The sequence below is a fragment of the Schistocerca nitens genome, chromosome 2, assembly GCF_023898315.1.
Source record: "Schistocerca nitens isolate TAMUIC-IGC-003100 chromosome 2, iqSchNite1.1, whole genome shotgun sequence".
Taxonomy (NCBI): domain Eukaryota; kingdom Metazoa; phylum Arthropoda; class Insecta; order Orthoptera; family Acrididae; genus Schistocerca; species Schistocerca nitens.
Genome location: NC_064615.1, coordinates 510,453,325 through 510,597,503, shown reverse-complemented (window position 1 = coordinate 510,597,503; position 144,179 = coordinate 510,453,325). Strand labels below are relative to the sequence as shown.

The following is a 144,179-nucleotide window of genomic DNA, read 5'->3' as shown; positions in this document are numbered from 1 at the left end:
AGCAAGTCTTGTGCAGTGGGAACGCATGAGCTTGTCTGTTATGTGCCACTAACAGTATTTCCTGTACGGTTAATTGTACGAATTTCTGCAAAATTTCCCACTTCACTGGATACGTATGCAAGGCGTAACATTCAGATTTACAATCCTTACATGTTAATGGTATTATGATATGAATTCTCAGCACGGTACCCGTCCACGTACTGGTAACAGTGGCCATTTTGTAGTACAGAGATAAGTGTTCGTCTGTTAATGTCGTCAGTAGCTCCAGGGATGCGGGCAATTCCGATTGAACTTTCCGTAATCCTTCCCGAAGTTTTTCCGAAGGTAACAATATCGGGGTTAGGTGCCCGCGCATTGCGTGCAACAAAGCCTCCTGTAGTTCCGTGGCTTCTATGCGTACTTCCGTAATACTATCAGCAAGAAAACGGAGCAGCTTAGCGATTATCAGCCGTGAACCCATGTTATCCAACCGGTACTTGATTATACCCAAGTCGTGATTGGTTGTGTCGGCTGTGGCCTTAATGTGGGACATCAAGGTCGCGGCCAAAGCTCGCAATTGGCACGTATTATTAACATCTTTCTCCAAACTCTCTAATAGGGTTGTGTGAAGATCTAGCATTCCCTGGTTGCTATTCACATTATCCTGTACCTGCCGTAGCGATTCATTAATACTTTTAATATCTTCCGCGTCAGCGGTCCCAAAAACAGTTTTTAGGATACAGCCATATGCGTCTAACCATCCTCTTTTCCTACGGACGAGCGGGATTAACCCTGCAGTTTGCCGCAACTGAGCTTGTAAGCGTGCAAAAGCTGATCGTAGTAGCTGATATTCCCCCTGTGTGTCATTAAACCTTGACTGATTAGCCATCATGGAATGAAGTTCATTAAATGTATCCTCTAATTTACAGATTTCGTCGTCAACCGCCCAAATATTACAGTCCACCCTTAAGGTCCATTGATGTCCGGACATAATTACGTCCGCTGGTCGCGAGAACAAAACACCACTTGATATAGGACGTATCTTCAAGGCTTCAGCTAAGTTGCAACAGCAAAACAGAATAACTATGCTGAGAGATAGTGCACACCTTCCCTCTTCCCTCTTCAGCGCAACCCACGATGCTGGAACTGCTCGTCTTACCAGAACGTCACGTCTCCTGAGAAACAAAAGAAAAACAACTCACATTAGCTCTTCCTTTTTACGCGTGGCCTAAGAGCATAATATTTTGTTAAAATATTTCAACAGCTGCCGTTGTAGTAAAATTTTTAAGTTCTAAAGGGACCTTATGGACACCCTGTATATCGAACGGTTGCCTCTCGAGCTGTTGACAAGAAACAGGACAAAAGACGAACATATTGAAAACAGAAAGATGCTATTTGGTTCTGAACATCACAACATACATCGAGAACTGGTCACCACATGGATGGAATAATTTTATTTAATTAATGAACATGGAATGGAAACGCTACAATTTACATTTCGTACGATTGTTCATTATATACGAGTATGTACTTACGCAGGAACCTGAGTACAGGTTGAATTACTCCTATTGAAACGAAGAGTAATTATATACTGAAGCGCCAAATAAACTGGCTTAGGCATGCGTATTCAAATACAGAGATATGTAAACAGGCAGAATACGGCGCTGCGGTCGACAACGCCATATATGACAAGTCTCTGGCGCAGTTGTTAGATCGGTTACTGCTGCCACAATGGCAGGTTATCAAGATTTAAGTGAGTCTGAACTTGACATTATAGTCGGCACACGAGCGATGGGACACAGAATCTCCGAGGTAGCGATGAAGTGGGGATTTTCCCGTACAACCATTTCACGGGTGTACCGTGAATATCAGAAATCAGCTAAAACATCAAATCTCCGACATCGCCGCGGCCGGGAAAAGATCCTGCAAGAATGGGACCAACGACGACTGAAGAGAATCGTTCAACGTGACAGAAGTGCAACACTTCCCCAAATTGCTGCACATTTCAATGCTGGGCCATCAACAAGTGTCAGCGTGCAAACCATTCAACGAAACATCATCGATATGGGCTTTCAGAGCCGAAGGCCTAGTCGTGTACCCTTGATGACTGCAAGACACAAAGCTTTACGCCTCGCCTGGGCCCATCAACTCCGACATTGGACTGTTGATGACTGGGCACATGTTGCCTGGTCGAACGAGTATCGTTTCAAATTGTGTCGAGCGGATGGAAGGACACAGGTATGGAGACAACCTCACGACTCCATGGACCCTGCATGTCAGTAGGGGACCTTTGAAGCTGGTGGAGGCTCTGTCATGGTGTGATGTGTGTGTGCAGTCGTAGTGATGTGGGACCCCTGATACGGCTAGATACGACTCTGACAGGTGCCACATGCGTAAGCATCCTGTCTGATCACCTGCATCCAATCACATCCATTGTGTATTCCGACGGTCTTGGACAATGCGACACCTCACACGTACAGAATTGCTGCGGAATGGTTTCTTGAAACTCTTCTGAGTTTAAATACTTCCGCTGGCCACCAGACTCCCCAGACATGAACATTATTGAGGATATCTGGGATGTCTTGGTGTCAGTTCTCTCCAGCACTACTTCAGACATTAGTTGAGTCAATGCCATGTCGTGTTGAGGCACTTCTGTGTGCTCGCGGTGGCAATACACAATATTAAACAGGTGTACCATTTTCTTTCGCTCTTCGGTGTATTTTTAATATTGTTTGTCAAAAACATTTGTCGCAAAGTGCAATAACAAACTTCTAAGCATGTTCCCATCTCAGTCTACTTGTAACTTCCCTCTTCAGTTTTCATTAATAAAACAGGACTGTTACACCATTGTAATGCTTGGTTCTTGAAGTACATCGTGATTTTCAATAATAGACCTCTAAGCATGTTGCGTCTTTGTTTATGACAAATAAAATGGAACTCGTTCTTACGCAGCTTGCGAATTCTGTATCTTAGTAACAACTATAGGGCATTAGACCACACATGTATCCACCAGCATACGGAGGGCTGCCAAAGACCCGTAATTGCGCCCAAAAACGAACTCACTTCTCTCTGAGTCAATGTTGAGTTCGAAAGTCTTAATAATCTTACTATCACAAATAATCATATTGTTCGAGTGATTGGAATCAGTAAGTCTACAATAGAGTCACTAAATATTCATTCAAATTTAAAACTTTTTTCACACACAGTTCGTGACAGGTATGTCTCTGCCTCAAATAATATCAATTACAAAAACTCCTCGAATGCCTATTAATCTTTTCTTATATTAAACTCTTAAAATTTGTATCAACTTGTCTTGATAGAAACCATAAATGGTAACACTGAACTCCATGACTAAACATAAATGCTGCAAAAGTTATATAGTCTACATAAGTCCACTTGCTGGTAAAAATAATATGTTTAATGTTACATGGCCAACATAGAGCTCTTACTGGAAACAGGTGTTGAAAACACACTCAGAAGAAATTTGTCTTATAATTTTTCCTTTCCAGTTCCATCAAATAAGAAACTAAATATTGAAGGATGCACAACCGGATTCAAGTCACTAATTAAATATTTCTAAACTTTTAATCTCATTCCACATGTTCCAATTATTTGTGACAACAAAGAATATGAACGTCAAAATGTAGGAATAATGGAGTGAAATATTTGTGACCACCAGCATTGTGTGTCATAGCTTACCTTGTTTTGAACATAATGACATACATCGACAACCAGTCACTACATGGATGTAACAGTTTTGTGTGTGTGTATCTGTGTGTACGATTTTGAGGTTTTATTTCACTAAGAAACCTCAAAATCGTACACACACACGAAACTGTTATACCATATTGTGATCGGCTCTTGATGTACGTCGTATATCGAGAACATATTGGAAAGATAAACTCATTAGAGAAGAGATATGAACAGCATATTCACATGCACATTATTCATCAGTTCCATCTTCATTCGCTGTAGTACAAGTGTGGTGTACACAACAGGTGCAATTCCTTTTCTGCCAAACCCAGGGTAAACTCGCAATATGTCTTTGAGAAAAAGTAGGTGGGACAGACATTTCCTAGTTAGTCGCAGGTTATAGAAATACAGGACCTGAAACATATATAACTGATTCTGATCCTCTGGTCTCCACTCTTTCCTTACAGATGATATGAGAGACTTCCACTTTCGCTTGATATTCTGCATGTGTACCCAATGGTTATCAGATGATACAAATTCTATCGAATTTTATTTTCACAAGTCCGTCTTGATCACACAGATTTCTTACATTTTATTACCGGTTTCGGCACATTGCCATCCTCAGGTCTGTTACAAAGTTAAGTATTGTGTAAGCGACAGGTTCAATAAGTTAATGCTAAATTTAACAAGTCTTAGTGATACATAAAATATAAAATTATAAAATGTTTATAACCACATGTAGCAGCCACATATACGATTAAAATATTCTGATGTAAATCATCGTCAAGTTAAACATGTGAGTACGTGGTAATTGCTGGGAATAGTCAATTTGCGTCTGGTATTTACACAAGAGACTAATTCCAGCAGAGGACACTTTAGCTAGAACGCATATTAAACCAGTGTCGCCAATGTGATGATTAAATTGCAGCATGCACAGTCATTAGTTAAAAATTTCTTAAAATTACTTCCCATTGCAAAACGAGCGTCTGACAATAAAACGTAACTGATGTGAAATTGGATTCGTACTTAAAATACCATAAAAGTACAAATACTAATAAAAAACAGCCAAGAGCTGACTAGGTAAAACATACAACTTGTATAAACTAGTATAAAAAGCATAATAATAAAATAAAACATCTAAAAAATATTCCAGCCTGAGAGATCAGTTACCATAAACGTAATTGTAATACAATTAATAAAACAGTAACTATGCATTAGAAGTAAAAAAATCGATAGTCGATATTATATCCAGCGTGTGGTCTCAATAAAGACATGCTGTAGTATCCTTGTTTTCCTGTGGTGGAGCTTACGGAGGAAGGCCGTCTCTTCGTCGTCGACGGCCGGCGCACGTCGATCCGCTGGGATGCTCTACGCTACTCAAGACTAGTAGGTTCAGAATACATCAAAATACGCCTTTAGACTGAGCTCATTCTGTTCATTCAGCTGTACTTCCGGTTGCCGTTTCCTGTGCACATAAAACTCCATTTCTTCGAGTAGATTCAGTAACTGGCCCTTTGGCGCCCTATGCAACACCCTCATATTGTTGTCTATGCTTCCCACTAAATGTCTTTCTCTGTCTAAATGTATACCGAAAGTGATATTGGTTTGATTACACGTATGTCCTCTAAAACGAGTCAGGAAATTCCTTCCTGTCTGGCCGATATAAAAACTGTCACCGTCTTTGCAGCTGATCTTATAAACACCAGATCCCATATATTTATTGCTGTCGTTGTCAACTTTGTGCTGTAGCTTACAACCAATTGTACATTTAGTTTGAAACCCAATTTTTATTTTCGTTTTTCTGAAGGTCTGCGCAATTATGTCGGAAACGCACCATTGTGCGTCATAGCAACAAACTTCTTGCCCTCTGGTTCTATTGACTCCTTCCTGTCACACATTTTTGCTTTTAGTTTGTAATAAAGTTTAATTACATCACGATCTTTATATCCATTTGCCTTAGCTGCTTGTCTAATTACGCTTAATTCTTCCACTTTGTCATTAGGGGCAAGTGGTAGTTTTAACATCCTGTTGATCATAGCTCTGAAGTATGCTCATTTATGCTTTCTTGGGTGACAGCATTTCGCATTTATAATAGTGTCTGTGGCCGTTGCCTTCCTAAACATGCTAATCTTATATCTTCCATCTCTTTTAGTTGACCTAAGATCCAAAAAACTTATACTTCTCTCTTCTTAAAATTCCACTGTGTATTTAATTTTTTCATGCATCTCACCCATTCTTTCCGCTATCTCGAGTATTTCACTTTCGTCGCCTTTGTACAGTAGTATGATATAGTCTACATATCGTCTGTGACAGACAATTTTCTCGCAGGCGTCAGGATTTTGTTCAAAACACTTATTCTCTAGCTCTTTTACAAATATCTCTGCTAAAGTACCAGACAAACTGTTGCCCATTGCGAATCTGTCCTTCTGAGAAAAAATTTTGTAGTTAAATTTAAAATAGTTTAATGACAACACAAGTTCTAAAACTTCCAAAAGTTTCACTATTTCACCCTGACTAATCTTCTTATACGTTAACAAGTTCTTATAATTTCAACGTATTGTTTATTGGGACGTTGGTATATAGGTTAACAATGTCAAAAGAAGCCCTTGTAGCTCCAGCTGGGATTGGTACATCTTTAATCTCATTCGCAAATTCACAACTATTCCTGACATTAAATGATTTTCTGTAAATATACGCTGCTCTTAGTTTCTTGTTGCATTCCCGGTTCAACTTGTAATTAGGACACGACTTATTATCAACAATCGGTCGAATCGGTTCCCCTTTCTTGTGTAATTTAATTTGCGAACGAAGCACAGAGATGGACAGGTTCATCATTTTTAATCTGTGCTTCTCTTTTACATCTGGAAACATAAATATACTTCTCTAACTTACTTTCCTTATATCTGACTGATATTTGTTCACAGGATTTCTTTTCACCTCAGCCATCTTATTTGCTGCAACTTTTCGGTTTTATAAATGTAATCGCAATCATAAATTACGACAAACAAATTACCTTTGTCAGCCCTCGTAATTAAAGCCTTACCCATTTCCCATTTTTGATTGAGGTTTTTAAGTGCTTCTAAATGTTACATAGCAATGAAAACTAATAAATGTATATCCAAAGTAGGTGGCTACGAAAGTAAAAATGCAAAGGAGGGCGTTCAGACAGTCGTTTTTCCCTCATGATGGAACAGAAGGAGGGAAATATGACTTTGGCGCGAATAGTACCCTCCACCACACACCGCTTGGTGGCTAGCAGAGTATATATGTAAATGTAGATGCAATATAGTTTAAACAAAAGATCGCTAATAATAAAAGACACATCCCACCACTCGACGCCCGACACTGATGACAGAGAGCGGGTGCACTGGCGCTCCCAGTGAAGCTACGACGCGACCACTCTGGCCCTCCAAGGATGAGGCGGCGACGTTTCTTTCATACTTGAAACTTGAGAAATTCCTATCGAAATACGTGTTAACCTAGGTACCAATGCTGGTATGATGACCCATAGCAGTGATTCGGTCCACAGCCTAGAGATGTTGCAATGCTTCCAGAATAGCATTGTTCCTCACATGCCTAATGTGGCATGCGAGAGCCGTATAGCCTGCACGTGCATACTTACGTAATAGGTCTAACATCGAATGCATCGCCCCTAGCAATCCTAATGGGACATCACATCTTCCCTTCCCGCTATGAACATACACACAAACGTTCTCACCGCTAAAAGGCCTCATCATGTCTGTCAAAGATCGCGAAACATGAATCATTCCTGCCACAAATTACTGGCGCTGCACGCCAAGCAAGCATAGACGGAATGATCCTACGAAACTGTTCACATATATATTTGATTGCTATACTTACAACTAAATGTTACGATCGCGGTCTCAGTTGAACGACATTCGACAATGAGCGAAGTATTGGAAAAACACCCTGTTGATGGCTGTGGCTCTGGAAATAGAAATATCAGTACCATTCTTATGACTTGACATTCTCTTCCCTTCGCTATCACAGTACTCGACATCAAATTCATACTTTCCTTACGACTGGACATAGTCATTTCCTTTGCTTATGTCGGAACACAAACACATACTTTATAAGCCTGATGCTCAAGGCGAATCTATCACTCACCCCCTACTAATAAGTATAAATGGTTCAAATGGCTCTGAGCACTATGGGACTTAACATCTATGGTCATCAGTCCCCTAGAACTTAGAACTACTTAAACCTAACTAACCTAAGGACATCACACAACACCCAGCCATCACGAGGCAGAGAAAATCCCTGACCCCGTACTAACAAGGGAACCTCCCCATCGCACCCCCCTCAGATTTAGTTATAAGTTGGCACAGTGGATAGGCCTTGATAAACTGAACACAGTTCAATTGAGAAAACAGGAATAAGTTGTGTGGAACTGTGAAAAAATAAGCAAAATATACAAACTGAGTAGTCCATGAGCCACATAAGCAACATAATGGAGAATGTAAGCTTAGGAGCGCCGTGGTCCCGTGGTAGCGTGAGCAGCTGCTGAACGAGAGGTCCTTGGTTCAAGTCTTCCCTCGAATGAAGATTTTACTTTCTTTATTTTTGCATAGTTATTATCTGTCCGTTCGTTCATTGACATCTCTGTTCACTGTAATAAGTTTAGTGTCTGTTTTGCGACCGCATCGCAAAACCGTGCGATTAGTAGACGAAAGGACGTGCCTCTCGAATGGGAACAGAAAACATTTGATCGCAAGGTCATAGGTCAACCGATTCCTCCGCAGGAAAACACATCTGATATATTCTATACGACACTGGTGACGGCATGTGCGTCACATGACAGGAATATGTTGTCGACCCACCTAACTTGTACACTTGGCGAATGGGTAAAAAGATTCTTCTACCTTGCCCGATTTAGGTTTTCTTGTGGATGTGATAATCACTCCCAAAAAAGTGATGAAAACATAAGAGGTTGTCACATAAACTGAAAATAAAAAATTGAACTTTTCACTCGATGGAAGATTTGAATCAAGGACCTTTCGTTCCGCAGCTGCTCACGTTACCACGATACCACGGCGCTCCTGCGTTCCCATCGTCCTTAATGTTGCCTATCTTTCCATGAACTACTGAGTTTGTATATTTTGCTTATTTTTTCACAGTTCCACACAAATTCTTCCTGTTTTCTCAATTGATCTGTGTTCAGTTTTTCAAGGCCTATCCACTGTGCCAACTTATAACTAAATCTGAGGGGAGTGCGATGGGGAGGTTCCCTTGTAAGTATAATACTTCATCAATAACTGATCACTGGAAATAAGAAATAATACTGAGAAAAAATCAACCATGAGTGGACATGTCTAATAAGTTTTTCTTCTGAGTGATACCACTGTGTCTTAGAAAGATAGGCGTAATCGTCTCACAAACGGCCAGATGTTAAAAAAAAGAACAGATCCCAACAACTGCTGTATGTTACTGTCGCAAGCGGTCTTGGTTCTATATGTGCACACAAGTATCCGCGTTAAAACCTATACCGGCCTTATAATTCCAAGCATGGCATTACCTCTGAATGAGGTGGCTTTCTGTCCAGACAAATACCGTGACGGTGATCGCAGGAGTATATAGTATCAGACCAGCACCCCAATTACACGTCGCCGACGGTTCAACCTCGTAATAAAATCGCTGAATTTTGAAAGTGATTCGTCTAAGGAACGTGGTATGTAAGCAGTATTTGCGACTCCGTCACGCCGCCCCAGCTAGATATTTCTATAGTACTTGTAGCGCTTTATGTCTCGATACCATCTCAGAGGTTTGGTGATATATGCATTGATCTATATGCGATGACTGGCTGAGAAGGATCACAAACAGTAGTAGTAGATGATGTGCTGATTCAGGTCGTAAGAAAATGTACACTAGCTTCTCAGACTTGTAGTGTTACGTTATCCACTAGAAATGATGTCCATGATTTGGAAACAGGTCTTTCCATTCAAGCACATTCCTGTGTTGGATCCTATTGACAATTCCTTTAATGATTACAACCACTACTCATCATAATTCTGGCACTCTCATTTCACGAAACGAGTTACCTTTCTCGAACCTGGCTGCTACAGTAAAATTCCAACGTGGTTTTAAACACCCTCTACACATCTTACAACTGCTCCCATTTCTACAGCTTTCTGCATGCGATCATTCCAATTTAAGTCGGAACTGAGAAGAAGTCGGAGAAAGACATATTCACCACCTTCTGCAACCCGTGTAGAAACAGAACGACCTCAGCTAGTGCAACAGGACCGTGTTGCGACCATTCGGTGGAAATGCGCGCAATGTGGCACGTCTCCAAACTAGATACAGATACTACAGTCTGAAGCAGATCCGCATCCATTCAAATCAGTCAGCCCAACATATTGTTATAGTTGTTCTCTACCCCCCAACAGAGATAGATGCAGATAGATGACTGCACAGTACGTCCATTCAGTGTTAATTCTCGAACACATAAATCGTCAAAGTACATCAGGCAGCACTCTACATATTTCTAACACCTCAAAAAATGGCTCTGAGCACTATGGGACTTAACATCTGTGGTCATCAGTCCCCTAGAACTCTAACACCTCAAGCACAGTGCTTAATTTACGATCTATCTCTCTGCGGATGTGAGTCACAGAGCATTCTCGCTGTCATAGGGTAAAATTAGAGAGTGAAAGACCTTCATCACACTGTCATTGACCAACCCGCCCTGCAGCACCGTTACCGAATTAATCTGCAACCGATCAGAAGCAGGCAGCTACACTCCACGTCTCGTGAATGAATAGAGCTTTCCAAGTCCTCACCCATCCAAGTGCTCGAGATTTCTCGAGATGCGCCCATGTCGAGGATCTTAGCACTTCTTATCGATGTATGGTAAAAGATTTCAAAGCGTCATGATGTAATGGCAGACGGTTAAGAAAAACAAGAAACGAACAATTTTTATGCGCGATGGAGCTCCAGACGGATGGAGTTCGAGGCATTTTTACGTAAATCAACCAGGATATCAACTCTAAAGTAATGTTCTAGAGTCTAGGATCGGTACCTGGAAAGTATTGGTATGCACTCCTAAGGCTACAACGTTCTGCACTTAAAACGGGCTATAATGTTAGATTGTTTACATTTCCAATCTATCAGTCGTATGGAATGTAGCGCTGGTGATATTCCAATGTAAGGAATATATTTCAAGCGCTGGACATACATCCTTCTTCCAGATTTCTCTACGATAAACTATGTTATCGAACGGTGAAACGAAAAAACTACTTCCTTAAAACATTGGCTATGTGTGATACGAGTACAATACAGCTTTCCGGAGAGGTATAGCGCCCACTGTTCACATCCGATCACGGTTCGGAAATTATACTATACCTGCATCAGCCCTATATAAAATGATCGTTAGGAACGGCAAATACAGTGCTAAGCTTCTCGACATGGGCGCATCTCGAGAAATCTCGTGCACTTGGATGGGTGAGGACTCGGAATGCTCTATTCTTTCACGAGACGTGGAGTGTAGCTGTCTACTTCTGATTGGTTGCAGATTAATTCGGTAATGGTGCTGCAGGGAGGGTTGGTCAATGACAGTGTGATGAGGGTCTTTCACTCTCTAATTTTACCCTATGACAGCGAGAATGCTCTGTGACTCTCATATGCAGAGAGACAGATCGTAAATTGAGCACTGTGCTCGAGTTGTTAGAAATATGTAGAGCGTTGTCTGGTGTACTTTGATGATTTATGTGTTCGAGAATTAACACTGAATGGACGTACTGTGCAGTCATCAATCTGCAATGATTCTCATAAAATAGAGAAGGGGCAGTTTAGCTATGATACTGAAATTGGGGAAACATGCTGTCACATCATTGGCCGATGTTGAAATTACTGCAAAATTGGTAAAATTGTTCGTGCTATCCACTATGATGCTTATTATTACAGTACATCGGTGGTGTCTTTTACGTCCCATCCGTGCATTGGTGCACTGTTGGTTATCACATAATGATTGACTGACAGCTCTTGTTTGAGTTGGGGAATGAGTTTTGTGGATGGGTGACACCTTTCGGGGGGTAGCTAACACCAACACAGTGATCGCGTACATGAGTGCAATATGTGGAATCAATCGAAATGGAACGCAGAGCCATCATCTATTCCGTCATTGTGACAGATGAGTTTAAAAGCAGAGACCGTCAATCACTTTCGTACATCTGTTTGGAAACTCTCCACAATGCAGCCAAACTCTTCTAGTTCCCTTATGTTGTAGCTGTCTTTTATTTAAAATCGTCCAGTGTGTGGCGTATTATGGTAGCCGCTGTAACAAAATGATTTACACCGTACAATGTCTAGTTTTCTGCAAGAGGCCGTGGATCAGAGCGTCTTAATGTCAGTTTAGGACCTGACACTGACCTCGAAGTTGTGGCAGAGGAACAAAATGTATGGCAGAGTGCAAAGCATGTTAGAAAACAATGTTTCAAAAAATGACACAGGGTCACAGGGAGCGTCTCTTGCGACTTACAGTATAGCCATGGGATACAGTCATTATCCTCCAGTATGGGTGATGAAGCCTTAAACTGCCCTCTGCACTGGATCAAAAGCTGTATATTTCATAGGATCGTCTAGCATAGGCAGCAGCAGCAGTTTGACAGGTAAATTCGATGAAGGACTGGGTGTCCCATTAGGAATGCTATTCTGGGGAACATCGTGAAATCTCCCTCTCTGCACTGGACCGCAAAGCAGCTATGCATCATCACGTGAGCATCGGTGCCTAGGTGACTTCTATATCGGATGAAGTTAGTGGAGCTTTTATAGTTCGTAATTTTTCTCTGTTGGGGGGTAGAGAATAACGATAACAACACGTTGGGCTGATTGATTTGAATGGACGCGGATCTGCTTCGGACTGTAGTATCTGTATCTAGTTTGGAGACGTACCACATTGCGCGCATTTCCACTGAATGATCAAAACACGGTCCTGTTGCACTAACTCAGGTCGTTCTGTTTCTACACAGGTTACAAAAGGTGGTGAATATGTCTTTCTCCGACTTCTGCTCGGTTCTGACTTAAATTGGAACGAACCCATGCGGAAAACTGTAGAAATGGGAGCAGTTGTAGGATGCGTAGTGGGTAACTAAAACCACGTTGGAATTTTACTGTAGCAGCCAGGTTCGAGAAAGGTAATGTGTTTCATGATTTTCGTGACATGGTATCGAGACAGAAAATGTTGCAAGTACTATAGAAATATCTAGCTGGGGCGGCGTGAGGCAGTCGCAAATACTGCTTACATACCAAGTTCCTTATCCGAATCACGTTCATAATTCAGAGATTTTATTACGAGGTTGAACCGTCGGCGACGTGTAATTGGGGTGATGGGTTGATACTATACAGGGTGAGTCACCTAACATTACCGCTGGATATATTTCGTAAACCACATCAAATACTGACGAATCGATTCCACAGACCGAACGTGAGGAGAGGGGCTAGTGTAATTGGTTAATACAAACCATAAAAAAATGCACGGAAGTATGTTTTTTAACACAAACCTACGTTTTTTTTAATGGAACCCCGTTAGTTTTGTTAGCACATCTGAACATATAAACAAATACGTAATCAGTGCCGCTTGTTGCATTGTAAAATGTTAATTACATCCGGAGATATTGTAACCTAAAGTTGACGCTTGAGTACCACTCCTCCGCTGTTCGATCGTGTGTTTCGGAGAGCACCAAATTACGTAGGGATCCAAAGGGAACGGTGATGGACCTTAGGTACAGAAGAGACTGGAACAGCACATTACGTCCACATGCTAACACCTTTTTATTGGTCTTTTTCACTGACGCACATGTACATTACCATGAGGGGTGAGGTACACGTACACACGTGGTTTCCGTTTTCAATTACGGAGTGGAATAGAGTGTGTCCCGACATATCCGACCAATAGATGTTCAATGTGGTGGCCATCATTTGCTGCACACAATTGCAATCTCTGGCGTAATGTATCTCGTACACGCCGCAGTACACCTGGTGTAATATCGCCGCAGGCTGCCACAATACGTTGTTTCATATCCTCTGGGGTTGTAGGCACATCACGGTACACATTCTCCTTTTACGTACCGCACAGAAAGAAGTCCAGAGGTGTAAGATCAGGAGAACGGGCTGGCCAATTTATGCGTCTTCCACGTCCTATGAAACGCCCGTCGAACATCCTGTCATGAGTCAGCCTAGTGTTGCAGGTGCACCATCATGCTGATACCACATACGTCAACGCGTTTCCAGTGGGACATTTTCGAGAAACGTTGGCAGATCATTCTGTAGAAACGCGATGTATGTTGCAGCTGTTTGGGCCCCTGCAATGAAGTGAGGACCAATGAGGTGGTCGCCAATGATTCCGCACCATACATTTACAGTCCACGGTCGCTGTCGCTCTACCTGTCTGAGCCAGCGAGGATTGTCCACGGACCAGTAATGCATGTTCCGTAGATTCACTGCCCCGTGGTTTGTGAAACCCGCTTCATCGGTAAACAGGTAGAACTGCAACGCATTCTCTGTTAATGCCCATTGACAGAATTGCACTCGATGATTAAAGTCATCACCATGTAATTACTGATGTAGCGACACATGAAACGGATGTAAGCGGTGACGATGCAGTATGCGCATGACACTACTTTGACTCAGTCCACCGGGTCTCGCAATGTCCCGTGTACTCATGTGTGGGTTCATGGCAACAGCAGCTAACACACCAACTGCACCCGCTTCTCCTGTGACGGGCCTGTTACGGACCCGTTTGCGTGCTACGACCATACCTGTTGCATACAGTTGGCGGTAGATGTTTTGCAATGTGCGGCACGTTGGATGCTCTCTGTCCGGGTACCGTTCTGCATACACCCTGCAGGCTTCAGCTGCATTTCGTCGACACTCGCCATAGATGAGTATCATCTCCGCCTTTTCAGAGTTCGAATACACCATGGTCACAGTTCCTACAACACTACACTATCACAGACGTCTGGTAACACGGTGTACTACAGGTGGTCTGCGTGCGGAGACGAATGCAGAATAACAATAACAGCAAGCGCTACATGCGGACACTGCGACAGCTAGACCAAACCACAACAGTGCACTACAGCCACATTCGTAAACACGGTCGTCATCGTAAACATGTCCCTGCAGATGCTGCTCGCCGACCGTGGCCCGTGTTTGTTACAACACGCAACTGAACGTCGGAGGTTTCAAGCGTCAACTTTAGGTTACAATATCTCCGGATGTAATTAACATTTTACAATGCAACAAACGGCACTGATTACGTATTTGTTTATTTGTTCAGATGTGCTAACAAAACTAACGTGGTTCCATTTAAAAAAACGTAGGTTTGTGTTAAAAAACATACTTCCGTGCATTTTTGTATGGTTTGTATTAACCAATTACACTAGCCCCTCTCCTCACGTTCGGTCTGTGGAATCGGTTCGTCAGTATTTGATGTGGTTTACGAAATATATCCAGCGGTAACGTTACGTGACTCACCCTGTATACTCCTGCGATCGCCGTCACGGTATTTGTCCGGACAAAAAGCCACCTCATTCAGATGTAATGCCATACGTGGATTTATAAAGCCGTAATAACATCTAACTTGGATACTTGTGTGCACATATAGAACCAAGACCCCTTGCGACAGTAACATACAGTAGTTGCTAGGATCGTTTTTTTATAACATCTTGCGGTTTGTAAGACGATTACACCTATCTTTCTAAGACACAGTGGTATCACTCACAAGAAAAACTTATTAAACATATCCACCCATGGTTGATCTTCTCTCAGTATTATTTTGTTACGCCAGCGATCAGTTACTGACGAAGTATTATACTTAGTAGCAGGGCTTGCGTGATAGCTTCACCTTGAGCATCAGACATATAAAGTATGTGTTTGTGTTCCGACATATGCAAAGGAAATGACTGTCCAGTCGTAAGGAAGGTATGGATTTGATGTTGAGTACTGTGAAAGCAAAGGGAAGAGTATGTCAAGTCATAAGAATGGTACTGATATTTCTATTTCCAGAGCCACAGCCGTCAACAGGGTGTATTTCCGATACTTCGCTCATTGTCGAATGTCGTTCAGCTGAGACCGCGATCGTAACATTTCGTTGTAAGTATAGCGATCAAATATATATGTGAACGATTTCGCAGGATCATTCTGTCTATGCTTGCTTGGCGTGCAGCCCCGGTGACTTGTCGCGTGTATGACTCACGTTTCCGTTAACTGTAGGAGCCTTCCAAATGCAAAGGCCTGTTGGAATGTAGGAACGTAGATGAATTAACGTGTTGTCCTCTAGACGGCCGAATTGCGAACTAATACTTAGTATGTGATGGATAGCACTCGTGATCGCGTGAAAATGTGAGACGATTCAAAATGGACGTGTGTTTGCACTGCATCGTTATTCCCTCCTACATAAATTGTCCCGTTGACTGCTTATGCACATTTCGTGCCTTTATTTAGTTGAAGGAAAATCGACTGTAGCATGTGTATTTAGCATGTGGAAGACACGTTTGCTGGTTCTCTAGACATGAGAAACACTTTAGTTGACCTTGTAAATTATTGGGATGATTTCGGATCTGTTACATCACCGACATCGGTATTCGTGAGTGGAAATATCAGATTTCTCTATTTTTGTTTTGAGTTGCCGAGTAAATGTCTTTGCAGAAGTGACAAGTTCCTAGTTAGTCAGTGGTTTACAGCATGTCCCACCTAGCTAAAGTTACGGGTTTCTAGAGGAATAATTTCCAGTCTATATCTCGGGAATTATATTGTGCGAGCGATTGGTAGGGTGCTGCCGAGTGCTTGATGTCGAGAAGTACCGCGAAAATGGTATAATATTATGTCAAACCATGCAAAAATATATTTGTTTTTGTAATCCCCGAGTCTGGAGATGAGTGTAGTAAAGCGAGCAGGTTAGGAAGGAGGTTCAGACCAGAAACAGTAACGCGTTTGTGCTGAGGGGAGACGAGCACGAATTTGTAGAACAGTTCTGGGAGCGACTTTGGTCCGCTGAGGGTGCTCTGGTCACATGTTGGGGGTGAATGACTTGTGATCGTCGGCTGTGTAAAAATATCTAGTGCTGTGAGGAGTATATACAGTGCTGTCTGTCTTCATGGTATATGTGCAAATGATGTAAAATGGGCACTTTTACATGTTTACTACATCAACACGGTTGGAGATCGGTTTCGTGCTCTAATATTCAAGCTCCTGTCCTCAGTTGGAGAGCAGTGTAACTGAGTAAGAGTCTTTCCGTATTTGACGATGTGTAGGGGCACTTTTCAGGGCTTAATTGTCAGTGTAATATGGTGACCTGTACAAAACACAATTATAATCCTCTCTTAATTCACAAGACATCCTTTGGTCCGGGACGTAGGAGTGTCTACAAACTGTTTTGAACAAGAATGGCGGTAAGGTATGTACGAAAAGTTCGAAGAAAGCAAGTGTTCAAAGACGAGTTGAAGCAGACCATCCATCTCTGGCTTGGATGCGTCCATCCAGCACTGTGCCATTAGGACACCTCCAGACCTCTAGCTGTGGGATAGCGCAAATTCGCGTCATTTTTCTCCTCTGTAGGATAGTGCTCCGAATTCTGTTTGTGTAGTTGTTCTGATTTCCCCCGTCTGTGCTTAGACAGTGATCTTTTCACAAACAAGTACGGTGTTTTCACGTGCTTGGACAGGCATGATGAGGGCTTTTAGCGGTGGGAACGTTTGTGTATATGCTGATAGCGGGAAGGGAAGAAGTGATGTCCCATCACGATTGCTAGGGAGAAAGCATTCGATGTTAGACCTGTTACGTAAGTTTTCCCACATGGGCTATACAGCTCTCGCATGCCACATTAGGAATGTGAGGAACAATGCACGTTGTGTTATTCTGGAAACATTGCAACATCTCTAGGCTGTGGATTGAATCGCAAGCCGGCCGGTGTGGCCGTGCGGTTCTAGGCGCTTCAGTCTGGAACCGCGTGACCGCTACGGTTGCAGGTTCGAATCCTGCCTTGGGCATGGATGTGTGTGACGTCCTTAGGTTAGTTAGGTTTAAGTAGTTCTAAGTTATAGGGGACTGATGACCACCGATGTTAAGTCCCATAGTGCTCAGAGCCATTTTGATTGAATCGCAGCTACGCGTCATCGCACCAGCAACAGTACCTAGGTACACCCGGACTCCTGTGTCAGCATCGAGTGTCGAGTGGTGGGATGTGTTTTTTATTATTAGCGCTCTTTTGTTTAAATTATATTGCATCTACATCTACAGCTACATATATACTCTGCTAGCCACCATGTGGTGTGTGGTGGATGACACTATTTATGCCAAAGTCATATTTCCCTCCTTCTGTTCCACTCGTGAGGGAAAAACGACTGCCTGAACGTCTCAGTATGAGCTATAATTTCCCTTATTTTTGAATGGTGGTCATTGCGTGATATGAACGTTGGTGGTAATAATATAGGCCCTACATCTCCGGCGAAGATAGGATTTTGCAATTTAGTGAGCAGCCTCTTCCGTTTAGCACATCGTTATCTGGAAGTGTGTCGCACATCAAACTTTCCATGAGATCTGTAATGCTCTCGCCATGGCTAAATGTACCAGTCACAAATCTTCCAGTTCTTCTTTGGATCTTCTCAATCCCTTGAATCAGACCCAACTGGTAAGGGCCCCCGATACAGACGAACAAAACTCTAAGACCAATTGGATGATACGCTAGTTGGGATGGAAGTCATTAAAGCAAAGACTTTTTCGTCGTGGCGAGATCTATTTACGAAATTTCGGTCACCAACTTTCTCTTCCGAATGCGAAAATATTTTGTTGAGCCCAACCTACATAGGTAGGAATGACCATCAAAATAAAATAAGAGAAATCAGAGCTCGAACAGAAAGGTTTAGGTGTTCGTTTTTCCCGCGCGCTGTTCGGGAGTGGAATGGTAGAGAGATAGTATGATTGTGGTTCGATGAACCCTCTGCCAAGCACTTAAATGTGAATTGCAGAGTAATCATGTAGATGTAGATGTAGATGTAGACATTATAAAAAACTACCCCATACATGTGAAGAATATCGAGTTAATTAATTTGCATAAATTTTTTATATCAGCATAGTGTTAGCGGTACAATAGTTAAGGGGAGACTGTGTGTGAGTGGGTGACATGGAGCAGAACAGCAGGTTAAGTGCAGGACACTAAGTTAACTTGAATAATTTTTATGTAAAACACAGTACAATAGGTTAAGGGCGTGGGTGACACAGAAGGATGCGCCAGAAATGGCGTTCAAAAACATGTGAAATTCGAAAAGTGTACCAGAAAATGGTGAGAGGAGATAACTAATTACTTAATTTCGTATCAAAGGCGGTACAATAGTTTAAGTGTGGTGACATGGAAAACCACTTAATAGAACAATAGGTTAAGTGCCGACAAAGGGCCAAAGATTAGGTTAAGACACCCAGAGTACTGTGACGAACATTAGGTTATGCAACATGTTTGCCCCATGTAATTGCTTCTTGCAAGACTTAGATGTTTCCAAACAGCAGAGCATGAAGAGCAAGAGAAAGCAAACCCTCAAAAACTGAGTTTTTTTATAAATAAACAATATACCCTTTCCATAAATTCCATACATTGTCTAAATTGATAAATAACAATATTCCATACAGTGAAATCGATTTCCTTTCAAATGACCGATCAACTGAGTCTTTTTCCCGCCATTTTCCGGGTGGGAGGAGAGAGTGGGAAGGGAGGGAGGTTTACCAGAGGGGAGGGGGAGATTAATTCAGTAGTCAATCAAACTAATAGTAGTGATAGGGTGTATTCCAATATCTCAGACCTGAAAAGCCTTGAATCCCCTAGAACAATGTTCCATACACAGCAATCGATTTCCCTCCAAACGACCGATCAATTAAGTCTTTTTCCCGCCATTTTCTGGGAGAGGAGGAGAGGGTAGGAGGGTAGGGTGTTTACTAGAGGGGTTAATTAAGTAGTTGATCAAACTAGTAGATGGCAAGTAATTTAGTGCGCACAGTTCAGATTGTTGCCTCATTGCTTCAATTAATCTTTCGTCATTTATTATACAATTGTAAATTTTAACAAAAGAAATAGCGAAACAAAAAATTTATAACAAATAACGAACAACAAACAACTGATATCAACCATGAAAACCACGACGAAACGAAATATGGAAACACGCATATGGTCGTGTATCAGGTGGAAATGAGCTTCAAAACTTTCTTCCCGAGAAGTGTGGACGGTGCCGTGATGCGACGTGATAGGACGGCCAGTGTGGATGCCGCCATTTGAAATGCACTGCACAATGCTTTGACAGGACGTGACGTGACAGACAGTGTGAATTGGCCTTAATTTGGCACTTTGAAACCATGTGTTGATGATTTTTCTAATTCTTCTGTTCCATTTTTGGAACATGAGCTGATAAGGATAATTAAGTTCGACTTTTCTCTTGCACGGGGTAACTGAATCTGCAGCGCTACAGTGTATGTATTTTCTCGCGTCGCGACAAGGAAGCAACCCATATCCCAAAAAAATATCAAACATTTCGTTGTACCGCTTAAACGTGGAATCGATTCCTTCCATACAAGAGAAACTGATACATTCATCACGCTAGCCTCTCCCGATACATGTACCTCCGTCACGTAATATTTTACTGCTCTCTGCCGACGTTCCGCTGTCAATGTATAAAACAATATCCTCATTTCCGCTTCGACACTCGAGAGAATTGAACGTTTTATATATATATATATATATATATATATATATATATATATATATATATATATATATCGTTCGCAGTGGGTCTTTAACTTCGATGTGCACCGATTCTTCGAAAAATATCCTTAATTCTAAATGTGTGTCAGAGATAATTCAAAAAAATGTTTGAAATATGTTTTAGCTTTTCCAAAACTTTATTGCTGTTGTGTGCTTTGATGCAGCTGTCCATGCTAGTCTCTCCTGTGCAGACATTATCCTTTCTTTATAACTGTAGAAACCTGCATTCAGCAGAACGTAATTATTGCACTCAGGCTTTGGCTTCTCTGTTTTCAATTTTTGGTCCCCTCTTTCCTTCCATTACCATCCTGACCATTCCTTGATGACTCAGGATGTGTCGTATCAACAAATCCCTCATTTGGTCAAGTTGTGCCACAAATTTCTTTTTTCCCAACTAAGTTCAGGACTCTTTGTGAGTTGTTCGTCCTAACCGTCTAATCCTCAGCATTCTTCTATAGCACTAAATTTCAAAATTATCAAGTCTCTTGTTGTCTGAACTGTATATCACCTTATTTCACTTTTGCACAAGAATATACTTCATATAAATACCCTAAGAAAAATACTTCCTAACATTTAAATTAATATACAATGTTAACAAATCCCTCTTCTTCAGAAACGTTTTTCTTGTGCTTGCTGCATGCTCTCTTCTTTGGCCATAATCAATTTCTTTGCTGCCCAAATAGCAAAACTTACAGACCACTTTCAGTGTCCTGTTTCCTATTCAAATTCTATCAGCATAGCCTAATTTGACCGTGTTCCATCACATTTATTTTACTTTTGTTTATTTTAGTCCTATGATCACTTTTGAAGACATTATCAATTCCAATGAAAAGCTATTACAAGTCTTTTCCTACCTCTAACAGGATTACAATGTCATTGGCAATCCACAAAATTTTTATTTCTTCTTCCAAATTGTGGCACAAAATGCTGCATAACTGAATCTTTGCTTTCAGGTACTGTTTCTTTAATAAATGTTTAATACTCCAAATGTTCCTGCATGAAATTCTCTCTGAGAGCCGAAATCTGCACTTTCTTTTTCTTCTTATATGGTTCTCCATTTCACTCGATGTAATATTCAAAAGTGCGCCACTGCAAGGGAGTAGGAACTCTTTTCGAAACCATCACACAAGTAGTATCATCACTTTTTTAAATATAGAATTCTGGCTTCAAACGTGGGTCCACCATTCCACACCAAAATCGAAGAATAGCTCTAGTAGTATGAAGTAGGTTATGATTCTGCATTAGAAAACGCAAAGCGATTTCACCTGCCAGAAATGTTACAGGTAACGTTTTCTGGGCTGCAAAATATGGTCTCATTTTGAATTACCTTACAAACATTACAATAATATCCAGCAAGAAACTCATAGTTGTTCAGGGGGATTTTGATTCATCCTGTATTTTCTCTCTGCAAAGTTTGTGTGTTGATGTTATTTCAAAAACAGGCTTCGCCCGAAATAATAGGCGACGGAAATATTTTTTGCGGTAGGCCACCATAAGAAACGTTACACTGTCTGCAGAGCTATGAACATAGTTTATTTTATTATTCAAAGAGTTACAGCAAAAAGATACAATTTTTAATTGGAACAATAATTGTTTCTATCATGCACTGGAATCAATAACACCAGCTGTGTGTACATCAATTTATATTACATTCCTATCACTTTTAGATTGGGAGCTACAACCCTTCAAAGTTTCAGGGCCAGATACCACATGCTGTACATAATACATGGCCGTGTGGTAGGTGACGGATGTTCTGGCGGTGGGAAGTTGATTTAAATGAGATATTCAAATGTGTGTCCATGTTCCTTAATGCACAATGCAATGCACCTTCTAAAGGATCTGCTTACGAGATGTAACATCGCCGATGTCACGGACCAATATGCGTCCTCGATGGCTATTTTAGATCATCTGAGGATGTGGGTTCAGTGACATAAACACGATCCTTTAGATATCCACACGAAAAGAAATCTGTTGTTGTTGTTGTGGTCTTCAGTCCTGAGACTGGTCTGATGCAGCTCTCCATACTACTCTATCCTGTGCATCTCCCAGTACTTACTGCAACCTACATCCTTCTGAATCTGCTAAGTGTATTCATCTCTTGGTCTTCCTCTACGGTTTTTACCCTCCACGCTGCCCTCCAATGCTAAATTTCTGATCCCCTGATGCCTCAGAAGATGTCCTACTTCTTCTTGTCAAATTGTGCCACAAACTCCTCCCCAATTCTATTCAATACTTCCTCATTAGTTATGTGATCTACCCATCTAATCTTCAGCATTCTTTTGTAGCACCACATTTCGAAAGCTTCTATTCTCTTCTTGTTCAAACTATTTATTGTCCACGATTCACATCCATACATGGCTACACTCCATACAAATACTTTCAGAAACGACTTCCTTACACTTAAATCTATACTCGATGTTAACAAATTTCTCTTCTTCAGAAACGCTTTTCTTGCCATTGCCAGTCTACATTTTATATCCTCTCTACTTCGACCATCATCAGTTATTTTGCTCCCCAAATAGCAAAACTCCTTTACTACTTTAAGTGTCTCATTTCCTAATCTATTTCCCTCAGCATCACCCGACTTAATTCGACTACATTCCATTATCCTCATTTTGCTTTTGTTGATGTTCATCTTATATCCTCCTTTCATGACACTGTCCATACCGTTCAACTGCTCTTCCAAGTCCTTTGCTGTCTCTGACAGAATTACAATGTCATCGGCGAACCTCAAAGTTTCTATTTCTTCTCTGTGGATTTAAATACCTACTCCGAATTTTTCTTTTGTTTCCTTTACTGCTTGCTCAATATACAGATTGAATAAAATCGGGGATAGGCTACAACCCTGTCTCACTCCCTTCCCAACCACTGCTTCCTTTTCATGTCCCTCCACTCTTATAACTGCCATCTGGTTTCTGTACAAATTGTAAATAGCCTTTCGCTCCCTGTATTTGACCCCTGCCACCTTTAGAATTTCAAAGAGAGTATTCCAGTCAACATTGTCAAAAGCTTTCTCTACGTCTACAGACGGTAGCAACGTAAGTTTGCCTTTCCTTAATCCTTCTTCTAAGATAAGTCATAAGGTCAGTATTGCCTCACGTGTTCCTACATTTCTACGGAATCCAAACTGATCTTCCCCGAGGTTGGCTTCTACCAGTTTTTCCATTCGTCTGTAAAGAATTCGTGTTAGTATTTTGCAGCTGTGACTTATTAAACTTATAGTTCGGTAATTTTCACATCTGTCAACACCTGCTTTCTTTGGGATTGGAATTATTATATTCGTCTTGAAGTCTGAGGGTATTTCGTCTGTCTCATACATCTTGCTCACCAGATGGTAGAGTTTTGTCATGACTGGCTCTCCCAAGGCCGTCAGTAGTTCTTATGGAATGTTGTCTACTCCCGGGGCCTTGTTTCTACTCAGGTCTTTCAGTGCTCTGTCAAACTCTTCACGCAATATCGTATCTCCCATTTCATCTTCATCTACACCCTCTTCCATTTCCATAATATTGTCCTCAAGTATATCGCCCTTGTATAGACCCTCTATATACTCCTTCCACCTTTCTGCTTTCCCTTTTTTGTTTAGAACTGGGTTTCCATCTGAGCTCTCGATATTCATACAAGTGGCTCTCTTTTCTCCAAAGGTCTCTTTAATTTTCCTGTAGGCGGTATCTATCTTGCCCCTAGTGAGATAAGCTTCTACATCCTTACATTTGTCCTCTAGCCATCCCTGCTTAGCCATTTTGCACTTCCTGTCGATCTCATTATTGAGACGTTTGTATTCTTTTTTGCCTGCTTCATTTACTGCCGTTTTATATTTTCTCCTTTCATCAATTAAATTCAATATTTCTTCTGTTACCCAAGGATTTCTATTAGCCCTCGTCTTTTTACCTACTTGATCGTCTGCTGCCTTCACTACTTCACGCCTCAGAGCTACCCATTCTTCTTCTATTGTATTTCCTTACCCCATTCCTGTCAATTGTTCTCGTATGCTCTCCCTGAAACTCTGTACAACCTCTGGTTTAGTCAGTTTATCCAGTTTCCATCTCCTTAAATTCCCACTGTTTTGCAGTTTCTTTAGTTTTAATCTACAGTTCATAACCAATAGATTGTGGTCAGAGTCCACATCTGCCCCTGGAAATGTCTTACAATTTAAAACCTGCTTCCTAAATCTCTGTCTTACCATTATATAATCTATCTGATACCTTCCAGTATCTCCAGGATTCTTCCATGTATACAGCCTTCTTTTATGGTTCTTGAACCAAGTGTTAGCTATGATTAAGTTATGCTCTGTGCAAAATTCTACCAGACGGCTTCCTCTTTCATTTCTTACCCTCAAGCCATATTCACCTACTATGTTTCCTTCTCTCCCTTTTCCTACTGTCGAATTCCAGTCACCCATGACTATTAAATTTTCGTCTCCCTTCACTACCTGAATAATTTCTTTTATCTCATCATACATTTCATCAATTTCTTTATCATCTGCAGAGCTAGTTGGCATATAAACTTCTGCTATTGTAGTAGGCATGGACTTCGTGTCTATCTTGGCCACAATAATGCGTTCACTGTGCTGTTTGTAGTAGCTTACCCACACTCCTATTTTTTTATTCGTTATTAAACCTACTCCTGCATTATCCCTATTAGATTTTGTATTTATAACCCTGTATTCACCTGTCCAAAAGTCTTGTTCCTCCTGCCATTGAACTTCACTAATTCCCACTATATCTAACTTTAACCTATCCATTTCCCTTTTTAAATTTTCTAACCTATCTGCCCGATTAAGAGCTCTGATCCGTAGAACGCCAGTTTTCTTTCTCCTGATAACGACGTCCTCCTGAGTAGTCCCCGCCCGGAGATCCGAATGGGGGACTATTTTACCTCCAGAATATTTTACCCAAGAGGACGCCATCATCATGTAACCATACAGGAAAGCTGCCCTCGTGAAAAATTACGGCTGTAGTTTCCCCTTGCTTTCAGCTGTTCGCAGTGTCAGCACAGCAAGGCCAGATCAGTCAATCATCCAGACTGTTGCCCCTGCAACTACTGAAAAGGCTGCTGCCCCTCTTCGGGAACCCCACGTTTGTCTGGCCTCTCAACAGATACCCCTCCGTTGTGGTTGCACCTACGGTACAGCCATCTGTATCGCTGAGGCACGCAAGTCTCTCCACCAACGGCAAGGTCCATGGTTCATGGGGGGGGGGGGGGGGAAGAAATCTAATGGTGTTAAATCAGGCGACCTTGAGGGCTATGAATGAGGTCCATGGCGCCCCAACCTCCTTCCTGCAAACCTGTTTTTTAGTTCTTCCACAACAGCATGTGCAGAATTGGCTGAGTGACCATCGTGTTGCATCCACATATGGACTCTCGTGTGCAGACACACATGTTCAAGGAGACCACCCAAACTGTCGACCATAACGGGCGATATAACTCATCTGGGAAGTAGTGTGGATCCCCAAGGATTCCACACCATACATTAATAGATCACCTACACTGACGGTCGACAGGTCGTAACCATTCAGGATTTCAGCGGCACAGTAGTGCACGTTATAGCGATTCACTACACCATAATTTGTGAACGTGGACTCATCAGAGAACATAACACCTTGTAAAGACTGCAGAGTGAAATTACGTATGGCCCATTCAGAGAATGTAACTCTCGGACAGGTGGTATGGCTGAAACCAGTGGCCGTATATTATAAGCCACACAGATGTGAGACTAACACCAGCGACTGCAGCAACGGCTTGCAAGCTGACATGAGGATCGTGGTGTACTGCAGCTAAAACGAACACCTCGGTCTCCTCATTTCTTGTAGTTATTCGTCTGTTGCTGCGGCGCATTACCAAGCTGCCTGTTTCTCGAAGTCGTTATTCGGCACATAAGAACGTAATGGCTGCCGGAGCTCTTCGTCTAGGATATCTCACGGTGTGTGCCATGGTTGCTTCAGTGGCATCATGTCGGCACTCGCCAAGCATCAACAACATGTCAAACGTACTCGTTGTTCGTGCTTACCATCTTCATCCGATGTCAGTAACTGTGGTGTATTGAGCCCCATTTGTTTGTGTGGCTCGAACTGTCGGTTATACGGCCGTGTTCGGCGACAGTCAGCAGTCTAACAGCGTATCGAGGAAGCTTCTCGCTCCGTGACACTGGCGACGTTACCAACTCGGAAAGCGCATTGCGTTATGCTCAGCGTGTGTGGTATCTGCCCCAGAAACTGAAGAGTTGTAGCTCCCAAACTAAAAGTGATAGGAATGTGATTTAAATTGATGTATACACAGCAGGTGTTACTGATTAGAGTGCATCATATAAACAACTATTGTTCCATTTAAAAAATTGTATCTTTTTTCTGTTACTGTTTGGATAATAACACAATAAACTATGTTCATAGCTCCGCAGACAGTGTAACGTTTCTTATGGTGACCTACCACAATAAATACTTCCGTCGCCTATTACTTCGTAACTTACAGAGGCAAACACATTTAGTGAAACACCCTGTATATACAGGGTGTTTCAGAAGTGATGGTCAATTTTCAAGGATATGAAAGGAATAATCATTCGAAACAAAAGAGTCAAGTAAACATGGGGTCTAAAACGCATACCTATAGAGATATGAACAATTCTTCATCTTCGATACTGTGAAACAAATCTCTTCTAATGCAAGCTCTTTGCTTTCCATATTTTGGGAAGTGGTAGTAGTATGGACTAAGACAAAAAAAAGTCCAGTAAACATGTACCCTGAAACGCATAACTTAAGAGCAATGAGCACTTGTTCATTTTCGCTATTTTGAAACAAAACTCTTCTAATGAACAAGTCCTCATAACTTTCAAGGTAAGCATTTTCGAACACATGTTTACTGGACATTTTTTCTTGTTTTGGTGCATATTACCACTTCCCAAAATATGGAAAGCAAAGACCTTGCAGTAGAAGAGATTTGTTTCACAGTATCGAAGATCAAGAGTACTCATAGCTCTTAAGGTCGTTTTAGACCCCATGTTTACTTGACTTTTTGTTTCGAATGATCATTCCTGTTATCTACCTGAATATTGATCACCACTTTGGAAACGCCCTGTATGTATATATGTACTTCGCACAGTACACGTGTTCTCACAGAGGGCGTTGCAGAGTGGATAAAGTTGCTAAATTATCCCATGTCTGCATCATTAACAATACAAATGTACCTGAGGTTACTCAACGATTTTAATGAAATATGGCCAGATTGCAGTAATACGAAGTGAACATGTTATCATTCCAACAATTTTGTAGAACACAACTAGCAAAATGCAGTTTTCAACCACTGGCTAAGAGCCAAATTCCTGTCTCTTTCCAACTTCTCCTACTGCCACCAAAAATAAAGTTCCACTTATTTCCCGATGTCTCTTTTGCATAGAATAAGGTATTAAAACTCCATTAGGAAGAAGACATTTTTACTTTCCGGTTTGGCCCTATTATCTGGATTTTCCTATGGTTTCTCTAAATCAATGCAGCCATACTGGGTTTCTTCCTTTTAGTTAATGTCATGAACATTTCCTGCTTCCTTCTCTTCTCAGTTTGATCTAATTATCTGTTTCTAATAAGCTCAATGTCTATGTGATGTGAAACTACATTTTTGAAGTCAATCAACTGTAAAAGTTGTTAGCATATTTTCCCATTCCATTCGCATATGAAACGCGGGAAAAATAATTGTTTATATGCCTTTGTACCCCTGTAATCAATATAATCTTCTCCTTATGATCCCTATGAAAGCGATATTTAGGGCATCCTAATATACAGGGTTATTACAAATGATTGAAGCGATTTCACAGCTCTACAATAACTTTATTATATGAGATATTTTCACAATGCTTTGCATACAAATACAAAAACTCAAAAAGTTTTTTTAGGCATTCACAAATGTTCGATATGTGCCCCTTTAGTGATTCGGTAGACATCAAGCCAATAATAAAGTTCGTCCCACACTCGGCGCAGCATGTCCCCATCAATGAGTTCGAAAGCATCGTTGATGCGAGCTCGCAGTTCTGGCACGTTTCTTGGTAGAGGAGGTTTAAACACTGAATCTTTCACATAACCCCACAGAAAGAAATCGCATGGGGTTAAGTCGGGAGAGCGTGGAGACCATGACATGAATTGCTGATCATGATCTCCACCATTACCGATCCATCGGTTTTCCAATCTCCTGTTTAAGAAATGCCGAACATCATGATGGAAGTGCGGTGGAGCACCATCCTGTTGAAAGATGAAGTCGGCGCTGTCGGTCTCCAGTTGTGGCATGAGCCAATTTTCCAGCATGTCCAGATACACGTGTTCTGTAACCTTTTTTTCGCAGAAGAAAAAGGGGCCGTAAACTTTAAACCGTGAGATTGCACAAAACACGTTAACTTTTGGTGAATTGCGAATTTGCTGCACGAATGCGTGAGGACTCTCTACCACCCAGATTCGCACATTGTGTCTGTTCACTTCACCATTAAGAAAAAATGTTGCTTCATCACTGAAAACAAGTTTCTCACTGAACGCATCCTTTTCCATGAGCTGTTGTAACCGCGCCGAAAATTCAAAGCGTTTGACTTTGTCATCGGGTGTCAGGGCTTGTAGCAATTGTAAACAGTAAGGATTCTGCTTTAGCCTTTTCCGTAAGATTTTCCAAACCGTCGGCTGTGGTACGTTAAGCTCCCTGCTTGCTTTATTCGTCGACTTCCGCGGGCTACGCGTGAAACTTGCCCGCACGCGTTCAACCGTTTCTTCGCTCACTGCAGGCCGACCCGTTGATTTCCCCTTACAGAGGCATCCAGAAGCTTTAAACTGCGCATACCATCGCCGAATGGAGTTAGCAGTTGGTGGATCTTTGTTGAACTTCGTCCTGAAGTGTCGTTGCACTGTTATGACTGACTGATGTGAGTGCATTTCAAGCACGACATACGCTTTCTCGGCTCTTGTCGCCATTTTGTCTCACTGCGCTCTCGAGAGCTCTGGCGGTAGAAACCTGAAGTGCGGCTTCAGCCGAACAAAACTTTATGAGTTTTTCTACGTATCTGTAATGTGTCGTGACCATATGTCAATGAATGGAACTACAGTGAATTTATGAAATCGCTTCAATCATTTGTAATAGCCCTGTATTTCTAGAGTCATCATTTAAAGCCAGTTCGTGACACATTGTTAGTAGACTTGGATAATTTTTTTTTATCTTCAAGAGTCTGCCAGTTCAGCTGGGTCAGACAAACCTATGACAAGTCGTGCTGCCCTTAATTGTGCATATTCAGTATCCCCTGCTAGTCCTATTCGGTATGGACCCCACACACTTGAGCAATGTTCTAGGATGGTTCACACGAGTGATTTGTAAGCTGTCTCCTTTGGATATAATATGCTACCATTACATCGAAGTCTGCCACCTGCTTTACCCATGAGTGAGCCAATGTCATCGTACCACTTCACGTCTTTACTAAGCGTTACACTCAAATATTTTTATGTTTACAGAATCCAACTGAGACTCAATGTGTTTTTCGTTTTGCTAAGTGCACACTTTTACTTTTTTGAATTTTAAAATCAAACAACCAGTCATTGCATCACTTTGAAATCTTATCAAGATCTGACTGAATATTTATACAGCTTCGTTCAGACTGTACTTCATTGTAGATAACTGCCTCATTGGCAAAAAGTCTGAGGTTATTATCAATATTGTCCACAAGTTCAGACTGTACTTCATTGTAGATAACTGCCTCATTGGCAAAAAGTCTGAGGTTATTATCAATATTGTCCACAAGTTCATTAATATACAACATGAACAGCAAGGTCCAAACACACTTCCCTTAAGTACAAGCAAAATTGCTTCTACATCTGTCAATGGTTTTCCATCCGACATAACATGCTGTGTCCTCCCTGTCATGAACTCCTCAATCCAGTCAAATATGTCGTCTGATACCACGTGCGATCGTATTTTTTATAATAATTGTAGGCGTAGTACTGAGTGAAATGCTTTTTGGAAATCGAAAACTACTGCATCTACCTGACTGCCTTGACCATGGCTTTCAGGACATCATGTGAGAAAATTGCGAATTCGATTTCACATGATCTCCATTTTCGTAATGCATGCTGGTTGGCACAAAGCAGGTCGTTCTGTCGAGATACCTCATTATGTTTGAGCTCAGGTTCTACAACAAACTGATGTCAAGGACACAAGGACAATGGACAGTAGTTTCATGGATAACTTCTGCTACCATTCTCGTAGATATGTGTTACCTGTGCTTTCTTCCAGTTAGTGGGCACAGTTTTCTGTTCAAGGAATCTTCGATAAATGATAATTAACAGAAGCACTAACTCAGCCACGAATTGGGTATAGAGTCTCATAGGGATTCTATCAGGCCCTGAGGCGTTGTTCAACTTTAATGTCAGCTGTTTCTCATCGCCAGTGACACTAATATCTATTTTACTCATCTCTCCAGTGGTATGAGAATTAAACTGGGGCAGTACTCCTGGGGTTCCTTTTGTAAAGAAACATTTGAAAACAAACTTGAGCATTTCTGCTTTTGCTTTGCTGCTCTCAATTCCAGTTCCTGCCATGTCCATGAGTGATTCGATAGTAACGTTGGAGGCACCAACAGACTTTAATTATAACCAAATTTTTTTGTGTTTTGTGAGAGATTTTTTGACTACATTCTGTTGCGGTAGTCATTGAAGGCTTCATGCATTGAGCTCTTGGCTGCAAAACATGTTTCATTCAGCACCTCTTTGTCTATAGCCAGTGCTTTGTTTTGTACCCACTAAGCAGTAGCCTCTGTTTCTTATGAAGTTTCTTTAAAGTGACTATATTTCATGGAGAATCTCTCCCATTACGAACTGCCCTACTGTATGGATAACTATCTAGTACATTGTCAACTATTCTTTTAAACATTAGCCATAGTTCCTCTACATATTCCTGTCCTGAGCAAAAAGTTTCAAGTTCTTCATTGGAGTACAACACTATTGTTTCTCTATCCAGTTCGCCAAAAATCTAAATCTTTCTACTTGTTTTAGTTACCCTTTGTGTTTTGGTATTCATTGTTGCTATAACTTCCTTATAGTCACTGAAACCAGTACTGCTGTGGACTTCCTCAAAGAGGAAGAGCTAATGTATCATGAGATGGGTTCTAAATTACATGTTCTAGGTAATTTTCAGAGAAGGCATTTAGTAATGTTTCATATGATGTCTTGTCATTCTAACCACTAACAAGACTATAATCATCCCAACTGACTGTTGGACGATTAAAGTCTCCTCCAATGATTACACTATCATTAAAAAACTTGCATACTAGTGAACCGAGGTTTTCTCTGTATTTTTCAGTTACATCATAACATGAGCCTGGTAATCGATAGAAGGACCATGTTAATATTTTATTCCTACTGTCGATACTGACTCTTGCCTAAGCAACTTCACAAGCAGCTTTAATTTCTATCCCGGTGATCCTGAGTTTCTTGCCTACTGCAACAAATATACCAATTCCATTTCTCATTTCCCTATCATTTCTGTTTTTATTTAAATTTTCTCCGAAGAGTCAGTTAGTTAGTTAGTTAGTTAGTTACATGTTCCTTTGATCATTTCAACAATTCCTTTATGGAAATGATGTGGAACGAGTTACAGGATATGTACATATGATTAATGGTAACATTAATGAACGCATTATCATGCTATTCTTGCTTATACAACTACACTTAAAAACGGTTTTTTTTACTGGCTACCAGGTTTTAAGCATAAATTCATCAGTGGAATAGAAGGAATGGCCCAGAAGAAATGTTTATAAATTAGATTTAAAATTTGCTTCGCTACCTGTCTGATATTTTATGTTTTTGGGCAAATAGTCGAAAACTTTTATTGCTGAATATTGAACTCTTCCCTGGGCCACAGACAGCTTTAACATGTGTACTTAAGTGTTGTAGGTATATAGATCACTGTTCATCTCGAATTGTGATGGATTATTTATGACGAATTACATTAGCGAAAATATGTATTGTGATGGCAGAGTTAAAATGCCTAGCTCCTTTGAGAGGCAGCTACATGACATCCATGGGTGAACACTATATATTATTCTCACTGTTCGCTCTTGTGCAATCAGTTCCTTGTTTCCAAGTGATGAGTTACCCCAGAAAATATGACAGTCAAGTGGAGGGTCATTCACATATATAAGAAATAGGAGTGGACCCAAAATTGTAACCTGTGGGCATCCTTTGTGACATTGTCTGAATTATTCAGCTCAACCTTTTGCATTCTGTTTGTGAAGTAAGATTCAAAGCAACTGTGGATAAAGCCATCAATTCCATAAAACGTGAGTTTTTATAAAAGAGTGTCATGATCTACACAATCGAAAGCCTTGGAGAGATCACAAAATATAGAAACTGGAGATATATAGTTATTTAAAGTATGCGCTATTTGATGAGTGAATCTATAAATAGTATTCTCAGTTGAGCAACCTTTCTGGAATCCAAACTGTGATGTGCTCAGTAAATTGTTTCTACTTAAATGTGTGACAACTCTTGAGTACATAACTTTCCCACATATTTTGGGAAAATATGTCAGTAAGGAAACTGGACAGCAATTGTCTGTATTGACACCTTTCTTATGAAGTGGTCATATATCACTAACGACATTACTTATTAAGTTGGAACAACTTTTCAGAATTCTGCTTGAAATTCCAGCACAAAAGAGATTTTGTATTTTAGAGTTTTTGTAATTGTATTAATTTCATCTACTTCTAGTTGCTCAAAATTTAGTGAATGACATTTTTAATATATTCTGCTTTTTCAAATGAACCATTCAACCCTATATTAGCTGCTACATTTAGGAAGTGACTGTTAAAAGTACTTGCATTTGGTGAATTATCAGTCATATGATTGTCATTTAATTCCATTGTTATGGAATCTTGTACACTGACTGGCTGGGCTGTCTCCCATTTGACAATGTCTCATACAGTTTTAATCCTATTATCTGCTTTATTTAATTCTGTCAGTATATGCATTCTTCTGGACATTTTAAAGATTTCCCTTAAAATAATATAGTATTTTTTGTAATATGAAAGCAATGTCAGATCATAATTTACTCTGTCCTATACATGAATTTGATCCATCAACAAGGATACGGGATTTCAACTGAGCACAGCGTGGAACCCTTCATTGGCTGCTATTAAATCACGACGTGAAAATCAAGATTCTTCACTAACAGGCCCGTCATAGCACTGGCCTAGTACAGCCGTTGGTGAGTAAGGTCTGGCCGCACTTGACAAACGCAGCGTACAGTACACGCACAGGAGAGCAGCTCTACTGTTTTCGGCAGCGGGGGTTTGAATATGGCAAATCACTGTGCATACGCGGTTTCCTCGGCTGCGCATTCTTCGCGCGCATGTTCTAAAAACGAGGCGTCGGTGTGCGGATACCGTCAGTCGTACCTAGCCACAAGCAAGACTGAACTACCTGAAGGTGTCGGACAGCTGCTCCGAGGAAATATTGTAGAATTTGCACAACGTGATCCGGCGGCAAACCCGAGAAGACTATTTACGACACATCCGTCGGGAAAGGTTAAAGAGTCACAGTGTCCTACTATCTTGCGGCACACAAGTTGGAAAATTAGCTACTGAAATTGAATTCAAACACCTAAATTATAATTCTAGTTCATTTTTCATGTATGTATATTTTTTGAAATCTGTACTGAAATCTCCTGGAACTACTAACTGTTTCTTCTTGTCTGACAGATGGTTCAATAATGCATCTAGATTTCCCATAAATAGCTGGAAGATTCATAGAGGGGATCTGTAGACTGCTACAACTATCAGAGAAGTTTTCTGCAGTAACACACACACAAGCACACTCTTCTAGGTTCTCATCAGCAAAAAAACTATTTGATTCACTTTGTGTCCAATTTTTACTTTTATTGCAACATCTCTTTTCGCACATTTAGTATACATGAAAATGATGCAAGTCTACAATAACGGATATTTAACTTCTTGCTCTTAGGTGTCACACTACTACTGTCAACTTCAGGTTGTAAAAAGCTTTCAGCGCCTAATATTATGTGAGCTTCAGTTCATTTTAGGAGCACTTCAAAATCTCGCATTTTGTAATAAACACTTCAGTGGTTGATCACAACAATTGTAATACTCTCATCCATGGAAGGCCTTTCTTGCGGTCTTACATTGATTCTTCTGCGTTTTTTACAGCTATCGTTGAATCTGGATAGGATAGAGAGTCGCCTAATCTAAAAAACACATACACCGTCAGCTACTTGGGTAACTGCCTTTGATACGTTTTGCACACCTTTTTTTTTGGGGGGGGGGTCGATCTCTCACTATCATTTAAACAATCTGTCCACCTATTTGGATAGGATACAGGTTATCTACCCCTTCACTTTGCGATGGTAGATACTGGTATAGCTGACAAATGCAGCATTAGGGAAAATTCGACTAAATACCTACCATGCAAGGAACTTGGGCAGTAACTGAAAGTTGGTTAAAATATCGAACATTCGGAATTCTTTTATGAGTCATTTGAAAAAATTTACAAAAATTCCATTAAGTTGGTTTATTGTCTTTAAAAGGAGGAAAATGGCTATCTAGTCTGTATTTAATATCCTGATATCAATTACATTGTCTCTGTTATAAGTTCACACCCAACAGTAACCAGACGATATTTAGTCCAACCCTATATTTTAAACAACCTAGCGCAATTTAGCATAGGTGTCTTCCAGAAGACTGCAGCCAAGTGACTATCTCCAGTCATAGATGTGAGGCACACAGCCCTACTCAAATCGCGGGAAATGCTGAAATCCTATTGGCTAGTATATTAAGCAGCCAATCATATAATCTCAAGCACTTTTATACTCACAGTATTTCTAATGTCACCCAATCAGGTTACCACAAGCAATTTAGACTAGAAATCTCGTAATTCCAAAACCAAATAAAATTTAATGAAAACAAAATACGATTCCCTTCCACAAAATAAATTACTAATAAATTTAACACTCAATGCCCCTCCTGGCTGCCATTTACAAAATCAAGCTTACTCAGACATACATCACAAATACCCCTATTGCACAATAACTGTCTCACACATACACTTCCATAATTTTAATGAAATACCACGTTCTCACTTTATGTATGTCCTCCATTAACTCTTTCAGTTTTTTTTAAACACATACACAACCAAAACATAATGAAACAATAATTTTCCAAAGTAGTTTTAATTAGTTCACAAATCTGTGTTAAATGAAACCAAAGAAAATTCCAGACAATTAGATTATACGAACCTGTCCTCTTATTTGTAGTTTCAATTCATACTATATACGATTATATTACAGTTCCTAACTCAATTTCAGAATGCTAGCATGGTTATTATGTGTTTTAGGTAAAAATTTATGTCTCCAAAACTATTGAAGTTAATGATTTTAAATTCTATCAGTATGGTTATCCATAGAATTAGGTATAAAAAGTATGAAAAAGATGGGAATTCGAGTCTGACGAGGAGCATGTGTAGGTAGGTGCTGCAGAGAGGTTGGCTGCTGTGTCCCGACAGTGCCCACCGTCGGAGGTTCGAGTCCTCCCTCCGGCATGGGAGTATCTGTTGTCCACAGCGTAAGTCAGTTTAAGTTAGATTAAGTAGTGTCTAAGCTTAGGGACCGATGACCTAAGCAGCTTGGTCTCATAAGTTCCTACTATAAATTTACAAAATTTTAAATCCAAAATACTGCATCTCGGTTCTTACAATAGTGCAATAGGTGCGCACTGGTTAGATGTAACTGATGAGAGACTCCAACCCGGATTGTGGTTAAGTGCGAATCCCAAGCGCATGGCCACGAACAAGTGGGAGCGGAAACTTAATGTCATCGGAACCTTGTTGAAGGAGCATGGCACGCGATCGTTAGAACGACTGCAGAAAGTTCAGTTTATAAATACATACATACTTAGCAAAATATATCATGTTGTAGCAGTCTTACCGATACCACAGGTCACTGCACATAAAATATTAGCTGTAGCCTCTTGGTATGTGTGGAAACAAAATATCTTCAAAGTATCCTCCCACACGGCGACTTTGCGGAGGCAAAACGGAGGACCTGGAAGTAAAGACGTACTTTTAAACTAATACATGCCACTAAGACAGGCATTACGAAACTTCTGTTCCACTCGTTAAATCCTGGGGATAGGAACGCTCCTGTTAATGTAGCATGCCAGCCTAGATTACGTCCGAAAGTGCTATGGCGATTGGAGCTGTATACGACTTCCACCAGCGCAAACCAACACTAGAATCGCCTATAATTGTATTACCAGAAATCGTCTTTACAAACCAATTCCGGTAAATTAATCTACAAAAAAACTGGAGGAACGTCTGGAAAAATATCAACAATAAAATTCTACCAACTAGAGTCAGTGCCGTATGGTGCTACACTGTAAACGAAACCATACCCACAGCGGAACGATTATGGAAAATCAAATTGAGACCATCTCCTTACTACGACAAATGTCGGCTTGTAGAAACTGTAGTGCACATCTTCTTATGTAAAAATAGAATCAGAATTTGGAACTGGACTAGGAAGAAATTAGCACTATCAACCGATAACTGAAGCTTTACAACCCGACTGGAAATGTTACCCGTCCGCTAAGAATAACAGTTATTCGTGGCTTCTGGGACAGTTTCTGTTTTACGTCGTAACAAACAAAACTTAGAAGAGTACATGTTTTATATTACAGAAGAACATTTTAAGCTGAAGAAGAATAACAAATATAAGGAATAGTTTCAAATTTTTTTATCTATTGCTTTATGTAGGCTACACAGAGGTGGACAGTTTTATTGGTTAGAAGCAGAATAATATTCTTTGACTTTTTTTTTACTCCTGGAATATTCTTTTAAGTTGGTTCTAAAATCAGAACTGTTCTAATTGGCAAAACCCCTCCGGCTCCGAAATTTCTTTCATTTGCTGAAAAATAAATGGCTTCGTTACAGACCTCATATGCATCCAGTGCATAATAACTTAAACTGTGAATATATATCTGAATGAATGTTTGCTATGTATTTTTCCGTCACCCTTTTCACTGTTATAAGTTATGTTCTACAAGGAACTCACGCCGTTGGAGGCTGCAATCTGTAATTTATTTTACCTTAATAACTACATCAATTTTGTTCTTTAATTTAAAGTAATATATGGATGCAAACATGGAATACATGGGAATAATACAGCTGCTCAGTGATAGGTATGGGGGAGGCATTGTGGCTAGGCCTCGGATCTTCGACCCCCTCCCCTCTTCGCCTCTGCCTACCTGGTGCTGAAAGTCTTCTCAACTTAAAAAAAAAATAATAATAATAGTGCAGTGATCAGCACGTGTGTCTAGTAAGCAGGAGGTCCAGGTTCGAAGCCCAGTCGTCACAAATTTTCATCTGCCGTCGTTGCTGTATTTCAACGCGCTGTGTCAGTGTGGACGTCGGTCCTTCGATGTTTAAGATGCAATTGTTTTTTGAGGCAATAGAGGTGATTTGCGAAAATTTGTCTTGCCATCAGTGTAACAGGACTTCAGCGGCATCCAATCCTTAGTCACTGCTTTGTGCCAACGCTATGCGAATCAGATTGTAGTTCATATTTAGTCAAATAACGAATGGTCAGTGGACAAGTATGCCGGCCGGAGTGGCCGAGCGGTTCTAGGATCTACGGTCTGGAACCGTGCAACCGCTACGGTCGCAAGTTCGAATCCTGTCTCTGGCATGGATGTGTCTGATGTCCTAGGGTTGAAGTTAAAAAAAATGTGTGTGAAATGTTATGGGACTTAACTGCTAAGGTCATCATTCCCTAAGCTTACACACTACTTAACCTAAATAATCCTACGGACAAACACACACACCCATGCCCGAGGGAGAACTCAAACCTCCGCCGGGACCAGCCGCACAGTCCACGACTGCAGTGCCTTAGACCGCTCTGCTAATCCCGCGCGGCTAGGTTTGAGTAGTTCTAAGTTCTAGCGGACTGATGACCTCAGAAGTTAAGTCCCATAGTGCTCAGAACCATTTGAACCATTTTTGAAGTATACAAGTATTTACGAACAGTAGAAGCAGCATTGCAGCGAACTGATCACTTAACCAAGTGCAACATAGAATACCTGTGTAATGAGTCATTCCAGCTGCATAGCTGAGGGTAATATTTGCAAAGCAATTCATTGCAGAATTAATGTAATAACCCAACGATGATCTCTGTCGTCATACTGTAACATTAGCAGCCCGCTAATGGAATACTATGTTCGTTAAATCGGATTACTCGAGCTGAGGCCAAATAAAGAGAAGCGACGACGCCACAACACTATCTTTACATAAGTAGGTAGTCAGTGCTAAATTATGTGCGTCGCCATTAACGTTACTGAACGCAGTTTGACAGTATAACACCACCACAACTACTGACAACCTGAACCATTATCATCACGCAGTTGTGACTCGCAGTGATTACAAGTTGCTGACGTTTGTCAAGAATAGCGGAAAGCGCCTCTGAAGTTCCATTTGCATTACGACTAGGACGGAGAGAATCCTAAATAACAGTAGGAGGTCACCCAGCGAAGAGAAGAGTCCACGTATTGTCTCAAGTTCTTGCAGTTTGATATTAATGCAGTTCCCAGTGGTTTCACACAAACGGGTTCTATTGGCTATCGGGATACTCATATGGGAATTATAAAAGTGGAAATGCTAGAACGCTCAACTATCTTAATAACATCTCATTCTTTATTGAATACGACTCGGAAAACGACGTTAATTTGACGTTTCCTTCCATCACCTGGCGTCTTACTGAATGAAGTCCGAAGTGCACGCACAGTTGTGTTGCCTGCCGCATGGATTCTGTGAAGTGTTGTGGCAGCCGGCAGTCATTGCTGAATACAGACATGTGCAAATATCCTCGCTGCTCTAGGGGAACTAGTCTTTGTTGCATTTTTTCCATACCGTAATTAGCACAATAACACAAGGCTTATTCTGCTGAAGAACTTGATGCCCAGAAGTCCTTAAATAAGAATCTCCTAGCGGGAGTAATGCATGAAAGGAAACAGACTGTTGGACAAAAGAATGGGCAGCTCCCTGCTTTATACGTTTCCGATAGCGCCTACGGGTGTCATATTATGTTTCACAAACCCTAAACTGTTTATTTTTTTACTTCATACTAAAACAAAAGTCATGACATGAGAAGAGGAAATGACTTATATGCTTCTCAGGAACTTTTTTTCGTGTTTATTTTCTCACTTCATACTAAAACAAGGGCGTTAATATGAGAAGAGGAAATGAAAAATACGCTTCCAAGACATAATATTTCCTTGTATGCTACTACTGCATACATGAAAGCCCAGCAGTTAATTTTTGTATGTTGGATAAATCTTGATATCACCTCACATTCCTTTGTGAGAAGGTTCCTATTTTCTTGGGATTCAAATAAAGTGGACATTTCATCACTGGTTAGTATTCTGATGACTAATGCCATGATACGCGTTGCAATTGCTCCATGGCACCTGTGAGTAGAGTCTCACGTTGGTTACTATAAGAACACGCAGGCAGTGATACCCCTTCACTGCAGTCAGAGCCAAGGTGATTTCTATCTGTTTATGGCGAAGCGTCTGCTGCAGTGTCCACGCTCAGCCAACATAAACAAATCGCGGCGGCATTGGGCACTGCTAATCGCTGCACTTGTCGCGAGCCTCGACAACAAGAGCGCACTGTCTCTGCTAACGATACTAGGAGTTAATATATCTTACTTAACGTAATATGCAGGACATGGGTTGGGTAAAAATTCAGTTTGCAACTTCCCATCGCATTAAATACTTTACAGTCATATTTGATGAAATATTTATTGTTGGTTCTTTCTCTAATGTTAATAGTATTGATTCAGACTGTGCGTGAACACGAAAACACACACACACACACACACACACACACGCGCGCGCGCGCAAACAGTCATTGATTCCAGTGAGGGTGACAACTACTGTGTGTTGAACAACACATGCACCAGTCAATTCCTCAGCTGGCGTTGAGTGGATGAGATTTTTCAATTACCTTGCATTTCAAGAATTGTAAGGAGGAGACTGAAAGTAAATGGACTTGTATGCTACAGAGATGCGACAAAGCAAAGCTTGACCGATTATCAGATAATTATCCACATGGGTTTTGTGGGCGAGTTTACTTTTAGTAACCACCCCACCCACGATTATTACGTAAGATTTCTCGAAGGCGTAGGGCCATTGATTTCATTAAGCCGTCGACAGTGTAGCATGATGGTTTACTTCCCACAATACATTTTCTATATTCGTCCAAAGGTCGCTTGCACTTGTAGGTCACAATGGCAATGACCTTATTACGTCTATCCACATATTCTCTATCTGGTTGATGTTCGGTGATCGTGGAACAAACGGCAACAGCTTTATCCTCTCTTGGCCCTGAAACCAATCTCGCACTGCTCTGCTATGATGGATGGGGCTCTGCTCCTGTAAATAAACTGTTATCTCGTTAGTTCATATATTTATATTTAAATAACGTGTTTGTAATAAGAATATTCGATTATTATTTTCCACAGTGTTTAAGAATTCAGGCCCTGTCATAGATAAGTGATCTAGATTCAACAGTCCGATTAAGAATGTGGTTTATCCAGCCTATGATATGATGAGAGTCGTAGCCGGATATCCACATTAAGACTGACTGGCTGAATCCGATTAGAACGATCTGGTATGAAAATGAAATTACAGAAATCGGATAATTTAAACGTCTGTATTGCAACAATGCTGCGCACATAAATTCCTATGATGGAGTAACAGGTAGCAACTGTCTAAGAAAAAGTGAGAAATATATCTACTAGCAGCAATGTAACTTAATTGTAACCCATATGTATGTGATGGAAATACTGAATCGAACAATACACATCTATTTCAGTGGTGGGATGATACACCATATCGGATTTGCTGATGACATAATGACAACAACAACAACACTAATAATAATAATAATAATAATAATCCCGTGTGGCGGATAGGGGAAACCCTACCCCTTATGGGTGGTACCGAGGAAATTAAATACTGTCGGCCGGGGTGGCCGAGCGCTTCTAGGCGCTACAGTCTGGAACCGCGCGACCAATACGGTCGTAGGTTCGAATCCTGCCTCGGCATGGATGTGTGTGATGTCCTTAGGTTAGTTAGGTTTAATTAGTTCTAAGTTCTAGGGGACTGATGACCTCAGAAGTTAAGTCCCATAGGGCTCAGAGCCATTTGAACCATTTTGAAATCAAATACTTGGGGTGAACCAAATACTAACACAATCTTGAACGGCTACTCAATCCGTTGAACCCAAAATCCAGACACGTCTGAGTGAAAATCACCGCTACTGTGGTCACCGTCTGTTAGTTCAATGAGCTCGGCTGAAAATATTTGCTTCCAAAGCTTCAACACCCTCTGGTCCTGTCCGGTCCTGGAATCACCCAGGCCAAACCAATGAAACACAAACAAACATGAACTGTGCAAGCAAAGTCAACTTTACCCTTGGTGGTACACAACCCGGCTGTCGACAGGTGGCAGTTGAATTTTCTCGGATTCTGGGGAGTCCAGGTCAGCACGGCAGAGAATATCGAAGATCTCTGGTAAATTTCCCTACAACAGAAAACATGCATTTGAAAACTAAGCATCGATACATTGACCCAAACACGAAAACTAAATAATCTCACAAAAGAAATCGACCGACAAAAAATTCTCATCCTTGCTCTTCAAGAACCACGACTAACTGACAATGAAACCTTGCATTACGGAAACCATTGTATCTTCAAGAGCAAAATACAACAAAAGGTAGCGAAAAGCGTACCAATTTTCGGCATTGCATTTATCGAACACAGATCTATCATCAACTCTGTCAAATAAATCACACCCATCAACAGTCGGTTTATGACTATGCTCATTCAGAGCCCCAGTAAAAAATATACACTCATCAATGCACATGCCCCCACCAACATCGAAAATAAGAAAAACATTGGAAATGTCGAAAAATTCTGGAACACACTCGAAAATACTATGAGCAAAATTCACCAAGATGACGTGATAATACTAATGGGAGACTTCAACTCTCTATTTGGGACAGAAAAAACCTATAGAAAAATCATTGGTACAAATTCAACACGCCGAAACGCTTAGACCAACTGCACACGTCAGACTGACATCTGCCAACAATTCAACCACAAAAGGAAAAAATCAGTTCCCAGCTAACATGCTTGGCTGCCAGGTGCAAGCTGCTTTCGTTCGCCTTTCGAGACTCGCTGAAAGCCAGACTTTAATTATTTTGTAGCCGAGCTACAAGCAGGCAGATAGAAACTCAATAAGGGAATCATAAGAAAACGCTCGAGCAAAATTCGTCTTGCTACTTTCAGTAGCCCTTGGTGTCAGAGCGAAAACCGTACGCTACTGCCAAATTCATAATGTCACTTTTGTTTTCTGCCGACATATTTTGTTGTTCTTGTGAATACATAATTTATCTGTGAAATGCCACATTTTCATAATACTTGCGAATGATACAGGAAATGACGTAAATACAGATCTTTACAAAGTCAAAAGTCGGTAATATCCTACTAATTCCTGTTAAAATAGGCTCAATCATCTTACAGACATTTAACGCTTTATTAAGATAGAATGCTGTCGTTATGTTTCTGTAGTAAGCTGAATTTAATTTGTATTAGTACAGTGAATATTTTAATCGCATTTTCCATTAGTTTACTAAACGCAACAGTAATCACCAAAGAGAAATTAATCAGCAGCAGAATTTTCTTTCACATTATCTAAAACAATCTGACAATGCTAATGTAGTTTACAAATTCTACTCCCGTAGAATTCCACTGGTTCTAACGATGTCATTAAACCAGAGTAGTTTTAAGAGTATTTTCGTCTAGAAATGAATGGCCTCGACGGTTGATCGATCAAGAGCGGGAAAGGTAAAATTTTACTAATATACGACGAGAGGGACAAGTGCTTGAGAGAGGACTTTCCTATCAATTCAAGTGCCTGAGAGACGACTTTCCTATCAATCTCCTGGATGTTGTTGGCAACAAATTCCAGCTGTGTTGGACACACCCCTTGGGGCAGAATTCGTAGCCCAAAACACACTTTTGGAACTATCAGATGTAAAATATGTTCACACTACTCTTTGCTCGAGTTTACGTCTTTTGGTGGTGCTCAGCATTTCATTTCTTCTTAGGAAGTTAACGATAAAGGCATCACAACACGTCACCAGTAACAGTACTGCATAGGAATGCTCAATGAGCGACCTGACGACGTTCAATAATAGTCACTCCGTTGATTTTTGTTTCGAATTAGAGCATGCAGTATTCCTACACCAGACTTCTGAAATTTGCCTGTTGAATGCAAATGTCGCATATATCAGTAGTCGAGACTTCCTTAATGTGGAAAATCATTCATGCCAGAACGGTCTTTGGCGTGTTTTCCCAAAAGCACTCGCTCCAAACACAGTTCAAATCTTTCTAGCTGCCTCCTCTGCGTTCACCCCTCTGTTATACCAAAAGTAAACGTTGTGTTGCAGATGTTACACCTTTTTCCACTTGCGACACAATTTTACAATGCTTAACTGTAGTGTATGATTTTCAAGTATGCAAAATCCAATGCTTAACTGCAAGATGATAATTAGAACTTCAAATTCGAAAATGACGATACATACACTGACAGCGTCGCGCCGCGTTCACCTGGGCGGCGCCGGATTTCAGGCTGCAGGTGACGTCTGGCCGGTAGCCGCTGCAGCGCGAGGAAACGCTCGAGCGTAAGCTGTTATGATCGCGACGCAGCCACGAGCTGTCTCGCGGAATTGTTTGTGGAATACTTGTTATTGCTGGTGGGTAGAATGTTAAGCGTATTATCTTCCATGTTCAATCAGACTCATAACTTTAGACCGACATGTGTTTTTTTTTTTTTTTTTTTTTTAAAAAAGAAAAGTACGCTGGACGCGGACATGTGACTACAAGTTTAGAATGCACGACGATTACCACTAGACGACGGGCTTACCCAGTCCGAGAACAACACCGAAGGAGACAACACTTCCTCCTAACACTTCCGCATCTTACAGTGTTGCCAGATTGTGCAGATAGCCGGACTTAAAGAGTTGTCAGGGGGCGGTCAGTTTTATTGGCCATCTTAAGTGAACGACTCGGACTTAGTCTCTGTGGCGGCCAATTTTTATGTCTAAGACTGTACATACGAAGTCTGTTCAAAAAATTCAGGAACATTTGTAATTTCACACCAATGGTGTGTTGGAGCAAAATGCAGTTGGCATCGCTGCACACATCTGTGTTTAATGTTTAAATGCCAGAAGTTTCACTGTTGTATGTCTGTTAGTTATTGTTCACTGCTGTATTGAGTAGAATGTTGTATCGCACAGTTTGTGAATTTAGATATGGCAGAGTTAGAGGAGCAACCCGTCTCCATTAAATTTTGCATAAAAGAAAATTCTTGGACGGCACTTTGTGCGATCCAGCAAGATGCAGTATCTATTGTTATATCCTGCACAGTGTTTGTGTAAAAGAAAAAACTTTATCAATTGACAGGTGCTGCTGAGTAATGTACTATCATCATACCTTTCTCATCAACATTAACTGTACTTTTATACACTAGACAGTTCCATGTCTTAAGAGCTATGGATTGGGCAGCAGAGGAAGTTTTAATTAATAATGAACATTTTTGCATTTTTCCTGGAGACTCAATTACCCCAAATTTGTCTTTAATGTTTGTGACAAAAAAAATAATGGTTTTGTGGCAGGAAGAGTATCCCCATCAGTCTGAGTACATACTAAGTATCGAGTGAAACATCTTACTTCCAGAAGTCCGGCCCATTCCTCTTCCCAAGGCGTAGCCAGGGAAGGGCACAACGATGGGTCATATCTCTCTACATTATAATAATTTTCCCCATCATAAGAGACTGCTGGAGTCTTGCAGCTACCAGCAGAAGAAAGTTTACTTAGCTTCACGTGCGAATCTTCCACCATGGTACCACGAGGGCTCTCCTCATTGGCACCACCCAGCCACAGCAACTGTTACCTGGCCAGTAAACCATTACCTGGAGTCCCCGTGCCTCAGTCATGATGTGCACATCCTCCTCGGCTTGCTGTTGGGTTTCCAGCTCAGGCACCATCAGTGCAATCTCTGCTTGGTTGGGGGGCCACCACTATGCAAGTACTTGATGACCACCCCGCCACCCCACAAGAGAATTGTTACATGTATGGTTTTGGACATAGTACCTATGCAAGAAAGGAAGGGAGCAGAGAGAGAGAGAGAGAGAGAGAGAGAGAGAGAGAGAGAGAGACAAAAGGTGGAATATATGTAGAACTGGGTGACCTTCCCTCCATGATCAGCAGTTCTGTAACATTTTGAAAAGCATCCCAAGTCAAACCCAACAAGAGGACCATATAGTTCTGAATGAAAAGCTGTTGAATGCCAGAAGAGAAGAAAAAGTGTCCAAAATCACAAACCAGATCCAAGTACCAAGAAAAAATAATGATAGACAGATGGACCTGTAGCATGGAAAAGGGAAGTAGCACTGCAAGGGCTGGGGCCCCAGGATGGCCAAGGACATACTCACAAGAGAGATATGAGCCCCCTGGGGGGAAATCTGCAGCCAAGACCATCACAGAATCAACAGAGCCTTTGAGTGAGATGTTCTGCTCAGCTCCAAACTGAAGGTCCCTGATCAATTCTAAGAATGCTGTTGCAAACTGTAAGCTCTGCTTACGAGGCCAGCAGTCTGACCACTTCCACAAGCTGACCGTATGAACTGAGGATGGCCTCAGAACCTGAGCAACAGACATCACTGGTGCTTCCATAAGCCACAACTTGCCGACGATTGCATACTGCATGCTTGACAGCCACAGGTAGAACCTCCCCCACATTTTGGATGAGGCCCCCCTGGCAGACATTCTGAGTGCCCATTGAATTTCTTTCAGTCCCCAACACCACTCCTCTAAAGGGCTCCACAACATGCTAACACTGGACCTTCTGATAACCAGTAACCCCCCCCCCCTCCCCTCCCACTGGTGTACCTGCTTGGAAGGGGCTGAAGGTGTCTCCATTCAGCCTGTGAATGGGCAAGGGCAGATGGCCATCTTCCACACTGACTTCAGCGATGCAAACACATTACAACCATCCACTCTCCCTGCAGTGAGCAAGGACCTTTTGTGACAGGTACACTGCAAGTTGCCTAGGCAGCAGAGCCAATGGGCGAAACAAGCGACACCTGAGGTGTCCCATACAATGTGCCAGATGCTCTGTCACTGCTCCCCCTGAGGCAGCAGACTGGCAGACTGACCATGGGCATAAGCATCTTCAGCTCCTCACATACTGCGACCAGTTCCTCCTGCGGCCGCACACAGCATGCATACACCTTATACAAAAAAAATGTTCAAATGTGTGTGGGACTTAACTAAGGTCATCAGTCCCTAAGCTTACACACTACTTCACCTAAATTATCCTAAGGACAAACACACACACCCATGCCCGAGGGCGGACTCTAACCTCCGCCAGGAGCAGCCACACAGTCCATGACTGCAGCGCCTTAGACCGCTCGGCTAATCTCGCGTGGCACACCTTATACATCCTACTGATATTATCTTAAGAATTAAACTATGAAAACAAACAGAAAAAGCTAAATATGTGACTTGGTACTCGAATGGAGGCTAGTGGCCGACTGTTGTGATCAACACTAACTATCCTTTCAGAACAAACAACAAATGCTCTACACAGTGGGAAACTCTACACTATGCAGATATTAAAATCTGGTACCACCCTCTCAAATACAAAAACAAGCAAAAAATTTAAAATTAAACCATGCAAGCACACAAAAACAGCTTCCTTGACAGAAAACCTACTTTCACACTATCATCATCAGTGTACATGAAGTAATAACTAGAAAACTGATTTTCTGAACTGTTACTGCAGACAGCAATGCTCCGGGTCAGTATATACCGAATCAATCTCAATCTCTTAAGACAGAAGAAACGCGTATTGCAAATATTCACACATTTTCATAATGTTTTATAATGTAGCATTTAATAATTACTTTATTTTGATAAAACTTTTTTATTATTATGGTCTATGTCACCTCAATGACTCTTCCTAGATCATACTCTCACACACGACTATCAGTCGAAGCTATAAATGGCAGACTAGTAGACATTCAGGTGCTGAGAGAGCCATTTTCTGTGTCAAATAGAGCATATGTTTTCTTAATTATTAAAGATATGCACACACATACATTACTAATATTTTTCCTTGAATACAATTGTTCTGAATTTTACAATGCACATTAGTACGAGAGAATATCCTTTCTCTCACAGGGGGAAAAGTGACATTACATTGTCAGTAAAGGAAAGGTTCTCAAAGGTTATAATAAATATAGGACAGCACTTACATTATTATACTGAAATCACTATTACAATGATTGTACACTGATGCTCATTTTATTAATAAATCAGCTGCACATGTTTATTTTGTCTTTTATTACTTTTGTTCTTTAAAAATACTTTGGAAACAAAGTTTCCACTGAGATGCGCAAGAGTAAATAAAAGAAAATTAAACTAGTACTGCATATCTTAGTGACTGATATGCCATAATCCTCACTCATGTTGCGCACCTTTTTTTCCATTAGACTATATATCTGGCATTTCAAAAAAAAATTCACTGCACAAATAAGCACAAACAGAAATAATGCACGCAATCTGAGCTGTGTGGAATAATTTAACATACATATGTAGAATGCTCACAAAATGAATGCTGGAAGACTGCCACGGGAACTAAATTAAGTTAATTTGCACATGCACACACAGTCAAAACTGTATTAAATCACAAATTATGTTACAATTACTCAACATTTATCAAACACATGCTTCACATCACTATTTTCCTTCAGTCCCACATTGTCTTTTTTTTTTTTTACAATATTCAATACAATATATAGTGTTACTAGCTGCTAAGGTTTCAACACGAACATGAAGTACACACTCCATTTGATCAGGAGCAAATATCTTGCTCTGCAGACAGATTCACATATATAAATATTTAATGCAGAAGTAAAGTTGCTACAATTTTCATTGCTTATAAATATGAAGAATTAAATAGTTCTGTCATGAATACAATAGCAAAACACAAAATTCAACTGTCATTCATTAACTGCCTCGAATTTATAAAGTTCTCAGATCAACTTTGACAATGATTTTAGAATGTATTTCCATTTATAAATAAATTAATTACTTGCTACAAACAAGGAGGATAAACATATTCTGATTATGTCTTTGCATTAACAAGCATGTGGGGTTTCAAAATAATGCTAAATAATTTAATACACAAATAGAGCAGGTACATCATGCTACACAACTGAGACATTACTTTTTTTTTTAAATAAACTAATACATTCAAATGGAAAATACATTAATGTGAAACATTTAAAAAAATGAACCCATTGTGTGAGCAAGCTTAGCATTCTACTCAACAGGTTGTTAACCAGAAAACAAATTCACATATGCTTTTCAATGTCAGTTAACAATATGCATAATGTACATAACTTAAGTACTTAGATGCTGATTACATCACAATAGCAAGCACATTGTTTTCAGGATGAGGCAGGTGACTACAGGTAAAATATAGAACAATCATTTTTCCAACAGTAAATGCATGATGAGCCAAAAATGTTATCGGTAGCCATCTTGCCTTCCTCCACCACCTCGACTCCATCCACCTCCACGTCCTCCTCTCCCTCTTCCACCACCTCCTCCCTGATAACCACCTCCGCCCCCCTGGTATCCACCCCCTCCCTGATAACCACCACCACCTTGGTAACCACCGCCGCCACCTTGGTAACCACCGCCTTGGTAGCCACCACCTCCGCCGCCACCACCTTGGTAGCCACCGCCTCCGCCGCCGCCACCACGGCCACCACCTGCATTGCCTGTGTTCCATCCACCTTGTACTCTACCACCTCTGTCACCGCCACCACCACCTCCTCCCCTCCCACCGCCACCTCCACCCCCAAAACCACCTCGGCCTCCGCCACCTAAAAATTAAAAACATTTAAGTTTTTAATTGGGATTTTTAATCTTTTGTATTTAGGAAAATCAACTGGAGGAAACTATAAAATTGTGAGACAAAATTACTTGCCAGTACATCAGTAAGTAAAATTTTTAGTACTGTCAACAGACAAATATAAAAGTACATGACACTATCGTACCTTTTGAAACTATTATTTCTTTCCTTGGGGAGGTGAGAGGGATACACTGGGGAAGACTGAATAGACAGACACCACGCGAGTCCCTCTCATCCTGAGGTATGAGTGACCTGCCCTTCTTTTTTTGACATTCCTCAACCTATTCTGTGCTGCTTCCAAGGAAGGAACTAATAGTTATTCTTGTGAGCCAAAATATCACAAATCATTTCAAGCCTGTTTTATGTGCGCGACAGGGTCAGTGGCACCAATGATCAGCTGACCATGTGGAGTTATCAAACACTAAGTATGCAGCAGCCAATACATGGGCAGAATCGACATGATGGCATCATTAGTTAACATCAAAAGTTAACTACTACTCACCAAGCTCTCTCCTATTACAGTAATAGATTTTGTATTTTTGTGCCTCATTAATTTTTATGTTGTTTTATGCTTTGTTTTCTCCACAGATTGCAAAGGTCGCCCAAGTGTCTGGTATTTTTGTGTTCTCCCAAACGGAGACAAAATATTTGAAAGCAAAAAAGTATTTACATTTTACAATACCTGGGAGCAAAGGGAAAGCCTACACTATGCATGAGTGACAACATAAATAGACACGTTTTATGCATGAGTAACAACATAAATAGATACATGTTTTTAATGATAAATTGTTTCCACAGCGAAAAAGTTGGATTTATTTAATGAGAAAAATAATTTTTGATATTGTTTGGCACTATGAAACAAGATAGAAAGGATAGAAAGGATAAAGTAAAAAGGCAGTGCTTACTACCTTTTAAATATTGTTTGAGGGATTTGCAAGTAATATTTTCTCGAGCAAGTAAATATAGATGTTTTGAACTGTTTGGACAACACTTTTCCTATTCCTCCACTCCTCACGAGGGTGAACAATTTACCATTTGAAGTTCGTCAAGAACAACTACAACAAATTTTGCTTTGGTCATTAATAAACTCTATTATTAAGGTTAAAGATCAGGTGGCATGAATGAATAATGTATGAGGATGTACAGAACTGAATTGGAGAAAAAACAAAATTTACAGCCCAAATTGAGTATACAAAAAAAAAGGTCACTTGGTAAGACACTTCCTGAGGCATCAAGGAATAATCAGTCTGGCAACTGAGGGAGGGGGGGGAGGGGGGGAGAAGGGGGAGGGGGAAGGAGAGCGGAAGGGGGAGAAGTGAACTGTTGAGGGAGAGCTAGGTATGAGTACAGTAAGCAGGTTCAAATGGATGTAAGTTGCAAAACTTATGCAAAGATAAAGAAATTTGCACAGAATGGAGAGCATGGAGAGCTGCATTGAACCAGTCTTCGGACTAAAGATTACAACAATACGACATTGCTTGTGTCTACATTCTGTTACTACTGAGACAAAACATTTGCTTATGTTGAAGGGTCTTTAAAAACAATGTAAGAAGGAGAAGACAAAACCTGTCACACACTTCAGCAACGATAAACTGATAAGGAGAGGTGAATGCAGTGGTGCCAATTTTGTTACAGGGGAAATAGGACAAAACCAAATCTACTTATTGTTGATATTTAAATCTGAGAAACATGATATTTCAAAACTTAATCTGAATTCTATATCAGGAAAAGGGTCTTTGTTTTTATTTCTTGATTGTGAATGAAATTCCAATAGAGAATTCTTTTCTTTACATAGTAATCAGTTTGTAGTTACAGGGCGAAGTGATTCAGTATAATCCAATTCAAAAATAGCACAGAAAACACATTTGAAGAAGCACAATATTCTAGTCTTGAATATTTCTTGCGTATTCTGTTCCACAGCTTCATCAAAATGTATGAAACATATACTGTTGTAATAAGAACTGCCAGGGCTGCTTTTTTTCATTTTTCAAATATGATCACATTTAATACCTGAGAATGAGCCTTCGCTCAACCTGTAGTGGCAAATAAAATTTAAAAAGCTGTCATGGCGGATCTTATAACAACCGTATGAATTTCATACAGTTTCCTACTCTCATTAAAGTCATTTTTGTTTGTATATGGCTTACGTAATTAAAACAAGGGTAAGGTAACCACTCATTTATAAACAAACTGATGTGCAGTGCATAGATATGAATAATATAAAATAGTGTTCACACTAACTTTCAAGCTCTTGCTCTTTTTCTAACAAAACATTCATTCACACAACCCCACAGACTATGTGCTATGGGTGAGTGGTTGTCTTCTTTTATTTTAGGTATTTTTCCATCCAGGAATTCTCATCATTCTTACATTATTTGGTTGATTGATTTTTGCCTTATCGCAAGCTTCACTGATTTTGAATCATGTTTTGCAAATACTGTTTTGATGTTTGTTCCACCAAACACCACATTTTTTTCTTTTCATTTATTACAATTTAATACAACGGAGATGGTTCAAAATTGGGACTTTTTTCAATATGACTGCAATGCAATGATCAATCTAAAAAGTCATACAAAGTGCACTATTGCCAGGTAATACAAAATTTAGTGAAAAGTAATATTAGCAATAACAGCATATTAATGTTACTGAGAAAAATACGTTGAAATTTGAGAAAAATAAAAATGTCAGAAACTGACATATTTCGTGTAACATCTTCCACTGGAGATCAAACCTATACAACTGAAATTTTCGTTCAGAGAGCAAATTAACTAGAAAACTTAAGAGTGTTTAACACCTCCCACCCCTCCAACAAACACAGTGGGATTAATTGAATCCTGCAAGCAGTTTCAATAAATTACAGTAAATATCTAAAACAACCATTGCAGTTCAGTAATTCAATGGAAATTGTTGCAGACTTGTGAAGAACAGAAAATGGACCACACTTTAGAAACATTTTTACTTTCTATTTCGGACTTGTATATAGTAAGATATGAATATTCTTTGCAATATATTATCGCAAAAGAAAAGCACAGTTTCTATGTTAAAACTTGTGCAGATGGTAAAGGAGGTCATCAGCTACCATAGAAAAATTACACCCTATTTGTGAGAAATCAATTTGAACGGTTGAGAAGAAATATTCATCACTTAAACAGTTAGCTACAATTGTACAGTTCATACAAGCTAGTCACTGTTAGCTGTGAAAGAATTGATTTCGTGGCTGTTTACTGCTGACTTGAGCTTAGAAATTAGTGTTAAAATAGTGACAAGTCCAAACAGCAACACATTGCAGTTTAGGTATCTAGAAAGGCAGCCCCGTCAATGCCTTGTGAAAGTCGAAAGGCGAATTCTAAAGTAAGGTACTGTTCTCTCTTGCATGTCAGAGATGTCTATTGGATGGCTACATGGTCTACCAAAAATTATGATTAATAAGACTACCATTACAAGGAGCATACAAACAAATTATTAAGAATACATATCTTTAACTGATAAGACATAAAAAAAAAAAAATAAAAAATGCAAGTTACCTGGTCTCACAAAATACAGGATGATTATAATTACACTTTTGCTGCTTAGAGGGCTCCAACAAAAAGTATCAAGGGACAATGAAACTTTTTGGAAATATTATATCTAAAAAGAAAGATGATGAGACTTTCTGCTTGTGTCTGTATGTGTGGATGGATATGTGTGTGTGTGCAAGTGTATACCTGTCCTTTTTTCCCCCTAAGGTAAGTCTTTCCGCTCCCGGGATTGGAATGACTCCTTACCCTCTCCCTTAAAACCCACATCCTTTCGTCTTTCCCTCTCCTTCCCTCTTTCCTGATGAGGCAACAGTTTGTTGCGAAAGCTTGAATTTTGTGTGTATATTTGTGTTTGTTTGTGTGTCTATCGACCTGCCAGCGCTTTTGTTTGGTAAGTCTCATCATCTTTCTTTTTAGATATATTGTTTCCACATGGAATGTTTCCCTCTGTTATATTCATATCATTAATTTGAACCCATTTTTGGAAATATTTGTAGACATATGTGGAAGGGAAATAACAGATAAACCATTGAAAGAAAGACACACTAATTTTCCTTTACATCCTAGGTTACAAACGTTTTGCTGAATGTGATGAACATCTGCATTCATGACGGCCTGGAATAGCACTAGAGATACCGTTTCACAAATTTTGCAGCACTTTTCAAACGGTGGCTATGGAACATTCAGCTGTTGTGACACAGCTTGTACACTGCTTGAAGATCGTGCACTGCATGCAGCATTCTCAGCCATGGCAATAGTAACTTAAACAACTGGAGGCACAATTGGCCATCAGCCTGTGTGGAAAGAGGACATTTACACACTCCTTTAATACAGCGATACTCGTGAAGAGCAGCAGCACTATTGCTGTTGTTCTGATAAAACAGCTTTATGAGTAGAACCCTGCTCACCTGATGACTGACTGCAACTGTAATACACACTGATGCTTGTGATTCTACCACATATCACTGCACCACTACCGGCAACTAACGGCAAGTCATGACGCTAACACTACTAGCAATGCAAATTCTATAGTGCACAATCTATAATCATTCCAATGAAGTTTAGTACACATAAGGTGAATAGTTTTCTGCCGACACCTAGTCAAGCAGTGAAAGTTCAATTATAATCACCCTGTATCTGCATGATAAAAACAGATAAATAACTATGTAAATTGTTGTTGATGCTAGAGAAAAATTTCTACATGTTTTCAAAATTATTAAAGCTATGTTCAAAATCAATAATTCAACAGATATGCACACTACACTCCGCCACCATACAAACAAAATCTTGATATACACACCAGCAATAATAGTGTAATTGTTGTCAACTGGCTCCTCAAAAACTTATTAACACTATAACAAAACAGTAAAGAATATAATCCAATCCCTCAACTTAATTAGTGATGCTATCAACAAGGCAATCACATTCAGGATGATGTCATACAATTGCGCGTAATGTATTATCAAAGTATTGGGACTACTATCAAACTAAGGAGATTTTGGGTCAAGGACATTTCTGTTATTTAATGACTTCAAACATATTTAAAATTATCAGACTACACTGGGAATATGGAGGTTTCCATTGAGAACGAATCTATAACTACAAAATGTGCAATGTATAAAAAAATTAAACACTATCATCACAGATATGTTGGCTTTGCCAACTTACCATCAAACCATAATCTTCCAACATAATGTAAGACCTTGGGCTCAGCTGTACATTAGTCTGTCAACCTGACCTTAATTTTAAAACTAGTACCGATAGAGACACCACTCATCAAAGCAGAATGGCAGTATCTCTAACTTCACCACATACATACTAAAACAATTCCCTCTGGAGAAGCTCTTTAAAATTAAGCAGCACATGCAAAAAATAAATTTAAAACCGAGACACCTCCATTTTTCTTGGTTATAATGTTAAAAGAAATAATCCTGATCTTCTTCTAGTCTCTACAGATATTACTTACAAAATGAGAAATTCTGAAAGATGCAAGCAGATATTGTCGTAACTAATAAACAGCTCAATTGAATTTGTACTGGGAAACCCACATTGAACATTTTACGCAACTTTAAATATGGTAAATTGTCCACGTAGACAATTGCTCTTGAAATTATATTACAGTGGAACCTTGTTAACTGTATTAATTACATGTTTAACTGACTCATTTGTGTATTGTTCCTCCCTGCTTAGTGTGTTCAAATTTGACAGTATTAGTACTGTTTGGCCACTGCAACTTTTGACACAGAGAGTTGAGAGAATGGTGGGAGTAGGGCATCTGCAGCTGCGTGGGGTGGAAATGCCCAGAGAGACAGTTTCATTCAATGCCAGCAACATTGCAAGTAATACAGATAATTTGTTTCTCTATAAATGATGTGCGGAAGTACTTTGTATAAGTTAGCAGTACCTCTGACAACTTCAGACTTCTGTAGCTGCCAAACACACTGAACAGCAAGTAATTCAGTCACTGGGCTTCATTGTTTCTGTTGAGTGTTTGACTTCCAGCCTGTGACTGTTTTTTGTGTTATACAGTACACCAGCACATCATGGGTGGAAAGACAGAGACAGTTAATAAACAAAGTAAATTGGAACATTATTCAGGGGGTGTACAAAAATTCACACATGAAGTGTGTTAACACTGCATGAAAACTGGACATTCTTCCAACACCATCAAATACAGTAAAGAGCAAGTAAATTGAAGTACCATATTTGGGGCAGGGGGCGGGCGGAGGGGGGGGGGGGTTGGCAAATGAAAGCAAGTGTGTGACAGTTTACAGAACTGAAAAACGTGCTACTAAAGTGCATGAAACAAGGTCTAGCTTTGAACATTCCAACTGATGGTACTGAGAATTGCACCAAAGCAATATACTTGGCACAAAAGTTGGGACTTGCAGATTTCGAAGCACCCAGCAGTTGGATCAAAAGGTTCAGTAACAGACAATTTGGTGTATAAATGTGTTCAAAGTGAGGCTGAAAGTGTGAACACCAACACTGTTCAGTTATGGAAAAACACTCCTCCATCATAGAAAAGTATAGCCCCAACGATGGTTTTAATGCAGAGGAACAGGCTTGTTTTCACCTTCTTCCTGACAAAACTCTTGAGTTGGGGGGAGAAAAATGCCATGGTGGAAAATTTAGTAAAAGGAGGCTAACTGTTTTACTATGAAGTTATGAAAGTGGAACAGAAAAATTTGTGCCACAAGTAATTGGAAAGGCGAAAAGTCCATGTGCAGATATTTCCATGTAAATATACACCAAATGTGAATGCATGGATAACAACAACTATATTTAAACAATTTTTGCATGTCTCTGATGCAAGATTGGGCATTAGAAACCGGAAACATCACCTTTTTTTGCACCACTGTGCAGTGCATCCCGAAGACATGTTGCATCTATGCAATAAAATGGTTTGAATGGCTCTAAGCACTATGGGACTTAACATCTGAGGTCATCAGTCCCCTAGACTTAGAACTACTTAAACCTAACACACATCCATGCCCAAGGCAGGATTCGAATCTGCGACCGCAGCAGCAGCTTGGTTCCGGACTGAGGCACATAGAACCGCTCGGCCACAGCGGCTGGCCATCTATGCAATATATGAGAAGTGTTTTTTCCTCTCACCTGTACAAGTCACTTGACCAAGGTATTACAAAATGCCTGAAATAAAAATACACGAAGATTCTTGTATGAGAGTCTGGCATGTCTTCATACTAAGATGATAAAGGTTATAATCTTGGATGCCATCCATTTTGTAAGAAGTGCCTGGCATCCCACACACAAAAGCACAATCTCAAACTGTTTCAGGAAAGCTGGCTTTCATGAGACACTTAATAAAGACATCATGCCAGAAAACAAAGTAACTGCAGCCGAAAAATGGCAGCAAATAATGCGACAAGAAGAAACACTGACTACCTTATCTTCTAGGGTGTGTCATAGTGTAGTTAGATTAACAAATTGTACAATATACTAATAGTAGTTAGATAAATCAAACAATGAAAAATCAGGATGGAATAATGACAGCATTATGTAAAGTATAATTGCTACTCACTATATAGTGGAGCTGCTTAGTCGCAGATAAGCACAACAAAAAGACTACTTAGTCTTTCTTACAATTGTACATGGAGTCTCCATTGTTCGACTGCTTACTTTTTTGTTGTGCTTATCTCGACTCGACATATCTGCTACATGGTGATTAGTAACTATCCTTTTCATAATATTGTCATACTAACAGTAGTGATTCATTAATGGAGAGATGCTAAATGAACAACACTCATTTGTTCTCAGAAATGTAATAAAAATTGTAGTTTTAGGGTATTTTTATTTTTTCTACATCACATATCAGGTACATATTTTTTGATGCTACAGGTTATGCTTTTGTGTCACGTGACTTCCCTATATTCTAACTGGCTGATGGCAGAAGGGTACATTTCTGACATACTGATTTAGCCGTTGTCACAAATATTTTTGCTTCTTGTTTAATAAGATGAAATTTTGAGTGTTTCTGCATGTTATATTCTGAATATGATCTTGAAAAGTCACATTTTGAATATAATTTACTGAGATAGCATGCCAGCAACTGTGACATTATGATATTACATATTACTTCAAACACAATCCCCTTAAACCCTTTCACTGCTACAGGCATGCTCTGCATTCCAAACTGATGGCGTCTTTTGTTATGGCTGTACTGGTCGTGAAGACTGGTGCATGTGTGAGAGACAGCATTCTGGTTGATATGAAATACTTACAATCCGATTCTTACAATACATTTGGCCAAAAACTTTTATTTTTGCACATCTTACAGATGTGCTTGATAAAGATCTGAAGTTCTATTCCTTGAGTGTCATCCTTATTGAACTGCATCAAATTAAGTAAAACATTGTATGAATTTTAAAGAGTTTGCAAAGATAAAAACACACTGCAGAAACTGTGTATGATTGATTTTGGCTCATAAACTGCAGTGAATGAAATGAAGTTAAGATATTGAAATTTTATTTAAAATTGAGAGCAGAACTAAATCTCAAATTATTCTCAAGTACTTGGGTTTATATCCAATATACGATAGCACGTGACATGCCCATTCACATGCTTGCGCATCGCGAATTGTGGTCATAAATTGTAAATTTCACAAATGATTCAAGTTATTGAAACAAAGTTTTTGGCAAATGATAGAATGAAATGAGGCACATATATTGTACAATACATACTTGAAAGTTGTTTTTTATTTACTGAGGTATAGAAGTAAAATGTCTGCAGCAGTGACAGGTCAGCAGCTCAGGAAGCATACAAACATCCATAGCATGGTAGTGAAACCCAAGTGGAACACATGTACATGTCCACAGCACCCAGGGAATTGCATAGTGGGACGTGTATCAACATCCATGTCAGTGAAAGGGCTAATCCTGCATTTTAACCACCACAAAAAATCGAATTATTACCAATGTAGGTATTTTCAGTAGTACATTTTCCCACTTATGACGTTCAAAATCTGTGGTCCTAAGAAAAACTGGAATAATTCTAGTGTTATACTAGTAACCTCTGCAAAATTTCTATGAGGCTATAAAAATAAAATACAAGACCACTAACAACAAGTGTGTAGTTCGATACCTGCCCGGAAAAGTTGGGCTCTATACCAAATAATAATAGTTATCAACTACATGAAGGCTGTAGGGCAATGAATACAAAACGAAAGTGTGAAGTTTTAGTAAGTACTTACAGAAATGAAATGCAGAACAGACAGCAATTTAAACTGGCAATTTTTCATTTTCATACCATCAAAAAATACAAACTAAAAATAAAAAACCTGCAAACACTTTACGATTGTAAAAACACCCTAAAGATGCTTACAGGCACAAAATGGGGATGTGCAGCAACTTTGAACTCCACATACGCACTGTATGTAAAACCTGTTACGAAAAACTACTGTGTGGTGCACTTAATTGCATCACAGTTAACCATTCAGAAATTAGTGTGTTTAGAACCAATGATACCAGTTAACACTCTTCTTCATCATATTAAAAATATTGCTTAGTTCTGAAACACTCAAATCTGTTTATAAATTAGGTGTCAAACACACAGCATACCAAATTTACTTTGTGACCACACATTACTAAGGAAAGAGGTTTTTTTTCCAGTAACTAATAGCCAAAAGAAAAGTTAGATATATCACCAGAGCATGTGAGTTACATCCGTCACGACCTACCGTATTTACTCGAATCTAAGCCGCACTCGAATCTAAGCCGCACCTGAAAAATGAGACTCGAAATCAAGGAAAAAAAAAAATGCCCGAATCTAAGCCACACCTGAAATTTGAGACTCGAAATTCAAGGGGAGAGAAAAGTTTTAGGCCGCACCTTCAAATCGAAACAAAGTTGGACCATTGTAATATAAGACACAATTTAGGTCGAATGAAAGACGATACAGCTACAATAGTTTGGTTCGAGTCGTAAGCTTAGCAGTTAAGCTTTACCAGGTAGCCATTGCTATGCGTCAGGCGCTCCGTCCATATTTATACGGGTACCCTTCCTTTTTCACGTGCTTCGTCTGGTTTGAATCGATTGCATATTTTGCTTTGATCTGATAAGTGCCGTTTTCTTTGTTATAGGTGTTTACATCACTCTAAGCTGAAAATGCATTACTGTACTGCGTCATGCATTGTTTGTCGCATTCTGATAGTGCGTGTTTACGGCCTGTCGCCGCCCGCGGCATGGCTTGCTTTTGTGCACGCTACCGCCACTTACAATTAAAAAAAAGAGAGGAATTGTCTCATTAGCGAAACAATGGCAAGTGACTGCTACTTGTTGTTACTTACACTGCTGCTTTCTTTGATAATGATCAACAAGAACCAAATAATAGACTGTGTATGATAAAACATGTTCTGAACGAGAGTTAGGCGAAAATTTTTCTCCGTTTGAAAATCTTTGCGGCCACTTCTTTAGTACATCAAATTCTGCACAGAAATTAGTCATTTTAGATTTAAAAATCTAGTCAGTTGCCGTGCTTCATTTGACTGTATCACTATTAGGCATAAGAATAATACGAATATAAACATGACACGATACGTATATTCTTCCGCGTTTGCTGTTGTCTCACTCTAGTTTCGTAGTTTATTAGGCAGACAGGATTTAAATGAGATAGCAGCAAACACGAAAGAATACATGGCAAAATGTTTATATTTGTATTATTCTTATGGTGAAGAGAATACTGCATGTGATTCACATTTCATCAGGTTCCTATTAGCAACAGTCTTGCCAGTCGGATTTTCGTAGTACATTGAAATTCTGCTACTTTCGAAGATGAACAATACGGAATTTGTATTTACTTCGTTGGATAATGTATGAAAATGCAGTGGTCGAAACTGGGGGTGGAGAAAAAAAAGCTCGTCTTCCACCTTTTTTTTTTAATTTATTTACTGACGCAGAGGTTTTGGCGCCAGTATTTATCTCTGTGCCTGCAAAGCATACCTGTGTAGCGCTACATATATTCGACGGCAGAAGTTAGTTGTGGCGGCACCTACCAACATTTTTCAGAACTTCCGCTTGCTTTGCACTCGATTCTAAGCCGCAGGCGGTTTTTTGGATTACAAAAACCGGAAAAAAAGTGCGGCTTAGATTCGAGTAAATACAGTAGATCCAAAGCAATGGGCGAGTACAAAGTTAATTTTAACAAGCATTCCTAGTACCTGGACTGGAAACCATTAAGTTTCAATATTCACAACATAAATTACTACATTCTGCACTGGTATGTCAAACAGACAAAAATGGAATGACTGGAGCTGCAAAATGCTCACATATTTCACATTAGGAGGAGATCACACATTTCTTGAGGGAGAAGTCTGAGCCATACAACTGCTTTAACTAAAATTACTTACAGGTAAGTGTCAACACTAATGCACTAATCCAAAGTGACTCAAATAAGTCAGATTCGTGATCTCTAAGTATATGGTGCCTTCAGTCAGCAGTACTGCCTGGCAAAACAATGGAAGGTAATGAAAGGCCTGTAATAATACTTGTTAGCAATGGATATTGTTTCATTATTAAATTTTATGTAATAAACTTGCAGATACAATGGGCAACCTAATACACTCAATACAATCCTGTGTCTCAATGCACCTGTCTGAGTGAGGTAATTAGTACTATGCTATCTTGAGCCTCAAATAAAGGATAAACCCTGCAAAGGCACCCTCCAATCCAATCTTCTCGAATGGTCCAGAGAAGAAGTTTCTGCAAGATTTCAATGCACAACAGCACAATTGCCTTCATCTGCTATGCTACACTGTCACTTAAAACTGCTTGCTCTGCTTGAGCCCTGATGTCACTGATTTTGGGCAAAAATCTGTCTGTCACTATGGGGGAAGTTGGGCAGAAATACTGGAAAGCAAGGGATATGATTATGAATTTGTAAAATTATTACTCTATACTTTGTTGTATCTAATATACCTTGAAGCATATTGTTTCTTTGATTTTATTTGTAACAGTCATGTTTCTTTTGTTTCACAAAAATAAAAACTGTGATGTTCACTAATGATATTTTAATTCTGTCGGAGATAGTAAAGGACTTGGAAGAACTGTTGAGTGGGATAGATAATATCTTGAAAAGTGGTTACAAGATTAACACAAACAAATGCAAAGTGAGGGTAACGGAATACAGTAAAATTAAATCAGGTGATGCTGATAGAATTAGAAAAAGTCTGAGTGTTGGAATTTGTGCAGCAAAATCCCTCTTGTTGTCAAAGAAGAGAGCATATAAAATGGAGACTGGCACTGCCAAGAAAAGTATTTCTGAAAAAAAAAGGGGGGGGGGGAGAGAAATTTGTTAACACTGTGTAAATATTTAAGCGTTTAGAACTATTTTCCAAAGGTATTTGTATGGAGTGTATCCTTGTACAAAAGTGACAGGATCATTCACACAAGAAGACAATAGATGCTTCTGAAGTGTAGTGCTACAGAAGAATGTTTAAGATCTGATGGGGAGATCACATTTCTAATGAAGACTCTGAACTCAACTGGAGAATAGAAATTTGTGGCACAAATTAACTAGAAAAAGGAATCAGTTGACAGGACATACAGACCAATCAAGGAATCATCAGTATGGTAATGGAAGAAATGTGAGAGGGGTAGGGGTAACAACTGAAGGGGGAGACCAAGGTTTGAGTACAGTAAGCACATTCAATTGGATATCAGTTGCTATAGTTATGCAAAGGTGAATACACATTCATAGCACAGACCAGTGTTAAGAGCTCCATCAAACCAGTCTTTGGAGTGAAGGGTGCCACTGCTGCAACAACAACATTGTTGTCATTTTCCCAGTTTTAGGCAATGAGATGCATCAATGCAACTGCCTTACATGAATAAAAATTTAGAAAAGTACTCTCTTTGTCATAGGTGGTCGTGAGTGAGATTTGATAACTAAATAGGTCGCCATGATGTGCTAAAATTACAAACTTAAAATTTTTGTGCACATTTTTTTCTACGAAACATGCTACATGGACTTACTTTGTATGTGTAAGTGGCTCCAATCCCACACTCTGAACTTTCTGCATAGGTTTTATTGATGGCTTATTACTGTGGAAGAGATGGATATTGCAAAATGTGTATAATATATGAGGGATGCCTGGGGAAAGTAATTACTGTTTTGGAAAAAACTCTAAAACATTTTTCCAAACTTTTTTTTTTAACAAGAACGAGTACTTCTTAAACCATTTTTCTGCATAGTTGCCACCATTGTTTAGATATTTGTCAAAGTGGAAACCAACTTTTCTAAGCCCTTTACGGAGAAAGATGCCACCAATGAAGACTGCCACTGCTGAATACCATTTTTTTTGCATCATCATTGCTGTCGAAGTGTCCTCCTTCAAAATGACACTTCAAATTCAAGAACAAGTGGTAGTCAGAAGGTGTGAAATCAAGGCTGTATGGTGGGCAATCAAACTGCTCCTAACCAAATTACTGAAAATATTTTCAGTGATCACTAACAAATGTAAAACAACACAAACAATCTGGCTGTACTGGCAGTAGTGGAAAGACAATGAACCAGAGAGACGAGTGAGAAAGTGCAGAATTTTTACACCAGTGCTATGGTAGCAGTAGTATGAAAGTGACTTTTAAAGTGTTTTTCCACTTATGTAACATATAGAGAATATATCAACTCAAACTAGAATTTCTTGAGATTCCAACAGCAGCTACTCCATGCATTTATTTAATGAGTGAATCATGATTTCTCACACATAACGAGGAAAAGCGATGTGAACCCTTATGGTAAAACTAAGAACACATGTTAGACAAGGACTCCTGTTCTAATAGTGATCAGTGGGACAGTTGTCCATTGGGTAGAAACTGTAACTGTTTGTCATGACTTACGTCAAGAAAAGAAAGGAAAAAATTTGCAATGCCATCATTTATGTAGAAAGTATGAAAAAAGAAAAACAGTGTACTCAGCTACTGGTAAAGAAATAGTAGCAACTGTTCAAACAAAAAACAAACTTATCTTGCAAAAGATACTTTTCTGTGCAACACAATATCAGAATTATACATAATCATAAAATGGTGTAAGTATTTCAAAAATTTCCCAGATAATTAAAGACAGTTTGAGACAGAGAGAGAACCAGATAAATGGATGATACAAAGACAAATGAAACGGCAGCTCCCGTTGCCAAATAAATAAAGTAAAAACGTGCTATTTCTATTTTTCAAGGGATCCCGAAAACAGTGGAAGGCCATATTCTGCCAATTCACACTGATTATTGTGAATTATGTTGCAATGAAGAGATGAAAATTAATTTAAACAGCTTTCATCAAATATATATGCCATCAACTTAAATCATTTCTTACCTAATTAATCTGATATGTACAAAAACTTTGATTTATTGATTTATGTACCTGGCTTTGATTGCTGCCAACTAGGCATCTCTGGTGGGGGTGGCTGCTGTTCGCTTGGGCGGCCTCCTCTATCTGGAACCTGGAGGACACAACAAAGATCAACCATCAGGAATGTTTGAGAAAGTATTAACACATCACCAAAAATACAAGTCCCACAAATATCTGTAAGACAGTTATACAAATAAAAGCTGAAAATAGGTTTTTCTGACCTCTCACTTCAATAAAATATTTCCTTTTTGGGGGGGGGGGAAGGGGGGGGGGAGAATCAAGATTCATGAATGATTAATTCAAGCAAGCATGGCTGTGTTGACTTAGACGCATCAGCAACACAAGGCGGGTGACCTTGAACGAGCTTCGCCTGGCTGCCGCCAGAGCTGGAGGATCGCGCTATATTTCTAACTAAGCGCGATCCGCTACAAAAGACTAACTTCCGGTGCGGCAACGCCCTTCCTGCCGCGCGCTGATTGGCTGGCTGGGCGCTTATCAGTAGTGACGTAGTGCGCAGCTCTTATCAGTAACGACTACCGCCTGCTGCTTTCTACAGGCCACTGCATCTTTGACTGTTCACGAAGCAACAGCATGGTACACACAGCCATACTTCGTTCTGAAGATACAGAAGCACATTTATACTATTGTACATATTCTATTTTTAGCTATGGGTGTGGGAGTCACGACTCCCGGGGAGGTGGGTGGGTTGTTATATTTTTCATTTATTGTTGATTATTTTCATTTATAAGCTACACATTGATCTTGTCATAAGCCGAGAAGCGATTCTTCTTAGTGTTTTAGCTCTCTTTATGCTCAATATGTTGACATGTTGGACAGAAGGAATTCTGGAACATGTGTGCATTAGACTGTTTCTTATTCTTTCAAGCACCAGAAACGAGCTGGAGCAGTGTTGATACACATTCCTTTGGGCACTTCCAGAAACACATTTGTCTGGATAAGGATAACATTATGGAATACAGATATGAAATAGTGTCTCTATGTACTTGTACCGATTACATGTCTAACAACTTACAATTCAGTTTCCATTTAGTTGAAGGACTTTTCCTGTTATTTATAGTTATTTTAATTCCTGGCAGTGCTTGAAGGTGTATTAAAACAACCAAGCTACACATCTGATTGTAAGTTCCACATAGCTGGTTCACTGGGCTGAAAAGGGCAGGTAACTACCCTAATATGCACACATCAAAGGCTGAACAGTCACATTCAAATTACTCTCCAATGATTTCTTTACTTTTGGCTAGTATGAAATCTGCCTCGTCTACTAAATGCAACAACAACAAGAACAGATACTGAAAATTCATGAATTAAAATTTTTATATTTATACAAAATGAATGCTCAGACTTTTGTAAACTTCAATATATGCATTAAAATAATGAATTAATGTTAAAAATATTACTAAGACAAAAATACTAAATTAAAATTAGATCTTTTTATCATAAAATATTTTGCTCTTAAAACTTAGCATACAAAACAGGAGACTATGATACCTGAATGTTATAGGCTTCTGTATGCATGAAGTGTAACTCACCCTGCCTATGATGACTTTATTGATAGAAGACTGAGTGTTCTTGCGGACTGAAGCACTGCTTGTCTTTTCGATGACTGCCAGGTCTTCTCGAGCTGCTAAAAGATCAGCAAGATGGACATTTGGCTCAGAGTCTAAAGCTTTCCGACGAACTAGAAAAATAGATGCAATCTCGTCCTCTCTACCACGCATCCGCTCTGACCACTGTCAATAAAATGAGGACTGTTAAACACTTATTTATTTAAGCAATTATTTCTGAGAAAAATGTACAATAATTTTAAAAAAATATTTGGCAAACATGTTAACAGAAGATGCACATGCGTACGCGCACACCAGAAGAACATATATTTGTAAACATTCCTTTTCAGTTCAAATGGGAAGAGCTATTTATATTTTTGTATGGTGTGGAGAGATGTTAATGCCTCTTTGGATGTTATAGTTGTGTGTTCAGCCTACTTAATGTTTTCTTTACTGATAGAGATATATTTATATTTATCCCCATTTAGGATACCTAAAATTTCAGATTAATGAACCTAGAATGACCAATCTAGGGTAATGGATGGACTGAGCTTTAAACCAAGTCACCAGCATCTATGTGGTATTTACACAGAACAGATATGTCACTGACGTACAACAAGAAGAGTATTGGATCTAACATTGAACCCGAGACCTCTGGTGTAAGAGTCCAACCCTAACCATCTAGGCCAAACGGCGCTTCGGCAATGGACTAACATTTTATACCCATAAGGCACCTAAGAAACTTTGGATCAATTTTTCTCAGAATTTCTGAGTAGTGCATCCTAATATTTTAACCACGTGAGGCGTTAGAGGTCCTCTTTCACCACACAAAATTTCGGACAAATCCCCGACCCCATGATCGTGCCATCTCCTTGTGAGATAAAGCAAATGTTCAGCATAATGTAACTGTAATTAGTCTAGTAGGCTGTTTGTAACTATGCAGTTGCCAAACAGGTCACGAAATATATATTTTAAAGCCTTGGGCAGTACTGGAAGAAAACAAACCAGACAGTAGTCAGAGTGCTGTGACGCCATCCTTCTTTCGGTGCAATTATAGACGACCAATGAAGTGTAGTGAGAGAATACTATTTGCTCACATCATCATATTTACAATTTTTTAGCATTTGCTGAACTTATTGTTTAATTTTACCACATAATGAGTGTCAACAGTCATGCAGCTAATTAAGCTGCATCTAGCAGTAAAGTAAAAAATTTAATTTTTTTAGTTTGAGAATTATTATTGTGTTGCACAAGCACTGGATATAACATTTGAACCCTCCAGCAGGTCAGCAGAGTGCTTCAGATACATACATGTTTAAGTATGAGGGTTTCCATATGAAGAGGCAAAATTACATCCATCTCGATAGTATATGTCGGTCTAATTAATTGTGCTTAATTTCCATTGTATCTGAAGTTTCAGTGTGAAGAAGCTGATCACGTGATGAGGCATATGGGATTTTTCTAAATCTTAGTGTAGCTTGAACTGTCTTTTGGAGGAGGAACAGGTCCAGTAATAAATAATTCATTTTGTGACCCATCACGAAGTGTCATCAATTAAGTACTTTATAATTTGTTTTGTAATGTGCTACTGAAGGAATTCATATGGGCGGCCAATTGTTGTTGCTGTTGTCTTCAGTCCTGAGACTGGTTTGATGCAGCTCGCCATGCTACTCTATCCTGTGCAAGCTTCTTCATCTCCCAGTACCTATTGCAATCTAAATCCTTCCGAATCTGCTTAGTGTATTCATCTCTTGGTCTCCCTCTACGATTTTTACCCTCCACGCTGCCCTCCAATGCTAAATTTGTGATCCCTTGATGCCTCAAACATGTCCTACCAACCGGTCCCTTCTTTTTGTCAAGTTGTGCCACAAACTCCTCTTCTCCCCAATTCTATTCAATACCTCCTCGTTAGTTATGTGATCTACCCATCTAATATTCAGCATTCTTCTGTAGCACCACATTTCGAAAGCTTCTATTCTCTTCTTGTCCAAACTATTTATCGTCCATGTTTCACTTCCATACATGGCTACACTCCATACAAATACTTTTAGAAACGACTTCCTGACACTTAAATCTATACTTGATGTTAACAAATTTCTCTTCTTCAGAAACGCTTTCCTTGCCATTGCCAGTCTACATTTTATATCCTCTCTACTTCGACCATCATCAGTTATTTTGCTTCCCAAATAGCAAAACTCCTTTACTACTTTAAGTGACTCATTTCCTAATCTAATTCCCTCAGTATCACCCGACTAAATTCAACTACATTCCATTATCCTCGTTTTGCTTTTGTTGGTGTTCATCTTATACCCTCCTTTCAAGACACTGTCCATTCCGTTCAACTGCTCTTCCTAGTCCTTTGCTGTGTGACAGAATTACAATGTCATCGCCGAACCTCAAAGTTTTTATTTCTTCTCCATAAATTTTAATACCTACTCCGAATTTTTCTTTTGTTTCCTCTACTGCTTGATCAATATACAGATTGAATAACATCGGGGAGAGGCTACAACCCTGTCTCACTCCCTTCCCAACCACTGCTTCCCTTTCATGCCCCTTGACTCTTATAACTGCCATCTGCTTTCTGTACAAATTGTAAATAGCCTTTCGCTCCCTGTATTTTACCCCTGCCACCTTCAGAATTTGAAAGAGTATTCCAGTTAACATTGTCAAAGCTTTCTCTAAGTCTACAAATGCTAGACGTAGGTTTGTCTTTTCTTAATCTTTCTTCTAAGATAAGTCGTAAGATTAGTATTGCCTCACGTGTTCCAACATTTCTACGGAATCCAAACTGATCTTCCCCGAGGTCCGCTTCTACCAGTTTTTCCATTCGTCTGTAAAGAATTCGTGTTAGTATTTTGCAGCTGTGACTTATTTAACTGATAGTTCGGTAATTTTCACATCTGTCAACACCTGCTTTCTTTGGGATTGGAATTATTATATTCTTCTTGAAGTCTGAGGGTATTTCGTCTGTCTCATACATCTTGCTCACCAGATGGTAGAGTTTTGTCATGACTGGCTCTCCCAAGGCCGTCAGTAGTTCTAATGGAATGTTGTCTACTCCCAGGGCCTTGTTTCAACACAGGTATTTCAGTGCTCTGTCAAACTCTTCACGCAGTATCTTATCTCCCATTTCGTCTTCATCTACATCGTCTTCCATTTCCATAATATTGTCCTCAAATACATCGCCCTTGTATAAACCCTCTATATACTCTTTCCACCTTTCTGCCTTCCCTTCTTTGTTTAGAACTGGGTTTCCATCTGAGCTCTTGATATTCATACAAGTAGCTCTCCTTTCTCCAAAGATCTCTTTAATTTTCCTGTAGGCAATATCTATCTTACCCCTAGTGAGATAAGCCTCTACATCCTTACATTTGTCCTCTAGCCATCCCTGCTTAGCCATTTTGCACTTCCTGTCGATCTCATTTTTGAGACGTTTGTATTCCTTTTTGCCTGCTTCATTTACTGCATTTTTATATTTTCTCCTTTCATCAATTAAATTCAATATTTCTTCTGTTACCCAAGGATTTCTATTAGCCCTCGCCTTTTTACCTACTTGATCGTCTGCTGCCTTCACTACTTCATCCCTCACAGCTACCCATTCTTCTTCTATTTTATTTCTTTCCCCCATTCCTGTCAATTGTTCCCTTATGCTGTCCCTGAAACTCTGTACAACCTCTGGTTTAGTCAGTTTATCCAGGTCCCATCTCCTTAAATTAGCACCTTTTTGTAGTTTCTTCAGTTTTAATCTACAGCTCATAACCAATAGATTGTGGTCCGAGTCCACATCTGCCCCTGGAAATGTCTTACAATTTAAAACCTGGTTCCTAAATCTCTGTCTTACCATTATATAATCTATCTGATACCTTTTAGTATCTCCAGGATTCTTCCATGTATACAACCTTCTTTTATGATTCTTGAACCAAGTGTTAGCTATGATTAAGTTATGCTCTGTGTAAAATTCTATCAGACGGCTTCCTCTTTCATTTCTCCCCCCCCCAATCCATGTTCACCTACTATGTTTCCTTCTCTCCCTTTCCCTACTGTCGAATTCCAGTCACCCATGACTATTAAATTTTCGTCTCCCTTCACTACCTGAATAATTTCTTTTATCTCATCATACATTTCATCAATTTCTTCATCATCTGCAGAGCTAGTTGGCATATAAACTTTTAATACTGTAGTATGCATGGCTTTGTGTCTATCTTCGCCACAATAATGCGTTCACTATGTTTTTTGTAGTAGCTTACCCGCACTCCTATTTTTTTATTCATTATTAAACCTACTCCTGCATTACCCCTATTTGTTTTTGTATTTATAACGCTGTATTCACCTGACCAAATGTCTTGTTCCTCCTGCCACCGAACTTCACTAATTCCCACTATATGTAACTTTAACCTATCCATTTCCCTTTTTAAATTTTATAACCTACCTGCCCGATTAAGGGGTCTGACATTCCACGCTCTGATCCGTAGAACACCTGTTTTCTTTCTCCTGATAATTACGTCCTCTTGAGTAGTCCCCGCCCGGAGATCTGAATGGGGGACTATTTTACCTCTGGAATTTTTTACCCAAGAGGACGCCATCATCATTTAATCATACAGTAAAGCTGCATGCCCTCAGGAAAAATTATGGCTGTAGTTTCCCTTTGCTTTCAGCCGTTCGCAGTACCAGCACAGCAAGGCCGGTTTGGTTAGTGTTACAAGGCCAGATCAGTCAATCATCCAGACCATTGCCCCTGCAACTACTGAAAAGGCTGCTGCCCCTCTTCAGGAACCACATGTTTGTCTGGCCTCTCAACAGATACCCCTACATTGTGGTTGCACCTACGGTACGGCCATCTGTATCGCTGAGGCACGCAAGCCTCACCACCAACGGCAAGGTCCATGGTTCATGGGGCGGCCAATTACAGGAAGGAATTCATATGGGTGGCCAATTAGAGAAATGAATGTGTACAGGTGTAATGTAGCACTGTCACAAATATCTGGTGATAGAGTCACAACAGAGCCACCAATTCAAAGTTATTAAGGATGGTTGTTTGTCCTATTAATATTATGAAGATGGTGGTCGTAAGTGTGAGGTGTGCATGCCTACATGAATGAATGTCAGGGTATATACGTGGACAAGGGGGAAAAAAAATTCCCAGAGTTTTCCCGGATGACCCGGTTAAAAATATACTTTTTTCCGTGCAAAAATATAGTTTTTCTGTGTCAAGTGACAGAATACTTTCTCACAGAACCATAAAACTTTTCCACCCTTTGAACAGTTAACGTTTTATACACCAGCGTAGAACTTCCTCAAACTTTAGAAAACATACACTCCTCCCAAAAAAACCACAGGCATTTTGGAAAGATCTGATGTGCAGCAACATACGCTGTATATTACAAAAGTAAATGATTGAATTCCACCACACACAGCATGTTAGTTTCCGTAGTATTGAAATCGAGATTGCTATGCACTTTAGTAAGGCAATCATAGCTGATGTCAAGTGATCTCACCAGCTGATGATAGCTGATATTCAGGACATAGGACACGTGACACAGTCAGCCAAGAGCAACCAAAGTCACTGTTCGATAGTGCGAACACATAAATAGGAAAGTTAATGGTGTAAATTAATATACATAGTGTAGCTACAAGAAAAGCTAAGCTTTCACATGTAATATTGGTCTGTTTTGCATGTGTTACACTTTCATAAACATCACACAAATGTGCCAAGAAAATTTTAAATACCTAAACATCTAGGCTCGAAATTCTTCTAAGTGGTTGGCCCTCAGAGTGTTAAGCTTTACATGAGAATCATTTAAGAAATTCAAAGTACATTTGCACATGTAACGTAATTCATCTTGCATAAAATGAAATTTACTTTGAAAGTAACACTTTTCAATCACCTTTCGTAATATTCTCCTGAAACCTGTTATAATCGTTTCAGCAGTTGTCAGAGTGCGCCAGAAAATGGCGTTACTGCGCTTGCACAGCTACGATGACATAAGAAGGCCACATATTCATACCTGTATAGCATTAAGAGATCTTGCATTACATCGTAAACGAAACAGAACATCAGAGGGTACTCCAAGAGCATCTGAATTTCGTAAACTAGACCAAAATGCATAATTCAGCTGAAAGTGCACATTTGTATGTCCAGATTCACAAAGAAGCAAGCACCAACCTGATATTAAGCTTCTCATTGTGGTTTTAGGGCTGCAAATTTTATTGGAGTATCAGTACTGTATTCTCTCAGGCTTGGTTCTTTATTACTGCATAACGCCACATGTGGCATGTGATAAAAACGGGCACTTTTAATTTAGCAAACAATTGACACTGTGGAATGAAACACTTCACTTCAAATACGTTGACTGTCTGTGTGGAAACGATTAATATAAGCCAAATTTCTTTAGCCAATCAAGAAAAATAACTTTAGTGTTCTGCAAGGCAATTAATGCTCGACTTCCAAAAACCTGGGAGTAAAATAAGATCAGGAAACTAAAACTAATAACATATTTCAGCTTTCCATAAGTATGTCAATGTATTTTAATTCATTTGATAGCTCTTGGATACAGAAATCCATTTTGTTTTCATTTGACATGAGAGTTGTAAATGAAGAAGAAACAGCAAAATTGCTAAACCTAAACACAGGTCACGTGGAGATTATCACCTCTCTCCACTGCAACTTAGACCGCTCTGCGCATGCGCGAATCTGGCAGCTTGTGTTCACCAGAAGAATTTTTCCAGCTAGTGTCTGGCTGCTTGTTGCTACTACAGCTAACAGCCGTACTTCAAGTAGCCATAAGCAGGAGCAGGTACTGCTCACATGCGACTCAATTGTGCTGCGCACAAGTCTGCTGGCAACTGCTCAAGGGAAACTAATGTAAGCCGTTGTGACGCCATGGTCACCAAAAGCAGTTTGTTGTTATGAAGTATTGTATAGTCTTTGTCCTAAGGCCTTTGACACATTTTCGTGTTGGCACACTTATGTGTGCACTGTGTTTTGTTTTTGGAAATGGCGCATTTCCTTTGCAACCCACGTTTATTTTGGTTTTCTTTCCCTTCTTTATGTTTTACTGCTGCAGCATTATTTTGCAGCAGCAGGCTAAAGTAAAATTTTTTGCTGGAATATCAGTTCTTACCAGTCAAAATTACAAAAATTTAACTGAAAACGGAAACAATGAAAAATTCCTGGGTTTTTCCCGGTTTTCTACTAGGTGAAAAAATTCCCAGGTTTTTCCCAGTTGTTCCAGACTGTATACACCCTGAATGTGTGTGTGTGTGGGGGGGGGGGGCGCATGAGTACAAGTTCACTTTTCTGACAAAAGCTGTGGTTGAAAGCTAATGTGCGTCTTTTAGTTGTGCATGTCTGCAACTTAATCTGTTATCTTTATGGTATGTAGCAATGTATCTCTTCCTCAGATCGTTGTTATTTATACAAGTATTTTCATCTACAAAAAGATTTAGACAGACTGCAACAGTAATACATCTAATGCACACCATATGTACATTTGTAATAATGTTCATTTAAGAAAACTAAGTTGTAGCAATATTTGAAACTTTTACTCTAATTAAACAATATGTTATAGGAAAAAGTACATTACAATTGAATGTTCTGAATATATTCAACTCTTCATCACAATGGTTGAAAACAATTGGGTGGTTCTAAAGGAAATCAGAGAATTCCTTGGAAGATTTTTATGTGCGGGAGCAAAGTAATAATATCTCAATCAACAAACAAGAGCTTTTTCTTTTGAATCATTAGTTTTCTGACTGGTTTGATGTGGCCCACCACAAATTTCTGTCTTGTGCCTATCTTTTCATCTCCAAGTAGCACTTGCAATCTACGTCCTCAATTATTTGCTGGATTTATTCCAATCTCTGTCTTCCTCTGCACTTTTCATTCTCTACAGCTCCCTCTAGCACCACGGAAGTTATTTCCCCGATGTCTTTACAGATGTCCTACCATCCTGTCCTTCCTTCTTGTCAGTTTTTTCCATATTTTGCTTGACTCGCGAAATCTGCAGAGAACCTCGTCACTCCTTACATTATCAGTCCACATAACTTCCAGCACCACATCTAAAATGCTTTGATTCTTTTCTGTTCTGTTTTTCCCACAATCCATGTTACACAACCATACATGCTGCACTCCAAACTTACATTCTTAGAAATTTCTTTTTGAAATTAAGGCCTATGTTTGATACTAGTACACTTCTCCTAGCCAGAAATGCCCTTTTTGCCATTGCTAGTCTGCTTTTTATGTCTTCCTTGCCCCATCCACCATGGGTTATTTTGCTGCCTAGGTGGCAGAAATCCTCAACTTCATCTACTTCGTGATCACCAATTCTGATGTCAAGTTTGTTGGTATTCTCATTTCTGCTATTCACCATCACTTTCGTCTTTCTTCAGTTTACTCTGGATTCATATTCTCTACTCATCATAGTGTTCATTCCATTCAACAGATTCTGCAATTCTTCTTCATTTTCACTCAGGATAGCAACATCATCAGTGTACGTTAACACTGATATATTTTAATCCCACTCTTGAGCCTTTCTTTTGTTTACATCATTGCGTGTTTGATATATAGACTGTATAGTAGAAGTGAAAGACTGCATCCGTATCGTACACTCTTTTTAATCAAAGCACTTCATTCTTGGTCTCCCACTCTTATTGTTCCCTCTTGGTTCTTGCACATATTGTGTATTACCCATCTTCCCCTATAGCTCAACCCTACTTTCCTCAGAATTTCGAACATTTTACACTATTCACGTACACTTTTTCAAGGTCGACAAATCGTGTGAATGTGTGTCGATTTTTCATCAGTCTTGCTTCCATTATCAACCGCAGCGTCAGAACTGCCTCCCTGCTGCCTTTGCCTTTCCTAAAGTCAAGCTGATCGATGTGTAACAGATTCTCAATTTTCTTTTCCATTCTTTGGTATATTATTATTATCAGCAACTTGGATGCATGAGCTGCTAAGCTGATTGTGCTACAATCCTCATGCTTGTCAGCTCTTGCTATGTTTGGAATTATGTGGACTTGTTCTTCCAAAAGTCTGATGGTTTATCACCAGACTCTCAAATTCTGATCACCAATGTGAACAGTTGTTTTGTTCCCCCAATGATTTTAGAAATTCTGATGGAACGTTATCTATCCCATCTATCCCTTCTGCCTTATTTGATCTGAAGCCCTGCAAAACTTTTACATTCTGCCTCTAATACTGGATTCCCTATAGACTTTTGTTTCTTCTTCTATCACATTATCAGACAAGTCCTACCCCTCATAGAGGCCTTCAATGTACTCCTTCCACCTCTCTGCTCTTTCCTCTGCATTTAACAGTGGAATTCCCGTTGCACTCTTAATGTTACCGCCATTGCTTTTAATTTGACCGAAGGATGTTTTGATTTTACTATGTGCTGAGTCGGTCCTTCCAACTTCTTCACATTTTTCATGTAGCCATTTCAAATTAACTTCCTTGTGCTTCCTATTTTTTTCATTCCTAAGTGACTTGTTTCTCTCTATTCATCAATCTCCCTGAACATTTCTGTACTTCTTTCTTTCAGCAGTCAGCTGAAGTATTTCTTCTGTTAACCATTGTTTCCTCACTGTTACCTCTCTTGTACCCATGTTTTCCTTTCCAAATCCTGTGTTTGCCTTTTCCGAGATGTTCATTCATCTTCAACTAATCTGCCTACGGAGCTATTCATTATTGCAGTATCTATAGCCTTAGAAAACTTCAAGCATCTCTCTTCATTCCTTAGTATCTCCGCATCCCACTTCCTTGCACACTGATTCTTCCAGAGTAGCCTCTTGAACTTCAGCCTACTCTTCACCATTACTAAATTGTGATCCGAGTCTGTCTGCTCCTCTGTATGCCTTATAATCTAATATCTGATTTTGGAACCTCTGCCAGAGCATGATGTAATCCGAGATCTTCCCCTATCTCCCACCTTTTCCCAATATAACTCTTCCTCTTGTGATTCTTGATCAGAATATTCACTATTACTAGCTGAAGTTTATTGCAGAACTGTCTGTCTCGTCTCTCATTCCTACTACTGAGCCCATATTTTCTCCTGTGACCCATTCTTCTACTCCTTTCCCTTAAACTGTATTCCAGTCCCCCATGACTATTAGATTTTCATCTCTCTTTATGTTCTGAATTCCCCACTCAATATCTTCACATAATGCATCTCTTCATATTATGCTTGCAACTCTGGCATATATACCTGAACTATTGTTGTCGGTGTTGGTTTGCTGTCGATTCTGATGACAGCAAATATCTCAATGAAATGTTCACAGTGACTCAATGTCTTCCCTACCTTCCAATTCATAATGAATCCTACTTCCATTATGCCATTTTCTGTAGCGCTGTTGATATTACCCTATACTCATCTGACCAGAAATCCTTGCTTTTTTTTCCAATTTCACTTCACTAACCCCCACCATTGAGCCTTAGTACTTCCCTTTTCAAATTTTCTAGCTTACCTACCATGTTCAAACTTCTTACATTCCATACACTGAGTCGTAGAACGTTATCCTTTTGTTGGTTATTTGAGACGTATTACGCTTCTCGTAATTAATAATGTCTCCCTGACATCCAGTAACTTAACTGCTCCATCATGAACTTACATGTAGATAGGGTATCTGTGAAGGTCTGCTGTCATTCAAAAAATCTGAACTTGGAAACTATTAGAGAGAGACTCATGGTTTGTTATAAACCATTTTGCAGTTCTCAAAGGCTTTTTTCCTCTCTCTTCTGGAGTGCATGAAAATGGCGACAAAACAAGGAGAAAGTGCAATTTGTCATCTGGTGTACAGAATTCAAGCCTGACAGTGGTACTGCAGAATTATTGATGCCAGTCTGCAAAGGCACCACTGGCAAAGCATGTATTTAAACAGTCTGTTTACATACATTTCCTGAGAGTTGGACTGATTGTTAAGATCACAATGTACAGCTCCCTGTTCTCCAGATGCCATGCCATTAGATTTATTTTTGTCTGGTTATGACAAGAATCATGTGTACACAACACCAGTCAATGACATTGCTACCATCTGCGTATGAAGCAATGAGGCAATCTGAACTGTTGATGCTGCAATGCTGACCCGTACATGGACAGGACTCTTAATATCACCTCTATTTTCTATGGCTGATCTCTCGCCGCACACTGAAATTCTGGCGTAACAGAAAAGAAAAACTTTTAGAGCTGCTGAACATTTTACAATGAATCACAATTCTCTTCTCTAATTGTTTTCAAATTATGGTTTTCTGAAATGATAGTAGAACTTTATGGATACCCTGTAGCTCATGTTTACATTTCTGATGAAGGACCTATGACCCAAAATGTACCTTAAGTGTTATACAGTAAAGTTAACAACTCACCATTTACATTCCACAAAGCACGTTCCACCATATTTAAATGTTATAAGTAGATTTTAAAATAATCAGATTTTTGACAAATTGTCATATACCTATCACTCCCTGATAATGACTAAGTAGTCTTCCAGTATAATGTTTGTTATGTTTTATGGCACCAAGTTTTCAGCACTCAGTGATGTGTGAAAAAAAGATGTTTCAACTGCCAAAACTGGAAATTTACAAGCTTCAAATGTGTGGTGCAGTCCTAGGTAACAACTAAGCAACGACAAAACAGATTAGTTTAAAATGCGTTGAGTAAAGTGACTGGTAATAACTTTGGCGCAAGATTGATGACTGCCATCTTTCAGAATATATACTGCGACATGAAGTCAATAGTCATACACTAAACTGAAGATAAAAGTAAAGAGTTTGAGCGCATTACACACGAATAGTACAGGCCAGCAGCAAATTTTGCTTTAATATGCCATTCCTTAAAGTATGGTTAACTTTCAAGATTTTGAAACATTCACAAGTGTTTCTTGATATGACATTCATGATAATGATATGAAGTACTTTACAGTTCATTATGAAGCACAAATCTAGTAACGTATGTTAAATCTTATGAATAAAACTAATTATTTCTCACTAATTTTTACTTTCAATTATTTACGAACATCAAAATGAGATTTAAAAATTGAAAATAATCATAATTAGTACATTCCTCACTGTTTCTATAGATATTAACTAAATTTAGATATAGTTCAGCTACAAACTTCATAAAGGAATAGTGCATTGCTCTTTATTAAAGGGAACCAACCTGAAATGACTGTATAGTCACATCTAATCTCTTTATTAGGAGTTCTTTCCGTACACGATACTCGTCTTGCATTTCAGACTGTAAGTTAGCTAGGATGTGCCACTGTTTGTCCGATAGAACACCTGTGAATAACGGCTTCCCAATTAATTCAGGAGATGCTTTCGCCAATACCTCCTTCATCTGTAGGGAAAGAAATTATGTAACTGCATGTACACAAAGAAGTAAATTCATGAGCAATTTATATAATTTATTGCTTCCATACCTACATTATTGTAATACACACTTTGTTAACATCTTTGCTTATACGTAAGTGCCAGATGATACGGAATGCTTGTAATACAATATGTTCTTTTAAGAATAAAAATGCGGTCCAAGAAGACTCTAATCTATTTACTGTCTGTCTGTCTTTTCCAAGCACTTATCACAAAACTCAAGCATCACATAATATTTGGCTAAATAGTCAGTACATACGTTACGGCACATCATTTTCATGTGCATGTGTAGCATCAATACAATCCAGAAGTGCTGTATTGTATTTGTACTACACATGCACATGAAAATGATGAGTGCTGTTACATATGTACTGACTATTTAGAGAAATAATATATGAAGCTCGAGACTTGTGATAAGTATTTGAAAATGACCAATGGCTGAAATTAGCTAACAGCACAGACAATAAATATATAAAGGCCTGCTTCGGCCATGTTTTCGGTCTTAAAACGTATTGTGGTTGTGGACCCCCCCCCCCTCACAACAACAGATTGTAAAAACAATATTTCTGACACACTTAAGTAATGTAGGTATAGAGGTGAATGACAGTCCCACAAATTGACATCATGGCATTCCTTTTACTATTTTTAGCCAGTTGTTATTTTAAGCTGTTGCCTGCAATCACTTAGATAACATAGCCATTTATCAAAGAAATGTAATCATAAGCCAAAGAAACTATTATTTAATGTTCATTACTGTGCCGAGTTTGTTTTTCATGTAAAGATTAGAAAACAGTGATTCATATCTGACTTATCTACCTCTACCTCCACCTCTCCTTAACGCTTTGACCTGATATGTGGAAGTACACCATAAAGAGTACCATTTTTCATTCAAGTAGTCAATCACCCCAAGTGAAGTGTTTTTAAGAAATAGTTTTGGTCTTAGTGATTTTACTAGCTGACGCTTTATGTGGAAGTGTGGACACTAATTGGCATTCTTGACTGATTGTAACTCAGTGGCTTCAAATGACAACCTGTTTTACTTATCAGTAGTATTAGAAGTCCTATGTTTATATAGGCGACATTGTATAAATTCCTTTACCAGTTTCAATGCTGTCTTAAAGCAACCACACAGAGCAGATGCTAATTTGGACCAAACTCATATAAATAGCAGAAGATAAATTCAGTCCAATATCAAAATATGCCCTATACAGAAAGTTTTATTTAAACAAATGAGTTGTATTTTCACTTCAATTACCTAAAGAGACAAAAATCCTGTTAAATAAACAAGATCAGTTTTTGTCAGATAAAACAATATAACTTCCCTTTCTGTAGTATTACTGAAATAAATTTTAGCTATTTTTGCTTTTCAACCATGTAAGCTATGAATTAGGTGGGGGTTAGTTATAACATTCACAGCACATCTGGAACTATACATGGATGAACACTACACAACTGGTCAAAGAAATGGGTATTAAATATCTATGCCTGATAGATTTTGTAGGTGTTGTGTCAAGGATTTTGTAAAGTTTGATCCACAGTAATGTACTAAGGCTTATATTTAGTAAGCACCTGATTGATTTCAACATTCTGCCTGAAGTTTGATCCCCTCAGGAATGGTGTTCCTGTCCTCCATCAAAAATAACAAAGTATCCTCATCGAAGGGCATGGTCACTTTTCTCATTATGTTCACTTCTCTGGTCAAACACATTACACACCTTGTCTATTGCACTTGTATCTCTTGACAATAGTACGTAGCTCGTGGTCTCGCAGTCACGTTCTTGCTTCCTGAGCACAGAGTCCCAGGTTCGATTCCTGGCAGGGTCAGGGATTTTCACCTGCCTTGAGATGACTGGGTGTTAGTCTTGTTCTCATCATTTCATCATCATTCATGTAAGTGGAGATATTGGACTGAGCAAAGGTTGGGAATTTGTACGGGCGCTGATAACCGCGCAGTTGAGCGTCCCACAAACCAATCATCATCTTGACAGTAAAGTGAGGAGTTGCTTCAGCTTTCCTTGCATTCTGCCGGGAGCAGTCAGCTGAGTGACAGTTGCGGTGCACACAGATATTCAGGCAGTGAAGTGAGAAACAATGGGGAAAACAACAGGGGACACATGAAAAGTGTGTGTGGGGGGGGGGGAGGGGGGGGACAGGTGCAAGGTAGGAAAAAGGGGGGGGGGGCGGGTGGAGATGATGGCCAGTATGGAGACAAGGTCAAGGTCTCCATAACCAACACCAATGCCAGCACTAAACGGAGGGTCTCCAATTCCAGAGGGAAATTTAGGTACTCAAACCTGGGATAACAAGCACTTTCATGAAGGAAACTGAGGACAGACATAACTTTGTGAGGGTCATCTGCTAACATCTGGGACAAAAAAGGTAGGAGGGCATATTTAGTGTGAAAGGCCAAAAGGTGGGGTAGTGCAGCAAAATATGAATCACTTGTGATGGGGGACCTGCAACTACAAAGGGGGCAGCTCGTTGTGTACTTAAAAACCAAAGACAACCGCATGGGGGAAGTCTTGAATGCACAAAGTTTAGTAGACAGAGGGGTTGCAATCATGTTTTCACAATATACACTACATTGTGAAGTGATTTGAGGTATCAGAAGTTTATAAATTCATTACTGGTAGGCATGATGCAGTAAGTTATTGGCAATATGAAGCTCATTTATGAATAACTTGTAATTTGAATGATTTCCATACTTCAGTACCTAAAGTGTCTGGCAGGTAGCAGATCAAGTTTTAAATCTAGCTTAAAAACATTTCCTACAAGCAACTCCTATTCCATGGACGAGTTTCTGTTTCAGAACTGGTAAAAAAAGTACCTCTAAATGTAGTTGCATGTGTACAACTAAAAATTTCAGGAATATTAATATTAGTACTTTATATCTCTTGTAATCTGACTTGTTCCACATCATATTGATAAAATTATCGGGAAAATGATCCACGAAACATGACATAACTAAAACAAACGACTGTGAAGATGTTCATTAATTTACTGCCTGATTCATACAATAATGGAGTTAGTTTTCCTGAGCCAAGCAGCTCAGATATGAAAGAAGAATAGGCTATGCAACAAACTAATAAAGCTAAAACTAAGATCTTTTTTCATTGTGTGCTTTCTCATCAATCATACAATAAAATTCCTGAACTGATTCTGTGTAGCTAACACAAATACATTAATGTAATTTAATAATATAATAAAATAATATAATTAAATGGATAGATATGCTCCTCCTGCACCCATCTCCCTACCCTATGGTTCCTACGTCTGTGATAGTCCACACTGCAAGACTTGCCTTATGCACCCTCCTTCACCACCTATTCCAGCCCTGTAACTGGCAAAACATATACTATCAAAGGGAGAGCCACCTGTGAAATAAGTCATATACCAGCTGTTATGTGGACACTGTTTGGCCTTTTACATTGGTGTGACTACCACCCATTTATCAGTCAGGATGAACGGATATAGGCAGAGGGTGCATACAGGCAACACACAATATCCTGTTACAGAGCATATTGTACAACATGACAGCCATGACTTTGGTGCCAGTGTCATCATAACGCCATCTGGATTCTTGCCCCAGACACTAGCTTCTCAGAACTCAGCAGGTGGGAAATAGCACTACAACATGACCTTGGTTCTCGCCACCCACCTGGCCTTAATTTAATTTCTTCCGTGTCAGCATTTATTCAGAATAACTCTCCTTTCTTCACCCCATTTTAGTTTCCTAAATCTTTCATTTTTGACTAGTCTATTTTTCACTGTCTCCCTCCCATCTCTGTTACATACAATGCACTTAGCTTTTCACTCTTATTAACTCATGCATGATGTTTTAGTAGTAATCTCTGTCTTGCATATTAACCTGTCCCAGGTTTTCAAATCTCAACCTGTGCAGTCCCCAACACTCAATCTTTCCTTCTCATCCCATCTGGTAAGTCTCCTTTGTCTCAGGGTTCTGGGTGACTTCTGAACTGTACCCCTTCCCCTAAACCTCTCCAGTCCTTTTCCTCTGCCCCTTTCCTTTCCCTTCAAATCTTCTGCCAGAAGGAGCCACTGGCTCCGATTCTTGTAAATGTCAAATCCGTTTCTATGTGTGTTCCCCTGCTGACACTTGGTGAGTAGATTATTTTAATCTCTTATGAAGTTGTTAAATAGCTACTTGTAGTTATCAGTAAGATAGCTTTGCTTATCTGATCCCACCTTGATAGATGACTACATAAGTAATCACAGTGTTATAAAATGGTTAGCGAATAAGGAAAACAAGAGGATTTGAAATAGATGCCACCTGTGGGCATTAGAAGCTAAACAATGAGCTTAGTTTGATTCTATTCAAACAGCAACAGCTACTTCAAAACAAAATATCCTCCTCACTGTAACTCTTCAGTTCTATCACAGGAACAAGTTTCTCAGTTTGGAATCATTAACAAACACAATTCTAATACTGTGTTCATAGGAGATTGGATGACAGCAAGCATATTGTGGGTCCTGTGACAGCAGAATGTTCAGGAATGTAAAGTCTTCTGTCTTAAGTGCACTGCTGACCACATAAGGTATATTTAGTTTTTTTTTTAAATGTTAATTTGGAAAAAGTTGACATGAAAGATAAACAATCAAGAAACAGAAGGGGCAGTAAAAACTTTAAGAGGAATAACCATTCAAAATCCAGGACTGGGCATAGCTGAGATGAGTGCATCTGTACTGCCTGTGATTTGAGTGTACTGATAACTACTGCTGCCGAGAGAACCCCAAAGCTGCTCCTCACTTTGCTGTCTTGAGACAACTGTTTGTACTCAATTCGGACAGCTTTATAATGTTGTCTTTCCCCTCTGCTTTTAATGAATATGTTCTCCCACTGATTACAATGGCATATCTTTCTTAAAAGATATGATGTTTATGATAAACATCTTTATGTAAAGCAAACAGATTCACTATCTGTCTTGAGTGCACTATTTTTTAAATGACCAGTTTAGACTTTACATGAACCATCTTCAGATCTGTGGCAATCGTAAAATAACTAAATAGCAAATACTCTGAAATAGAAAATGTTATCATACTGTGCCAACATAAAACATCAAATGTACCAGAATCATACACAACTGTGTAGGTGAAAGAATAACCCATCCAACTATCAACAAATTTATATGTCCATCACAAAATAATGGCTTTGTAGAATCTACGTTATTAAAATATTCCATAAGGCTATTGCTACCAGATCGCATCTGGTACAATTGTCACATTTGGATAAAACAAACACCAACACTGAATTAAAAATAATTTTGTTCATTTGGTTAGAAGGAATGACATTATTAAAAATATATGAATATAACAGAAAGAAACATTCCACATGGGAAAAATATATTAAAAAACAAAGATGCTGTGACTTACCAAACGAGAAAGCACTGGTAGATAGACACAATAAAAAACACAAACACACACACAAATTTCAAGCTTTCACAACCCACGGTTGCTTCATCAGGAAAGAGGGAAGGAGAGGGAAAGACGAAAGGATGTGGGTTTTAAGGGAGAGGGTAAGGAGTCATTCCAATCCCGGGAGCGGAAAGACTTACCTTAGGGGGAAAAAAGGACAGGTATACACTCACACACACACACACACACACACACACACACACACACACACACACACACACACACATATCCATCCACACATATACAGAGACAAGCAGACATATGTAAAGGCAAAGAATTTGGGCAGAGATGTCAGTCGAGGCGGAAGTACAGAGGCAAAGAAGTTGTTGAGCGACAAGTGATGTACGAGGGGCGGCAACTTGAAATCTGCGGAGGTTGAGGCCTGGTGGGTAACGGCAAGAGAGGATCTTTGCGCACGTGCGAGAGTGTATACCTGTCCCTTTTCCCCCCTAAGGTAAGTCTTTCTGCTCCCTGGATTGGAATGACTCCTTACCCACTCCCTTAAAACCCACATCCTTTCGTCTTTCCCTCTTTCCTGATGAAGCAACCGTGGGCTGCGAAAGCTTGAAATGTGTGTGTGTGTGTGTGTGTGTGTGTGTGTGTGTGTGTGTGTGTGTGTGTGTGTGTGTTTTTTATTGTGTCTATCTACTAGCACTTTCTTGTTTAGTAAGTCACAGCATCTTTGTTGACAGTGTCCGTATCCATGGTGTTACTGTAGGCCTATCTTCATTGTGGCTTGCTTCCTCATGTGATGGCTCATTTTGTGTTGTACTGCGAGCCAACCAGTCATCTGCTATCACCACTGTGGGGCAGAGGCCCGTGTAGAAGTGTCTTCACACATCTTGGGCACAGCACACTTTTTTCACCGCACACTTTCTCTCACTAGTTGCCCTGGACATTCATGTGCAACAGCCTTGGAGATTCGTGTGTAACAATCATCACATTAGTAAATCAGTATAAATGTTGAAATAAGTATAGGGACTGAATTCTCTCTGATCATTCAGTATTAGATTCAGTTCTTCCTTTTTGTGAGAATAAATCACCAATTCCTCCAAGACATTAAAGAACCATCCCTTTTGAGCCCTGTGTAGGATGTCGAAATTTTGCTCAACATTCATCACAGAGTGCTTTCATGTTGCACTATGTGCCCCAAATACTGCTTTGGTCCAAGAGTTTATGTGCTCCCTGAACCTTGTTCCAAAGCTCCTCTCCATTTGCCCTATGTACTATTGTTGCAGTTATTGCATTTGATCCTGTACACATCTGAATCCTGAAATTTGTTCTTACAATTACAGATTTCAGGGCAGAGCTTGAATTTTAACATGTCACTTGTATGGAAACTAATTTTAAAATTTGCTTTACAAGAACATATCACAATTTTGTCAGAAGTCCTTCCATTGTAAATTAAAGCCAAATACCTTCCTTTGTTGTTATTCTTAACTGTGAAACGACTTAAACCTACTCTTTTTAGTTGCTTCTTTATTTTATTATGCATAACTTTTCACCATGTCCTTGCTCCTGTTCTCATTCGCCACAGTCACTTGCTTTAAAACATTCAGTTCTTATTTTACATCCTGCTGGCCTAGCAGCAATCTTAATAACCTGTACATCACTGCATTGAAGTACACCCACTAGCATCATGGAGGGTGGCATGAGTGCCCATTAATAACAACATCTACACATGTACATATCCTGACTAGGTTAAATTCATGTTTTCTGTCATTCTTTGTTAGGGTTAAATTTAAGTACTTTATGCCGTTATCCTCTTCAAAGTCCACAGAGAATTTAATTTTTGGGTGCTGAGGACTCATTCTATGTGCTACATTTTCTCCTTTGTGTAATAAAATCTAATCATCCACATATCTCCTTTAACTATTTTTCCTTGGAAAAGAAATTCTATGATGAAGATCCTTTATCAAGATTACCATTACACCAGCAGGAAGCAGGAAAAAACTGAGAGCTCTAAAGCAAGTGGCCATAGAGAATGGGTAAAGGAGCAAGGACGTGGTGAAAATTTATAATAAAATGAAGAAGAGCACCTAAAACAAGTAAGCATAAGTCACATTGCAGATAAGAACAAAGACAAAGGGTATATGGCATTAACTTATTTCTAACAACACAGAGAGATGTTTCCATAACACAAATATCAAAATTGGTCTTCATACAAATAACATGTTAACATTCGAGCTCTGTTAGATAATCTGTAATATTAGGAATGAGTTTCAGGATTCAGGTGCGTACAGGATCAAATGCAATGACTGCAGTAAACAGTATGTAGGGCAAACGAGATAGAACTTTAAAACAATATTCAGATAGCACACTTACAGTTGGAACATTGAGCAAAATATGGACATCCTACATATGGCTCAAAAGGGATTATTCCTTGACGGTTTGAAGGAACTTGAGATTGGCATTCATAAAAGCAAGATCTGAATGTAATCCTGAATAAGCACACTGAATTATATCACATGTTTATTTAAATATTTATTACTTACTAATGTTATGATTATTGCTTACATGTGTAAGTCAACTGGTGAGAGAAAGTGTGTAGTGGAACAACTGGACATGTGCAGTGCCTGACATTGGTGAAGGGGCCCTCCTGTGCAGCCCTTTGACAATAGGGATGGTCAGCAAACAACTGGTCACCTTGCAGCACAACACCAAATTGGCCATCACATGAGGAAGCAAGCCATGATGTCAGGCTTACAGCAATGCCAAGGATGTGGAAGTATTTCATAATTTAATTATCTCCATTCTTATCAAACAAACAAAACTTATTATTGACTCAGTGTGTGTGTGTGTGTGTGTGTGTGTGTGTGTGTGTGTGTGTGTGTGTGTGTGTGTGTGTGTGTTTTATCTAAATGTGACAAATATATCAGATTCCACCTGTAAGCAGTAGCCTTATGGAATATTTCAACAACATGGATTCTACAAAACCACTATTTTATTACCTGATGTATGTGTGAATTGATTGACAGAAGGATGGGTTGCTCTTGTAATTGATACAGTACGGTACATTCTGGTGCACATGATGTTTGATGTTGGCATGCCATGGCAACATTTTTGCATTTCATAGAGTAATTTTACAGTATGTGCTGTCTTCTTTGTTTTTAGCCTCCTTTTTGCACTTGCAAATACACAAGTTGTATATGTTGTTTAGTCTTCTGTAACTGTAAGGAAAGTCTTAAGACCAGCGTGTTTTGCTTTATTCTAAAGTACCTTCGGTGGTTACTATAATAATGTTTTTTTCTTCTCCTACAATTCGGTTTTCTAGGGTTGTGAACAGTTCACATGCTTTACTTACTACTATAAACAGTGTTAATTCTCATCATTACTCATGGTTTTTTGTTGTTTACTTCCACATGTATGTGTTGGATTTTAACACACATTTCTCCGCTGTGTAGAACTACTGTCATCTCGCCGTTTCATGTGTTTTGTTTTGCTATTGCTGTAGTTGGAAAATAAAAACACTCGCAAAACAATAGCAGACACTCCTGCAACTACCAAAACAAACAAAAGATGAACGCACCCCACAGCAGCACAACAAAACACACATAATAGCAAGCACAGTTTTCTTCACAACACAAAAACGTGAATATATTTAGTGCAGTTGAAACTGCTGTGTGCTAAGACCCAACACAGACACAAGGAAGAACAGGAAGAATGAAAGAAACAACAAAAAACAGTGAGTAAGAAAACAAATTAACACTGTTTATAATAGTAGGAAAACGTGTAAACTGTTCACGATCCTAGCAAACAAATTGTAAGAGAAAAAACCATGATGTTAAAGTGACCACTGAAGGTGCTTTAGAATAACGCAAAATGGGTTTGGTCTTATTAAGATTTTCATTACAGTTGCAAAAGACCGTAATTAATCAATACAACTTATCTTACTGTTGCCTACAGATCACAGAGGATGGTTCATGTTGGACCAAGATCAGGCCTTTTAAAAATTAATGCACTCGAGATGGATAATAATATTCCATTTAAAATTAGTAATTGCAGATCTGTTCTCCAAGAATGTTATGTCAATTTTCAAAATTTATGTAAAACTGCTGACATGTGAATGGAGGCAACTCTTACTGATTTGGAATACATGTCCTGGATAGGAATTTTGACCTGACCTAGAATAATTCGAACTGTATGCAAATACCTAAAAGATAACATGAGACACTTTATGAAATAAGTGCTTAACAAGAAAAGTGAGAAACAACAGCTGTTGGCTTACCCAAGTAGCTAATTTCCTTAATTGTGTAGGCTCAGTTAATAGAAAGCAAGTGAATTATTCATCCAAAACAAACCAGCTCATTGTTTTATAATTACAAGTGTGATCATTGTTTCATAATTAGAAGTGTGACTGACCTGTCAAAACCTGAACCTGCTTGTGATTATAATTACTGCTTTACTGCTGTTGACACTGGAGGGCACAGGAAAAATGGCTCTCTTCATGAACTCCTAGTTCTAGAAATAATATCTTAAAATTTATCTAAAAACAAAGATGATGTGACTTACCAAATGAAAGTGCTGGCAGGTCGACAGACACACAAACAAACACAAACATACACACAAAATTCAAGCTTTCGCAACAAACTGTTGCCTCATCAGGAAAGAGGGAAGGAGAGGGAAAGACGAAAGGATGTGGGTTTTAAGGGAGAGGGTAAGGAGTAATCCTTTCGTTCTCGCAAACTTGTAAATGGACAAAAGGGGACAAGGAAACCACAGAAACACAAGAAACGGGATGAAGAGATTAAAACAACAAAGCAGGTTACCATGGCTGGCTCACCATGAAAATAAAAATGGAAAAGCCAGCCACTCTGCAACACATTAAAACCTCCACCCTAGAAGGTGGATTACTTTATCAGTATACTTAGCTGCAAATCGAACTATTACTGAATTTAACTCTTACAAAATTTATAGAGCAAGGAAAGTAATCTGTATCTTATTTTGGTAACTTAGCACAAAAAGAATTACAGTTGAATGTATGTCATATACATGCATGATAAATTCCTGGTTAAGAATAATAATTTCTGTTCACAAGTATTTACCTACAATTTCCCCCAATGTTGTGACAAAGTGTGAAACTTTTTTACCATATATTCTAGATGGTTCAGTCTGAACTTCAGTATTTTGTTGTGGGACAACCTCGTGTACTAGCTTACAATAAACTTCAGTGATGAAACTAATTGTCTAATAAGGGTCACTGCTTTTTCATACATTATTAGAAAACATGAGGACTTTGCTACTGATTATCAACACCGGATAGTAAACAGAGACATTGACTAATAAGCTACTCCACAGTTACAGAAACTGAGATCAGTGAGCTGTGTGTCGAAAAGACAAACAAGGTGTGCTGGAAAGAAAATTTCTGAGTTGTAATTTCCTGCTGTGCCTTGCTCTTTTCTGGAACTGTATAAGACTTATTTTCAAACAATAAATAACTATTCTACTAAGAAGTTTTATCCATGAAATTTAAAATGATGATGTTAAGTCTCATTAAGTCTGAGATTCTCTCCGTATGATAACATTAAGCATACATTGGTGATTGGAAACAACCTATATTAATGGATGCATCCTGTAAGCAAACTAATTAATCTCAATCTAGGCTTTGGTAGCTCATTGGCAACCTCGTCTACTACTTACTTTCCATTGCAAGATTTATACATTAGACTGGAGATATGCTAATCTCTTCTGCTCCCCCCCCCCCCCCCCAAAAATAAAATAAAATAAAATAAAAAAATTAAAAAAATAAAAATAAAATAAAAAACTTAGTCATGTAGGCATTAATATCCCTGATTTATATGGCCACCTGTGTAGGGGGTATTAATATCATTTCCATTGATCTAATTCAATTTTTATTTTGTTTAGGCCTATATTAAATGCATGGCTTGGTAGATCAAAGGGTGCCAGGCTACAAATCTATACACTTGGGATTCAATCCCTGGTTGGCACAACATTTTTTTTTTCCCCCACCTCTGGCAATGACGTGTATAGTGAAAATAGACAAGGCACTTTGTGGTTCCAAGTCCACTGAACTGTAGTTTCCCCTGGAACTGGATGATTGATTATGCTTGGAGCTAAGTAATGGTATACCTCTTCCAATTGAATCACAGCTAGCTAATCAACTTTCTGTTTTTCACTTTGCCTGGTAACAGTGATCGTATTTATGAAATAACATTTTCACCAGGATAAATCCCTTTCAGTTTAATGGAGAATTGAACAGCTGAAAACTGACTGGTGAAACAGTAATAATGATAGCTGGTCACTGCACAAAATCATCATATTAAACTAATGGAAAACTGACATAGGGTGTATTAATACCAACTGAACAATACTGACATGCCTGTCATAACTGTTCAAAAAGTAACTGATATACAACCATCTTGCAACATCCACTCAAGTAATGTGCAAACAAAAATTATATAAGAACTAAAGGTTCCATTTCAAAGAAATACCTTTGTTTCAACTTTTCCAAATAAAAGGGCTGGAGTAATATTTGCTGGAGGTTTCGGAAATTTTAATGCTATCAGCATGTTTTTCAGGTCACTTGCAGTGGAGCTTTCACTCTGAAACAAAAAGTATTTGGTTCATTAATCCATTGGTCATGTATGCAACAACTTTTTACAGCAACCATGTTTCGCCATATACAAGTACATGCAGGCAACTTTCTTACAAGTACATAGATTAATTAATTCATTCATACACTCTCTCACATATCCATTATTTTCTATGGCTCCCTTCTTCAGGGATGGGAATAAGTCAAAGTATACATTGACTGACTAAAGCATATGTTAAAACTGTGTGTGTGCACGTGTGCATGCGCGTCTGTTTTATATTAGCCATGTTTAACATAATAAAATAGGAGGAATGACTGTGTAGGAAAACCTGCTCCATCCTCAGTTACATTAAATTGCTGAGGTTTATCTCCTATTGCTTGCATTCTAATACCATCATTAATCACAGTAGTTACCTATCCATGACAAGAATTGACAAGGAAAGATCCCAACAAGACCTCACATTTTGAGGAGAAGAAAGTAACACTTGCAAGGTATTAGCCATAGAAATCGATATTGCATGAAAATTTAGGCCTTAACTCTGATAGTACACAGTTATGCCTTCTGAAAGAACTGCTTTTAAACATGCCCATGCATTGGTTGTCATTCGTTCCACTCCAATGCACCCACTTAATATCGAAGCTTGAAGTACTATACAGTGGATTGAGTAAGAGGTATGTGAAATATGTTTTCACACTTTTAGTATGTCTTGTCCATTGCATCCAAGCACATGGTTTCTAAGTGTAGCTGTTTCCAGAGATCTCTCTGCACTGAATGTTATGTTAGAATCTACAAATGCAGTGTAAGTAAATTAAATGAACAAGTGTCACTAAAGATGTGGTGTCGAAGTATTACTAACATCACTGTTGTATATTATTTTCATTGGATTTTAAAGCTGGTGCTTTTGAACTGAAGCACATTTGAAGGAGATGTGCTATTCTTCAACATGATCATACATCCAAAATCATTAAATTTGTTTCATAATAATTCAGTTGGTTAAGTTTATTCATTTTGATTTTGAGGCATATATTTGAGGTCTGATAAAAAAGTAACAGAAATTATTATTTTTCTTAAAAAATCTTTATTAATCAACATCAACTTTTCCCCCTTCAAAGTAACACCGCTCAGATATAAAACACTTGTGTCAGCACTTTTTCCTATCTTGGAAGCACTTCTGGAACCACATTTTTGTTATGGTGTTCATCTTCGGCAATTCTGTTTTTATCTCATCAATGGTGGCAAAACGACGTCCTTTTGTCGTTCTCTTCAGCATTGGGAATAGAAAGAAGTTGCAGAGCACCATACCTGGTGAAAATGGTGGCGAGGGGAACATAATGGTTTTGTTTGTTACCAAAAAATCACGAACAAGCACTGAGGTTAAGCTGGAACACAATCGTGATGCAATTTCCATGAGTAGTTTTGCCACAATTTTGGTTGTTTTCTTATAATAGCTTCATGTAAATGGTGCATAACTTCCAGGTTGTATTCCTTATTGATTAGACATCCATAAGGCGGGAACTCGTGGTGTGCTATCCTATTGCAATCACAGAAAACAGCGATAAGAACCTTCACATGTGATCGAACTTGTTGAATTTCTTTTTGTCTTGGCTCTCCAGGCAGTTTCCACTGGGATGATTGGGGATTGGTTTCGACGTCATACCTGTATACCCATGTTTCATCACCTGTTATAATCTTCTTTAGAAATTATCAATCACTGTCAACCTCATGCAGAAATTCCTGAGTGATTTCTACACAATGTCATTTTTGGTCAAAATTCAACAATTTAGGAACAAACTTTTCCGTTACATGTTTCATGCCCAAAAAGCAGAAAAAATTGATTGGCACAAGTCAAAGGATATACCGACATCATCAGCAACCTCTCTGGTGGTGATTTTCTGGAAACATTTTTACTTCTTCCACATTGTCTTTAGTAAATGATGTGCTAGGGTGTCCAGGGCGGTCATCCTCTTCTTGACCTCTTTGAAAAGTTTGTACCACTTATTAACTCTTGTCTTACTGACAGTAGATTCAGCAAATGCCACAGTCAACATTTTGAATGTGGTGCTGCACTTATTCCATATTTCAAGTAAAATTTAATGCAGATTCTTTGATCCTTCTTTTCCTAAACTAAAAATTCACTGAGCACTCAAAACACACACAACCTTTTTGACTGTCAGCAATAAACCAAACATTTAAAACAGCTGTAAATGCAAACAGTCATCAGAAACATGTGTACCAATAAGATAGAAAAAAAGTAAATCTGACATATAAAACCTGCAAAATTAAAAACAATTCCTGTTTCTTTTCAATTACATCTCGTATAGCTACAGAATATCAAAATGAGAATGTTATTAAAATATTGAGGTTGGAATAATTTTCACATGGAATAGATTGCTGGAGCAGAGAACTCTTTTTCCTCAAAATATGAGTATAAGTTGGTGATGTTTCCGTATGAGACCTGTTTACAACAAACAATGCAGCTAAAAGCAAATTTCAATCCTTTAATCTAGGTAAAGAGAATTTGAAGCTAAGTGACAAATATGGTATGATTTTAATTTTCTTCGGTTTTATTTTTATTTTTGCATAAACCCTATTGTCCTCTGAAACCTAGATAAGGAAGGAGGGAACAACCAACAGACTTAAGACTGATTAGGGTTTAACGTCCTGCCAATGACTAGGTCATAGAGGAAGCGCAGACTTGGATTGGGTAAGGATGAACCATCTTAGAATTTAGGTAAACCAATGTAAACATAAATCCAGTTGGCCAGTTACGGATTTGAACCATTGTTGTTCTGAATACGAGTCCAGTGTCTTACCTCTATGCCTCCTGACTCATAATGGAGTGGTCAGACTTGTCATTTCAAAATTTGCTGTGATTTTTTTTCCATTTGTAGTTGCCATTGCCACATACTAAATTTCAGTACTGATATGAACTGGGAGTTACCTAAAAAATGTCACAACAGAGTAATTCAATGCCAGTTCAATACAGAAAACTAACATTTTCAACCTGACTATCCTGGATTTCTTCCAAATTCGGTGTATTCAATAATCAGATAAAAGACAAAAACTTTGCAGAGGTATATGACAACTGCGAATAAAGTTATTGTCCAGCTCTGTTTGGAACTTTTGTGAAATGTGCACATGTGTCTCAATACAAATGCCTACAATTTGTGTGTCTAATCCAGATATAGCAATGAAACTTATATCACTGAAAAGCTAATGAGTTGAGCTTTATATTGAAATGTGGTATGGTAGGTTTCTAAGAATTTTCATATGCAAGGTCAATCATTGACATTTGATCTTGAATATCTCAAAACAACCCACCTTCAATTTCCCAAAAAAATTTTATTGTATTCCTCAAGGGTGTCACTATAAAAATAGTAAATATCTAGATGGCACACCACAGTCACCATGCCCAAAAATTTATTTTATCTATATCACTACCCTTTCAAAAATTGGTAATTAGCTCATAAGTATGAACCAAATTATTGAAAAGTATAAATTGTAAGTAATGTTGTATAAAAATATGGTTTATTTCACTGCAATGTATTATAAACCATCTACAGTGCAGCTTCCATGAAGATGCAATAAAAAGTGGCTACAAAACATCACACATTAAATGTTTAATGTTCGCCATATCTGGTGCAAGGTGGTTAAGTATCTTTCCAGTTGGTGCCATTGTATCGAATCTTGTGAGAATGTCATATCTAATGATAACACAAATGTCTGGTTTAGTGCGTAACACAAATGATGGTGATGGTCCTTGCAGATGGAGATGCTGGCCTGTCCATTTGTTCCTTTGTAAGTTTGTAAGACATGTGCAACCCACCAATGATTGTCATACATACAAGCAACAAATCCATGCATGACGGTTAAAAGCCTTTTGTTACCATAGTAATCACTGGCTCAGCTCTACTCATTAACGAAATAGAATATGCCCTTCTTCACTATACATTCGTTGGCATTATTACAGCTTATGGGTACCTGGAGTTGCCCACCTATGGTTGGAATTTTGCTTCAGCTTGCTAATTGTAAACCTGACTGGCTGTTTGGTACTATTAGACACTTGATCAGACAAATAGCTCGCTGTGGGCACTGTACAACCTGATATTACAGTGTAGCTAGCTGTAGAAATAGGAGCTGGTCTTACACTGTAGCTTTTAAGCCCAAATTGGAGCACTACATAACCATGAAGCCATTTTACAAGTATCAGCAGTAGCTATATGAAACACCAAATAGTCAATAAATAATTAAAACTGAAGGTATATATACGAGAACATAGGATGACAATGTGTACAATGAGTTGTTTAGACTTTTCATCGAAAGTTTATTCACAATAACAACACAATTGTATGTGAATGGTGGTCTCACATCAAAATGATAAGTTAACTGAATTATAATTTAAAGTAGCAAAGTAAAATGTAATTACATTGTGCAAGCAGAGCATTTACAGATAATAACAACTTCACAAAAGACCCATAACTCTGCTCAGCATGCTTATTTAAAACCTCGGTCACTTGACTACAATGTTAATCAATACATTGTCTTATAACATGACCCCCTTTCAAGAAAGCTGTACTTAACCTTTACATACACACATTTTACAATACATGATAAATATTCTCGGTCAGTTTGAGACTCTGTAAGAAAATATTTAAATCCAGATTTTATACTAATAAAACATTAAGGTATTTACTCGCCACACCTACCATTGAAACCCAACCAGTCAGAACACCAACTTTTACATACTAAGGCAGTGCAGTTTGATGCTAATCAAAACAGTTTTAAATACAATGTAATGTCAAACTATAGTTGAATAACATAGAAATCAATGGAGTCAAACTGAGATTTCCATACTAGCTTTAATTAAGTGTGTTTATGTGGATTAATCTTAATTGAGGCACATTTCTGCATATTATTAAATAAATTGTTTATAAATATTTACTAACTTGTTTGGCAATAAACACAACTTCTTATCTTCATTGCTGGTATCAAGAGCTTTTAAACAGTGCCTCATACAAGTACTTTGCATGACTGTAACCATTTTTTATGACTTTTGCAATGAGCTTGTCTCACCACAACAAATCATAAGGTGTCTAGTTTTCTCATAGTACGTCTGTAGGACATGTTAAAATATTTTCAGTAAATATTACAATTCACTGGGGCCATCTTAACTCACTCAGTGGGCACACCACCCAAGTTCCATCAAAAAGATGGCTCTGAGCACCATGGGACTCAACTTCTAAGGTCATCAGTCCCCTAGAACTTAGAACTACTTAAACCTAACTATCCTAAGCGCAGCACACACATCCATGCCCGAGGCAGGATTCGAATCTGTGACCGCTATAGCAGTCACGCGGTTCCAGACTGTAGCGCCTAGAGCCGCTCGGCCACCCCGGCCGGCTAAGTTCCATCACTACGGGGATTTCCCACTGCTGGCTTGCTGCTACTGCCACCACCACCCCCCCCCCCCCCCTGCACTTAAGGCTTGCTGCAACCACCCGGCCACTCTGCCCAAGCCATGTCCGACTCATATTGTACAATCACTTCATGGCACCTTGCCAGTCACAGACAGCCGCAACTTAATGGGCTAGCTGCTTGGAATGTCACACAATGTCGTCTTCATCGTGGGAAGCTGATGTATGGAGGAAAACACTGAAGCAGTATTTTCTCCGCACCACTGAAACAGTTGTCATGGTGTCAAGATACGCTTTTTCTGACGTCACTTGAGGCTGGTTAGTGCTGCTAATCTCTTTACAGTCCCTGCATCCCAATAATGAAGTCCTTAACAATGTGCTGTAGCAAATAAATGGCATTCTGTGTAACATCGAAATCTTCCTGGTGGTGAGACAATTCACTAAATCCTTTTTGTTTTTGTATTTGACAACACATCCGTCTGAACAGCAATATATGTGCTTTGGAGTTGGAAAGTGTCATTTTAAGAAACTGATGAAATCATGCTGGAAAGAACACACAGAGTTAAGTAAGTGTGCCTCCCCCCCCCCCCAAAAAAAAAAAAACACACACACACACACACACACACACACACACACACACACACACACACACACACACACACACAGAGAGAGAGAGAGAGAGAGAGAGAGAGAGAGAGAGAGAGAGAGCGCATCATGCTGAAATTGGCAACTTAAGTCAACAAAAAAATATGTGTGAAGATTATGTGATTTTCAAAATGGTGGTCTAAGTTTTGGACACACATTTAAGTAGTGTAGGAACAGTTAGAACCAACAAACACTAGACACTGCAAGTTGTGGATTCATTTATGTTGATAAAACTGAATACAGTTACATTTGTACAGAATCTTTACATGATAGTACCCCATTTAATGAACTGACAACCTTGAAAGAAATGCCAATAACCTTACCGGACAAGGAAAAAGCAGTGGTGTACTGAACAAAAGGTAAGAGCAGTACAAAACACCAACATCAGAGTACTGTTCAAAAGGAATTTAACTTTGTTCTGAATGTGAACTGTAAAGATGGAAAAATGAAGTTGCAGTTGTAAGACCAATTAGAAATTATGATGACATTAAATGTGTGCCTTCATTTTTTTTCTGAAGGTAGATTAAAGTCATTTGGTGTCAGTGATAGCATCTTGTGTGGCTGGGCTTTACTAACAACAGATGTGAAGAAGAATTAACAGCTTGTCAGAGTTGGATTAAAAGCTTCAAAAAATTAGCATAAAATTTCACAAGAAAAATAACTTTTTTCAAGAAAATGAAGTGATTCAAGCTGAAACAATTGAAGCTCTTAAGGACAAATGAAGGCACAAATTTGATAGTTTTAGTGAATTTTGAATTTACAATGCAGAACACCACGTTTTGAAAACGAAATGTGCACTAAAATGACACGGCCATTCAAAATGGAAATGGATACAGAGGCATGAGCACTCCACTCCTGCATTATCAGCTTTATACACAATAATCACTCTGGACGGTTTACTGTTACCTATGGTACACGTTTGTATTCAAGAATCGAATTTTGTAAGAAGATCAATCTTCTTCACCAGGCTATTCCAATATTGCCCCCCTGGGGCAACAGCGGCCGTGCCCTCCTCTCACTGTGCTCACTGACAGGCACAATAGTGTAGGCTATCAACGAGAAAACCATATTGCACGCATTCTGCACATGCACAAGTTGCCTGACCACACCGGCCATTTGCCACAAATCCACAACAGTACCCATATCTGCCCGGCTGCCTGTCAGTGGGCACAAAAGTTGGGACAGCTTATTCTATACAGATAATCTTGAGGTAGCTACATCACAGTCTGGAAAATATGGGAAATGAAATGTTACGAAAGCATTCTACAGGATAGTTATTTTGATTGTGGATGGAACACTGCAGTTTCCATTCTACCGCCATGACAACATTCAAGTGTCAAATTACCTAGTGCACTAACAGTTTTCTTGTGTTCTCCAAAATCTAATAATTTGATCAAATATATGTAACACTTCTCAAAGTATGCTGAATAAGGCCGATTCATTCCTATTATGTTGTAAGACTCGAGATTTTTGTTATAAACACCAGTTTCTGGTCAAGTTTTGGAATAACTGCCTTTCTAACCTCCTGAGATTCTAATCTGATGTGTATTTCTAGAGATATTTTTCAACAGTTTTTAACCCATTTTGATTTCTGTTCATTAGACCACCACGTATCACCCAACGAAAAATGTTAAATGTTTTCCCGGAGATTCTGAATGTGGTGCCCTACTTAAGATTTCAAAGTTGAGCCCCTTTCCACCCCCTGGGAGTGGTACAAGAGCTCGAGTTTGGTGTCCTCGTTAGAGATGAATAATTTTTCTTACAAGTTTTTTTTAATATGATTTGTATTTTTCCAGATATTTCCAAAAAACAGTATTAAATGCTTCACCCTGTGTATAGTGACATTGAAGAAGCAGTACTACGTTACTGATTCTTCCATTTTCTGCATTTCAGTCAGCTGGCACACTTGACTTGGCGCATCTGCTGTTACCATGGTAATAATGAAATTCCAATTCTGTACAACGAAAATGAAGTTGAAAGAATACAGCAATAAAAGAAGGAAAAAAAGACTGAATTTCACGTAACTGTAAAAGAATGAAATACTGCATAGCTGAGGCACTGGAAATACTGAGGCTAAAGGCAAAACTGCTGCATGTAGGTGGAAAAGGTGTTCAATGCCAGAACTGTAGAAAAATGCCGCAGGGAGATCAGCACAGGATTGACGACTGATGCTGTAAATCACACTCAAGAACGAATCTCCACTTTCATATACTGCTTTCAAATGAGAGATGATTTCTTTCTTAGTGGAAAGATTTTCCTTTGAAACACTGTCCATTTCCATCAAATGAAGTCTTGACTTGAGCTGCTGTACAATGCGAAGAGATATGTTAACTAGCTGCAACAAATTTGCTGTAGCCGTGCATAGTTTTGAATTAAGCAGCAAATTGACAGTGTCTGTTATGCAGTATTGTTTCTTCAGCACTGATAAAAAAGGAGTTTAGAAGAAGTTGGAAATTATAGACCACTATAACTAATCTTCCTGTCTTGAAGAAAAATGCTTCTGGAGTCATAACATGAAAGCTCTAAGTACAATCACTGCTTCTATTAGATTCTTTCTCTTCAAAAGAACTGGAATCTTCAGCAACTGGTGGGGTAATTTCTGAACCCTTTTAGTTGGAACATCAGTGGTCTTGTAGTGTAATGAAACAAAAACAATAAGTCCAGAGTGGAATTGTTTTTTATTTTTATAGTATGGTAAACTGTTTCAAAGACATCAGCAAACCAGTAATTCCTCCGCTGTTGACATGGAGACGAAGTGCAGAGTTGTCGTTAACTGCAAGAAGGAACCCTTGACAACTGCTCAAATGAGGTACTGTTCTAGAACACATCACCTCTTCAAAACTTCAGGAAAGTGATGTCAGCAGTGAAACAGGTTTGTAGTTGTCGATATCACTCCTATCACCCTTTTTAAATAGGGGTTTAAGAACAGCATACTTCAATTTCTGTGGATAAATTCCCAGAGCTAATGATGCATTACATATTTCCGATAAGACAGGGCTTACTATTTGGGAAAAAAATGTTTAATACAACGAAATCCAGATGTTTTAATTTTTTATCATGATGATTATTTTGGAAGCAAGACATTCAACATCATGGTCATCACTGCCCTGACGAAAACTCAGCACGTCATTCTTGTGGGGTTCGGTGGTAAAGACTCCTCACATGAAGAGTAGTTTTTATCCATTTATTTCCAACCCAGCACTTGAACGATGTGGACTGACAGTCTACAAAATTTCAGAACCCGTGTAACACTGCTGTCAGTGTCGGCAAGGATGGTTGGCAGATTTCCAGCCCCAAACATAGCATAGCTCTGATGTCAACACACAAGACACACACAGCCAAAATATGCTGAACCAAAAGTAGCATACCACAAACTTCACACAGTGGTCGATTCTCCTGTCAGAGGAGGAAACCGTGTGTTAATGGGCCATGTCATACACACATCATCAGCGAGGTTGGCACAAAGTCCATCATGCCTGTGTGGTCGAATTGCGTGATTACAGTTTGTTTTCCAACACCTCCAAATATTCAGTTTTCCACTGTTGCAAAATTTGTCTGTCAGATTATGAGAGGACGGCAAGCAAGGGGAAAGCACACAGACATGCAGTACCATCCCAAAATGCTTCGCTGGCTGCTTGTCAGCTATGTCATTTCCCTGTATAGACAAGTGTCCTGGTACCCAGCAAAAGACCACCTCCTTCCCATAGCTTTGGAGCCACAGTAAGTAGTCAAACATGAGCTGAATCAACTGGTCTACCAGATGGATTTTGTGGACCACTTTTAATGCAATAAGCGAGTCAGAACAGAAGAGATACCTCTGTCTATGATGCCTATGAATCCACTCCAGTGCCATCATAACACTATATAACGCAGCATTATGATTGTAAGTTATCCCGGAAAACCGCATCAGGGAGAACAGCTGAACAACTGAGGGCATTCTCTTGCTGGGATCCATCCGTATAAACAAACATAAAACTGTGGTAACAGTATGTACTTAAAAATGAAAACACAGTTGTAAAAACATAATCTGGAGTCCAAGTTTTCTTGTACTGTGTCAAGCTCTTGGGTTTATCAATACGCCAAGGTATAAATTTGTTCAATCTCTAGCCATATATTCAGATGTCTGATATATTTAGGGTCTCGATTCAATCAGTAGCACGTATCCCGAACGGCATGCTTGTATGGGGACAATTCCCGAACAGCTGCTCAAAGTTGTGGTGGACCACCACACTAGATGCCAATGACAGACAACACTGAGATTTCCAGGGTGTCAAACCAGAAGAAGGTACCACTGAATATAGAGCAGTGGTTCACCAGCCTCTGCACATGAGTTTGCAGACATAGCTGAAAATGCTCCGATCAAAATATGAATGCCCTCGTGGTGGACAGCAACTAAAGTCCTGAAGTACGAAATACAGGCTGGTCCATAAACCACACTACCACAATCTAACTGCATTTGACAGGTGGGACTTGATGGCTCCCCAAGCCTTTCTGCAGAGGCATTTCAAAATATTCAATGAATTGAAGCCCTTTGTTCATAGGTCTCTCAGATGAAGGAGCCAGGATAATTTTGAGTCAAATAGTAGGCCCAAAACCTGCACATTTTCCTTGAAATGTACAATATTGTCCCCCTTGTGAGCTCTGGTTGGTTGAAACTGTGACAAGCATGGTAAACATTGACTTGCAGTCCTCTCTGGTGAGAACATAAAAGCAGTTTTAGTTTCCCAAGTTTCCAGCCTCCTGGTTGTCAGCTGTAGTAGTCTCATTGTCGCCTTAAGGTCGGAGGAAGAGCAGAAGATTACAAAGTCATCCACTAACAGAGAGCATTTAATAGGGTTTCTGAATGTGGAGGAGATGCCACTGATAGCAACTGCAAACAGTGTGACACTGAGTACACTGCCTTGGGAGGACCCCGTTCTCCTGAATATAGCAATAAGACAAGGCATCACCAACATGATATCTAACGCATTCTCCTCAACAAAGGATTGGGTAAAAACTAGCAGATGTCCATGTAGTCCCCATTCACGACTGGTGAAGGATGATGCACCTCTTAGTGGTGCCATATGCTTTTTTGAGGTCAAAAAATACACCAACCATACTGTTTTCGAGTACGAAAGAATCCTATATCACAATCTCCAACAGAAATAAATTGTCAAGGACAGAACAGTAGCAGCTGCAACCGTACCAGGAGTGGCACAGGTGACTTCGGGACTTGTGGATCCACACGAAGCGGTGGCTGACCATACGCTTGAGAGTCTTACCCAACAACTGATAAGGGATACACTTGGGGTAACTGTTAGGGTCCTTGCCTGGTTTCCACAATGGAATATCCAACTTGGTGACACTTTCCATCAAACGAGATCTGATGGACCAAGATAGGAGCTTTCCTTTGACTCTATGACACAGATGACAGAGAATGGCATAATGAATCTGATCCATTCCTGGAGCAGTGTCTCCGGCTGTGGACAGAGACTATTCCAATCCCACATGCAGAATGGAAGACCAGCTCATTACACAAGGAGAAGACTGACCAACTCAGCAGTCTTTGCTGGGTGAGTGCAGGCACTACCTGATGGTACACTTGTCTCATATGGAGTAGACCGAATTGAGATCGCTCCACAGGGATCCCATGAACCGCAAGGGAAACAAATTTCGACCCAGACAGATACCTGCATGTCTGAGCAAACCTTACACAACTAGTCATTGCCCACTAAAGACTGTTTTACCTAAACATCCACTCAACTCATTGGCACATAGCACACCTTTAGGTTGAGGGTTTGTTTTCTTTTAAGAGGAGTGTACCTTCCTTGTGGTCCACACTGTGAAGAATAATGCTCAGAGTTTATGTTAGAAGAGATATAGCAGCACAAGCCAGTTCCCAGCTTGGGAAATCTTGGGTCGCCACAACCATACCCAACCACTGGTGGTGGAGTTCCATGGGAAAAATAGAGTCCTTCATTCCCTAAGTTATGGGACAGACTTCATAAGGCCCCTCCAATGAGGCCTGTCCAGCTTGGGTGACCCTGACTGTAACTATAGTGCAAACAGTATAGCCTTCAGCACCATTGATGCACACAAAGCTCAGCACTTAAGATGTGTATGTTAAAGCAGTTTACATACCTCAGGAGAATTAATTTTTGAGAGAATATATGTTGTTGTTGTTGTGGTCTTCAGTCCTGAGACTGGTTTGCTGCAGCTCTCCATGCTACTCTATCCTGTGCAAGCTTCTTCATCTCCCAGTACCTACTGCAACCAACATCCTTCTGAATCTGCTTAGTGTATTCATCTCTTGGTCTCCCTCTACGATTTTTACCCTCCACGCTGCCCTCCAATGCTAAATTTGTGATCCCTTGATGCCTCAAAACATGTCCTACCAACCGATCCCTTCTTTTAGTCAAGTTGTGCCACAAACTTCTCTTCTCCCCAATCCTATTCAACACCTCCTCATTAGTTATGTGATCTACCCATCTAATATTCAGCATTCTTCTGTAGCACCACATTTCGAAAGCTTCTATTCTCTTGTTGTCCAAACTATTTATCGTCCATGTTTCACTTCCATACATGGCTACACTCCATACAAATACTTTCAGAAACGACTTCCTGACACTTAAATTTATACTCGACGTTAACAAATTTCTCTTCTTCACAAACGATTTCCTTGCCATTGCCAGTCTACATTTTATATCCTCTCTACTTCGACCATCATCAGTTATTTTACTCCCTAAATAGCGAAACTCCTTTACTACTTTAAGTGTCTCATTTCCTAATCTAATTCCCTCAGCATCACCCGATTTAATTTGACTACATTCCATTATCCTCGTTTTGCTTTTGTTGACGTTCATCTTATATCCTCCTTTCAAGACACTGTCCATTCCGTTCAACTGCTCTTCCAAGTCCTTTGCTGTCTCTGACAGAATTACAATGTCATCGGCGAACCTCAAAGTTTTTACTTCTTCTCCATGAATTTTAATACCTACTCCGAATTTTTCTTTTGCTTCCTTTACTGCTTGCTCAATATACAGATTGAATAACATCGGGGAGACGCTACAACCCTGTCTCACTCCTTTCCCAACCACTGCTTCCCTTTCATGCCCCTCGACTCTTATAACTGCTATCTGGTTTCTGTACAAATTGTAAATAGCCTTTCGCTCCCTGTATTTTACCCATGCCACTTTCAGAATTTGAAAGAGAGTATTCCAGTTAACATTGTCAAAAGCTTTCTCTAAGTCTACAAATGCTAGAAACGTAGGTCTGCCTTTTCTTAATCTTTCTTCTAAGATAATTCGTAAGGTTAGTATTGCCTCAAGTGTTCCAACATTTCTACGGAATCCAAACTGATCTTCCCCGAGGTCAGCTTCTACCAGTTTTTCCATTCGTCTGTAAAGAATTCGTGTTAGTATTTTGCAGCTGTGACTTATTTAACTGATAGTTCGGTAATTTTCTGTCAACACCTGCTTTCTTTGGGATTGGAATTACTATATTCTTCTTGAAGTCTGAAGGTATTTCGCCTGTCTCATACATCTTGCTCACCAGATGGTAGAGTTTTGTCATGACTGGCTCTCCCAAGGCCGTCAGTAGTTCTAATGGAATGTTGTCTACTCCCGGGGCCTTGTTTCGACTCAGGTCTTTCAGTGCTCTGTCAAACTCTTCACGCAGTATCATATCTCCCATTTCATCTTCATCTACATCCTCTTCCATTTCCATAATATTGTCCTCAAGTACATCGCCCTTGTATAGACCCTCTATATACTCCTTCCACCTTTCTGCTTTCCCTTCTTTGCTTAGAACTGGGTTTCCATCTGAGCTCTTGATATTCATACAAGTGGTTCTCTTCTCTCCAACGGTCTCTTTAATCTTCCTGTAGGCAGTAACTATCTTACCCCTAGTGAGACAAGCCTCTACATCCTTACATTTGTCCTCTAGCCATCCCTGCTTAGCCATTTTGCACTTCCTGTCAATCTCATTTTTGGGACGTTTGTATTCCCTTTTGCCTGCTTCATTTACTGCATTTTTATATTTTCTCCTTTCATCAATTAAATTCAATATTTCTTCTGTTACCCAAGGATTTCTATTAGCCCTCGTCTTCTTACCTACTTGATCATCTGCTGCCTTCACTACTTCATCCCTCAAAGCTACCCATTCTTCTTCTACTGTATTTCTTTCCCCCATTCCTGTCAATTGTTCCCTTATGCTCTCCCTGAAACCCTCTACAACCTCTGGTTCTTTCAGTTTATCCAGGTCCCATCTCCTTAAATTCCCACCTTTTTGCAGTTTCTTCAGTTTCAATCTGCAGTTCATAACCAATAGATTGTGGTCAGAATCCACATCTGCCCCTGGAAATGTCTTACAATTTAAAACCTGGTTCCTAAATCTCTGTCTTACCATTATATAATCTATCTGATACCTTTTAGTATCTCCAGGATTCTTCCAGGTATACAACCTTCTTTTATGATTCTTGAACCAAGTGTTAGCTATGATTAAGTCATGCTCTGTGCAAAATTCTACAAGGCGGCTTCCTCTTTCATTTCTTCCCCCCAATCCATATTCTCCTACTATGTTTCCTTCTCTCCCTTTTCCTACTGACGTATTCCAGTCACCCATGACTATTAAATTTTTGTCTCCCTTCACTACCTGAATAATTTCTTTTATCTCGTCGTACATTTCATCTATTTCTTCATCATCTGCAGAGCTAGTTGGCATATAAACTTGTACTACTGTAGTAGGCATGGGCTTTGTGTCTATCTTGGCCACAATAATGCGTTCACTATGTTTTTTGTAGTAGCTAACCCGCACTCCTATTTTTTTATTCATTATTAAACCTACTCCTGCATTACCCCTATTTGATTTTGTATTTATAACCCTGTATTCACCTGACCAAAAGTCTTGTTCCTCCTGCCACCGAACTTCACTAATTCCCACTATATCTAACTTTAACCTATCCATTTCCCTTTTTAAATTTTCTAACCTACCTGCCCGATTAAGGGATCTGACATTCCACGCTCCGATCCGTAGAACGCCAGTTTTCTTTCTCCTGATAACGACGTCCTCTTGAGTAGTCCCCGCCCGGAGATCCGAATGGGGGACTATTTTACCTCCGGAATATTTTACCCAAGAGGACGCCATCATCATTTCATCATACAGTAAAGCTGCATGTCCTCGGGAAAAATTACGGCTGTAGTTTCCCCTTGCTTTCAGCCGTTCGCAGTACCAGCACAGCAAGGCCGTTTCGGTTAATGTTACAAGGCCAGATCTGTCCATCATCCAGACTGTTGCCCCTGCAACTACTGAAAAGGCTGCTGCCCCTCTTCAGGAACCACATGTTTGTCTGGCCTCTCAACAGATACCCCTCCGTTGTGGTTGCACCTACGGCACGGCCATCTGTATCGCTGAGGCACGCAAGCCTCCCCACCAACGGCAAGGTCCATGGTTCATGGGGTGGAGAGAATATATAATTTTATTAATTTTGGAAGGAGAAGTTGATGATATGTTCGTACACTGGATTTTACCGAGATTTGTCTTTCAATGTACTGCCATTATTTCTCTCTCGAAACATTTGTCCTTATATTTTTTACTACATTTACGAAATAATTATTCCACATATTTGCTGCCTGTGACTCATTTGTAGCCCTTCAATAGTGATGTTATACTGTTGTGTGACTGGCCGCTCTCTCTCTTGTTTCATGCCATAACAATAATGTCAATTTTGATTCAAAATAAAGAAAACTCTAAACCACATTAATGTTGAGGTAACAGATGGTATCTCTTTACCCAGCTGTCAAAACTAGTGTCCATACGCATGCTGAAAACGGGACCGTGGGACATTTTATGCCTATTTTGAAATATGAGGTTGTGCTGCAGACTTACATAATTAGAAGTACTGCAGCTACAAGAGAGTGATAAGGATTACACAAACCTTAGGGTCAAGAGAATTTTGTCACGAAGGTTTCATGCAATGCAGGTACTTCACTCCATTTGCTGTACCTGCATAAATTTATCACTTTCTTTGTCCATCAGAAAACTAAAATAAGAGATACATGACAACAAAGCCAGGTCCTACTACATTTTTTATTCATCAGGGAACTTTTAAGTAAGTAGGCTAAATGTAGTATGTATATGATCACATCAGGTCCAAATATAACTACCTCATGCTAAGAAGAAAAAACACAAACTACTGACAAGAGTCCACACATTAATAGGCTCATATGGTGTAAAAAGTTGCCAGTCTCTTAGATAACAGGTAACATGTGACTGTCTAAATCAAAGCTAAAAAACTTTTTTTAGTTGTAAAATGACTTCATCTGATTGAATAATTTTAAAGCTTTTTTTTTTTTTTTTTAGGGCGCAAAACTGCTATGGTCAGTAGCGCCCGGTCCGTGGCTTAGGAAACAGTAAAAAAACGAAATTGAAAACCAGCAGCAATGGGAACGAAAGTCATAAAATTGGAGAAACTAAAAGCAGAAGGAAGGCTTAAAAATCCACTACAGAAAGGGGTTGGTTGTCCCCAAAAAAAGCTTCAAATGACTGACGTCATTTCACTGGCACTAATAAACTTGAGAACACGGTCGGCTGAGCGCGTGTCATCTGCTAAAATCGACGATATATCAGGCGATAGCTGTAGACAGGAGCGTAACGGATTAAAATAGGGGCACTCAATTAAAAGGTGTCTTACCGTCCACAGCTGAGAGCAGTGGGGACAGAGTGGGGGAGGATCGCCGCTTAAAAGATGTCGATGGCTAAAAAGACAGTGCCCTATCCGGAGTCTAGTTAAAATTACCTCCTCCCGACGACGCGTTCGGGAGGAAGAGGTCCAAGCACAAGGAAGAGCTTTCACGTCCCGCAATTTATTATGGGGAAGTGTCGACCGATGCGCGTGCCATAAATGAACAACACGACGACATAAAACGCTCTGTAGATCGGCGAAGGGAATCGATTGAATAGCTGGCCGAAGAAGAGAGACTGCAGCCTTGGCTGCAATATCTGCCGCCTCATTTCCACAGATACCAACGTGTCCTGGGAGCCAGAGGAACGCCACTGAGGTGGAGCAAGCGCAGACAGTCCTGAATCCGGTGGACCAGAGGGTGTACAGGATAAAGAGCTTGGAGACTGAGGAGAGAGCTGAGAGAATCTGAGCAGATAACGTACTGTATCCGCTGATGGCAGCGGATGTAGTGGACAGCCTGGAGAACAGCGTAAAGCTCCGCAGTATAAACCGAACACTGGTCGGGAAGCCGAAAGTGATTTGGGGTGTCGCCAACGATATAGGCACTCCCTACACCTAACAATGTTTTCGAGCCGTCGGTGTAAATAAATGTGGCGTCCGTCATTTGTGCACATAGAGCTGCAAATGCCCGACGATAAACAAGTGAAGGGGCACCATTCTTGGGAAATCGACAAAGGTCACGGAGCAGGCAGATCCGGGGACGGAGCCAAGGCGGTGCTGTACCCCAAGTTGTCAAGAAGGTTTTAGGAAAGCGGAAGGAAAGAGAATGGAGCAGTTGACGGAAGCGGACTCCCGGTGGTAGTAGGGAGGAGGGGCGGCCTGCATACCCTACATCAAAGGAGGTGTCGAAAAAAATGTCATTGGCTGGATTAGCTGGCATGGAAGACAGATGGCTAGCATAACGGCTCAGAAGGACTGCTCGCCGATTGGACAGCGGAGGTTCAGCAGTCTCAGCATAAAGGGTTTCCACAGGGCTGGTGTAAAAAGCTCCAGACACTAAACGTAATCCACGGTGATGGATAGAGTCGAGACACCGAAGAATAGACGGCCGAGCAGAGGAGTAGACTATACTTCCATAGTCCAATTTCGAGCGCACTAACGCGCGATAGAGGCAGAGAAGGACCACTCGGTCCGCTCCCCAGGAGGTACCATTCAGGACACGGAGGGTGTTGAGGGATCGCAGACAGCGAGCCGAAAGATAGGAAACGTGGGAGGACCAGCACAGTTTTCTGTCAAACATGAGACCCAAGAATTTCGTGACGTCTGAAAACGGAAGGTTCACAGGACCTAGATGTAAGGAGGGCGGAAGAAACTCACTACGTTGCCAAAAATTAACACAAACGGTCTTACTGGGAGAAAAACGGAAGCCGGTTTCGATGCTCCAAGAGTGGAGGCGATTGAGACATCCTTGAAGACGTCGTTCAAGAAGGCTGGTCCGTTGAGAGCTGTAGTAGATTGCAAAATCGTCCACAAAGAGGGAGCCCGAGACATCAGGAAGGAGACAATCCATAATTGGATTTATGGCAATGGCAAACAGTACAACACTCAGCACGGAGCCCTGGGGTACCCGTTTTCTTGGGAGAAAGTACGGGAGGGAGTAGTGTTCACCCGCACCCTACATGTGCGCTCTGCCATAAATTTGCGAAGAAAAAGGGGCAGCCGACCTCGAAAGCCCCAAGAGAACAGTGTGCGGAGGATGCCTGTCCTCCAACAGGTATCGTATGCTCTCTCCAGATCAAAAAATATTGCTACTGTTTGGCGTTTCCGGAGAAAATTGTTCATGATATAAGTGGAGAGAGCAACAAGACGGTCAACTGCTGAACGATGCTTTCGGAATCCGCATTGGGCAGGTGTTAAAAGACTGCGGGATTCCAGCCACCACGCTAAACGGTAATTCACCATACGCTCCAAAACCTCACAGACACTACTCGTGAGAGAAATGGGGCGATAGCTAGAGGGGAGATGTTTGTCCTTTCCAGGTTTCGGAACAGGAACGACGATAGCTTCCCGCCATCATCTGGGAAAAGTACTGCCGGTCCAAATTCGATTATAAAGGCGAAGGAGGTAACGCAGACTATGGGTTGATAAATGCAGCAACATTTGGATGTGGATACCATCCGGTCCTGGGGCGGAGGAGCGAGAAGAAGAGAGTGCATGTTGGAGTTCCCGCATGGAGAAAAAAGTATTGTAGCTTTCGCGATTTTGAGAGGAGAAAGCAAGAGGTCGCACTTCTGCTGCACGTTTCTTCGGGAGAAACACTGGCGGGTAATTTGAAGAGCACAAAATCTCAGCAAAGTGCTGACCCAACGAGTTAGAAATTGTGACGGGGTCCACTAATGTATCATTCGTGACAGTGAGCCTAGAGACCGGGGAGAAACTAGGCGCGCCTGAGAACCGTCGAAGCCGACTCCAAACTTCCGAGGAGGGAGTGAAGGTGTTAAATGAGCTAATAAAGAATTTTAAAGTGTGAAATACCAAGTACCCACTGGTGTATTGTAACAATATAAATGTAAGCTAAACATGTTTCAAACATTTTTTTGGATAAAAAAACTTTTACAAAAATTATAGTTGTTTGCTGTGAACTTAGATCATTTTAATACTACAACTCATATGTACAATGATTTCAAAAGTCACTAAAAGAATTTTAAGATTAATTACGCTATGTCGTATCTTGCACTGAACAGTAAGGGGTGTGTGATATTCGATATAAACGAAAGCACTGATACATTCAAGTGAGTTCCGTTTAGCTAGAAGAACTGTTATATTCTGAAACCCCCTACATCAACTACTACACAGCCATGACATAATGAAAATTACTTTTGCATGATGTGTGAATGCATCATCTCAAAATCAAACTTACCAACTCAACTTGCATTGTTTTAGAGTCATCTGGTTTATTGACTTGGATCATCCGTGCTGCCTCTAGCTCAGTCAGAAGAAAGTCCAGAAGTAACATCCGATTCTTCCTCGATCCCAGTCTTTCACTCATATGTCCCCCAGTAAGTTGGCTATATGCGCATCCTATTACAGAATGCAGATACAGCATTTTTATGAAATTCTTATTTATGTAATACATATTGAATCTGACAAATCCTATCGACAAGAGCAGTTAACACTTCAAAGAAAATTATGAAGCTAAAAATACACTATTCATTTGTAACTGCTTTATGTAAGCTGAGTAGTACGTATTTTCTAACCTTTTCTGGTAAAAACTATTTTGACTTCCTACCCTAATTTCAAATTTTTGTTATAACTACAGGCCTACATTTCTACAAGTATTTTCTAGTTAAGAACCACGATACCACAAAAAGTAACACTCTATTGGTAATTACAGTTACTTCGCAATCATGGTTGCGGTACAAATACAGAACCACCATCAAATGGGGAGAAAAATGTGTGAAAGCAATGAAAATTATACAAAACTTAATTATTAAACTGTAGCTTGACAGCCAAGAAATGCGAAGTCACTTCCCGGCATTAGGGAAGCATCCAATTCCACCTGTCTGCTTTGACCCATGTCATCAATATGGTGGAAATGCCTACTTCCACTGTATACAAAGTGGTAATGATATCGTCACTGCATACACATGCCAACAAACGCGAACAAAAATACAAATGACACAAGAATGTCTCGTTTCTCTTGATCTATACAGCTCAAATGATGCTCTCGATACCAAAAAACCAACACCTAAAATTTCAAAAACAGGAAATGGACACTTCGCTTGACCTACGGAGCTCAAATGCAGTTCTTGATACCTACTGGCAAACCATAAATAAAAAAAATTACAACCACAAACTTCACACACCTACATAACCCACAAAACACCACCAAAACCAAAACCTTAAAACCCTCATAGTCACTAGTTCAACTGAAACACCATAAATATAAAACATAAAATATCAGAATTACCACACATGAAATCAAAACAAAAATTACTTACCAACAAAATCACTTGGGCTGGCTGCCAACAACAAACAAACAAACAAACAAACACACACACACACACACACACACACACACACACACACACACACACACACACACACACACCAAACTGATCACACCTAGCAAAAACGCCACACACATAAACAAAAGGGAAGAAACCATAACTCTCAAAACAAAGCAGACACTTCCAAATCCATATTATGACTACCAAGACTCAAATGAACTAACATTATGACAATGCTAACCAAGGCTCAAATGAACTAACATTTGACAATGCTAACCGAGACACAAATGAACATGATACCACACATTAAACTCAACACGTCAACATCCACCACCAGAAGGTGCCATCAAATACAACACGACATCCACAAACACAAACCAACTCTAAAACACTGCACCACAGTGACGTCACACACCATGACACCATCATGTCATAGGTCAAAGCAGATGGATAGAATTCGAAGCTTATAATGACCCCACTTCCCTCTATTTCACTCTTGAAATGAAGAACTTAATACTCTGGCTGAACTATGGCTCAGTCTGTCAACACAGGGAAGATGTCAGCACAAGTAAGGGAACACTAACACTCTACACCAGGGGTAGTCAACCTTTTTTACCAACTGCCCACTTTTGTATCTCTGTTAACTAGTGAAATTTTCTAAATGACCACTGGCTCCACAATAATGATTATTTATAAACTAGCATAGTAACTCTACTTAATAAAATTTATAAAGCAGAGTTCCTCAAAGTTAATACATATAACAAAAATAACATACCAAATACTTTGTCAAAATTTGATTAAAATCTAAACAAAATACTTTTAAACACTAACACCTTGCCACCCATGATGAAATTTGTAAGTTCTACTCGTGGGTGGTAGGGACCAGTTTGACTACCAATGCTCTACACAATATGATACAGCTGAGTTCAAAATCAAGTCCTCCGATTCCCCAAACAAAAACATTGGGCCTATAATTTTTTAAGAACATTGAAAATTTAGTAAAAGTGCATTTACTGTGGCAGCAGCTTTCACATTGCTGCTCAGCTAATTATGGGAAGTGATGACAAGTAATCCTGAATTTAAAGAGTAAACAAAATGGCAGAAAACAAATATTTCTTAAAATTTATACTGTTCTCTTAGGTTCCTGAATCACAACCTCAGAAACCAGGGCATTACGGTTAATGCAAGGCATAGGTTTTGAAATAAGTCATTAGATGCAGCGATTCTCACTGGCTATCATACAGCCTATCATCACCTAATCAGCTACGATCAACAGAAATGAATTACTATGGCATGCAGTGTGAGAGCCATCAACACCTTAACCAAACATTTATACATGCCAAAAAGTTATTTTTGTTATAAAGATGTCCTGCAATTAGTTACATATCTTGATGTGAATATTTTGCATTTCTTGTTGTGAATATTTTACTCATAATCTCTAAATCTTTCTGACAATTTCCCAGTAAACACATCATAATACTTATACGACACTGATGAGAAAGTACACTGTATTTTCTATCATGAAGAATGACAGAAAAGGCAAAAATAAGATAATCAAAATAGGTTTCATATAACAATATAGGGCCCCAAAACCATGGTAGTGGTGACAAATTTGTGGCACAGTCCAAGGTCTAGGTTGAGTTGGGCAGTGGCAATTTGATTTGGAGTCTGCAATTCCAACAACTGTGAATCAGAAATAAGAGTTTCTGGTAATTTACTGCAATACACATAAGCTCCCTCAAGGTAGAAACACAGGAGGACAAGAAATAAAGGAACGATTGCTTTGAACTGAATACTGAAGGAAATATGGAGGACTCCCACTTTAGAAGGGTCATTCATGGTAGTAATTTTTCTTGCTGCTGACACTGACCACTGTAATGTGCACAACAAAACTTGCTCTCCGTATTTAAGCCATTAACAATATGTAAAGTATACATTTTGTACAAGTTGTCTGGCATATAACAGCTTCTCTATGCTAGTATTTGTTTTAACTTTCTAACGGAAAACAATGTGATGAGATAGGTGCCTCCAAACCAACTGATATCGCCAATCTTACTATAAGGTATCAGTGCAGTCTTTTGGATACTTCGTGTGATAAATGTTCCAAATGAAAGGAGCTTACCCAACTCCTTCAAGAAACTACTGAGTTCTAGCATGAACGAACTAGAATCCTCTGCAGTTGTGATAGCGTTAACATGTTCTTCCAAATGGTAAAGTGTCTGGAGTTCTTTTGATATCCATTCCACAAGGGCCGTGTACTCGACGGATTTTGGGCCACCATCTAAAGCTTTTTCCAAGCAGGAATCGTCAAGCAGTGGACCGGTGTACCTATAAATTGCATAACAATTCATAATATTGGGTTGGGTCATCAATGTCACATTAGCATTTTTAAGTTACACGTTGACAATAAAAAGTGTTACCCTAGATCTTCTAAAGAGTCTAAAATATCATTCTCCATTTTAACTTCTTCGAATTACAAATTCTACAGACTCAAAAATATAATAAATCTCAGGGAAAGATTTTGCATGCCTACAACACATCACATACAGCCGGCAACCAAGGACCTTTACTGTACTGTCAGAAAAAAATATATCTCAGGAACTACCAACTGTTTCTCTATATTGTGTACTGACATAGACCATAAATATATACTGGCTACTTGGGACTACTGAAGACCGGGATACAATCCGTCGGCATTGAGCAATAACGTCAGACTTTGCCAGAGATGATTTATTACACATATTTAACAGCAAAGACGAGTGTTCATAAAGAATGGAATGCAGTAGAGAGAAAACGGATAGTAGACATATATCACGTGCGTTAATATTTCGAACATAATGTTAAGGATATCGCTTGTTTGAGTCCTAGTACTTCTGGAAAAAGTAAAGAAAAAAAGGGGGTACAAGTAACTTTAGCACGAAATATCTCAGTTGACATATATATGAGTTGTATCTCGAACTTCAGTCGATCTGTATAGGTTAACTGCAGTATTGGATACAAATTTAACGTACGTCGATTTCTTCGTTTTCGTTAGCAATAGTATTCTATTCTTCAGCTGACCTGTACATATATCAATTAAAGTACAGGACACAAAATTACAGGTGTTTGTTTTTTGGCCTCCGCTACTACTAGCATTCTGTTCTTAGGTAGACAATATTATTAGCGAAGGCGAAAAGACCGCCATACGTAAAATTTATATCCCATACTTTGGCTGACCTGTGTAGGTCAACTGAAGAATAGGATAACAGTGCTAACTAAAACGAAGAAATCGACGTACGTAACATTGGCATCTTCTACCTCAGTTGAACTACGCAAAGGCGAAAACAAAGGACACACACAAAATTTGTATCCCATGCTCCAGTTGAGCTATATAGGTAAAGTGAAGTATGGGATACTTTTTTTTGCCTTCGATACTAGTAGTATCGACTGAAAATTATTGTAGTCTTGCTAGCGACGACAGCAAAACCGACAACAATAAAATTTCAGTCCCATTCCTCAGTTGAGTTATATAGGTCAACTGAAGAATAGGATACCAGTACTATTGAATGGGAAAATAACGACATCCTGTACTTCAGTTGACCTCTATGTTCCTCGTCTAATTAAGCGCACCTCCACATGAAAAAATTGTACGACAAGCAGACACGCTTAACAGGCGCATAAGTTCACCGCACTCGCGACATCAAACGTAATCAGCAAAAAGACCATGAATTTGCAAAAATCGAATGGTTGCCATCATGCCTACGCCCAAAGCCTGCTTTAAGTCTTCCACATTCATGGGAATAGAAAAATCCATAACTGCAAAAGAAAATCAAAGACTAAAAATTGTTCTAAATGAAAAACTATTCTTCCAAATTGCCTCAAACTCACTAAGAATGAAATTAAGTACCGGAATGTATTGGAAAGAACCGATTATTTAAATCAATGCAAAGGAAGAAATATCACACAATGTCTACTGCTGTCTTTTAAAAACACATTCATTTATTTCAATTTACAATTATGGCGCTTATCCACAGCAGACAACCGATTTATTATCTATGGCTCGACAGTTAAGACATTAATAACAATGAGTAATCTACGACATAATTGTATCCCGTTCTTCAGTTGACCTGGCTACTTTTATTCATTTATTTGGCCTTCAGTGTGGATACGCTATTTCGCCATAAATAATTATTCTGTTTTGCCTTCAGCCTTCAGCCATTAACAATTACAAAAAAACTGATAATTTTTAAAAAGTAAGATAATACACATTCAGAACTAGATTACCATTAAAGCATTCAGAAACGGGAGTCTGAAACAGGTAAGAGTTAAGAGTGAGTTTGCAGCTGACCGCACCACATACGAGAAACGTTCACTTTGTGATCCAGCAGATTATTGGTAATGCAAACAGCAAGTGCTGTTAAAAGAAATGTTTTGTTTTTAAGAAAATAAATTACACTGTTGTTTTTAAGAAAATAAATTACACTGTAATCACTTCACTTCGGATCACAATATTTTTCTTATTCTGGAAGTAATCTACATCTACATCTTTACTCTACGAATTACTGTGAAATTCGTCGCAGAGGGTATGTACGACTGTACCAGTCATTAGGGCTTTGTCCCGTTTTGTTCATGTATAGAGCAAGGGAAATGCCTCTGTGCATACTGTAATTAATCTCATATTATCCTCATGATCCCTATGGGAGTGATACATAAGGGGTTGTAGCATATACCTAGTGTCATCATTTAAAGCCAGTACTTGAAAATGTGTTAACAGACTTTCTCGGGATAGTTTTCATTTATTTTCAACAGTATACCAGTTCAGTTCTTTCAACAGCTCAGACTGCTTTCACAGAGGCACCGACAAAGGTCGTCAGACACCACCGCCAGAGGTCGTCCGATGACATCGGCCACATCATGGAAATGTGCGTTTGCCGTCATTGGCCCGGAGGCCCCTTGTAGGGCAGGTCCGGCCGCCTTGGGCAGGTCTCATTACATTCGACGCCACATTGGGTGACCTGCGCGCCGGATGGGGATGAAATGATGATGAAGACAACACAACACCCAGTCCCCGAACGAAAAAAAACATCTCCAACCCAGTCGGCAATCGAACCCTGGCCTGTAGGACGGCAATCCGTCACGCTGACCATTCAGTTATTGGGGCGGACAGCCACATCATGACCACATAGCGTCCGATCTCATTCATCAGTTTTTTGCAGGGGGTGAAGGTTAGGTTAGGTTAGAATCTGTTATTGTGTCGTAGGTTAGGGTGGGATGGATACCACGAGGCCTCTGTGCTTGGAGACAAGTGCTACATAGTGGGTTTTGCTATTAAAAACACGCTGCATGCATATGAATGAGGGTTTCTCTCTCGAAAACAACGTGGTGGGTACTGTACATTCTGTCCTCATTTATTGGAATAACCAGGCAACTTTTACAAATATAACAGTGGGCAGGAGAAAAATTTCAGTTATGTACTCGAAATAACTCGTAGTGACCTTGAAAAGCAAGCTATAAATACTTTGTTTCGCTGTATTTATTTAAAGTTGTGCATACGTAGGTCAATTAACCTTCAATTACTGTTATTCATCACTCCTGTAAAAGACAAGCACGAAGTTTAGCATAACTTACTCTGAACACCTAAAGCACTAAAAAGTGCAAAAAAAAAAATATCATTCAAAATGGTTCAAATGGCTCGAAGCACTATAGGACTTAACATCTGAGGTCATCAGTTCCCAAAAATATCATACAATCACATTTGCATACTACCTTATATTAATGAAATCGCTACTCTATTGGCATTAAAACACCAGTAAGCAGTAAAAATAATTTGTAGACAACAAATACCAACCTACCACAAAAAAGGCTCAGTACAGTAGCAACAAATATGTGGGGATACAAGCTCTATGGACTTCCGTCCCCAAGAATATCTCTGCAAAAAATAGTATCTCTGGACATTGGGCAGTATGTTCTGAGACGTCAAGTGTTTAGGTTGTGTCTGTCCATATAATGTGTATAAATAAATATTGTGTATGTGAATCAGTAACGTTGACAGTCATTACAGATCATGAACATCGTGTTCACTGGACTCGCATTCGGGAGGACGACGGTTCAATCCCGCGTCCGGCCATCCTGATTTAGGTTTTCCGTGATTTCCCTACATCACTCCAGGCAAATGCCGGGATGGTTCCTCTGAAAGGGCACGGCCGACTTCCTTCCCCATCCTTCCCTAATCCGATGAGACCGATGACCACGTTGTCTGGTCTCCTTCCCCAAAACCAACCAACCAACCAACCATCGTGTTCATTACCCAAATCCTACATTAGTAACCCCAAATTTTTGACAATCGCGTCGCGACATTTTCGTGTGACACGTTGCTACACCTGCACCCTACGTGAGAATCCAACACCTTGCCAACGTGGATCCTACACACGTCGATGGTCAGCCAGCTACAGTCAACGATAGCAAGTGTTGTGAGTGTTTATCTAACGACTTCTCGCGGCTACAAGACGGAAATTGCAATATTTTTGTGTTTAATACCCACACAACAATGCAACCATTGTGTCATCAGCACACACATAAGGACTATGATATTGAAATTGCATCAGCCACAGTGTCTTTAACGAACACTGAAAATAGTACTAAGAGTGCTTATGTGGACGCTAACATTGTTAGACTACATAACGAAGGGACAACGACGATCGGCGGTAATGAACAATGGCGTTACCCTGCCGCCCGCGCCATTCACGAGTGCAGTATTCCAATTGATATACATCCAGCTAGTATTAATGCTACTCATAAGTCTCCCTATCAGCCGAGTGACTCTGCCATTATTGAGATGTCAGGCATTGACAGGCTAATTAAGACACCAACCTCAGTGACATAACAAAGGCCAAACAATCAGTGACAACAAACCAACATGCAGGTCAGTGTATTTGGTGCTCTCACAGTTAGATAATGCTGGTTAACAGTGATTTTGAACAGAATGGAAAATTTCTGCAAACGGCTTTTGCTGTCACATATCAGGTGGGTGCCATCATGGCAGCCGCGCCACATACCACGGTACATCTCGGGCGTGACGTCACGGGCTCGCCAGATGCACCACTCACCACATCCCAGCTCGAACTGGGATACGCTGATGCCTGCTGTGTGCTGGTATGGATGCAACATGACCATTTTACAACGACCACACATCAATAGCTACCAGGATGCAACAACAGATGCATCAGCAGCAGTTCGACCGTAAGATGGATATCAGAATTACAGCCTGACTGCTATACCATCCACACTGACAATGAAGGGCGTCAAGTTCGAGCCAGATACACCACCATGCCTACAGTGAACCCCATACCAAGTGGGCCGACGATCTACCACGAATTTATCCAGCTGATGATGATTACACGTCACGCCGCCAATCCTATGGGCACGCTGCACAGACCTCCAGTGGCATGATGGCCTCTGAACGAACGTGACTTAATCCCATCTACCGCGACACGCGTTACAACCAATGGGTGTGATAGTATTAACACGGACGTACTTGCTACAACACCCACCATGTGCTATTTTGTTACACCAACACCACATCAGCAACTGGAATGTCCATGACGCAACTAACGGAACAGGGTCACAGTGGACACACGGACTAACATCACCAGAAAACTGTGATATCCAACAGAACTATTTTTCTCCGCAGTCTGCAGATGCCTCTATACATCTCACGGGTGATGGCACAGAGATATCAGCCTTGCCATGACACTCACCACTCCATGGGCGTGACGTCGCCGCCTGGCTAGCTGCGCCACACGCCAGACCACAGCTCCAACGAGAATATTGCACTACATCGTTCTGACAAGTGCAACAAACAGTGGCCATACCTCATCAGGCCACTACAGTTGGTCTGAACAACGCCATGCAACTACTGCACAGCGACAATACACTGGAACAAACACAAAATGAACACAACAGGAACTACCCACCATCTATCAAACTCCACCTGCTGCCCATTCACCCAGACTCACCAGAAGTGTGGTTTGCTTTATGCAAATTTATGATGAGGACAGCTGGGATTGAACACGACTAGAGCAAGCAGTTAATACTTCTCAACTGTCTAGGTGAATAAGCAGATCTCGGCAGTGATCTACTGCTAAACACTCCAGCTGCGCACAAGTATCAGACAGTGAAGTCACCAATATTGCAACGATTATCACGCACGCCAGAGCAACAACTGCACTTCGCCATAAATGAGACGATGCTGGGCAATGACACACCATCAGCATTATGGTGCAAACTGCGTATGAAAATATCATCATTGTGGTTACTGAAGCTCCCAGAGCAAATACAGTCATCACTTCTAGTACATGCGGACACACCATTGGAAACGTGCCTACAACTGGCCGATGCTGGTGCTCGCATGCCACCGGACACTGATCAGTGCCAGGACACGTATCTACAACTGTCATGCCAGTGATGGATATGGGGCATAACAGACAAGGACGGCAAGAGCGGCAGACACAGCACAAAACACTATGCACAGTCCCTGGGCAACGTCCTCCTCCCCCACAACTGGACCCCAGCCGCCTTGCAGGCCGCGACCGCTGCATCGCCGCAACAATCACGGCGCTCAGACCCAGCTCCTGCAGGAAAAAAAAACAAACAAGGGAGACGGTCAACATCTGGGCCACCACAACACCACCGGCCGTGGTGGCCGAGGGGTTCCAGGCGCTTCAGTCTGGAACCGCGCAACCGCTACGGTCGCAGGTTAGAATCCTGCCTCGGGCATGGACATGTGTGATGTCCTTAGGTTAGTAAGGTTTAAGTAGTTCTAAGTTCTAGGGGACTGATGACCTCCACTGTGAAGTCCCATAGGGCTTAGAGCCATTTGAACCATTTGAACCACAACACAGCCCAGCCAAAACAAAACGATAAACGACTGCTGGTTTCACGCGCGATTCAGCATTGATGCATGCTGCTGGCGACAGCCATGTGGCTACCCAAACTACACCGGCGGACTGGCCTAGGCACACCAACCCGCTCCCTACAACAATCTGCCTTCCTACTAGAGATACCAAAGCACATAACATGCCACACAACAGGCAGACGGCGCAAGACTGTTTGTTTATGACTGCTGGCTACACCAGTACCTGCTAGTCGATAGGGGCACAGACATCAGCACGGTACCCCCACATCTCACCACAGAAGATTGCAAGCCCTCAATCATACAACTCTGAGCGGCAAATGATTCAATAATATCGATAATGGGGACAACCTCTGGAATGCTCTGGCTAGATGGCCACACACCACGTCCATGGACGTCCTTTGTGGCCAAAATGGTGGAACCAGTACTCAGAACAGACTTCCTCTGTCATTACAGCCTCATCTCACCAGAGCTCTGTTATTATAAGGTGACGGACTACACACTGTAGGGGGCATCTACAGTCACAGTCTGCCATCCACCACCAACCCTCCCTCCCCACCTCTAGACATGGAGACCACAGCAGATCTTGCATTACAGTGTGAAACACTGTGTGACAAACTCCATGAAAAGACCATGGCCTATGAGAACAACTACAAGGAGAACAACAAAACATGTACAGAGAACGACCAGCTACTCAGCCACCATCACGAACTGGACAGCCAACTGCAACGAATCTGGCAGCAACTACATGGTCTGGCGCATTCGGGAGCCACAGGATAACTGTACAACCACTATGCCACCGCCTCCAGCGCCTAGCCCCTCAGAATCTCAAGATGGCCAAGGCAGTCATTGAAAAATTTCACCAGGACAGAATAATCAGACCTTTGCACAGTGAATGGGCATCATCTATCACTACAAGGCCAAAGAAAGATGGTACATGGCGCCTCTGCAGCGACTACCGGTAACTCAACGCCATAACGTTTATAGATAGCTACCCGGTCCCAAATACTCAAGATTTCACACACGAGTTGGCAGGGGCAACCATCTTTAGCGTACTAGACTGTAAAAGAGCGTACTCCCAAATACACTCCTGGAAATGGAAAAAAGAACACATTGACACCGGTGTGTCAGACCCACACACTTGCTCCGGACACTGCGAGAGGGCTGTACAAGCAATGATCACACGCACGGCACAGTGGACACACCAGGAACCGCGGTGTTGGCCGTCGAATGGCGCTAGCTGCGCAGCATTTGTGCACCACCGCCGTCAGCGTCAGCCAGTTTGCCATGGCATACGGAGCTCCATCGCAGTCTTTAACACTGGTAGCATGCCGCGACAGCGTAGACGTGAACCGTATGTGCAGTTGACGGACTTTGAGCGAGGGCGTATAGTGGGCATGCGGGAGGCCGGGTGGACGTACCGCCGAATTGCTCAACACGTGGGGCGTGAGGTCTCCACAGTACATCGATGTTGTCGCCAGTGGTCGGCGGAAGGTGCACGTGCCCGTCGACCTGGGACCGGACCGCAGCGACGCACGGATGCACGCCAAGACCGTAGGATCCTACGCAGTGCCGTAGGGGACCGCACCGCCACTTCCCAGCAAATTAGGGACACTGTTGCTCCTGGGGTATCGGCGAGGACCATTCGCAACCGTCTCCATGAAGCTGGGCTACGGTCCCGCACACCGTTAGGCCGTCTTCCGCTCACGCCCCAACATCGTGCAGCCCGCCTCCAGTGGTGTCGCGACAGGCGTGAATGGAGGGACGAATGGAGACGTGTCGTCTTCAGCGATGAGAGTCGGTTCTGCCTTGGTGCCAATGATGGTCGTATGCGTGTTTGGCGCCGTGCAGGTGAGCGCCACAATCAGGACTGCATACGACCGAGGCACACAGGGCCAACACCCGGCATCATGGTGTGGGGAGCGATCTCCTACACTGGCCGTACACCACTGGTGATCGTCGAGGGGACACTGAATAGTGCACGGTACATCCAAACCGTCATCGAACCCATCGTTCTACCATTCCTAGACCGGCAAGGGAACTTGCTGTTCCAACAGGACAATGCACGTCCGCATGTATCCTGTGCCACCCAACGTGCTCTAGAAGGTGTAAGTCAACTACCCTGGCCAGCAAGATCTCCGGATCTGTCCCCCATTGAGCATGTTTGGGACTGGATGAAGCGTCGTCTCACGCGGTCTGCACGTCCAGCACGAACGCTGGTCCAACTGAGGCGCCAGGTGGAAATGGCATGGCAAGCCATTCCACAGGACTACATCCAGCATCTCTACGATCGTCTCCATGGGAGAATAGCAGCCTGCATTGCTGCGAAAGGTGGATATACACTGTACTAGTGCCGACATTGTGCATGCTCTGTTGCCTGTGTCTATTCGTGTGGTTCTGTCAGTGTGATCATGTGATGTATCTGACCCCAGGAGTGTGTCAATAAAGTTTCCCCTTCCTGGGACAATGAATTCACGGTGTTCTTATTTCAATTTCCAGGAGTGTATCTATGGCCCTGGAGGACGTTCACAAAACGGCCATTATCACTCCATTCGGTTTATATGAATTCTTATTCATGGCGTTTGGGTTGAAAAATGCCGCACAGACGTGGCAAATATTCATTGATGGGTTGCTTTTCAATGTGCAACACTGTTACTACTATTTAGACGATTTAATTATATTGTCAAAACCCACAGAGGAACAGGAACGACACCTGCATTGAGTAACGACAAGCTGTCACAACACAGGGTGGAAATTATTACTGACAAATACCAACTGCGACAGCCTTGCATCACGTTCGTCGGCCACCTAATCGACGCAACAGGCATACGGACCACACAGGGCAAAATTGAGCAGATTACTAACTGGTCCCCTCCCACAAAGTACGAATAACTATGTAAATTTATCTGCGTTGTCAATTTCTACCGATTACACCTACCACATGCAGCTTAAACTCTACTTCCCATCACAGAAGCTCTACAGGGGAAAAATACAGAGGGGAAGAGGAAGCTAACATGGACAGCCAAGATGCACACGGCATTTGACAACATTAAAGCTCAATTATCCGACATTGTCACACACTACCTTCACTGGATGCTCATCTTATCTTATTACATCAGACGTGAGCGATTGAGCGATAAGCCGCTGTATTTACAGCAGGAAGTGCCAGGGATGACACAACCTCTCTGTTTTTCCTCAAGGAAACTGACAAACTCTCAAAGGAGGTGGTCGACCTTTGACTGCAAACCACTGGCCATATACGAAGCGGTATGCTACTTCCACGACAATATTGAACGCAGACCACTTACTATCTATACAGACCATCAACCATTAGCTGACTCAGTAAAGAATCCGTCTGCCAAGACCACACAGACGTTCACCACGTGTGCGGAGCAGACAATATGGTTGCAAACTACCTGTCCTGTCTAGCGGCCGTGACCACTCAAGTGGATATCGATAATCTCGCGGACGCACAGGCACCAGATATGGACCTGGAATGACTCTTGTCAGGCAGCGACACAGGATTACAACTATGACAATTCACAGTGCTCGGAACTAACAATCTATTTTGGTGCGACATGTCAATGGGGAGGCACCAAACTTCCGTCCTTGTCAACTATCACTGAACAATATTAGACGAGCTCCATAACTTAGCTTACCTCGGAGTGCGCCCCACCATGAAACTAGTTTCGGAGCATTATGTGTGGCTTAATATGAAGAGGGATTGTGCCACTTGGACACGAGTGTGCATTCTTTGCCAGAGGGCGAAGACAGGGCGACGCAACCAGCCGCCGTTAGGGAGCTTTCCCGTCCCAAGGGGCCGTTTTTGCCACGCACATGTAGATTTAGTGGGCCACTACCCGAATCTAAAGGATTTCGTTATATCCTCTGTCATCGACAGCACGACTTGGTGGGTGCAGGCGGCTCCTCTCAGGGACATATCAGTGGAGACAGCGACGAAATCGTTCATCGACCTATGGATAGCGAGATTTTGCTGCCCTGAATCGCTAACAACCGATCAGGGCAGACAATTCGAATCGACACTGTTTACGGAACTGTGCCGCCTCTGCGGCTGCCACTGATTCCATACCACAGCCTGCCATCTACAGTTAAATGGCCTAGTGGGACATTGGCACCAAACACTGACAGCATCATTGATATGCCAAGAATGGTCAGAGGCCCTACTCTGGGTGCAGCTGGGTATCAGAGCGGCCCACAGAGAGGACCTCGACACCTCGCTGGCAGAGATCCCCTATGGCAAAGCAATTAGCCTCCTGGCAGGATTTGTCACACAGACAACGGACGAAGGGAACGAGGACTCCCAGACCTCGTACGACGGGTCAGAGAATGGATACGCAGCATCAGAGTCCCACCGCCATCGCACCACACAACACCCAGTGTATTTGTGCACAAAAATCTACAGATTTTCACTCATATGATGCTATGCACAGATGCTGTCAAGCCAGTGCTGCACCCAGCGTACAGTGTACCATTTAAAGTACTAAGATCGGGACTCAATACATTCGAAATCATGCTAGCCGGCGAACCCACTACTGTGTTCGTCAATAGACTGAAGCCAGCATGGACTTCAGTGGAGATTCCGCGGAACAATACCGACTTTTTGACCTCACGCCACGACACAATCCCATTTTCCGCCACAGTCGATGTCAAGCACTTCCTTCCAGAAGATATCACAGTGTCTCTACATGACACGATGATCCTGGTATCTGCCACGTACGAAGATCGACAGGTCGACAACAGAACGATGTTGCGATCTTTGTACCATTGCACACTGATACCACAGTCAGTCGACACAGTTGAACTGTTATCTACGCTATCCAGGGATGGCATCCTACATGTGTCAGCCCCAGACCACAACATGGAAAACCGGACCAGAATCAGCCTACAGCCACACCACACGATCACATAGAACCACGAGCAGGTGATCTAACGATGGCACCTCCAGTACCACCTACTTAGCCAGTACTGACGTCACGAACAGACAGACCGCTGCACCGACCAAGACATCTATATGAGTTCGAACCAGACAGAAACTCCAGAGACGACCAGTACCACACTGCAACACAACTACAGCACTCCGTGACTTGAATATCATTGCAAAAAACAGTATCTCTGGACCATGGGCAGTGTGTTCTGCGACACCAAGTGTTTAAGTTGTATCTGTCCGTATAATGTGTATAAATAAATATTGTTTATGTAAATCGGTAACGGTCAAGTCATTACACATCACGAACATCGTGCTCGTTACCCAAATCCTCCAAGTACGCAAGATACACCACCCCTCTCATTTAACAAACTATTTTTTTGAGGCTATAATCTATGACTAAAATTTCCAGTAAAGGTTTTGCCTTTTTGTGGTTTCCAATACATCTGCGATTTCAGTCCACAGATTCCAAATTACATCCTGATTATGTTATTATTATCCTCAGGATACCACAAAGACACTCTTTTTTGGACTATACTTATCAGTTTCTTCAGTGCTTGATTCGTAAAAAAAGGGGTTCCAGTACTGTGAACTTTGTATTATTACTTTTTATTTCATCCTCTTTTGTATGTATGAACCGTTTGTGAAATAATTCTGTAAACGATGTTGTACCTGTACTCTTTAAATTTGCGCATTTACGTGAATGTGTAGACTCCTAAAACTTCACATCTAATCGTTGGAGTCTGCTGTGCTGATTGTAAAGATTATTATGTAAATGACTCTTAGGTTTTCTTAATATAGTATGAAGTTAAAGTTACTCTGCCTTTAATTTATAACAAAAACCATGTCACTTTTGTATGATTTTTAATTTGTATGATGTGTTTTCAGAGGAATGCGGCTAGAACAGAGGCGTCAACAGCGCATTGTTGATGAACATTAATGACCGAACACTTTTCGTGTCCAGTAATTACTCTTCATTGCATCTTACGTTACACGTCCCTGATATACTTGGACCTGTCATTTTATTTGTATCTTGCAAGATTTTCATCCAAGCTGTGTAGAGAACGATTCGGTCATTTGTCTTGTAAAAATGACGTCGTTGAGCGGCCTGCACCAGTCGCACAAGACCCGATGGAGAGTTAAAAGTTTTTGGTGGTGGTTGATTTTCCGTATATGTTGCGTTCCCAGCTTCATGCCAAACTCGGTACGAAGCTTGGCTGTATTACCACGATGTGCCATACATACTGTGGACGACAATATGCCCAACCACCATCTGGTGACACCTACCCCTTTCTTTATATGTGTTGTTGTGGTCTTCAGTCCAGTGGTTAAATCTAGCTCTCCATGCTACTGTATCCTGTGCAAGCTTCTTCATGTCTGAGTAACTACTGAAGCCTACAGCCTTCTGAATCTGCGTATTCACCTCTTGGTCTCCCCCTACGATTTTTACCCTCCACGCTACCCTCCAATACTAAATTGGTGATCCCTTTTTTGTCCTACCTACTGATCCCTTCTCATAGTCAAATTGTGCCATAAATTATTCTTCTCACCAATTCTATTCAGTACCTCCTCATTAGTTACCCATTAGCTACCCATCTAATTTCAGCATTTTTCTGTAGCACCACATTTCGAAAGCTTCTATTCTCTTCTTGTCTAAACTATTTATCGTCCGTGTTTCACTTCGTACATGGCTATACTCCATGCAAATACTTTCAGAGAAGACTTCGTGACACTTAAATCTATACTCGATTTTAACAAATTTCTCTTCTTCAGAAACGCTTTCCTTGCCATTGCAGTCTACATTTTATATCCTCTCTACTTCGGCCATCGTCAGTTATTTTGCTCCCGAAATAGCAAAACTCATCTACTACTTAAAGTGTCTCATTTCCTAATCTAATTTCCTCAGGATCATTCGATTTAATTCGACTACATTCCATTATCCTCGTTTTGCTTTTGTTTATGTTCATCTTGAAATTAGTGTTTTTGAATCTAAGGTTTTGAATTTAAGGGTTGCAACGTGTCATTCTGACACTCAGTGTGAGGCCTGACAAAATTTCTATTGTACTAATCTGTACTGTGTTCTATGTTTCATGTACCAAATTTCGAGAGCCGAAATGGTGAAAAATTTTTATAATTGGAAGAAACCGGACCGTTTATTAGAAGCTGCTTGGCCGACAATAAAGGAAAAACGAGTACTGTAAAATTCTGGACTTTCAAAATTACACATCTGTGAAAAAGGTGAGGGACATCAACGCACTTTGCCTGTTTTACATGTTTCATGGCTTTAAGCAGTTGCTCAGTACCTCATGTTTTGGTATATTTTTGAAGAAATTGTGTAATAAGTGTTACTTTTCTTCATAAAGTCAATTTTCATTGTTGCCAAAAGCTGACACACATATCTGCCTTTTCACTACACCGTGACAAGGTGGCATACTTATTTTTCTAATGTTTCGCTCTGCCCTTCAGATATCCATTTTGTCTTTGCAGTTTAACATTATTGCAGCTGCGCATAATATTTAGACATCTGTACTTTGTCATTACGCAGTTTAATTTCATCACCATTTTTAATATCAGTTTTAATGTCATTTCTATTGTAAATGCCGAAATACGGAAATTTTCCAACATTAATACTGAAGATGAAACACAAAGACAAACGCATGTCGATGGCGACAATGCTGCCGATCCAATAATAGGGTGCACGGATTGCAAAACGGACGGTTCGGAAACGAGAGTCACAAATGTTTCCAACATATTTGTGTCGGGGAGTATGCAACCAGAAACGAGTGAAGCAACTGCCCAAATTGAGCAACCGATTGCATCACGACTTATACCAAAAGTTAGCAAATGTGTTGATTGAGATTACTACAGAGCAAAGTGCCGACTTGGCTGCAAAGATCTCAGAAAACATAACTATTGAGTTAAATGCAAAATCTGAATATTTATTCAGGCAGCTTACATGCAAGGCGAATATGCACTGTGAGCCAAAGTAACAGATGAACAATATACTACATACGAGCGGTTCGAGCAAGCGTTCTTGGTCAAGTACGTTCACCGCAGAAACAGGCCCACCTATGATGGAAAGTTTTCAATCCTGAAATGTGCCACACTAAGCAACGGAGACTTCGAAAATAATTCGAGCGGTAAATTAATAAGACGCGATACTGGGATAATCCCTTCGCACCCAGGGATAAGATCAGAATACTAAAATGCAAATTACCTGTGAACATAAGTGAAAAGTCAATCCACGTGCTGGAAGATGACATTGAGTGTCTTCTGCCTGTTGTAGATGCGTTAGAATTAATCCGTGACGACACGGGATACACGAAAGGGAACGATGCGCGTCAACAGTGCATTCCTGCAGCCATAACAACAATGGCCCGAATGGCGCTACACGCAACAGTGCGACATCTCCCGCACAAGACAAACAGCAAAACGTAAACAGAAATCAACAAGCTCATAACGGCGATGGATTCCAGCGTAGAAACCAAAATAATAGGCTCCCCCTCGTTACCAGAATGGTAGGAATGGGTAACATGCGCACAGTGGTCATCACGCAGGACCATGGTACCGTACCAATCGAGACAAAACTGTCCACAGAATAATAATCCACCGAACGGAAATCAGGGTTGGAATCAATCTGTTTCCGAGTCGAGACCACAAAGGCTACAAAACGAGACAATACAGACTGTGGAAGGCGTGGATGACCAACCTCCACAGACGAACAATGCCGGAAACTCAATGTTCGTCGCCGGCCACTGTGGCCGAGCGGTTCTAGGCGATTCAGTCCGGAACCGCACTGCTGCTACGGTCGCAGGTTCGAATCCTGCCTCGGGCATGGATGTGTGTGATGTCCTTAGGTTAGTTAGGTTTAAGTAGTTCTAACTCTAGGGGACTGATGACCTCAGATGTTAAGTCCCATAGTGCTTAGAGCCATTTGAATCAATGTTCGTCATAATGATAATCACGACAGTAGTAGGGCAACAAGGGTGTCAACCCAGGGCGGGCATCACCACAAATAGGTCACCCTAGAAGCGGCGTCACCCCAAATCCAAGATGGCGGCCGTGACACATAAACGTGACGTCAGCTGATGACGCAATTGACCTCAGCTGATGATGGGAGTGCCGTTATCCAAAAATGGCAGGAAGATAGGTCAATTGGGCTACCTCCAATAACCTAAGTCACCCCATCCTACGAACTTACGAGAAGTTTTAATTTTGGTGGGAAGATAGATCCATTGAGCTACCTATACTAACCTAAGAAAATGGTGGGAAAGAAATGGCAGTTGGACTACCTCCACTAACGTTAAGTCATATCGTCCTAGGAAGTGACCAGAAGTTCGAATTTTGGTGGGGAGATAGGTCAGTTGGGCTACCTCTACTAACCTAAGAAAATGGCGGCAAAGAAACGGTACTCAGGCTACCTCCACTAACCTAAGCCACCTTTTCCATCCATTTTGTTAGCCATCTTCTTGGAAAATTTTGTTGATCAGAGTTGGTATGCTGTCACCTCCACTAGGGGCTGCTGATTTAATTCGAATGCAGTTTATATAAATAGGTTTAAATTTGTATAAATTTCTTTAAACATATATAAATTTGTTTAAATTTATTTAAATTTGTTTAAATTTATTATCTACTTACAGCATTAGTGTTGTGTTACCACAACAAGAGGTTGAGATATCAGTTTCTTAGTATTTTAATATCTTTATTACATGCAATGGGCATAAATCTTTATTTAAACAATTGTATGCAGAACCACCATTAAGTGTGCTCGCCATCATCTTAGAAAATGTTCACCAATTTTATTCTAAGAGCTTACATTCAATTTGAATATAATTTATTTAAATTTCTTATCTACAGCATTAATGTCATGTTACCACCACAAGAGGCTGCACCTCGCGATATGTCACGTTATCATCAGGCTCTATGTGTGTGTCACGCGCTGATAATACGATCGACAGCCGACTAGCCTACTTTCACACTCACTGACGTCAGCCGAACGCAAACATTCTAGCTATCTCTAAGAAAACTCAGGTCCACCTGGGCTAGCGTTACGTGAGGCCGAAGTACCACAAAGCTTTACATAGGTAATAAAAGAGGTTCGCTACGCTTTTGACAACATACACTCCTGGAAATGGAAAAAAGAACACATTGACACCGGTGTGTCAGACCCACCATACTTGCTCCGGACACTGCGAGAGGGCTGTACAAGCAATGATCACACGCACGGCACAGCGGACACACCAGGAACCGCGGTGTTGGCCGTCGAATGGCGCTAGCTGCGCAGCATTTGTGCACCGCCGCCGTCAGTGTCAGCCAGTTTGCCGTGGCAAATGGAGCTCCATCGCAGTCTTTAACACTGGTAGCATGCCGCGACAGCGTGGACGTGAACCGTATGTGCAGTTGACGGACTTTGAGCGAGGGCGTATAGTGGGCATGCGGGAGGCCGGGTGGACGTACCGCCGAATTGCTCAACACGTGGAGCGTGAGGTCTCCACAGTACATCGATGTTGTCGCCAGTGGTCGGCGGAAGGTGCACGTGCCCGTCGACCTGGGACCGGACCGCAGCGACGCACGGATGCACGCCAAGACCGTAGGATCCTACGCAGTGCCGTAGGGGACCGCACCGCCACTTCCCAGCAAATTAGGGACACTGTTGCTCCTGAGGTATCGGCGAGGACCATTCGCAACCGTCTCCATGAAGCTGGGCTACGGTCCCGCACACCGTTAGGCCGTCTTCCGCTCACGCCCCCACATCGTGCAGCCCGCCTCCAGTGGTGTCGCGACAGGCGTGAATGGAGGGACGAATGGAGACGTGTCGTCTTCAGCGATGAGAGTCGCTTCTGCCTTGGTGCCAATGATGGTCGTATGCGTGTTTGGCGCCGTGCAGGTGAGCGCCACAATCAGGACTGCATACGACCGAGGCACACAGGGCCAACACCCGGCATCATGGTGTGGGGAGCGATCTCCTACACTGGCCGTACACCACTGGTGATCGTCGAGGGGACACTGAATAGTGCACGGTACATCCAAACCATCATCGAACCCATCATTCTACCATTCCTAGACCGGCAAGGGAACTTGCTGTTCCAACAGGACAATGCACGTCCGCATGTATCCCGTGCCACCCAACGTGCTCTAGAAGGTGTAAGTCAACTACCCTGGCCAGCAAGATCTCCGGATCTGTCCCCCATTGAGCATGTTTGGGACTGGATGAAGCGTCGTCTCACGCGGTCTGTACGTCCAGCACGAACGCTGGTCCAACTGAGGCGCCAGGTGGAAATGGCATGGCACGCCGTTCCACAGGACTACATCCAGCATCTCTACGATCGTCTCCATGGGAGAATAGCAGCCTGCATTGCTGCGAAAGGTGGATATACACTGTACTAGTGCCGACATTGTGCATGCTCTGTTGCCTGTGTCTATGTGCCTGTGGTTCTGTCAGTGTGATCATGTGATGTATCTGACCCCAGGAATGTGTCAATAAAGTTTCCCCTTCCTGGGACAATGAATTCACGGTGTTCTTATTTCAATTTCCAGGAGTGTATTTTCAACTACGTTTCAAGATTATCCAACCACATTTCCCACACACATCGAGGGACATATGTCACCTAGTTTATTACGCTGATACAAAATTCTCACCCTACGATGGCCTGGAGGGAGGGAAAATAGGTGTGAATAACGAATCAGCGTGTTCTGGGACGCTGGATAGAGGTAGGAGTGTGCTTTATTTATTTTTTGGACCATTCATTTAGCTACGGATATCACCTAATTTATTTATTAGCTGATGCAAAACACTCACCCTAACGTTCTTGGACTCACAATATACAGTTTACAGATCTCGAAAGTACCCCTAAATAATGCATTACACTGATGTGTAGAGACGCAAACAACTCGTAAACTACGACGTCACGCAGTGGCTAGCACACTAGACTCGCATTCGGGAGGATGACGGTTCAAACCAGCGTTCAACCCCCATGCTGATTGAGGTTTTCCGTGATTTCCCTACATCGCTCCAGGCAAATGCTGGGCGGGTTCCTTTGAAAGGACACGGCCGACTTCCTTCCCTGCCCTTCCCTAATCCGATGAGACCGATGATCTCACTGTCCGGTCTCCTCCCACAAACAACCCAACCGAAATAATCCAGTACACACCATGAACATCACTGAAATAATGCATGGAAACACGCTCACAACGTTTAAACACCTGAAAATAATTCAATGTACAAACACTCAGTGCAAGTAAAACTTATCAACCACTCGAACCCCCATTCGACTGGATAGAAAGCGTAACATGTGGGAACTTTCCAGATGCGGGAAACTGACCTAAATATCCATCCTAATTACATAATTAATCACAAAGATAGGTCCTAATTACACAACTATGTGCATATCGCTGCATAAGGACGGCTTAAAATCACAAAAACTAACAATACAACTCACCTTATCATGCTTTAATTACACCAGTTGTAAGGTGTCAGGCAAATCCAACACCTTCCATGAAAACCCTGACATGATTAGCAAATCCAGTAGTATGTCACATAGCTCCGAATAAATCGTGACATTAAATTAACCAAAGTAATACGAGTAACGAGTGAGCAAATGGAATACCACAGACTAACACAAGAATGCCTAAATGCATGTCATACCTTCCCACCGTGAGACAGACGCAGTTCCGAGGGGAGAAACGAGAACAGAAGCCGAGAGCAGAACCGTGTTAAGCTGGAAGGCCCTACGATAAGGGATGGACACCCACGTCGCCAGCTAACCTCTAGGACCACCCCAGCCACAAGTTTTAGTGTGAGACTTTTTCGCGTGTCTGTTACATCAGGACCACGCCCCCAGCCCTTGTTAAAAGATAGAGCCCTCCAGAAGAACAGTATAGATCTTACGATAACACTAAAAGGACCACACCAGCTGCAAGCTTTAGCGTGAGACTTTTTCGCGTCTCTGTTACGTTGCAAACTTTAAAAACATTGCCCCACTTCGAAAAGTATAACGTTTCTCATTGGATAGACAGAATTTTTGTAGGCGGAGCTTAAGGTTAACATTGAGACCCTGATTGGTCAGATGAAAACACAGCTAGATAGTTTTTTTAAAACAACTTCGGTAAATTGTAGTAAGGAGAAGTTAGGAGAGAGTTGCTTCCGAGACGGCGAGGTGAGCGGAGCTGTGCTGCCCGTCGCCCCCTGACGAACACCGACAAGGTAATGAACGCACGCGATGCCGCATAACAGCGCATAAAGCTTCACTCAGAACTGCAGAAGTCTCATCTGTTACACCCCCTTTTTGCGTAATACTAGTGTCGATCGTGAATTAAAGCTCATGGTGTTCACATTTGCCACTTGAAGCAAAAATCTGAAACGTGATGATTTTTCTGTTATATAGTTATTGAGAAGCCACATCAGCCACTGTAATTTACGACAAGTTAGATAAGTAATTAAAGATAATTGAGGGTCACTGTAGACCATTTTGGTAGTTTTCTCTTTTGTGAAACTTAATTTAAACCTAGATTATAGATGTGAGATGGCATAGGTCATCCTTCGATCCACTGTAGAACTTGGAAACCCATTCAGGGAATATTCGTTCACATTTTTGTTGAATGCAGTTGGTTTTTACCATCTTGTATAAAAACATTTCCTTTTATCAATAGGGCAATTCACAAACAATGTTTTGTGAGTAGAATAAAATTTTCAATGGTAAACTTAACTGCTTTTTCGACGTTATTTTACCAGCTAACTAAAAATAGGAAAGCCTTGAACCCCTTCCACTAAATTTAGTTAGTATTAAGATTCTTTTACAGGGAGTGCAGTGGAGCTGACGCTGAAATCATTAAGTACTTGGTTATATCATCGCTAGTCTCATTGAACTCTTCTGAACTCTACATGTCATGTGTGGTCTGGCGTCTCCTTACCAGCAACAGGTCCCAGGTTCAAACTAGTCAGTTCCCTAAAAAACATGCTCAGAGTGCCGTTGCGCGAAAGTGGTAGGGAGACACGATATAGAACAAACAGACACCACACAGAATGTTAGAAAATGGCGACCCTGCCAGGATGGTAAAATACCATGATTGAAGGTCGACCACATGCCTAACTAGGTCAGAAAAATATCCTGTTAAAAATTTTCGTAATAAAAAAAATTTTTTTGAATGGCATAAATAGTTGTAAACAGTAGCTGCAGCGATAGATAGTGAGACATTCTAGCAGAGACAATAGCATAATTAAGTTATGAATTTTAAAAATTGTTAGAATTAAGTTTTCTCCTTAATGCAAGCGCACAGGTGGCGTATACATCGTTGACAAGTTGGTTCTGACCCAACAAGTAAGTGAATGGATTGTCAGTCTTGGGTATAATAAGTGTCAAGACGCGTGAACAAAAAGTTTATGAAACGCGTGAGATCGTATGAGCGCATGTTGACTCGAAGTAGGGCGCGTGAATTGCTTTTAAAACAGAAAATAAGGGATTCGGAAAGATTAGCAATGGCAAATAGAGACCTTGACCGAATTGAGGTAGAGACCCAGCATAAAAATGGACAGAGAATAGAGGACAGTACAACAGACGATGCAGTATCGCGAGAAATAGGACATATAACGCACCATAACGAGGATAATACACGTCAAGGCATAGAAAACGTAAGTCGGCATACGACAGAGGAGCAGGAAAGTAGGGAGACAGTCGATGAGGATTCTAGCTTGCGTCTTGAATACGTAGAACACATAGTACAAGTAATCAGAGCTCCCTCACCACAGAGTACAAGGAATGCGAGCAGAAACGTGTCACAGCACAGTTCAATGCAATCGGTTGCGAACCAACACTTGGGCGAAAACACAGAGCATAGGACGTCGGAAGAAAACGCAATAGGACCCACCAATCTGGCAGAATTATTACAACAAACCATGACAAGGCAAAATAAAGACGTAGCGAACCAAATTCAAATTCAGAATGCAGAAACCACGAGACAAATGCGTGCGATTAAAGAACAAAACAAAAACATTCAGGTACACCTAAGTCATATTGAAGACGAGGCAAAAGAATCTCGAGAAGTGATAGGAAAAGTTAATAACAGGTCACAATCAATTGAGAACAGACACTGACAAGGTACAAGCGGACGTACAAACATTGCGTAGTGACATTCAGGACGAGATCAAAACATGATGTAACAACACCCAGGGAGAAGTCAAGAAACTAGAGAAACAGATAAACGAAATTACTAGACAAGCAGCAGGTACAGCGCGTGAAGTTGTTGAAAACAGTGTGTTACACAAACGTATCACAAAAGCAGCGCTGAAAAGATATGATAACCGCATAGTTAAAATAGAAGCGCAAACGAAGCAACAATTTCAGAAATTGCGAACAGAGTTGTTGCAAACCATTGAAGAGCGTAGTGAACAGGATCGAACAAGCACAGAGTCTGCAACCACATCCGTATCTGTAACAGCACCGGAAAAACAAGCAATTAACGACGACGGTCGTGTGAAACCCAGCTCGCGCTATTCGTCCACGAGACTCAGAGGGCCATAGACACGGGTTCACAGGTAGATGCCGTGTTTCTTGACTTCCGCAAGGCGTTCGATACAGTTCCCCATAGTCGTTTAATGAACAAAGTAAGAGCATATGGACTATCAGACCAATTGTGTGATTGGATTGAGGAGTTCCTAGATAACGGAACGCAGCATGTCATACTCAATGGAGAGAGAACGCAGCATGTCATACTCAATGGAGAGAAGTCTTCCGAAGTAAGAGTGATTTCAGGTATGCCACAGGGGAGTGTCATGGGACCGTTGCTGTTCACAATATACATAAATGACCTGGTGGATGACATCGGAAGTTCACTGAGGCTTTTTGCAGATGATGCTGTGGTGTATCGAGAGGTTGTAACAATGGAAAATTGTACTGAAATGCAGGAGGATCTGCAGTGAATTGACGCATGGTGCAGGGCATGGCAATTGAATCTCAATGTAGACAAGTGTAATGTGTTGCGAATACATAGAAAGATAGATCCCTTATCATTTAGCTACAAAATAGCAGGTCAGCAACTGGAAGCAGTTAATTCCATAAATTATCTGGGAGTACGCATTAGGAGTGATTTAAAATGGAATGATCATATAAAGTTGATCGTCGGTAAAGCAGATGCCAGACTGAGATTCATTGGAAGAATCCTAAGGAAATGCAATCCGAAAACAAAGGAAGTACGTTACAGTACGCTTGTTCGCCCACTGCTTGAATACTGCTCAGCGGTGTGGGATCCGTACCAGATTGATTGAAGAGATAGAGAAGATCCAACGGAGAGCAGCGCGCTTCGTTACAGGATCATTTAGTAATCGCGAAAGCGTTACGGAGATGATAGATAAACTCCAGTGGAAGACTCTGCAGGAGAGACGCTCAGTAGCTCGGTACGGGCTTTTGTTAAAGTTTCGAGAACATACCTTCACCGAAGAGTCCAGCAGTATATTGCTCCCTCCTACATATATCTCGCGAAGAGACCATGAGGATAAAATCAGAGAGATTAGAGCCCACACAGAAGCATACAGACAATCCTTCTTTCCACGAACAATACGAGACTGGAATAGAAGGGAGAACCGATAGAGGTACTCAGGGTACCCTCCGCCACACACCGTCAGGTGGCTTGCGGAGTATGGATGTAGATGTAGATGTAGATGTAGATATTACGTATTTGCGATTCCAATCACAGGCGGAAAGTAACATCCGTGAAATCAGACAGCCTGCACAGCAACAAACACGTTTCGAAATTCTTGATGAACAAACGTCATCACAAACACACGAGGAACCACAAATGTATGTTTCAAGACAGTTTGGATCGTGCAATGAACAGCAAGGTTAGCCAGACTAGATACAGAACCAATACCTGACAATGGAAAGCCAGGTCGCGAAGAGTACAGTGCAATGCATTCAGCTACACGTTCACAACCGATGGAAGAAAATTATTGCGTACCACTCCAACGATACTACGCAAGGGTAGGCGAAAGTTACAGTGGACAATATCCAATGGATCTACCACAACCGGAAAGAACGACGGGAGAAATGATCAGAAACAAAAGTGGCGAAGAATCGCGAATTTCATATGGAACTATGACGAAGTACGACAACGATCATTTCCTCACAGTCAGAAAATTTCAACACTTTCGAGAAGCAAACTCATTACATCCACGAACTTTTATTGATCAATTCCGAGTAGGATTACCAGAACACTGGACGCTAGCACACAAATTAGACTTTATATGTGCACACATGTCAGGAATAGTCGCAGAAACCATGCAGAATGTTGCAGCGACATGCCGATCGTACGAAGATTTCAGAGAGAAGTTTCTCTCACGATATTGGTCCAGCGAAGCACAGAACAGAGTGAAGTACGAATTATTACAGAACCCATATTTTGAAAATTCAGGAGAGAAGAGCCCCGTGAAATTTTTCGAATTAATGGCAAAGAAAAATGAATGTTTAGATGTACCATACAGTGACGGAGAGTTGATTAAATTATGCGCGATGAAGCTACCATTGAAATACCAGCAATCATTAGTAGGTCGCGGAGGCAATGACGTCGAAGCATTTAAAGGTATTCTAAGGGAACTAGAGTTCATATTTTCGGAAGATGACGCAAGAAAAAGACGAAGCGCACGTGAAAACGAAAGCAAAAAGCAGTGGAATCCACAAGACACAGTACGAAGAAACAATAAATACGAACTATGTGATAACTTCGCACCAAGAAACGACAATAGATTTCAACAAAGAACCGGTTATGGATTCAGAAGAGAATATGGCAATAACTATAATTCACCCAGGAACGGCAACAACTATTACAGAGGGAATAACGACAACCGGAACGGGTACTGGAGAACCAATAGACCGACAAATTATCAACAAAGAAACCACTATCAACAAGCTGAACAAGAAAAGAGAATACAGATAGAAGAGGTGGAGGTAAGACCACCAAACCCCGATAAACGTTCGAATTGACAGCTAAGCGCCCATGCCAAAGAGAATGACGCACCGACCCAGGACAATTGCAGCACCTTGAAAAGAGAAGTAAAAATCTTATCACGAGAAGAGAAGAGGGAAGAAACAAATCCGCAGGGACCAGATGAAAACGAAGACAAGAAAATAACAATATCGTGTTGGGACGAAATTAATTGGGAGAATACTGACGAGGAAGATGAATTACCAGAGGCATGCACAACGAATGTAGGAGGAAAGGACGAAGTAATGAGTATTGCAGAGCTATTTGAGATGGAAACCAGGGAAAGCGAATTCAGTGAGGATAATGCGCAGTCGACAGAAGTTGAAAATAAGTTACGAGTGGGCACACAACCCAACGTATATAATGAAGGAAGTTATGAAGCGATAATTAGAGCATTTAGATGCGATTATGTGGTAGTAGCGACGAAGAAGGAGAAGATAGACGAGGATGAGGAAAAAGTAGAGGATGTTGAAGAAAGCGTAAATGAAGGAAGAAAAAGAGAAGAGGAAATAAAAGAGAGAGAAGTAGCAGTCGAAGCTTATCCTACAGAAAGTTCGAATTCAAAACGGAAATTCCTAAAAAGACTCATGTATGATTCAGTGGAGGATTCGTTGATGCAAGAAGAAGAAGAACAGAACCAACCCTTTCAAATTCAACCAATTGTGAAGACCATGGTAAAGCATATCCCAGTCAATATTGTAATTGATAGCGGAAGTGAACTGACTGTGATCTCAGAAAATTTATTCATGCAGTGTAATGTCAATGAGGAATTGCCAGTTCTAAAAACACGTAAGATTAAAGTAAGAGGTCCTATTAGAAACAATGCTGTGGAAGTTACGAGACAAACAAGGTTAACTATTTCGTGTCAAGGTCAAAAGATCGAAGCCAACTTCGTGATTATACCTAAACTAACTGTAGATTTGATTATAGGTGCAGATTTTTTAAATGAGAGACGAGCGATAATAGATATGGGGAAAGGTAGCGTAACATTCGGGAATGTCACACTTCTCTTTGAGCAAAAGCAAAAATTAGAAGAAATACCAGTTATAAACAAACAATTAAGAATGACGAGAGATAAAGAGGATGAAGAATTAGAATGGTATGCACAAAAGGGGGAATCGCCTCAACTCATGTTAGAAGTCCATAAAGAAATCGACGAAAAATTGCAAGAAGTTCAAGGTATTTCGGAACACAGTAAAAGAGAATTAGAGGGTATTTTACGAGATAAATCAGAGGTATTTTTACCTAAGACTGGCATTATTAAACACTTTCAGTACAAGTTTGAAGTAAAACAGCACTAACCATTTAGAGTGCCACCCTATACAATCCCATTAAGCTACAGGAATAAAGTATTCCAGGAGATAACTAAAATGTTAGATGACGATATTATTGAAACAGCTACCTCCACATATAACAGCCCGCTCCATATTGTACAAAAACGAGATGGGAGCATCAGGTTAGTGCTTGATTCCAGACAGATCAACACAATCATAATCACTGAGACAGATCGCCCAGAAAAATTAGAGGAATTGATACAAAACTTCCACGGTGCTAAGATATTTTCATCAATTGATTTACGGAGTAGTTTCTGGCAAATAGAATTGGCCCCAGAATGTAGAAAATTTACAGCATTTATCGTATTCGGTAGATGTTACCAGTTTACACGATTGCCATTTGGTTTAAACATACCATCAGCAGCGTTTATTAGGGGATTTAATACTATACTCAGTCCTGAAATTTTACAAAAAATTACTTGTTATGTTGATGATGTGATTATAGCAGAACCCCCTTGGGAACATCACAACGACACATTAAATCAGTTTTCACAGATCATGAAAGGGCATGGGGTCACAGTAAATATAACAAAATCCAAATTTGGAAGGCGAGAGGTCAAATTTCTAGGACACATAATTTCCGAGAAAGGGGTAATGCCCGACCCAGAAAAACTAACGGCAACCAAAGAATTCTGTACTCCAAATAATAAGAAAACTCTCAGAGGATTTCTAGGTCTCACCGGATTCTATAAAAAATTTATTTGGATCAACTCTCTCGCAACACCACGCCTATGTGCATTGACTGGAAAAAACACGCCATGGGTATGGGATCAACAAGCCAATGAAGAATTTTTAAAAGTGAAAAACGCACTAACAACAGCACCAATTTTAGCATATCCTGACCTAACACAAAATTTTTGTATGGCCACTGATAGCGCGAAAACAGGTTTAGGAGTTGTTTTATTCCAAGAATACGAACAGGCAGGGCTAAGATCATATAGAACAATTGCATTTGCCAGTCGGGTACTCACAAAAAGCGAGAATAACTATTCAGTCACGGAGCTGGAAGCATTGGCCATTGTATGGGGCTTCCAACGATTTCGATACTTCCTATTTGGGAGAAAAACAAAAGTATACACTGACCACAAAGCATTAGAATTTCTGTTATCCGCCAAACTAACTCATGGGAGGTTAGCCAGATGGCTGTTAATACTACAAGAATTTGACTTCAGTATTACACACATACCAGGACCAGCGAATGTATTAGCAGATGCTTTATCACGTTGTCCACAGGGTGCATCCAATAACATAGGTATGTAAGCAGTAGAAGACCAGTTTACAATGTACTATATGAAACAAGTACCTTTCCAAAACTACATTACGACAGCATTGAAAAACATAGGCAAAGAACAGGACAAGGATCCCGAAATACTAGGAATCAAACACAAGTGGAGAAGTAAGGATTTTCCAGACATTCGACAGCACGATCTCGTAAAAAACAATGTTTTATTTTTTGGACGAAATGTTGCAACGAATGAATGGTTAATTTATATCCCAGATGAACTAATTAATAAGTACATATGGTATACACATCCAAGTAATGGCCACTTTGGACCAAAGAAATGCTTTTTAAAAATAAAACAAACAAGCCATTTTCCTAATATGGAAAGACGAATTAGAACAGTATTAGTCAAATGCAAAAAATGTATGAGGGCTAAACACGTCACTTTCCAAACCAAACCACCTATGTTTCCAATAATCCCTAAAAGATTAAAATAAATAGCTGCAACAGATTTAATGGGGCCCCTCCCACGCACAAAAAATGGATATATCTTCATATTTGTCGTTTTGGAACTTACTCCTAAATATGTTACCTTGACACCATTAAAAGGGGCAACAGGTCTTACTATAAGTAAAGCATTTAGACAAGATTTTCTCAGACAAGTAGGTCGAGTGGAACGAATAATTTCGGATAATGGCCCACAATACAAATCAGTGCAATGGCAGAACACGTTAAAACTACACAAAATAAAACCCATCTACATGTCTAAGTACAAACCTAGCGTAAATCCAGCAGCATGATCTATGAAGGATATAGGCACTTTATGCCGATTGTATGCAGGCAAAAGACACAACACTTGGGATATATACCTTAAAGATTTTCAAGAAGTAATAAATGAAATGCCACATAGCACTACACTACTACCTCCAGTTACTGTACTTAAAAACATTGAACCCCCAAACATAACCAGAGAAAATGTTAGATTTCCTATTGTACCACGTAGACAGCACAAACAAGTCATAGCAATAGCACTCTCCAACATCAGAAAGGCAGCCATTAAAAGAAAAGAAAGAGGAGATAGAACAGCAATTAAAAGAACATTCTCAGTAGGCCAGAAAGTATTTGTAAAAACACACCATCTCTTCAGCAAACAGAAACACAAAATACATAAGTTTTATGCTGCATACAAAGGACCTGTCATAATTAGCCGAATTGCTCATGATAATGCTGTGGAACTAATGACCCCAAAAACAGGCAAAACCTTAGGACTTCACCATGTGAGCCATATCAAAAAGTTTGAAGATTAATTTTATTACTGGTAAATAATCAGCACAATATTTCAAGATTATGTTGCAGATAAGATCGTCAGGAGAAAGAAGAATGAAGAGAGAGGAAGGTGGGAAAAAGAAAGTAGTTTCAATAAAAACAGAAACAAAAATAACACGAATAGTACCATAGATTAAAGTGAAGGGATAAAGTGTAGATAGTCTAACAGCATGAAATACTAAAATGCTATACACCATGACACTACACAAAAAATAAAAAACGAATTTGAGGTTTCTTGTAGACGTTAAGACTCAAAATATCTTAGAATTGTAACATGGAAAGGGCGCCGAAATTTGTAAAGCTTTTTAAGAAGGCGTAAAATAATGTAGGTAGTAGACATATGTTAGATGATTATAAGTAAAACTTTTTGTAAGAACCATTGTAAAAACTCCAGCAAGGACGAGATGCAACGACCCACAAGTTGCAACACGAGAAGTATCAAGAAAGGAAAGGACGTAATTAGCAAGACACGATTTCTACAAGGCAGAAGCGTCGAGAGAAGGGAAAGGACAGCGAGGCAAACAGAAGGCCCTTGTAGCCGAAGTGGCCAGTAAATAAATCTGCTGCCAAGCTGAACCACAGGGTGGCGGAACCCTGCTGGGACAGAACACGGAACCTCACAGTGGCGGAACCCTGCATAGACACGACAGGACACCGAATGCCAAAAGAGTCTCCGAATGCCCCGACTCAGCGGAGTGAGCAAAAAACGGCCCGACGAGAAGACTGCTTAGGCAAGCCACCACTGGCAAAAAAATATGTGTAAAAGTCACACTACTGCTATTAAACAGCACGCTGATGCACGAAACTGAAGAAAACTTCCACAAAGTAAAAATGACACGCCCAACAATTTATCAAACTGTTACTAAGATGAGAACTTCAAAGCGACTAGTTATCAATAAATATTTCCATATCCCACCCAGAGAAGAACCAAGAAGCAAGTAAGAAGCAGAGAAAAAGCAGGAAGAACAGAAGTTGAAGATTCGCAAGATTGAGACCAAGAAAGAAGATGGGTGAAGAGTAGACAACATACCTTCCCAAATCCCTATCCTATTGTAAACTAGTCGTCTGCGAAGTATTACAACGAAAAACGACCGCTTTCAGCGACACATAACGATGACTTTCACGCGTTCAAAGCCAGTAAACCACGAGATTCTGCACTCACAACTCCATTCCATTATGGGACCTCCACAACAGCAACACACACTTGCAAAGCCAACAAGGAATGACGAACGAAGCTGTACATCAAATACTTGCCCACATCCATCTCGCTCAAGTCCATCACCTTTGTGCAAAAAACATTCGCCAACCTCATGCTTAAACATTCATAGGATTGTGTGAAATCAAATTATGTGATGTAGGAATTGTGAAAAAGAAACGTGTGAAAAACTAAATAAGTTGAGCACACCAGACAGCTAGTAAACTACAAAATAACAGACATTGACTATGGACTTAAGTAAAAAATACACTATCGATAAAAATAAGTCATTAGTTCTGAAATGGACAGTATATAAAGAACAAAAGTTAGGCATAATAAACACTAAAACTATATGCCACTTATTTTCTCCTCATAAAAATAAAAGAATAACTATATTTTACTTATTTGCTCCTTATTAAAACAAAGAATAAAAAATTATCTTGTTGGATGTTTTCCCTTTAATTAAGTTCGAAGGGTGGTGATATGTAAGGTGTCAGGCAAATCCAACACCTTCCATGAAAACCCTGACATGATAAGCAAATCCAGTAGTATGTCACATAGCTCCGAATAAATCGTGACATTAAATTAACCAAAGTAATACGAGTAACGAGTGAGCAAATGGAGTGCCACAGACTAACACAAGAATGCCTAAATGCATGTCATACCTTCCCACTGTGAGACAGATGCAGTTCCGAGGGAGAAACGAGAACAGAAGCTGAGAGCAGAACCGTGTTACGCTGGAAGGCCCTACGATAAGGGACGGACACCCACGTCGCCAGCTAACCGCTAGGACCACCCCAGCCGCAAGTTTAAGTGTGAGACTTTTTCGCGTCTCTGTTACGTCAGGATCACCCCCAGCCCATGTTAAAAGATAGAGCCCTCCAGAAGAACAGTAGAGATCTTACGATAACACTAAAAGGACCACACCAGCTGCAAGTTTTAGCGTGAGACTTTTTTGCGTCTCCATTGGATAGACAGAATTTTTGTAGGCGGAGCTTAAGGTTAACATTGAGACCCTGATTGGTCAGCTGAAAACACAGCCAGATAGTTTTTTTAAACCAACTTTGGTAAATTGTAGTAAGGAGAAGTTAGGAGAGAGTTGCTTCCGAGACGGCGAGGTGAGCGGAGCTGTGCTGCCCGCCGCCCCCTGACGAACGCTGACAAGGTAATGAACGCACGTGATGCCGCATAACAGCGCATAAAGCTTCACTCAGAACTGCAGAAGTCTCATCTGTTACACCCCCTTTTTGCGTGATACTAGTGTCGATCGTGAATTAAAGCTCATGGTGTTCACATTTGCCACTTGAAGTAAAAATCTGAAACGCGATGATTTTTCTGTTATATAGTTATTGAGAAGCCACATCAGCCACTGTAATTTACGACAAGTTAGATAAGTAATTAAAGATAATTGAGGGTCACTGTAGACCATTTTGATAGTTTTCTCTTTTGTGAAACTTAATTTAAACCTAGATTATAGATGTGAGATGGCATAGGTCATCCTTCGATCCATTGTAGAACTTGGAAACCCATTCAGGGAATATTCGTTCACATTTATGTTGAATGCAGTTGGTTTTTACAATCCTGTATTAAAACATTTCCTTTTATCAACAGTGCAATTTATAAACAATGTTTTGTGAGTAGAATAAAATTTTCAATGGTAAACTTAACTGCTTTTTCGACGTTATTTTACCAGCTAACTAAAAAATAGGAAAGCCTTGAACCCCTTCCACTAAATTTAGTTAGTATTAAGATTCTTTTACAGGGAGTGCAGTGG

General features: G+C 40.4%; 1 protein-coding gene across 1 annotated transcript; it reads right to left on the bottom strand.

The window, feature by feature from the left end:
* Positions 1 to 47,931: 47,931 nt before the first annotated feature.
* On the bottom strand, positions 47,932 to 113,229 carry LOC126235126 (protein FAM98B-like). The gene is made up of 13 exons (XM_049943860.1): positions 112,942 to 113,229; positions 112,644 to 112,849; positions 109,432 to 109,592; positions 89,691 to 89,801; positions 77,594 to 77,773; positions 65,427 to 65,627; positions 63,889 to 63,967; positions 49,183 to 49,467; positions 48,720 to 48,820; positions 48,669 to 48,671; positions 48,355 to 48,448; positions 48,165 to 48,211; positions 47,932 to 48,075 (listed from the first exon to the last, which is right to left on the bottom strand). Exons 1-13 carry the CDS (start codon positions 112,977 to 112,979, stop codon positions 47,932 to 47,934), a joined length of 1,650 nt encoding a protein of 549 aa, XP_049799817.1. The 5' UTR covers positions 112,980 to 113,229.
* Positions 113,230 to 144,179: the final 30,950 nt, after the last annotated feature.

Excerpts from the sequence above, each read along its gene's own strand:
- LOC126235126 (XM_049943860.1), bottom strand. The coding sequence starts at position 112,979 with ATGGAGAATGATATTTTAGACTCTTTAGAAGATCTAGG. Across the intron at positions 112,850-112,941 it reads GACTCTTTAGAAGATCTAGG|GTACACCGGTCCACTGCTTG; the intron begins GTAACACTTTTT and ends TGCAATTTATAG. Across the intron at positions 48,212-48,354 it reads TATATATTGTATTGAATATT|TTCCCGTGGCAGTCTTCCAG; the intron begins GTAAAAAAAAAA and ends AACTTAATTTAG.